This window comes from Peromyscus eremicus, chromosome 16_21, assembly GCF_949786415.1.
Source record: "Peromyscus eremicus chromosome 16_21, PerEre_H2_v1, whole genome shotgun sequence".
Lineage (NCBI taxonomy): Eukaryota > Metazoa > Chordata > Mammalia > Rodentia > Cricetidae > Peromyscus > Peromyscus eremicus.
The window spans coordinates 32,317,053-32,452,504 of NC_081432.1; the positions used below are offsets into that span (position 1 = coordinate 32,317,053).

Sequence of the window (135,452 nt, forward strand, 5' to 3'; positions counted from 1 at the left end):
CTATTCACTAAGACAGTGGCTAGTTATGGACACATCATTACTAATTGCTTCTTAGCTAACTGTGGTAATTTGTAGTATTGCTCTGAATATTCACTCCTTTCCCAGTGGGGAGATTGTATATCTTCTGTCTGTAACATCAAATTTAGCCATGTGATTTTGAACAGATACCAGTCTTGGCCATATGACTTCTCATGACCAAGTAACCACAAAGGCAGTGGTACATGGAACCAGTGGCAGGCACTGGGTTCAGTGGGCATCTCTGGAGGGGTTCTAGGTCCTTGTGTCCTGGAACAAATATCACACAGGAACATGTAGGTAGAAGCAGGTAGGGGAAGTTTATTAAAAAAAAAAAAAAGACACAGTTCCAAGGGAGGAAGCCACAAGAGCAGGGAGACAGTTGAGTAACTGAAATGTCCTACCGCACAAGGAGCTGGAATTTTTGTAGCACCTAGCCAGGGCTTTCTCATGCGTGCTCTGTCTGCTCCATATAGTTTCCCAAGTAACTCTGTACATCATCTCCTTCATTAACATCTCCAATCTTTACCCACATTTTAGTATCATAATGAGTCATAGGTCACTTTCAGACAGCTGAAGTGCCTCTGCCTGTGCCGTTGGCTGGGTTTAGTAGGCTTGGTTTGGGGGATTTCTAGCCTCCCACTCCAAGGGATATTTTCTTTCATCTACAAATGCAGTAGTTTTTCTGCAAAGCCTTCTGGTCTCACTCTTCACTTTATTCCCCTACCTCAACACCACTAAGCAAAAAGCTGTGAAAACTCATGTATGTTATAGCTCAATTCACTTGACACTATAATTTGAACCTTGTAGTGTCCCATACTGTGGCTCTGAGAAATGTGGCTGACTTGTAATGAACATGTAGAAGGACCTGAAAATTAATAATAATAATAATAATAATAATAATAATAATAATAATAACAACATGGGTTTTTATAAAACTCCAAGAATGGAAATGATTGCTCCTACCATGTAATTTAGACACTAAATTGTTTCATACCCTAGATCCCATGTGCTGACTCAGCTCTTAGTAGGTTGCTAGTATAACTCTTGGTATGTATATAAAGGTATAAAATTCTGGCCTGACCAAACTTTATGACATGACAGAGAAAAGGATTCCCCCCTCAGTGTGTGTATGTGTATGTGATGTGTGTGTTTGTGTGTGTGTGTACATGTGAAAAACTGTTCTCATTAGTTTGTACCAGCACTAGACCTCCTCTATGAGAATACAGAAGTTCTACATGCCATGTTAAGATGGGTCTTTCAGACACTCCCAAGTCATGATAGTTTCTCATGTTTATATTCAGTCAAAAATACCAAGTGCAGATAACATATCAGCCTTCTCAAAATCTTTAGTATTAAAACCAGGATCATTCTAAAATGGACTTAATTTTAAGAGGAACTACTTCCTGCTCCAAATAATCATGTAAGTTGTCAATATTGGTTTAAGGATTCTTTATTGCACTACTTTTTTATTATTACCAAAAGATAAAATATTGTGTTACTTGCTTTCAAATCCATCCCACCTCCTTCTTGAAAATACATTTGTACCCTTGTAAAGAATTATTTGTAAGGTAGTAACCTATTGTTCGCATGAGTACTATATTTTTAATATTATTTGAGTAAATCTCAAGGGTGCAGTTCAATAACAATGAGATTTTAAGACAGACAAAATACAAAACAAAAAATAGCTAAATACAGCTCTGAATATAACAATAATTTTAAAGGATTTCATTTACTAACTAACATATCTAGAACAAGGCTCCATAATAACATGGGTATGTAATTAATATTTTCAAATTTGTAAAATCGAAACACAATAACTTCTAGAATTATAATTTGGAGAATCACAGAGACTTGAAACATACATTTCTTTGTTTATTTTTTTGTTTTAGTACTAACAGCAGCTTATTACTCATTCTCTGGGCTGAGTCCAGAGAGTCTATAATGTGGAAGGAAGCACTGTTGTGTGTTCACCAAGAAAGGGAAACTCACTGAGTCTGAATGCAAGAGGTCAACAAAAAGCTTAATAGACTATCTTTTTGTCCAAGTTGACGATTTCCTTAAAAATTACCAGTCATGGGACCAGGGAGATTATTCATTGGCTTCACAAGTGTAAGGACTTGCATTCATATTGCAGAACTCCTGTAAAAGCCAGGCACTTGTAATCCCAGCCCTGGGGATGGAGACAGGAGGGTATCAGAGGCTTGTTGGGAAGTCAGTCTAGCCAAAATACTGAGCTTGAGGTTAAGGTTCAGGTTTTCAAATTGAGGTGGAGGAGAAACTAACAAATCTCAACCATTCTGATATAAGCCTCCAACTTCCACAAATGTCTTCACAGGTGAGCACCCCCACACAATAACACACACACACACACACACACACACACACACACACACACACACACATGGCCAGGGCTTACTGGAAATTCTTTTATTTGGTCAGCCCCATAATTTAGAAAGTTTGTCTTATTTCCTTTCAGTAATTTTTAAGATTGAATTGAGCATGGTTTATTCCATTTATGTATCCAAAGGGTTTTGTAAGCCTTGAGCTTAAACATCTTGTGAAATGCATTCTGACTGCCTCTTGTTGCACAAAGGTGTGAGCTCCATCCTGTGACTCAACTCACTGGAGTCTTTTCAGTCCAGTGCAGCTGATAGATGCTTCCCTGGGAAATGCTGGTGACTGTGAAAAAAAAAGAATCCCATGGAGAGCAGAGTGTGGTACCTTGAACATGTCACAGAGCGATTGACTTTTATACTTATTATTCCAGGTATTTGACTGTTAATATCACTTTTATTAGTATTTATTCCTAATATCCCCCCAAGGTGCTTGAAAAAAGGAATCAGAAAATAGAAGGTGTGGATTCATGGGGTAAACTCCTTCCTGCCTCAGAGTATCTCCCAGTTCTACTCTGTACTCTTCTTGTGCCTTCCCATGCACTTGTCTTTCACACTTTGCAGATTGCCGGGCGGTGGTGGCGCACGCCTTTAATCCCAGCACTCGGGAGGCAGAGCCAGGCGGATCTTTGTGAGTTCGAGGCCAGCCTGGACTACCAAGTGAGTTCCAGGAAAGGCACAAAGCTACACAGAGAAACCCTGTCTCGAAAAACAAAAACAAAACAAAACAACAAAGAAAAAAAAAACACACTTTGCAGGTAGCCATTGAGGAATCTTGTCCACATCAAAAAACATCTTAAATGGGTGCAAGAACTTGACTTCTTACATTAAATGTTTTACCCTACGTATTAGTCAAGGTTCTCCAGAGGAACAGAAACAACAAAATGGTGTGTGTGTGTGTGCATTTTTATTAATCAGTTTACACCAAGATAGCAGCAATATCTGATTCAAGTTGAGAGGCTGAGAATATGGTAGTTTCTTAGTCCACAAGGCTCGAGCCTCAGCAGTCCCAATCTGGCACAGAAAACCTGGAAGCTTTCTGGAGAGCTGATGATGCTTAATCCATAATGGAAGCCTGGAAGCATGGGCTCCAAAATCAGGAAAGGAAAGAGTAACAGGAACAGAGTGAATCAAAAGTCAGCAGCAAGAGGGGAGACAAATGAGCAAAAGGCAGATGCTCCTCCTTCTGCCATGCCCCACTTATCTGGAAAACTACCTAACGGTATCACTCACAGTCTGGGTGGGTATTCCTGCATCAATTAAAGCTGTTGGGAAAGCTCTTCATTTGAGGGACCCTACTCAGGTGATTCAAATTCATGGCAAGACACTAAAACCAGCCATAATGGCCTGGCTTTTGTTATAAACGAGTGGTGGTTTTTAAATGATTGGCCCCTAAAGGCTCATATATTGCATGTCCAGTCCTCATGCTGAGTCCCCATGATGTGCTGTTAGGGAAAGATTAGGAGGTGTGGCCTTGTTAGAGGAGGTGTGGCCTTGTTAGAGGAGGTGTGTCATTAGGGGTGGGCTTTGGGATTTCAAAAGCCCATGCCAAGCCCAGTGTTCTCCTTTTCTATGTCAGCTGCCTACAGGTCAGGATGTAGCTTTTAGCTACTTCTCCAACATCATGCCTGCCTGAGTGTCACCATGTCCCCCACCATGATGAATAATAGGTTTTCTGCCTCCCTTCCCCCAATAACAAGTTTCTCTACTGGTGCGGTAAGCCAGATGAAACCAAACTGAAAAGCATAACAACAGGTTTATTGAGAGCAACTCCCAGGAGGGTTCTCCAAACCCAGAGATTGAGGCCAGAGAAGTCATGCCCCCAAACTGAGACAGGGCGATTTTATAGGTTAATAGGCAAGGGGCGATGACCTGGCTGCTGCAAGCTGGGTTTGTGCCCAAGTATGGTCAAAAGCTGAACGCTTTAGGCAGAGACTTGGGCGGCTGGGAACTTCAGCAGAGGAAGCTGCAATAGCTGCCTTCTGAGAAGCCAAGAATGTGGAACTGGGCTCTTTGGTGTCTTTCTTTTCCTTGGTTCAGAGACTCTCTGAGTGGGTGGGGTTTGGAGAGAAAGTGGAGGGTAGGTAATGGGGCTTTCCAGACCATGTAGGGGTGATCCAGAGGCTCCAAGCAAACAATGATAATGAACTATCCCTCTGAAACTATAAGCAAGACTCCAATCAAATGTGGTTTGGGTTTTTTTTTACTTGTTTGTTTTTTGCTTTTGTTTTTATGAGTTGCATTGGTCATGGTATCTTTTCACAGCAATGGAACAGTGGCTGAGAGAAAACGTCTTCCAGTCAAACTCTTACTTAAATATTACTTATATCTCTTAAGCAGATACAAAAGTTTAAGAAAATATTGTTGGAAAAAATTTAGACTGATTTGGTGTATGCTCAGCAGCTTTATGCTTGTGGACTAGAAAGCGGGACAGAAGGGGGATTCTATGAGACAGAAAGTTTCTGTTGCATATATCTATGAAATGAAAGTATACAAGTGCAGAAAAATGCACCATTGCAATAAAGATAGCAACGTAGCCAACATTAACATTTATCACTGCAATAAAAGATCAAATTAAAGCATATGTCCTCATAATACTGAAACTACTTAAAATTCAAAAATCACCATTAGCTTTCAGCCTGTTTATCGATTTTTTTTTTTTTGTAAAAAGCAGAACTCAGGTCCCTTGAAGCCCTACTTAACACAGCCCATTGCACAAATGACTAATTTAGACTCATTATCCACTTCTAGCATTTTATGAGTGTACCATGTCCCAAATGGGGAAAAAAAAGTTGGAAAAATAAATGTGTATACAAAAGTAACAGCATAAAAAATAAAAAGTTTACTGTCAAAAAACAAGAATGAAAACAATTAATAAATGTCAAACTAGCAACCAATAAGATCAAATAAGAGTTCTCATGGGGATGTCATCAGCAACAGAAATATGCATTCCATCTACCCTTCTTCACTCTCACGGGGCATGCTTTGTCACAAATTTCCCAGAGCACCCATTATCTATTGCTCCGGGCTACTTCTTTCTTCTCCTCTGAGTTAAGGTCCTCCCAGTACCAGGAACATCTGTAAAAACCCCAGCATCAGCCAAATCCTCTGACTTTGTCCTGGTTACCAAAGTAGTGGTTGCTTTCAAGTACTCTTAAAAATGAGCCAGAGACAAAAAAAAAAATCTGGTTTTAGCTAGATTGGTGGTAAAGGAAGAAACAATCTTCAATGATTTAGCTATTTTATTGTGAGAATTGTCTAATAATAGACAGTGCTTTCTTGATAAAAAAAAACAGAGATATGGTAGTAATAGAAGGTTATGTTGCTGTTGTTGCTGTTGCTGCTGCTGCTGCTGCTGCTGCACTACTTCTGCTATTGAGCTATTAGTGATGGAGATGATGCTGATGCTGTCTCATACAGAATTTCAAGAGATTGTATTCCTCAAATTGAGGGAAAGGAGATTTCAACAGTGGTTCAGTTACTTAAGAAGATCAAAATTGTGGACATGAATTAAATGCTAAAGCCCCAAATCTCACAACTGCACAGCTGGTAACAGCTCTACTTCTGGTTTTGTCGAACACATCACCTGGCCACTCTCACTGCATCCCCTTGTAATAGACTATCTTGTGTATCTCCACAGTAATGTGGGAAAGGAAGAGCCAATGGTGGTACTTGGGGGTGGTGGTAGAGCCTATGGGGAGGTCTTCAGGTCAGTGGACACTTGTCCTTGAAGGGTGCTTTGGTCATGGTCTTTTCCTCTATATCTTTCACTTCCTGGACACTACTAAGAAGTTCTGCTCTACCACATGCCTCTACAATGACATACTGTATTTCTATAGGCCACAAAGCATAAAGGACAACTGATGAAGTTGTTCTCTCTAAAAAAGCTGGTTATCTCAGATACTAGCTAAGCCAAAGTTGACTAACACACTCTCCAAATATCCTAGCTTGAAGGACTAGCCCCTAGTAAACCAGAATATAACTGAATCTGAACATGAGAAAATCACAGAAGAAAATTAGGTTAAAAGAAGTACATAAGTGCAGCATGGCCAAGTCCTTACAAGAAGAGCAGGCAAGACACAGACACACACAGAAGGAGGACAATGGGAAGTCAAAGAGAAAGGCCTGGGGATATCAGCTCTGCTGATGCTGTGGTCTTAGACTTCTGGCCTTAAGAACAGTGAGACTGTGAAGCCCCGCTGCCTAAAACCGTCTGTGGGAAGTGACCACAGCAGCCCTAGACAGCATTTACCTTCTAATGAATTTTTTTAATTCTCAAAGAATATTTTCTTTTTTAATTATTTCTTTTGTTCTTGAGATTATATAATATAATACAATATAATATCATTTCCTGCTTCCCTTGCCTCCCTGAATATCCTGCGTATACCCCTTCATGCTCTTTTTCAAAATCATAGCCTCTATCTTCATAAATTGTTATTACATATACATATATATATATATATCTATATAGATATATCTATATAGATATATATCTATATAGATATATATATGTACTTGTGTGTAATTCAGGGATGACCTCTCTGTGTCGGATAAAAAATTGGTGTGCTCTTTCCTAGGGAATACTATTACACCTTTTCTCGGCATTCCTTAGTTGCCTATAGTTCTTCAAGCAGGGTTGATGCCTCTTGGGCTTTCCTGCTTCTTCTGATGTTACTAGGAAACCCAGTTTCACAGTGAACTCCCTGACTCTCTGGCTCTTGCGATCTATCCACCCCCTCTTCCTCAACGTTCCCTGAGCCTTAAGTGGAGATGTGTTTTGTAGGTGTATCCGTTGGGTCTATGCTTCACAACATTTTGAGTGGTTGTAGTTTTCTGTAATGATCTCTGTCTGTTGCAAAGAGAAATTTCCTTAATGGGGAATGAGGACTATACTTATCTATGAGTATAAGGACAAATATTTAAAATGTAGTAAGGGATTATGATGGTTTAGCATAGTGCTGGTTATGAGTTTTCCTCTAAGATCCATGACTTCACTAGTCCTAGATAATGGGCTAGGCTTCCGGAATCAGGCATAATTTTTCTCATGTTGGGTGGGCCTGAAGTCCAATTAAGAGCTGTTGATTACATACCACCACTGCACTCTCGGGGTTATGTCATGCTGGCCATTGTCATGGTTCATACAGGATACAAGTGATCTGACTGGGGGAATGGGGAAAAGGGAGGAAGCTCTAATTTGGGGGGAGGGTAAATACGTAGAAGGAGAATAAAGTAACAGTAAGGATGTCTGAAACAATCATGAGGAATCATACTATTAACCACCTACCAAAAGTTTTAAAAAACTGTTATATATGTAAATCTGTGTATGAATAAATATGTGCATATTGTTTAAATGAAGTTTTCTCATTTGAGCTGACAATGCTCTCGCCAAGAGTCAGCGACCATCTAATAAAATCCACAACACTGGGTGTAAGAAGCCCTCTTTGGAATTGTTGGTCAGGATTGTCCAAGAGTCTCCCAAAATATTACAGACTATTGCTAGTGTAGTGCCCTTGGTTGGCACTAGTGGTATAAGGTAAATCCCTGTTGCTGATGACACCATGAACTTCAGACACAAGGCAAAGGGGTCCCTGAGCTGGAACTAACCTGACTTCCTCCTCCATAAGGAGTAGCTTCCATGGTACCAGAAGACATCATGTAAGCTTCCAATGGAGGGAAGCAACCAACAATCCTACCTAGCTATGATGCCTCTAAAGAACATTTTCTTAATCAAAATCAAAAAAGATAGTGGTAAGTGCTGTGCTGGTTGGTTTCTGTCACTTCAATACAAACTGGAGTCACCTGGGAAGAGGGAACCTCAGCTAACAAACTGCCTCCATCAGGATAGCCTGTGAGCATATCTGCGGGACATAGTTTTCATTGCTAATTGATGTAAGAAGGCCCAGCCCACTGTGGGCGGTGCCATCCTCAGGCAGGTAGGTCTGGGCTACAGAAGAAAAGCAGATAAAACTTTTAGCTAAGGAGCTATGGGACTTACATAATAATTATCCAGAAATGGACAAAAGGGGATTTTAAGAGTTTTGAGGGGAAACGAAATGAAAATGACAATCCTTACCCTTAAGACAAATGCTAGAATTGGATTTGTGGTGATGTCACCACTGGTTTCCTGTAGTCTCAATAAATTTTACCTATGGACTTAGAATTGTTACAGATTTTTAAAGGTCTTTTTTTAAACCACAGTAAAATATTCATTTTTCCTCTTACACATTATTGTAGTCGGTTTGGTTAATGCAATGAGACTTCTGCTAAGGAGTAACATGGAATGCTGTGCTGTTAACCTCCAAATGCTCCACGAGACGCCATGCAGAGTTTCAGAAGCAAAGGGCACACTGAAAGGAAATCACCCTAAAGTGTTCTGTTTGTACCCTACAAAAGTAATCACCACGCTGGTGCAGGCGTTTCTTGGGAAGTACTCAGTAGCTGAGGTTAACTGCCCGGAGGCCAGTTGAAGGTCAACAGTGCCTTTCAGCTACTCATTAGTCCCCAGGAAATCTCCTGCTTTTTCTTGGTTATTGTTCAATCTTTAATAGACAATTTTGCAAGTACTCTGAGTACTTGCTCTCTCCTGGAACACCTGCAGCCAGCCAGATCCCGTTTGTATAGAGAAAGAACTTTTTTTCTTAAAAGGGGATTGAATTTCAGCTTTCCTATAAAGAACACTTACGGGCCAGTGGCTCAGAAAAAAAGCCACTATAATTGGGTTTTGGCTTTACTTTCTTTCTTAATGGGGAAAGGGGATGAAGTGAGGGGAAATGAAGGAATGGAAAAGAGGGAGGTAGGTGAGGCAGAAGGACCCAGCTCTCAGATTCTTGTGGGCTCCCAGCAATGTAAGGGCTCCCAGTAATGTAATGAATGTGGAAGGAACCAAAAACCCAGAGGCATACATGCTCTGGGTGGGAAGGTCAAGAAGGACACCTCAGACAGGAAACTCTGGGCAGGACCCTGACAGAATGAGCACAGAGTAGGACCCAGGAAAACTGGAGTCCAGACTCAACTCCAATCACCTGATTCAGAAAACTGAGCAATCTCTATCAGGATAAGCCACAAATGCCATTTTAATATTGTACTGGATAGCAAAGAGTCATTCATCAATAGAGGGTACTAAATCAGACCACAGTTTCACAATCTCATCCAGGTAAGATGTGATCTTTTACGTTGGCATTTCATGTCTTCTAAGTCAAGTTCCAAAAGTTAAACGCTGTGTGGGTAAGAGAAATTACTCCTTTACCCTAGACTAGCTATAGTGTGAACTGAACTCTCAACATGTTTTAATTACCGTGTCCACAAGAACGCAGAATCCACTGAAGTCAGAGTGACCGCTTCTGTTAATATACCTTACTTCAAAATGGCTTCCCTGATGCTTATATGCCCCATAAGAAAAAAAGACATTCTCCAATTAAATTACATAATTTCCTAAATATATACCAGGAAGAGTCACTGCATCTCTATTCTGACTTCAAAAACTTAGATCCTCTCACTAGTCACTTACAGCCTAAGACAAAATCTAGGTCCACAGAGGAAAAAATAAAACTCATTATTTTGTCTATAAATATAAATAAACCAAACTGTAAGTGTTCTATTTCAAAGTAGCATCAGTAAATTTTCTCAAGTGGTCATCATAGATGAATCTCCAAAGAGCCTTCTATGGAAATGAGAATGGCAGAGAAAATATTTACACATCAGATACAAGTTAGCCCAGATTGTCCCAAATCTATATAAAGATGATCCGTAGGGATCAGACTCTTGCCCAGCATTTCTTAACTGGACTTATAAACAGCACCTCAAGTTACTTCAAAGCAGTCTAAGCTAGTCTTGAGTAGTCTAAATTAGTCTAAAGCAGCAAAGGAACACCAATTGGAGGACCGCTTACCTCTTATACAGGAGGAATTTAAAGTGCACCTGAATTAGTAAAAGCAGAGGGAATTATGGGAGCTCCCTGCTTTAACACATTGGAGTCCAATGAATTTTTTTTTAGTATTTCCAAGCAAAATGGGACTCATTATTCCAACATTTTAAATGTTGACAGAAACACATAACAATTCAGCCTAACAACACAGCATTGAATCCAATCGTTGTCGGGTTGGTTCGGCATGCCTTTCATGTTAAAATGCCTTAGAGCTGCTGCCAAAGTCGTGGTCGAAGGAGACATTCCTGCACCATCAGGCTTTATGACTCCTGCCGTAGATAGAGGGAAGCGAGCAGTTCAGCTCAATTGCATTTCCTTTGCTCAGAAAACAACTGGAATCCTTGAGTTAGAAGGAGAAATACTGTCAGCAGCAGGCTTCAGTTTTACAGGAGGCCACAGTCTCCCTGGAGGCTACTGGGTGACTAGCTGAACGAGGAGATCCTGGTGAAGCTGGCACAATCCGTATAAAAACAGATGGACCAGGACTTCCGCAATTACTGTTTGGATGGGCAGGTATATAGTTAATTATTATGTTTTTCTTCACCCTTTCAGAATTCATAAACTGTTTCTCAAGGTCATGTCATGGTTGTTCTATACTTTTTAACAGGTCATTTATTCCTAAAATGTTTTTAGGCATTTTTTTTTTTTTTTAAAGAAAGCACAAGAGAAATAGCTTTATAGCTCTAAGGGAAACTTCAACAGCCCAGTTAGAAGAGACAACGAGGGACAAAAAAAAAAAAAAAAAAAAAAAAAAAAATGGAGAAAGCACTCTTTGCTTAAATATTTTATTGTTTTGTCCTTTTATAAGCTGTGCTTTTTGAAGTATTATTGTATGCCAATAACCCCACTAAGAACCCTACTTATAATCTTCATTTTCACTGAAGATTTACAAAGCATATATTTTATTATCATTCTTGTCTCTCATACAAGTCAGAAAATATCACAAACCTTTACTGAGGTCAAACACTGATTTTTTTTTATTTTAAGGTGAATAGGTTGATGTGATGGTATATATTTTAAACCTAACACCTGGGAGACTAAGGCAGGGGAATCAAAAGTTTGAAGGCAGTCTAAAATAAACAGCAAGATTCTGCCCTCCTTACCCCCAAAAAAGAAAGAAATCGCCAAAGCTGAGATTTGAACTCTGTATCTTAATTATTGCGGACTTTTACAACTGAATTATATTTTGTGGTGGATTGCCTCAGACAACAAGATCATATTTGTATCCCTCCCCCTAGGAGCATGCTCAAACAAAAGGTGAATTTGAAATGCTGAAGCAGATGTATATTAGCCTGTCTATTGTGGCCATTTGCACCTCAGTTCTGTTGGCCCTTAAAGGCATGTTTGTTTTTTGTTTTTTTAAGGAAGAGAGTGGTGATCCCCATTTCTGCCCCAGTAAAATTCTAAGAAAACCATCAGAACTTTACAGAAGCACACTAAAATTATCTGGACTTTCTACCCTTTTGGGGCTGGTGTAGTACATACAGATGAGAAATGCAAAGCATCAGTGCTGAAGTTGAAATGCATAGAATGACTAAATTAAATACCATGCTCCTTTTGAAAATACTGGACTGTGTGCATCTTTGTAAGTAAAGCTTTTTGTTTTTTTTCTCCAGGATTCCTTGAAATAATTATATTAATATCATCAAATCCCCACTCCCAACAGAAACACACACAACATACACACACACACACACACACACACACACACACACACACACACACACAGGAGAGAGAGAGAGAGAGAGAGAGAGAGAGAGAGAGAGAGAGAGAGAGAGAGAGAGCTCATTCATAAGAAGAGAAACTATAGTATTTGATTAAGCAGCAGCTAATTAAATGCACTTAGCCTACATTGATCTCAGTTCTCCATTCAGCTTAATGTATGTTATAATCAAGGACTGTACCTCGGGCTGTCAACACCTCAGCCCAAATAATCAAAGTGTTTCCCACCTAGTAAAGAAACAATATGCAAACAAACTATATCTTACAACCTCATGAATTTCTCTATGGCTAGAAGTTCTCCAATACCATTTTTATGAAGTTATGATGCTATTGTCATTGCCTTAAAAATACCTATATGATCTTGTATGCCAATTTTTAATACTATCCAAACATTTACTTGTAAGCCTTTTATGTGTTTTTAGAAACCTCATAATAAAATGTGACAAAGTAGCACATGCAGAAGAGTGAAAACACATTCCTTTCTTTTCTCAAAGGATGTCTTCAAAAGGTAATAACCATTAGAATCACTGCTTCAGTTATTTTAATGTTTTCACTGCAGAAATGATTTCCTATTTGTTCTATAAATATATTTTACACTGATTGGCAGATCTTTATCAGCCTAAAAGGCATTGTTTTACCAATAGGTAATAATTTTAAATTCAAAGTCATCCTTGAAAAATAAATGCATAATAAAAGGCATTTTGTGGATGCCTTGTGAGCCAAAAGCAAACTCCCTAACTAACATGTGACCTGTGTGCATCACAACAGTTCAAAGGCATGGGGAAGATTCAGTTGGTAGCAGATGGGAAGGAAATCTATAGGCTGATGAGACAAGATGTGGTATTTCTCCACTATGCCCCAAATATGAAAGTGCATAAGACAGTGTGAAGTGCTTTCTGATGAACCACTGACCAGCACTACTGAAAGAAACACACTAGTGTCAGTGATAGCCAGGGAAAACGGTCCTAGGGAAATTACTTTCTTAGATAAACAGCGCTGTGCAGGTTTATATTTATGTGTTTTACCGGTGTGGAGAACAGACTATGGTCTATGTACACTGCAAACATTCAGGGCACACAATCCTTTTAACAGGACATGCTCTGCCCCAGGGACTTAGGCAGTGACATGAAGGCAAAAAAAAAAAAAAAAAAACAGTGAAAGTCAATAATGCCTGAAGAAGTGTAAAACGAAATCCTAAGTTCTAGTGGGCCACCTGAAATGATCAGCGTTAGAGGCTATCCCAAAATCAACCTCGGAATTTCAGAGAAATTCGATATCTCTCTTAGTGACACAGCATTTAAAAATGCCAAAAAGATTGCTCTTTGAGACAAATATAATAGACTCTAACTCAAGCTACCAAAACTACCATTAGAAAGTTCTCTTGCGATTCTCTATCTTACATTCTCACTTGCCCAAGGACTATCTAGAAACCTTTCTGTTCAATCACCTGTATTTTGAAGCATTCATCATCTCTTGTCTTGGGGTAACCACTGCAGCATAGAGCCTGGGGACTTTGACTTGTGTTTAGAAGAACAAAGGAAACTTTGGTTCACTAGGCTTGGATGAAATGTATCCATATCATTGCAATATTAGAGCCTTTTAATTGTCTTTCCATAAGATAAGATTAAAATGCCTTAGTTACACAAGATTAAATGCTTACTCCATAATTGCAATGGACAGTATGCTTTCAAGGTGGGAGAATTAAATTAAAAGAAAGACAACTCTAGAAAATGTACTAGTGGTAGAATTAGAGACTGTTTCATCAGATCCTGATGTCTCTACAGTAATGAATCTGCCAAAAGATAATAATATTTTAGTGAAAGGTATGATTGGATAAGTCACATTATTTATTAACTGTTACCCTAAAATATCACTTTTGTCTTATTATTAAGAATGGTTAGAGGGCAGCAGGGATGCCTGACACAAGGAATTAAAAATGAATTGTGTCTATCAGAGATCCTAGAGTTGCAGAACTGTATACTGGGTGACAGACAGCTAGCACACTCGGAAGCCAACAACTAGAAATGTCTCAGCCAAGTTCTGGAATCATTCAGCAATCACCTGATCCTTTCCAGTCTACCAGACAAGACCTTTACATTTCTAATATTTTTTTAAGTATCAAATGAATAGAAGTGTCTGAGAAGACAGAGAACAGGAACATGAAGATTCTGATAATTGGTAGGAAAAAATCTCATCAAAGTTATTTCCTAAGGTTATTCACACTCCCCTTCATACAAACAGATCAACTTACTAATTAGATTTTTAAAGAGTGTGTATTATAAGGATTATCATGGCAGAACACAAACCCAGTCAAATAACAAAGATTATATACTAGTTTAAGGAAAGGGGGTCTGGAGGTTGAGGAAGCAACAGACAACCCACCATCCCTCAGGTTTCCAAGACCCCAAAACTAATGGGATACAGAGAGGTCACACACACACACACACACACACACACACACACACACACACACACACCCCACTCAGGACTCCCTTTTGTGAAATATTAGGTGTGTCTTAAATTCACAGAAGTCTTCCTCCAGTATGACATGCCTTTCTCTGAATTTTAGTGCAGGTCCAAATTCACACTACTTCCTTGCCTGTGCTCTCTGGGTGATAGAAATGTAACCAGTTCCCCAGTGTTCTCCAGGTAGTTAGAGGCGAAGCCAGGCTACACTGTGTCCACCCGTGTTCTCACACTACTGGTGTTGCCAAGACACTGCACAACTACAGACCACAAGTCTGTTTTAGTCTTCCTGAAGTACCTCACATCTCAGAGTTTTGTCACACCTTATCCACACTATGAAATGTGCCTCTCACTCTCTTGGATTATATTGTTAATATGTCTCTTATCTTCATGTCTTTCTTACTGATCACAACTTCAAATATTGGCTCATACTTCAGACCACTAGATTCTGGTATATATAAAATGCTAACTTTCATGGAACGGAACTCTTTAGTTAACCTGTGTTTATAAGTTGTCACATCAAGAGCCAAAATACTGAAAATACTAAATTAACTGGTCACTTCATGTAAAGCCAAACTAGACGAAGAAAAGCCTATTATTTCTTTTTCCTGAGCATCCACATTGTTGTGTGGCCTTTTGTTGACTTCCCCAATGTAGCCATTTTATATTTATTTTATTTTTTACATGTATGATGCCTAGATAGAGTGCACATCTATGCACGGTATGCATGTGTGGTGCCCACAGAGGCCAAAAAAATGGGCATTGGATCACATGGAACTGGAATTACAGACAGTTGTGAGCTGCCATGTCAGTACTGGGGACCTGACCCAGGAAAGGAAAAGTATCCAGTGCTCTTAACTGCTGAACCATCTTTCTAGCTCCCTGGTACAGTTGTTTTAGATCACATCAGTATCAATGGGTCTCAACATTTCTATATCAAAGTTTCAACGTACTGCATTATCTGTGGGACAAAAACGTATTTTTCTGACAAATCTGTCTCCTAAACTACTTTTATTTTAAAAAAATGAAGTTTTCTGCAATTATTTTCAAAGGAGCATCTGTTTTGATTGCAATGAAGCAGCCATGGCAATTACCATGAGAGAAGTTTCCACCAGGTCAACCATGTAATTGCTAGATTCTGGCACAGAAAAAAAAAAAAAAGAGTGAAACCTTGGTTCAAAACAGAAAACCAACTTCTTTTCTCCCACAGCCTTTCTCTTTAAATTTCACAGTATTTTAATGGGCACCATTATTTTATTATTGCTAATGTGGCAATAGTGATACTTGCCAGCTGAGTGTGAACAAGTCTGTAGTTCTCTGGGGAAAAACGAGAGGTTGACAGCTTGGAAGGCAAGATGGTGGAATGAGGCCAAAGATAATCTTTTCACAGTCACTAGCAGCGTACAATGAAGAAAGGACAGACAGACATACAGAAAAGTCAGGACTGGGTAGTCTGTGCTCACATCGACAGAGCAGCGCCAACTACTGCACAGCAACCCAGAACGTCAGCAGGTTGGCTCTATACAGCACCAGAAGGAGGGGTTGGCTAGTCTTGGTGAGAGGTTTCTAGAGGGAATCAGTCTCAGGCTCTAAACATCCGGGAGGAGGAAGCTGTAGTTGATGCTTTCTGTACACTCCGTCAACATTTGCACATGGACCAGAGGAAGGTTTTTCCAACTCCAGAGCATCTTTCTCTACATGATGGAAGAGGCCCTCCTCTCATTGGTAATATTAGATCAGGTTTTTACGCAAGAAATGTTGTGATATCTAAATCACTGAGATTGACTCCTAAAAAGTCACAAATAAGTATGTAAGCTCATATCAACCCCCTGAAGAGCTTTAGACCAGATAGGAAGACATAGGTCTCTATGATGGAGCACCATGGCACTAACACTGGGACAAGAACTCAAGCCTGTCAGGTGTCATATAGTCTCACATGCACCTCATGATGCCATGGATGGCACATCCCTATAGCACCTGAATGGTGGCCTCCTCAGAGAGGATTGAGCATTCCCAACAGCAAATGTCATGGGTCAAGACCATGGCACATCCTGCAAGATATCTCAAAGCCTTCTGCATCTTAGTTTAGAAAAGCACAGGAAAAAGGAAGGAGTACGTCCCTGGTTAAGGTAGAGAAAATTCTATCCAGCAATCAAAAGTGGTAGGTGAAAGTCACTTAGGTCCCAAATCTAAAGGAAGCACTAATAAAAGAATTATGAATACATTTAATCAGAGATGACAATAAAAAGATCTTGTCATATGTAACCACACAGCTGGATCTGGAGTCATTATACTAAGTACTGCAAAACTTTACAAGACCTACTTATTTAAGGATTCTAAAACAGGTAAAATTGTGAAAGAAGGAGGAGTCTTAGTCTTGGAGGAGACAAGAATGGGGAGGCCTTGGTTAAAGGATACCATGCCTCAGTTGCTCAGAGTGGCTAGGACCTACTGAGCCACATCACAGTTCAGTGCTGTTAGGTAATGATAATAGGTGATGGTGATAGGCTCATCAAGTGGATAAAAGGGAAGGACTTATGTTAAATGTTAGTAGCACCAAAAAGTAATAATACTAAACAAAGGAGGCAGAAATTTGGGAGAGAATATGTGTGTAGGGGATGATATTTGGGACATGATGGGCATGTAGGGGCATGTAGGGGCATGTAGGGGCTTATGGGTATATTTGCAGCATACAGGTGTAAACAAACTTATCTCAGACTTTCCAAATCATATGTATTAAATATGTACATATATAGATATGCCTATCACAATTTAACAGAAAAGACATTTTTGAGATCATTTGAAGTTTAGGGACAGACTTCATACTGTGCCAGTTTTGTTTTGTTTTTTTTTCAGAGATTTCCTCAGATGAGATCATGGTGTAGTGATTGTGTGAAGAAATCTTGGTATGCTGTGGTGCTTCACTACCGTATCAGTGATTTGATGAAAAACTAAAAGAGAGTGGGGGAGAAAGAGGAAGAGCGGCACATGGGAAAAGACGCTCCAGGTTTTTGAGTGTAGGAAATAACTGAGTTTCTTGTGTTATACTTTCAACATTCCTGTGTGCTTGAATATTTTCAAAAATGATAAATCAATAAATAACTAATTGAAGATTTAATAGCACTGAAAATTGTGTAGAATTGATGGTTTGTTTCTTTATGCAACATTTCATTTTGAAGTTGTGATCTTTTAAAATTAGGCTTTCTTTAATTACATAGTATTTGCTCTCTTTTCTGCTTAGGTCTGATGCCGTGTTCACCCATCAGCTCAGTGGTAAACTCATAAGAGATGGACTATGCACCATGAAAAAAAAAATTTTGTCTTCTTAAGACCATAGATATTTCTTAACCTTCCATTCATTTATTTTAAATTTTACTCATTTTTATTTATGTTTGTTTGTGTACCTGAGTGGGGTCTCTGTGTGCATCTCATGCATGCAGAGTCCATGGAGGACAGAAGAGAGCATCAGATTCCCCAGGATCTAGAGTTACAGATAGTTGTGAGCCTCCTGGTGTAGATACTGGGAACATAACCTGAGTTGTCTGGCGGAGCAGCAATCATTCTTAACTGCTGAGCCATCTCTTCAGCTCCAACCTTCCATTTATTTTAAATCATCTTGGGCATATTTGCTACTGTTTACCTAAAGAAACATGTCAAATATGCCTTTAGAGATGAATTCCCCCACAGGTAATTTTTTTCTTTCTTTATCAACAACCTTTTCTCATCTCCTTCCTTACATTTTTTAGAAAAGTCATCTTTCATAATGTTCAATTCACTATATTCACATTAATTCAACATACAATTATATTTACATATGCAATTATGTTTACGATTATACATATTATATACATTATACTCCATACAATTATAACTCTATCTTATTGCTTATTCACAGACAATGAAGGTAAATACATGAGCTTACTGTGCCGTGAACTTTGGGCTCCATTCAGATCATCTTACACACTGGAGACAAACATGCTAGGATGTTCATGGCATTCGTAGGATGGGACCAGGTGGTAATCTGGACCTACTTAGGAATTATAGATTGATAATCAGTATGTGCAAGATACAAGCACATGTTTTCTTGAATCCCTGCTCCTAGAACCAGTTTCTAATTTCTTCATTAGGCACCAGGCAATTTGACGAGCTGCAGATGACCTTCCTGGTGTCACGACCCCTTTCTTGCTTCATAGAAGACTTTCCACCAAGATCTGTACTCTGTACTTAGTGCTCACCACATCCCCTCCATCAGATCCTGGCCCCAAATACTCTCCCCCATTTCCTGTGAGATCCAGCACAAGGAATATGTTCTCCCTAAGTGGGTGTTTTTTAGGTTGGAAGCAGGCTGTGAGCTGTCTGCTGTTTTCTTCCATATCTAACATTGCGTTTTCTTTCTTACAACAGTCATTACATTTTGCTTTCTGATTGTGTTCTTGCAGACTTGGAGGCAGAGACCAAACATGTATTCATCTTTCTTAACTCCTCACAACACTTCATATGTAATGCTTCTGGAAGCGCCCAGTTAGCTATCAGATTCTCATAAGGCACCATGTGGCCAATCTCTGAGGTCTCTAGGTTGGGTAGGTAAGTTCTTCTACTTGGTGGATGTATTGAGACAAACCCCGCTGTAAGTCAGGGAGCATTTGGAGTTGCATTCAAATGTATAAAATTACTTATAATTGTATTAAATTTATTTTAAGCTTTTAAAAACATATCAAACAAAGCTTAAAGAGTGACGGTATCAAACTCAAAGCCACGTTGGGCGCCAGATGTAGCATGAATCTTAAAATGTTCTTATTAATAAGATCAGACCTGAGCCAGGTATTGGGGTGAATACTGAAAGATCAGAGAAGCAGAACAAGCCACAGCTTCCTCACCTAGCCAATTCCTCAGCTGATCCTGTTTCCTCAGACTGGAAGCCTCTGTGTCTTCATCCGAATGGGTCTCAGCTGAACTGCTTCTCAAAATCCTAAAAGCTTAACCTGCCTAGTTCCTGATTGTCATGCCTTATATACCTTTTTGCTTTCTGCCATCACTTCCTGGGATTAAAGGCTCACTTTCTGGGATTAAAGGTGTGAGTCACTATGCTTGGCTGTATCCTTGAACACACAGAGATCCAGGTAGATCTCTGTCTCTGGAATGCTAGGATTAAAGGCATGTGCTACCACTGCCTAATCTCTATGTTTAATATTGTGGCTGTTCTGTTCCCTGACCCCAGATAAGTTTATTAGGGTGCACAATATTTTGGGGAACACAATACCACTACACTATCTGAGTATCAGTGTGTCTGTTGAGAATCTTATCCTGAATTCCACATTGGTTGCAGACATCTAAGCTGGTTCTCATGAAGACTTAGGAACCAGATTATTCTGATCTATCATGGTCATGGCTCCTCCCTCTTAAGCTATAAAACACAAGCCTCCTGTCTTATGCATTGTCCAGACATGTGGTGTTATAGGAACAAAAGATTTCTTGAAGTAAAAAGCCCTGGAAGGAAAGAAAGAGGTTGGGAAAGGCCACAAGATGCAGTCCCAGAAGGTGAAAAACATCAGGAAGAAGGCTAGAGCAAAAGAGGAGAAGAAACTTAAAATACATGGCAATTGAGGTTTGGTGAAGCCAGTGAGCATCCTGGAGCCAAAGACTTCCATCGGCTGTGGCAGAAGTACTTTCACTTTGCCAGGTCCTTAACAAAGGAAGCCCATGAAAGCAGATCATGGCAGCTATGCAGTGAAAGACAGGACAGCAGCTGTTCCCGGAGCCCAGGTCAAGTGAGTTCCTTGTGATGGGTACATTATCACCACCCATGCCATCTGAGTGCCAGCTTCTTGCCCTTTTTCAGCATGAGCAGCCCTGCTGTGAGTTTCTCTTCTAAAAAGCTTGTGTTGCAAACATCACTCCTGTCCTTGGTATCTGGACATGCCAGTATCCACACTGAGCTCCCCTGCACCCAAGCGATGCCTCTCTCTCTCATTCATATGAAAAGCTGAAAACATCCTCTGGCCTTAGATGAGTGCTCCTACGTCCTAACATTGGCTTCCTGATTTTTTTAAGATAGGGTCTTACTACATTACCTTGGCTACCCTAGACTTCACTATGTAGATCACAGATCACAGAGATCCACCTGCCTTTGCCTCCCAATTGAGTGCTGGGGTAAAAGGCATGCACCACCATGCCTGGCTGTGACTTTTCAGTAAAAATCCTGTGTGTATTTGAAACGAAAGTTATCCTGTGAGAGAGTCTAAAATGTTCAAATCAGGCTAGCTTTTTTTTTTCCAAAATAGATGTGCTGCTGGTCCTTTGATATGTAGTTTATTTACTCCCAAATTACATAAGACATACTTCTCAACTAACCAATCCACAGTTCCAGGGGGCACCAAGGACTCAAAGCACACTTTCTACACAACGGAGACATTTTAAGGGTGTCTGCATCTCACCGAGCAATCACATCTCTTGCTTCTTTACAGTCAAGTTGTTTTGCCACCTTTATCCTAAAACTATAACCCATTTACACCGTCACCAATGTATCCAACCAGTTGTGAGCTGTTACTACAAAATGGATTGGTAGGAGACATTCTCTAGCTGGCAGAATAAAAGAAAAGAAAAAAAAAAAAAAACATTTAGAGAGCGTTTGCCAACCAACTTGCCACCTGATTCCAAACTCCAAAAGCCAGCTTCAAGCTAAAGATGATTTTTGTTCATTTGATGGGAGAGACTATGGAAACAAGTTCCCAACTCAACTCACAGCGAGGTGCAGCCAAATATATGCATTCATGAAGTTATTAAAGATGTGTTTATGTGGGACGATGATGTTTGCCATGAAAATTCCTACAATTAAAATTTGATTAAAAAATAGAAATATTTTCCCCTTTCAAAGTCAGTTTCAAGAAACCCTTGATAGGATCGGCTCATTAATTCCTGGCCCCTTTCACTAATACCTCCTCTGAAGTCATGTGTTATAAATCAGTTTCAGTTGAGATATTAAAATCAGATTATAAGAGAAAAGCCTTGTAAATATTTGCCTCCAAATGAGTTAGAGAATAAATATATATTCAGTAATCCGTCCATATTTAGCAGATATTAATAAGACAAAGCATAGCTTTACGTTCACTTATCATTTAATACAAAGAAGGAAATGGGAGACTGGGCCTGATTAGCTTGTTTGTTCTTGGGCTTGGTAATACCTAATTAAAATTTGAACTTCAAAATTGATATAATCAGTCAAATGTCAGCAGAAGTATTTATTCTGTAAATGAAGCTTTAGTTAATAGAACGTTAATGTGAAGTATTTTACATGCTCTTCCCTACAAGGAGAAGAATGGGTGTGGGATTCCTTGATAAGAATGGAAATTGGCTCCTGGGTTTTCAGGTGTGTGCTGATACTAGAGGTCAGCAATCTTCCAGTGATGACACAGGAGTCAGCCTTTAAGAGATTTTGGGTTAGAAAGCAGTTTTAATGCCCTAATTTTATGTCAGCTTAAAGCTAAAGAGATCTGCTGACGTCTCAGGGTGTGGCTATCCCACATTTATGGAGACATAGGACTAAACTCATAGCCTAGTGTTGATAATGTACAGGAGAGATGATGGTAGAGGTGCAGTTGGGCTCTTCTTGACCTCTTCTCCAGTGAGTTCCAGGCCTTAAACCTTGAATTCCCTTATTTCCAAGTCACAGAAAAAAACATTTCATGGAGACATTGCCTCTAATTCCTAACTAGCTTGGATCTCTATGAGGTTGGTGGCACTCAAAAGCATTCAGGAGCCACCCATGTGACCTTGAGGCAGGACTTGCCATCTTGATGCATAGGAAGGTGGCAGTTTTCTTGTAGATCAGCCAATCAACTGTGATACCAGGCTCTCCTTTTTCGTGTCACACATCATTAATTCTCTTCAGTGGAGGCATCTGTGGAGATGGAGAAATGACTGCACCGGGTTTCAGGCACCCAGAATCCACCTGAACACTGCCCTGGCTCTCGGTAGGCCATTTCACTCAAGTTACAGCCTTTCCTAATTCAATAGATACCCTACATACTCATAAAATAATGGTACTAATTGTATCACCTCAGATGGTTGTAGAATGCTCACTAACCAAAATGTTTGGAAACAGAAATACTTCTGATCTCATATTCTTTCATATTTGGGAACATTTTCATATGCAAAATGAGATATTTAGGGTAAGGAACTCAGTTCTAACCCTGAAATTCACTATGTTTCGTGTCTTTTCTTCCTAACCCGCAGATAATCTTATTTCCTGCTCTTGGTGCACAGGTATCTGCCTGCTGCCTGGCACATGAAACCTGGTGTGGCATGTTCTACTTCAGTGCCAGATCACCATGTTGACCAAGTTCGGGAATTTGGAGGATTTAAGTTCAGAATTCCATGGCTACTCACAGGGCTTCTCTGTAACTGAAAGAAAACTGATTCAAAGTTTCCTACTAAATACCTACTGATTTAGTACAGCGGGAGGAGTCTGGGCACACAGTGCTGAAGGAGGACAGTCCCTGAGCCTCTGCATAGCACTTAGCTCATTCACTGACAGTTCCTGCAATCTACCCTCGATAGACACCTGGATAAAGAAATGGAAATGTTGGGATAGGTTTATGAGTGACATACTGTGAGTCAGTAGATGACACTCATCTTTGCTGTTGCTGCCCTTACTCTGAGTCACATTTCCTGACATCTTGGTCATTTCAGCAAGCTACCTGACATTTTACTACAGAAAAGAAAACAGAGGTTCTTACAAGTCAAGAAGTCTGGGTCCACGAATGAGATAGTAGATTTGTCCTTGAATTCTCCCATCCATCCTGTTTAGCTTAACTGATGTTTTTGTTATTTCCTCATCCACCTGACACTTTCTTTTAGAATTACGGAAGACAGGTTTTATTTTAAGACTTCTGAAAACAAAAGTTGAACACTATAAACTCAGATATTTGATGATGATGATTCTCAAAAGAAAATTATCCATTATCATAAGGCAATAAAGTCAAGTGAGCCAATTCGAATAAAAGTTACTGTTTAATTACGGAAGTGGATAAACTACAAGAAAGGTCAGTCATTTGATAAGCAGTTTTCCAGAACAATCCATACCTTGTACTTCTTGCAACAAAACGTGAACACAGGGCTAGGAAGATGGTTCAGAAGATAAATGTGCTTACTGCCCAAGCTTGAAGACCTGGGTTCAAATCTCCAGAGCCCATGTAAATACCCATGAGCACATGGAGTGAGGGCTATGGTGGGCAGAAGGATCACTGTGGTTTGCTGGCCACTAGCCTAATTCCAGATTCAATGAGAGACCCTGTCTCAAGGGGATAAGGCAGGGAGTGACAGAACAAGACCCCAGTGTCTTCCTCTGGCTTCTGTACTTCTGTATGGATACACACACTTACACATATGTGCATGTGCACACACACACCCACACAGACATTATCATACACACGAAAGAAAGAAAGAAAGAAAGAAAGAAAGAAAGAAAGAAAGAAAGAAAGAAAGAAAGAAAGAAAGAAAGAAAGGAAGGAAGGAAGGAATAAAGGCCATCTCTCAGTTACCTTTCCATTCTCTTCTGAAATAGACAATAGATCACAAAAAGAGAAATACATTAGATTTGTATGGCTAGCCTCTCTACACAATCTTTTCTGGAATAAATGTACAAACTGACTTCAGTTTTACTGAATTTGCATAACTTTCTCAATGGGTATGTGCTTTTCTGAGATTTGGTTATCATGCATTTATTGACATATTTTTGATTTCATACTTCTGCCATCTTTCAATGATACTGTCAGTTCAGTTCTGCTTTCTTGATTGAAAAGAAAGAATTTGAATAGAAGCAAGTTATCACTTTTCTTTGTAATATCGTTAGTGGGAGGAGTAGAGATTGCCATGCAACAAATCCATGTCTTAATATAAACACCACTTTATAGAATTCTCATATCCTACTTTCTCCAGGCATTGTACCCCACTATGTCTAGGCATTATATCCTACCTTCTCTAGGCACTATACCCCACTATGTCTAGGCATTATATCCTACCTTCTCTAGGCACTATACTCTACTATCTCTAGGCATTATAGCCTACCTTTCTAGGCATTTTACCCTGTGACAAGACTTGCATTTGTTTTTTGTTTTAATGTCTATAATTCTTATCTGAAACTATGCATATGTGAATTGTAAGAAATTCATATTACACTAAAAGTAATGTATAAACCCATTGCATACTGCTATCCAGGACTACAGTGTGACCTGCTCGAGAGGGCACAGCCTTAACTTTGAATGTATTCATCTCTGATCTTCATAAAATGTACTCAATTAATAGATCACCCATGGTCAGAGTTGGTAAAGTGTGCTGAAGTGAAGCAAATGATATTGTTTCAGCAGAACAGTGCAAAGCTCATAAGATGGAACACACATAACTTGGTGACATGTTTGACTTAACATTTATATCACTAAAGATGACATGGTATGGAAAAGCTCACGTTTGATATTTCCTGTATCACTGCCTTCACTTTAAAAAAAAAAACCTAAAAATTCCAGTAATACTTCTTCCCTATATCAGTTGTCTTTGAGTGTGATGTTTCTGTGTGGATTTTTGCTGCTTTTTAATGGTTTCCCAATTACAACAGAAGACAAGGGTAGAAAAAATATTTATCAACATGTCGGCCAAATGAGGGCTGAGCCCCAGGACTAAGCAAATGCCTACTTGTTAATACTTAGTGATAATACTTGGCCTCTGCTGCTTGGTGCCTCTTCTCAGAAATGGAGACAGTAGAACTTACCTTATATACTTTGTGGGAAGGCTACCTTGTGTATATTTAATCTGTAGGGATTATAGTGGACTCCTATGCTGTCCGTAAAACAGCCATCATATTTTCCTCACAGGGCTCCTTAGAAAATGATGCCTCATTCATCCTATAGTCTCCAAACTGCTTCCCACAAAGGTCAGTTCCCAGCATCTATCTGCCACTGCTGTAGCCACAAAATCTAGTTCTGATGAATGGAGTGAATGAGGAAGTTTCTCGGTTTGGATTCTACAAAAGCCTTTGCAGCTGTCACATATCTTTGGCCAACCTTTTCCCTTCTTGGCCTGACAAACAAGCAAATGTGCTGGAGAGCATAAGCCAGTAACAGCCGTGGGGAAGAGAACTGTGAGATACAGACAATGGAGTAGGAAGCTCAGCATCACTTGTCTCCAATGGCTTTAAAAAGCCTCCATGCCATCCCCGCTCTGTCCATCCTCGGGCCTCCCAAGATTTTAGCAAAAGCAGAACTGTTTATTTAAGATATGAGAAGCTTTATTTCTCAAATGACACTATAATACAAAAAGTGATAAAAATGCTATTATTTGATCTTTATACATGATAAGTTTTTTTTCATGTATATGTGTGTACATTTATTTGTGTGCAGATGTCTTTGGAGGTTAAAAGAGGTAGTTATAGGTGTCGGTAAGCCACCTGATATGGGTACTGGGAACCAAACTCTGGTCTTCTGGAAGAGCAGCCAATGCTCTTACCCCTGAGCCAGCTCTCCAGCCCCAACTGTAAGTTTCTTGAGGGTAAAGGCCACTTGTCATTTCTGCAGCACTGCTAGAGTAACACAATAATTCTATAGCCATGCTATATTCCTTGAAACAATTAATAGCACAAAATGAAAACCACTAGCTGAGAAAAACAGGCCCATGTCATTTTTTTCTTGAGGATGAGGCTTGAGAGAGATGGGAATTTAACATGTCTTGTGCACATAAGGCAAACACTCTAGCACTGAGCTGTATTCCTCACCTCAAATCCATGTCCTCTTCGAATTGAAACAGCAGATTCGGCTAAATTCAGGTATACTGCAATAGATGATGTTTGCTATCTACTGCTGCATAACAAACTCTGCACACCCCAGTGGCTGGCAAGAATGCATATTTACTGTTGTTCACTTCTTGTACGCCGGAACTCAGGACTGTCTTCACTAGAGAGCTGGTAAAGCAGCAATGCACGTAGTTCCTGGACTGCAGACATCACCAGACGTCTAGAATCACCCGTTCTGCTCCGGAGATAACGCCCATTGAGTCTCATGAGTCTCGAACCAGGCTTTCCTGTAACAAGGGAGCTGGCTTCCCTACATCAAGTAATAGGGTTGAGGAATAAAGAAAGAGATGGTGGGGAGGCTGGGAAGGTGGCTCAGAGTTGCCAAAGTGCCTGCCATGCAGCCGTGAGGACTGAGTTCAGATCCCCAGTGCCCGAGCAGAGTTCTGGCCTGGTGACACTCATCTGGAAGCCCAGCACTGAGAGACAGAGACAGACAGACTCCTAGAGCTTATAGAGCAGCTAGCAGAGTTGATTTGAAAGACTGTGACTCTAAATAAATAAACATATAATAAACAAACAAATAAATAAATAAATAAATAAATAAATAAATAAATAAATAAATAAATAAAGATGGACAGCGATTGAGAAAGACATCTGACATAAAGTCTGCTTCAACATATATGTAAACATACCCACACACTCACATGTTAACACAAGCATACATGCACTATACGTACCCTAAAAAAAGAAAGGATATTGATCCAAGACAGAAGCCATTGTAGTTTGATGGTACAATCTCAGAAAGAGCCTCCCACCATGTCAATGTCCATCAGAAAAGAACCTGTAAGATCAGTAAGCACAATTAAACCCAGAGGACATATGAGGAGAAAGGAATGTAGAAAATCCCCGGACACTGGGATATAGAATCCACATATTTACCATCATAGTGTTACTCCAGGGAGTAGTAGTGTCATTCTTGGATAATTCCAAGGTATACTACCAAAGTCAAAGACTGAGAATTCTTCCTGGCTGTTTTAGCTCATACATGAAGTGTTTCCCTAAAAGTCTCATATGTGGTGAACTAACTTCCCAATGCAGCAATGTTCATAGGTGGGGCTTTGGGAAGGCATTGGACTGAGAGCTCTAACTTCATCAATGGATAAATGCATGGATATATTCACAATTGACACCATTGTTAGGAAATCACAACACATGGTGTGAAGCAGGAGATCAGTGGGGGCATCTACCACACACATTTGCCACAACCCACCCCCAACAAGGGCTACAGCGATGACTTAGCAGTTAATATGCTTAATGCTCTTGCAGAGGACTCTGGTTCAGTTCCCATCACTCACAGTTCATAACCAACTGTAACTCCAGTTCCAGGGGAACTGACACCCTCTTCTGGCCTCCTCAGTGGTCCGTATACATGTGGAAATAGACAAACTTATACAAGCACACAGATATACATGTAGATAAATAGTTTTATCATTTTTTAAGGCACGTAAGAAATCACTCTTGTAGTATATGACAATTCACAGATTTCTATCATCAAACATCAATCTGAATCAGTTCTCACAACTCCTAGGGGTTTTCTCTCAGTGACTACTACTGAAGAAAGAATGCAAGCTAGGGAACTAAAAGCCCCTGACGCTGGAATATGATTCCATGTATTTACCATCATGCTCTTATTCTAGGGAGTAGTAATGCCATTCTTGGATAATTCCAAGGTACACCATCAACAGCTAAGATGGAGAACGATTCCTGCCTGTGACAGCTCAGAAATGGAGCATCTCCTCCAAGGTTTCTATGTGGCAGGCTCACTTCCTAATTCACCAGGGTGCATAGGTAGGGCTTTGGAAGGGACAGGATTATGAGAACTCTAACTTCATCAATGCACCGATGCCTGGATAAACTCACAACTGACACCATTATTGGGAAGTTGTAGAAGCTTTAAGAAGTTCAGCTGGTTGCAGGAAATAGGTTACTTGGGGCAGGCCTTTGGGGACCATGTCTTACTCTGGCCCCTTCCTCTCCCTGTCTATCTTTCTGCTTCTTGTCTGCCTGCTATGAAGTGAGCAGCAGCTTCTTCACACACACTCCCACTGCCATGACATTTGGTAGAGTCCCAGAAAAAAAAAATGAAACAATGAAAAAGTACAAACTGTAGTATTTGTTACTGACACCCAGTTCAGACCTCTTTCTACTTTTCAGGCACAGTTCATCCCATTTGAAGTACCATGTAGAAGAAGCACCCTTGAGGAGAGAGAGCATTATGTCCACATTCTTGCAGCTTCCCCGTGGACCAGCCACTTCCTACACCAGGCACCTCACCCTACACTTGAACTGCGGGGTTGAGGGACCTAAAGGCACCTCCACACTAGACTTCCTAAGCCCCCCTTCTGGATGTGGTCCCCAGGAGAGACAGCATGTCTGCCTTTCGGCAGCTGCTATCAGCACTCATTTGCATCAGGCTGATGGAAGACCAGTGCACTGCATCCTCCACTCTCTGTCATCTCTTATCACATTAGTGCGATATCACATTAGTCTATTAGAGTGCCGTGACAAAAAGGTGTGAGAGCACGCAGCACCTGTCACAGTAGTGATTTGAAATACTGGGTTTAACCTGCTTCAGGTGGCATTAGTGCCAGGAACTCATCCGTGCAGACTAAGTTCATTTATTTGGACTATATAAATGAAGGTGTCACAGACAGGCTATCATTAAAGACAACTTTCTCCTAACAGAGCTGTTGGAGTCGGAAATTTCTCCTATTGGAGAACCTGCTGCAGTGTTCCTCTGCTAGGAAAGCTTACAGCTCCCTCCTTCCCTTCCCAGTGTTGAGCTCACCAGACACCTTCCCCATCATCACTTTCTGTACGTCTCTACCAACATAGGTGAAGATAGATACTGGCATTGCTTGCAAATAGAGACTTAAAGTTTTTCTTGTAATCTAGCTGCATCTGAACTTGGTTCCTGAACATGACTGGGGATACTTTGATGGAGTAGGAGGAATTGTTTTCTTCCTGTTCACCACAGCATCAGCCTCTGGATTTCCCGGGGCCAAGAGCATAGAGGGAACTGTGCTCTTGCCTAATGATTTAATAGTCTCTGCTCTAACAGATGAGGAGAACAGTCAGCATAAAAGGTATTGGCAGGTGAAGAGACTGGACAAGCCAATCATCCTAAAGTACACAGTTTCTTATTGCATTGAGTAATGGTCTCTCTCAGTCTTGGTGTGTGAGGATATGAAGAACGTAAATTAAGAACTAAGAGTAGGCCTTCAAATCTAAAAATATGAGAAATGATATGAAGTTACAAATCAGGATTTTGAACAGTTTGGTTTGTAATCAGTATTATTGCTAGATCTCTCAGCAATAAAGGTCTGTGTTTACTTCTACACTGCATGCTAAAATATGGTGAAATACTAAGAAGTACCAGGTCCTCGAAGCTCACAGGCTATTTAGCAAATAATGCCGTTGATAAAGATGGCTACCAAGCTGGGATGATGGTGGACAACTCAAGACAAAAGGGAGAAAAATCTAGGGCCACAAGATACAGTCACAGTTGAATATAACCGTAGGGAAAAAGTCAGCAGTCTCCCTACTCAGTTTTCATTTTCCCATTCTCTTAGATTGAAATATTTAGAAGGAATGAGAAGTTATTTCCCAGCTCAGAATTTCAGAAAACTAATATTCTAGGTCAGTTTGAAAAAAAATAGAGTCAGGCAGTGGTGGTGCACACCTTTAATCCAAACACTCTGTTTAATCCCAACACAGAGGCAGGCAGATCTCTGTGAGTTCAAGGCCAGCCTGCTCTACAGAGTGAGTTCCAGGACAGCCAGAGCTGTTACACAGAGAAACCTTGTCTCAAAGAACCAAAAAGGAAAAAGTAGATGTATCCTCCAAACCAAACTCCATATACCCCTCCATTCACTGTAATCTTCTTTAGATGTGTTACATATAATTTTATATTTAGAGGTTCGGGAAATTTCTTGTTTGATGAACTGTTATGTGTTATTGTCCTAAATAGTGCTAGTGCCATAAGTCTACATGTGATAAAATTCATTTTAATGTTCTAATGAAATGTTGTCGGTAAGATGTCATGTATTTATAAATGTAGTGTATATTGCAAGTACAGTTTTCATATTCATATGTTTATATGTTTTTAAGAATTGAATGACCCAATGATCCACATATGGAGCCCCAATAACCAATGTGAGTATTTGAGGCACAATCTTTGGAAATTAATGTCTTTTGACTTAGAGGAAGAAAGACACCCCCCCCACACACACAAAAAGAAATGTCAGGGTGCTAAATGAAATGACAGTTTTCAGGTCAGGAAGCTAAGTCAGCACTCCCCAAGAATCGGGTCTACCCATACTTCAATCTTGGACTCCCAGCCTCTGGAACTGGGTAAATAAATGATATTTCTCAAGCCACCAGTCTGTGGCGTCCTGTTGGAGCAGCCAAAACTGACTCAGGCATATGCTACCCAAGGCTGAGCTTGCTTACCAATCTCATAAATGTCTCCCCAGATTCTCCTAGTAGTCTTCATATATGATCCTTTGATTCTAGCTTTTTCTGTGTATACTTTTTATGTATCCTATAGCTCTTATTTACTGTCCATCCCCCCTCTACTATGCAATTACATCCAGCACAATACTGAATCATAACGGAATCAGTAAAACTCTTGTCATTTTCTGATCTCTGGGGAAAGCTTTTACACTTGACTCCTAAATATAGTGCGTGCCATAGGCTTTTTATAGATCTTCTTCAAGTTAAGGAAGCTTTTCTATTCCAAGTTTGTTGAGTTTTTCTAAAATTATAAATGCATATTGATTTCATTTTAAAATGCCTCCATCTACGCAGATGATCTTGTGATTTTTTTCTCCTTCTATTCTATTAATATAATGAATTACATTGCTTGATTTCTCCAATCTTAAGTCAATTTTACATTCCTGGAAAACACCCAACCTGCTGAACTGGATTCTCTCTTTTGTAATTTGCACGGTTGGATTGCACACTGAGTATTTCAGTTAGAAATGTCACTACTATAGCTACGACAGAAGAGTGACCTGTGCATCACCTTCCCAGTGGTGAGTTTATTGTGTTGTCGTAGGCTTCTGTGGGTAGTCCTGGGCTGTTTCTCTCATCCTCCCCTAGTATTTTGTTCTTGTTGTCTTTTGATCGAGGGAGGGTCTTTTGTAAGCTAGGCAAGTGTTCCACCATGAAGTATATATGCTAAACATGTACTCTTTCAGTGCCTGGACAGCCTACTGTCAGCCATCTGGATCTGAAGTTTTATTTGGAGGAGGTTTGGGATTACTCTTCAGCTTCTCTTTTTTTTTTTTTTTCTTTCTTTTGGTTTTTTTTTTTTTTTTGGTTTTTTTGTTGTTTTTTTTTTTTTAATTTTTATTTTGCAATACAATTCAGTTCTACATATCAGCCACAGATTCCCTTGTTGGGTTATTAAGGTTTTCTACATCTGCTTTAGTCAGTATGATCCCTTATATTTCCCCCATAATTCAACCATTTCCCAACGAAATTCAAATGAATTGAGGTAAACTTGTCTGTGAAATTGTTGTGGCAGCCTGATAGCACAGGCTAATACTGTGGACTCTTATTGTTCCTTGGTGTTTGCTACCTGCGCCCCACCCCCTTCTTCTCTAGTTCCATCCCAATCAGTGTTGGTGCCAATAAAGGCCCCTTTCCAAAGGAATAGTATCATGAGCTAAACTGTTTCAGTAAATTATTATCCTGTTTTAATTTCTTTCTTTACTGTGACAGAGTCCCATTCTGTAGCCTTGAGTAACCAGGCATTCACTATAAACTGGGCTAGCCTGGAACTTACCTCTGCTTCCCAAGTCCTGAGATTAAACTCATGCACTGCCACTCCTAGCCTATTTTTTAAATTTTTAAAATGTCTTCAGCTCTATGTTCTTTGCTTCTCCATCCAAAATTACTTGGGTGTAAACTGTTATCCAATTCTGAGTGTTCAGCTGAAATGTCTAGTTTGTAGTTTTTGGAAACCTGCTTCACAAGGGGCTTAATGCTATAAATTTCCAAGTGTGGCTTTAGTTACATCCCATATAGAAATGTACTTATTTATTTTCTAATTTTGGAAATCTTTTTCTCTGATATATGAGTTATCCATAACTACATTTTTTTCTAAACTTCCAGACATATGGGAACTTTGCATTATATTTTGGCATTGCTTTCTAGCTTAATTGTATCATAGTAAATATAATTTATATGTATAAACTATATATATAATTATATATATAAATTATATATATATATATATATGTACATGCATACACAGATATCAAGACATCTGTCTTAAATTCTCCAAGGCTTGCTGGGGAAGATTGAATTAATGTTCAAACACGCCCTACGCTTTTACTTACCTCTGTCTGCAGTAGAACTGAGTATAATTATCCTTCCTGCCCCAGTGATGTCATTTGGAAATCAGGTTGTCTGATTGATCCAATAAATGGCAAGTGGGGAGAGTTCAGAACGCTCACTGTCCACCCTTATCCCAGATAGAGAGGGCTCTGCCAGTCTAATTCATGCAGTGGTGAACACAGACAGAAGAGATCTCTGTGACCCCTGGGTTCTTGTCACTACAGCATAGTTCAGTGTGCCTGAGGTGGGTGATGGGCACGGAACTTAGGTCCTCTGAAAGAGCAGCAAGCCCTCTTAACCATTGATCCATCTCTCCAGCCCCTTGGATGGTTTTTTTAAATACATATCAATACATACAAAGAAGCCCAATTTATTTCTCTTTCATTTCCTCTTCCCTTTCTTGTCAAGTTCCAGTTCCAAATTCCAAACTTTGTGGTATAAATGGTACTTCATAATCTCCTCTATAATTTTCCTTATCTCTTATCTTTCCATGCTGTGGTCTGGAATTATTTTTATTGCGTGCTGGCTCCAGTTTGTTCTCAAAACCACCACCTAGTAAATCTAACATTTTATTTATTACAAGTTCCCTGTCATGACAAACCTAATACGTGGAACCCCTAAAGAGTCTCTTTTGTCTCTTTGGCTTTCATGCTCAGGTGACAGGATACACTGCAGGTCTCAACCAGATAGATTGATCCTGTTTGTATTGTTTTTACAAAATTGCATGGAGAGATAAATCCAGGTCCCCATGGATGCTTGCTGCTTGGCTTTCCGAGGGACCCAGAGACTCTAGGACCCTGAGATTTAATGTTATTCCAGCAATTGAAGTGTCGTTTTCACAGAGGATCTCTCTTCCAGCCCTAAAGGCTCTCTACTCAAACCTCAAGTTGCTCATAGCACACTCCTTCACTTCTCAGATCCTGGATGATAGTCTATCCTGCCCTAGTACCAAGTTTGTCAAGAGCAATACCAAGGGTCTTCCTGTTCCATTATCTTCTTTATGAGTTTTCATTTGTCCTGTGGGAGAAAAAAAAAAACTGAGCCAATGGGTTGATAAAAATGCCTGAGACAGTCAACTTAAAGGAAGCATTTATTTGCATCCTCATCTCAGAGGCTTTATCCCAGGTCACTTGGTCCTGTTTTAGGCCCAATGGTGAGGCAGAGCAGAATGGCTGAAAGAGTAGTGGACTGAAGCTTCTCACCTCAGGTGGCCAGAGCAGAGAGAAGGAGAGCGAATCCAATATGCACTTCAAAGCCAGCACCTCATGAAGCTGCCTTTCACTAAGCCCACTCTTGAAGTTTCCACTTCCTCCCCAAATACCATAGACTGGGAACCAAGGCTTTAGTCCAGCTGCCTTTGTGGGGAACAAGGTCCAAACTGTAGCTAAGGATGTCAACTTTTTAGGCTTCTTTCCTCCCTTCTCTCTTTCATCATCCCAAGTCAAGTCACAATGCAGATTCCTTCTCATTGTTATGACAAAATCCCCAGACAAAAGCAATCTAAGAGAGAGGGGGCTTATTTGGGCGCATAGTTCCAGAAGGAGCCAGTCTACCTTGGAGTGGAAAGACATGGTGGCAGGCAGAGAAGGCTTGGTGGAGAGAGAAGGAGGTCCCCTTATATCCAGAGTCAGAAAGCAAAGTGTAAATAGGATCTGGAACCCAACTCTGAAACCTCAAGTCCCTCCTACAGTGACTCATCACCCTCCTTCCCCAGGCAATGGTCCACCTTCCAAAGTTCCATAACTCCCCAAACAGCACCACTGGCTGAGACCAAGTGATCAAGCCAGTGAACCTACAGAGAACATTTCTCATTTAAACCACAGCACTATCTCATCACTGAGGTATTAATAATAGATGATACAGAAGGACAGAAACTACTTGTGAGCAACTAATAGATGGCTTATGTTTATTCTATGACATCCCCTATATTCATCCCTATTAAAGGTACTTTGAAAGCCAGTTCTTTTAACCTTGGTTTTAAACAAGAAAAGCCTGAGCTTCCCAGAGACTAAAATCATGTCTGCTATCACATAGCAGAAGCAGAATTTGTAGCACAAGTGTTTCTGACTGCAAAGATAGTTCTTCACTCTCTATGTTGACCTTTCATGGGCTTGCTTCAATTAACATTAAGAAAGAGAAATCTTGGAGCTTGTGATATGCAAATAAGAAAGTAACAACCCTGTTTGTTGGGACACTAAGATTCACTTGTCTTAGAGTTCCCATATTTGGAAACAATCACATAACTCTTTGTGATGAGTCCTTTTGAATTGCTCAGCCTTTAACAAACTGGTATTCCATTTTGTAGCATTATTTTGATATTTTTGTAATAAAGGAAAAGACAAAGTGACCAATGTAAAACATGGTCAAGCATAATCTATACTTATGCTACCCAATGAGTGGTCTGACAACAGTCTGATCACGTGATCCTCTGGTATTGAGGAGAGGACAGAGAGAGACTTGGCAAAATCTCCAGGGGCTTTTGTGGCACTTGGACATGCATGACATCCACATCTGTGGCTCTTGATCCTCCACTTCAGCAACAGTAGACTCATCCAGGTGTTTCTTTGAGCCACACACACAGGCCAGCCCGCTTGCCAGTCAAGCACAACAGGACAAGGAGGACAGGAATAGAGAAAACATAGAACATTTTAACACCTGCCATTCACAGCAAATAATTTGGGATGCAGTGATCACATAGAAAGTCAGGAGAGGAACTGCTCTGCTTTGGGCCTCCACTTTCCTCTCTCGCTAGACTCATCTGGGCAAAGGTGGGTTCTTTCCAGAATCCTGGACAGTCCCTCTGCCACCTAGCCTGTGTGTTGTGTCTACATTTGCCTGTGAACAGGATCACATTCATGGGAACTGACCCCTCCACTCGGAAAAGTACAGGTGACAAAGCCTGCTCTTGAACCAGGTGGGTGAGTTGGAGATGGTAAACTGGGGAGAGCTGGTAGACAAATTTTCTTTGCCTTTTTTTCCAGGAAACAGCTGAGTGTATACAGAGCAAGGATTACCTCCACAGCTCCATGACACTCCAATCTGGGTGCACTGGTGCCCTGCTCGAACTGCACTTCTTACACCGGCTTCCGTTTCACTGATTTTATACCTCAGTGAAGTCTTTAGGAGTGAGCTTCTCTTTGGGGCTCTGTTTTAGAAAACTAAGACAACATATGTACCCTGGAAAACAGATAAAAGACAGTTGATTCTCATACTTTAAACCAGTGCCCTGGCACCAGAGGTTTGGGCACTGTGAGAAATGGCAAATTGTGAGAAACACTTTCTTGTGTTGTGGAATAATCTTTTTGTACACTGTGAAGATGTGTCTTTGCCAAGGCACTTTCTGATTGGTTTAATAAAGAGCTGAATGGCCAATAGTTAGGCAGGAAGAGGTTAGGTAGGACTTCCAGGGGGCAGGGGGAAAACAGGAGATGGATCTAGGCAGGGGAGAGATGCCAGAGGAGACAGAAGAGGAAGCAGGACATGCAAGAGGAGAGGTAAAAGCTACAAGCCACAGGGCAGCATGTAGATTAATAGAGATGAGCTCATTTAAGTTATAAGAGCTAGTTAGAAACAAGCCTAAGCTCAGGCCAAGCTTTCATAATTAATAATAAGTCTCTGTGTCATGATTTGGGGACTGGTGATCCAAGAAAGCCTGCTACATTCCTGTAACCTGATCATAAACTCCAGGGATGGGACCCAACAATTTTGGTCTTGTCAAGTTCTGTAGCATGAATCTTAAGAGGTCTTATTAATAAAAACAAACCCGGAGCCAGATATTGTGGTGAACGCTGAATGATCAGAGAAACAGAACAAGCCACACCTACCTCACCTCGCCAGTTCCTGAGCTGATCCTGTTTCCTCAGACTGGAAGCTTCTGAGTCCTCATCCAAATGGATCTCAGCTGAACTGTTGCTCAAAAGCCTAAAAGCTTAACCAGGCTCTAGTTCCTGGTCCTCACACCTTATATACCTTTCTGCTTCCTGCCATCACTCCCTAGGATTAAAGGCTCACTTCCTGGGATTAGAGGTGTGTATCACCATGCCTGGCTGTTTCCAGTGTGGCTTTAAACTCACAGAGATCCGGATGAATCTCTGCCTCCGGAATGCTAGGATTAAAGGCGTGTGTGCGACCATTTTCTGGCCTCTATATCTAGTGGCTGTTCTGTTCTCTGACCCCAGATAAGTTTATTGGGGTGCACAATATATTGGGGAACACAATATCACCACAAAGTTCTAGGTGGTTTGTTGTTGTTGTTGTTGTTTTTCTGGTTTTGCAAGTTGGAGAGCCACTGCTTTACAAGCCTATGGAAACTGGTTAAAAAAAAAAATGTGTTCTGTTTTTTTTATTGGAGATTAAACCTCTGACCTTCGCAGGTGCTCCACAAAAGCCCTTCCACCGAGCCAGCCCCTTCCAGCCCTCCTTTTATGTTTTTACTTTGAGACAGGTACCCCTAAATTCCAAAGGCTGGCCCCGAGTTCACTCGCTAACCAGAAGAGAACCTTGAATTTGCCATCCTTCTGCCTGTACTTTGCAAGGACCTGGCATTGCAGACCTGTGCCGCCAGGCTCAGTGCAGACATTCTGTATTGATGATAAGGTGAACAATGGTCCAATTCCACAGCAATATTTACAGTGTTAACTGGACAGTATGACAAAGGCAAGTCTGGTAGCTAAAACTGAGCATTTTTTTCATAGTACCCGACTAACTGAAAAACAAAGACATGCATCACACTAGTCACGACTTCTGCTTTCTTTTCTTTCTTTTTCTATCTTTTAAAAGCCATTCTTTCATTCCCTTTTATTGAAAATAGATATTTTTCATGAAATATACTCTGATTATGGTTTTCTCTTCCCCTACTCCCGCCAGTTCCTCCCCCATCCCCTCCCCCCATCTAGACCCACACCCTTTTCATCTCTATTTTCTCAAGCCATCTCTTTTTTTTTTTTTTAATGTTATTTCTTCATAAAACCCACACAGGGGACACCCAAGCCTATAGAGCAAGGATCTTTCAGAATGGAGATGCTCTACTTTTGAACAGTCAAGGATTGTTGTAAGTCTCGTCCTGCCTGTTGGTTCTACACTTCCAGGTTTCTGTTTTAGGTGGAATTATTTTTGTTTTTAGTGAAGCATTCTAAAATTAATTTTAGACTTTGGCAACTCAGCTGGAGAGTGTAACTGTCACCTGGGCCTCTGAAACCATCAAGGTTCCATGAGCACGCTCATCTTCAGACCTGACTACAAGCTCAAATCACTAGGGGAACTTTAAGAACTCACCCATGCACTTAGCCCATCCTGAAGAAATTGATTTAGCCAGTGGGAAGAAGGTTTCCCAGTATTAGCTATGTCAGAATCCCTGAAGTGATATTCTAATGCGTGGCCAGGGACCACAAACACTTTGAGGACAACTCTAGCTCACTGTGTGTCTGAGTTTTGCTCCTTGACCTCATAAGCCCCAGAACAAGTAAGGGCTGCTTCAGAAGCCGTTGCCTTTCAAAGGCAATTTAAAAAGACAGCCATGGTGGTGCTCCCCACCTCACAACGAACAGAGAAAGAGAGAAAGTAAAATTACATTCTAGAAGCCATGTCAAAGGATGAATTCCAGGCTATTTAAAAGTACTCTCAAATGGCACCTGCAAACAGACACAGGACTTTGGGTTACAGAGAAATGGTTTGCAGTCTACCTGTAGAAATTGGATCGCTTCCTTCTTTCGTGTCCCCAGCTGTAGTCAGAGCAAACGCCTGTCTCTAATCATCAGAGCCCAAAGAGAGTTGTCTAGTGCTCTCTGAGGTACAAGAGAGCGGGGAGGATTCTGAGCGCATGCTCAGAACCCGAACTATCAGGCTGGATGCCTTCTCAGGGGACCTGAGCCAGCTCTGAGAAAGGCGCAAGGGAACGCGGGCTCCTGAGCCAGCACCCAAGGCTCGGCACCCCAGCCTCCAGCTTCCTCGTGCAGTTGGCGTGTGCTGGAATTTCTGGTGTTTGAGGCTCACCTTCTATTCCCTTAGCGAAAATCCCATTATCTCAAACAGCTGTGTGTCAAGGAAAGACATGAATTTTGTGCCACAACAAAAGGATCTGATGCGTGTTTCTCTAGGTAGCCTTAGGCAAAAATCATTTTATCTCACTTTCTTCATTTATAATACAAAGACTTAACTTCCTGCTGAAAGGGATGGATGTCTACTTCAGGGTGGGAAAAGTCTGAAGATGGAAGCAAATCTGTGCAGAACAGAGCGAAGAAATTCATAATTACATAGCATATACAGGTATTCAAGATAGAAAACGTAAGCAGCCAGACCCCCTAAAAAAGTTGTGCAAATGTGACATTAAAATATTAGTTGAAATTGACCATTTTAAGATAAACAGATAAAAGGAAAGGCAGAGAGGATGGTCACGAACCTACCGCATAAACCTTGAAATTGATTTCGGAAGCATCAGAGCTCGCTAGGAAAGAACTTCACTGTTTAATTAGGATGGCTTGGATCCAGAGTCTATATTTAGGATAAGCTGGAAATTACAGTGTAGGAACGAGAATCACCCAGCAAAAGTCTAAATTAAGGGAGAGGGGACCCAGTGGAAGAAACACCACAGATCTCCTTAGCAAACTAGAAAATGTCTGAACTTTCGTATTTCACCAAACACAAATTGAATAATTCCTAAAGTCTTTTTACCTCTTCCTCTGAGGAATGTATTTGGACTAAAATTCTCTAAATAGGAACTTTTCTATCTGCCCTCATCCGTGTTTCCCACGCTTCCCCTCTATACCTGAGATCTACTGGAGTCTAGATGGATCTGGCATCCGACCCATAACACATCAGAAGACTCTCATTAAGATTCCAAATGTATAGAAACATATTTTATACCATTAATATTTTGGCTTCTTTTTGTAAGTGGTTGGCAGAAGATCCATGGCACCATATCATTAATTTCTTAAATATTCTTGTTTTCTTCTCATCATTGATGTATCATCAAATAAATTAGTTCAGACCCAAAATGTGACACAGAGAAACATATGATTGATTTTTTTTTTAAGTTCAGGATGTGTTTTGAGTGATTTCATACAACTTACCCTGGCTTGCCACCCCATAATTTTATAGAGGAGCACATGGCTATCTATGCCCAGAACTGTGATTTTCAGATGTTGAGTAAGAATCTTGTCCTTTTTGCTTTTTTTTTTTTTTTTTTTCCGTCTTCCCAGTGACCTGGCTCTGAATTGAAATACACTTGTCAGTAAGTTCACTAAACACAGTTTAAACAATCTAAATAATATGCTCGGCACTGTCAAGAAAACGAGTCACCAGCAAATAGCCATTGTCAGGAACGATGCTGTAATGAACAGTGACCATATCGTCAGGAAGATTCTTAGAGGACTCAGAGCTTCGAGAGCAGAGTTTCAAATTCATTCAAATGACAGTTACTTCCCTGGGTTGAAGGTCTAATTTTCAATTACAAGGAAGAAGATAGACTAAGGCCAATAATTCTTAACCTAATTTTAACTAACATGAACTGAAGATACTGAGTTCGGAGCTTGTGTATTAATTCCTCAATTTTGCCATAATCCAAACACCTCGTCTGTACCCCATCGTTCTCATACCAGGCCTCTCATTCAGTTTGCAGTTCAGGCTTTTAAAAGCTTGGAAGCCACATGTTCATGGATGGGAAGACCCAGTTGACTTGACTGAGTTCCTTGCTGATGTATTCATTCCAGCCACCTAACAGCCGGACGACAGGGACCCTGAACAAGTCATTCAGTCTTCCGGGCACTGCCAGGTGCTTGTTGCTGTGTGCATTCTACAAAGAGATAAACTGAAGTATGATTTGGTGACTTGGTGCCAGAGAGCCCCCATGCAGACCCACACTTTGTGTGCAGTCAGGTCCCTGCACTGGATCTCCATCGAGACCATTTTGGAAAGGTGACGCCAACTGGTCCAGGCATTGTCTAATATTCACATGAAGAGAAGAGAGCACTTCTTAGTGCCTTGGAAGTATTTTAAAAGCCAAGCTCATAGCTCATGGTTCTGTTGTATGGAGATAGCAGGACAGTGATAACACTGTGTGTTGCTGTTATTGTGACTGTCTATCAAATTATCTGCTGTCTGAAGGCAAACGGTGCTTGTTTTAGTTTAAATTGAAAACCCCATCACACATACACACACACACACACACACACACACACACGTGTGTGTGTGTGTGTGTGCCCAGTAACAATAAAACCATCTCTCATATATTTTAGCTAATTAGTCAGAAAGCTGGGTAGTGAATTCCACAAAGGAATTGAACTAGGCTGTTGGGAGAACATCAGCCACTCATACACTACATACTGATCTCTATACCAAGTGAGTAGAGCAGAGCCCTGGAGAAGAACCCTGTACACCATGACCCACACAGGCTGGCTAGAAAGAAGCCTGTCCTTTTGCATGTCCGGTGGCCCTGTGTTTGACAAGAAAATGCTGAGAGCTCCAAGTAAAAGGAAGGCAAGGTCATTGCTAACACAGACTCCATAGGAGGAAATGTTGTGCCCAGTACTGCCCCCCAAGGTGGTCGTTCTTGGAAGAGATTTCCCAGTAGACAGCAGAAACCTCCAGGGAGGTTACTAATAATCGGAATGTAATCAACTCTCAGATCTAGTATTGGTTCACTGCTAAATGACATTGGAGAAGTCAATCAGCCAAGCCTAGAATTTGAAAATTTCCAGAAAAAAAAAGTATTCCATTGTCTTCAGCAGGTTAATGATAAGAAAGGGGGGGGGGGATAATGCATAGTGCTAGGAAGCCAGGAAAAGGGGAAAATACTTCCCTCAAAAAACACTTAAGTTGGACACCAGTAAAACACACCAATGTCGAGGTCTCATTGGTATCCTGATTCCAACAAACAAACTGTAAAAATAGGAGTTTTTGAGGGGTCTGGCGAAATGGCTCAGTCAGTAAAGTGTTTATTGAATAAATATAACCTGAATTCAGAACTGCAGAGCTCACATGAGAAAGCCCAGGTCTGCAATCCCAGTGCAGAGAAGGCAGAGACAGGTGGGTCCTGGAGGTCAATGGCAGGACAGCCTAGCCTAATTGATAAGCTCCAGGTTCCATGAAAGACCTTATCTTCAAAACTTAAATGATCAAGGAAAACATCTAACATTGACCTCTGGCATACACACATAAATGCATGTACAGGTGTACAAAGGAGAGTGTACCCACGTACACACGCCATATGAACCAAAAATTTGGGGCAACTAATTGGGTCTGGATAGATGATGATAATAGAAAAATGTTGATTTTGTTGATAATGGTGCTGGAGTTTACCTTTAAGGGACCACTTTGACTACTGGGGGGATGGTATCCACTGGTGGATGAGCAAATACCAAATGCTTTAAAGCATTCCAGCACAGAGTGGGTTTAAGAATAGATGAAAAGAGATTTGGAGACTCTCACTGTGAAAGCTGGAGGATGCAGACCAGTTATATTGTTCTTTAGACTTCTATGATTGAAAGTATCTCTAATATATATTATAATCTACAGGGGAAATTCCTGGTGATTCTAAACTTAATATTACAACATATTAGTATCTTTTCACCCAGCAGGTGGACATTTCCTGAGCTTCCCATATCACTTCACATGCAGACACACATACGCACCATATTGGCTACTGCTATCCATGTTGTAAGGTGGTATTCATCATTCATCAAATCTTACAAAAGAAAGGTGGCTTTTGGAAGATTGACAGTTTAGTCAACCAAGGCATCCACAACACCGTTTTAAAAGGCTAATAATATTAAAATTCCATTTTGTCTTCTTTGCTTAAGGGCTTTTCCTTGGCTAGTAAGAAAATCAGCATAAAGGCAGCATTGGTCTGTAGCAATCAGAATGAAGTTGGGAATGTGGTCTCAGACTCAAAGCAGCTAGACTTTAATGTTTTTATTTGGTAGGCATACAAACCAATGGGTTCCTTTATGGAATGTTCTTATGTCATTGTGCTTTGCTCATATATATCCCATCACCCCTACCTCCTCCCCCCTTCTGACAATAATCTATATCATTCCCCCAAATACACTCCTTCTCACTTCTAGTCATTTACATAGTTACAGATAGATACAAACATAGATGATACACAGATAGAGGTATTTGACTTTTCATGAATGAGAAAGAACAAGCAGTGTTTTTCTTACTCAAGAGAAACATCTGCAATATCAACTGAGCTGTACACATATCCTCCCTCCATGCATGCTGACCTTCCCACAGGGTCAAACCACAGATTCCTGAAGCAAGGCTGGCCTCTCCTCACCTCTGCCCAAGATGCCATTGGTATTTCTCCCAAACTACCCAGAGACTGAGATGGTACCCTATCCTTTTCTTACAAAGCACCCTACCCAACCTTTTATTTTCTTTCAGTATTTTAAAGTATGTATGTGAGTGTATGTCAATGTGGGGTTGTGTGCAGGTAAGTGCAGGTTCCCTGGGAGTCCAGAAGGGGCGTCAGACCCTTGCTGCTGGAGTTACAGGCAGTTGTGAGATGTCTGACATGCGACATGTGTAGTGGGAGGACTCTGCAAGGACAGCAAGCACTCTGATTGGCTGAGCCATCATCTAGCTAGCTCAGTACCTCACCTTGCACTAGCACCACCAGAGGCCCTGCCAAAAACATGGTGTACTTACGAGTCTCTTTGTTTTTGAGTTGTAAACACAGTTCCCACTTTGTAAAATCCTAAGGTAGATTTGCAAGATGTCGTGGACATTGACTTCACCCCCAAGGGTATTATTCTTTGTTCTGACTACACTGCATTGACTTAATTTTTGTTGACACTCTCTTTTAGAAAGGCAGGAAACAGGCATGTGAGTGAGACATCTATTTCTCATTTTAAAAAGTAATCACTCCCGAGGCTCATCTTAATATATTTTGCTAATCCTTGGGGAAACAAAACAAAACAAAAACTCTGAAAGTCAAATTGGCCTTTTATATTTAAACTTCAAGTACATTAATGCTCATGATCACTCCTTATTTATTGGTGCACCAGAAACCAAAGCAGAAGCCTTTTCATGAAATTGGGTGCCAGTCTCCTTTGATTTCCTGATTGTGTTTTGTGAGAATAGGACTCTAACTAGTGTGTATAATCATTAGTTAATAAAATGTTACAGATTGGAAGGCAGGAAAATGTCCAAACAGGAAAAATAATAAAGATTTTTAACAGGGTTTTTTTTAATTATTGTTTAACTAAAATAGCTTCATAATGATCTCTAAAAATATTTCTTAATTTTTTGTGTTCTGTTTCATATGGCTTAGTGGGGAGGGGTAATAAAAATACCAAATGCGGCAATGTCCCTCATAAACTGAACATTTTATGTTGCTGAGTCAAGACTACTTCATGGTGCTGTGCTGGAAGATTACTGGATATTTTTTGACAACTAACAATGGTCATTTCAGTCTACCAACGAGAGGGTAAGTGGTATATGACCTAAGAGGGAGACTGTCCTGACAGCTTCATTGACTTCTTGTTTTAATCACGTGCCTAATCCATTATCAGCTCAGGTGAGAGTCTCTACTCTACAGCCTGGGCATAGATCCAAACTCAGTCATTTCTAAGTTGGTGACCAGAAAAAATAATTCCATCTCTTAGTTCCTCATTTTAAAACTGCCATGCATCATACCAGCATGGATAAGATTCATGCAACTCTGTATCTTCAAAACAGAAATGGGGTAAGTGCATCAACTAAGGCACCCCTCCCTGTGCCACAGCATAGTCAGTCCATATCCACTCTCCAACACCCCTGCAGGTAGGACTCAACTCTACCTAAGAGTGAAAAATGCAGGCAGGATGCCTCTCTCTTACCTCATACCTGTGGGTGCCTTCCTATTTGAATCCTCTACACCTATTCCCTCTGCCAAGGAAACACCTTCCTGTAGGGTCACACTGCCAATACCATACATCTGTCATTCTTACCTCAGTTTTACTACCATTGGCCCAGGAAGGCTTTTGACCCTTAACTAATCCCACTCTGAGAATATCAGGTCTCTCTGAGGTCTCCTTTTAACTCCTGTGCCATTGATGATCCTTGGGGAATGACCAGCAGATATTGTACTCTATGCCCCCAGGTTCAAGAGGTCTGGGATGTCACTTCTCTGCCTAAGATCACAGAAGGGATGGGACTACCTGTCATCCACTGTAATGCATGAATCTGGAACATATTAAGTCCAGAATAAACATGCATAACAGCAATGTTCACCATGTAGAGAGCGGACGCATTTCAACAACACCCTACCAGAGCAACAAGGCAGAGGTTATGGCAGGGGCTATTGTTGGGGAGGTTTCCTGAAGGCACAAAGTACTTCTTCATGAGCTAAAGACAGCTGTAGAAGCCCAGAGGGATACAGAAAGATGAAGGAAGGCATCTGGGCATGGATGCTCAGTCTACGGACTCTATGGTGTGTCCACACTCCTCTCAACAGTCCTTACATGTTAAATTTGCACCCCTTACACAGGCAAATGACTTAGGGGTTACAGTTAGCACTCTCTGTATGTAAAATGATCAAGATTCAGAGAGCCGAAAGTCAAGGTGACATCGTTAGTGAGAAAGGGACAAACTTGACAAGTCAGGGAACTGTTCTACCCACCTGTACCTCCGCCCTGAAATGCCTCCACCCACATGCGTGCCTACAGTTCATACTGCACCCAGGAAAATGGATAAAAAGGAGGGCAAGGCCCTTCCCTAATATATAGTCTAAGCATTTACTATTTTCTGTTAGTTTTTTTCAGCCCATGTAACGGGGCTACCTGGTAATAAGTGCGCAGTCAATCATTGGGAATTGACCAAGTTAGGTCTACAACCTAATATAATGCTGAGCTGGATCCAAAACGTGAATGCATGGTTTGTGCCATTACTTCAGATGGCTGATTAGGGAGAGTGCTTACAGGATTCTTTCTACTAAGGGTGCTTGAAGGGATAAATGCTATGGGGATTTATATAAGTCATTTGTGTTTTCAGTGAGGGCTGTGAGAAAACCTGTTGATGTTACACCACTCTCATCCATGTGCACTACTATGCTGTATTGGCTCACCAGTATTAGAAAAACAGTTCTAGTACACCACCTCTGACTCCTAAGAACCAGGGACATTGTCTGGACATTGACAGTAGAAGGATAGCACAGATCAAAGTCACTTGTCCCCACATAGAAGCTTCCTCCCAACCCTTGGCTCCAGCCATTGTTATTTTCCAAGGGACCAGGGGAGAAATAAAGCAAAATAGCTTTGGGGTTTCGAGGGAGAAGAACATATACAAAGGAAGGCAGAACATATACAACAGAATCAACATGTACATATACAACATATACATATACAACACAGAGAATGTATGTGAAGGCAGAAATAATAGCCGTTGTGGGAAAAGGTAGGTCCTACTCTCCATTGCTGCCCCTGCTTGATCACCAAAGAGATTGTCAGCCTGAGATGTCAGGAGAGGTTACAGCAGGCCCGCACAGAAGGCAGACAGCCACAAGGAAGAGAACACATTTGGCTCAAAGCTCTGGCCTAGAGTGACCATCCCATCCCCAGCTATAAGGGATTGGCAGGCAAATTGGACTTCCCGCCTGGATGCAATTAGCCATCAGCAGCCTCCAGGACTCCATGTGCAAAGATGTCCATAATGCAACCTTAGTTCCTTTGCAAAGACATCTTTTTTTTTAAAAAAAATCTCATGTGGGAATAGAAATATCTGAGACAAGGTGGCCTCAGCTGACCAGTGGGTCACCATGGAGGCTCCTGGTCACAAACCACTATCCATTAATCACCCTGACAGGAGCAGTTACAAAGCATACATTGTACAAAGAGAACACTGCGTTCCCATGCTGTATGAGGACTGGTAAGAGGAAGGATAATTGAAAGCATTTTTGTGTGGGGGAGGGGAGGGGTGACTATACTCCACTTTCCAGCTCCCTTCCCCTAGAAATACAAATAAGTTGCATTTCCTACATTCACTTATAAGTATGTGTGAGACCTGGTGCAGGAGAGAGACTCTTAAACAATAAGCATTCGGGAGGAAATGGTGTACACAAACATTCAAGCATTGAGCAATTAAGAGGGGAAAAAAAAGCATTTGAAAACAAATGTAAACTTTAGCGTCTGCTCCTGTGAGGCTTGTAACCAGTTGGACAGATGCGTCGTATACAAGTGTGAGAATAAGCGAGGCTATCAGGCCGTATTTGGGAAATGCTGAGTGAATGGTTGGTCCTCAGCAATAGAATGAGAGTTTGGGAGAATGAGACTTCATTGAAGGATAAAGGAGAGGCTGGGATATGAAGCCTTTAAGGACCTTGAGTAACAAAGAAAGAATTCCATGCAGAAACGAGTGAATTCTTATTGCGAGTTGCTTGATTTTTAAGACAAGAAATTACTACAGAATTATGAAAGATACATGAATTTGGTAGACCAGAACCACACTGTGAGCGGACTAAATCCTCAGCTATGTGTCAGGTTCTGCTCTGTTATCTGCTCACAAGAGAGAATGACTCTTGGTTTCAAGGCCTAAAGGGTGACCAGGGACTATCTGCTGGTAGCCCCTTATGGAATACACATGCACACTGAGCTTGAGATGAGGGGCCCTGCGGGTGTGTCTGGGAGCCTCACCAAGGAGGACGCAGAAGCACATGGTCAGCACACTTATCGGAGTTGATGCTCCTAACTTCTGGTCCAAGCATCTCTACATCAGACTCTGCATTCTCTGCCCTGAACCCTGTATCAAGAGCTGTAGTTCCTGGGGCTGTGCCAGGGCCCATGCTTTGTCCAAGGAGGAAAGGAAAGTCCAAGGAGGAAGGAAATGGTTGTGCCAGGACAAGTATCAATAGGTAGCTATTGCACAGAGGTGCCTGCCATGGGACAGACACTTTTCCGTGTGATAGGTCAGATGCACGCTGTCATTGTCATCATTGAACCTAGAACTGAATGACTTTACCTAGCTGTGAAATGAAGTCCATTGTCCAGAAAGCAGGCAACATGGGATGCATAGTGGAGAGATCAAATGAGTGCTTTAAAGAGAGTTCTGTTGGTAAGGCTACTTCAAATTTGAAGGTAGATATGATTTGAAGTCAAAGATACAGGCAAACAGTGTTTCCTAACAGAGTCTAGAGTGTATGTTAAAGCTGCATTCTCATGGCTCCCATACACCTTTGAGGCTGTGGACCTGAGTGGAGCCCAGAATAGGAGGTTGGGACAAAACTTCTCAAGACACTCAGGGTATGTGAGGTAGGACATCTGACTATCAATCATGACAGAAAGGAACGCTGGGAACTGCATTATCAGTCAGGGTTCTGTTTGAATGTGAGGCATGGTGATTAAGGAGACGTTGAGGCAAGCCCAACCTAGGCTCAGAAAAGAGAGTCAGCACCACCAAAGGGAATGAAGTAAACAGAGGGGCCTGGAATACGATGGACAGGGCCTTTACCTGAGTCTCAGGGTCCAGGGCAGCAAAGAAGGCTGGCCCTGGGGGTTGGGGGGTGCAAACAGGAGCTCAAGGAGACATGCATGAGTCTGCAGCTGGTGCTATCTACCATATTGTACACATGATAATCCTGAATGAAACAGAAGTATTGAGATCCCAGTGACATGGAAACAAATTCATGGATGTGTCTAAGTTCAGAACTGCTAACTGCATGGCCTTCTCCCATGAACACCACTGCCTTGAACCTTCCCAATTATCCTGTCAGGGAACTCAGTCTCAAAGCTCAGAATTATGCAAATTCCCCCCAAACAACATACACAGAGGGAAGGCAAAGCCAGAATCTGAGTTTATACTTCTGGATTCCCCAGTCCTTACCACAACATCTCCAGACTTCCGTTACCTGAGAAGTAATCCAACAAAAATTCCTTTCCAAGGGGAAAAGAAAATCCCTTATATGGTCATTGCCACTTCGAGATATAGAGACCTATCTTTTTATTGCCTGAGAAGGGGCTACAGAGGATGTTGGGCTGACTGTGGTCAGAGTATATTGTATACTTGTGTCAAAGTGTCCTAAAATCATTACTTTGTATAACTGAGGAACATCAAAAAGAACTGTCTGATAGATAATTGTTTATCCAGCTCCTAGATACCTTTTTAGAACTGGAAAAATGAAAAGGCATGAAGAATTCAAATACAAGCCAGATGTAGTGTGCATACAGCACTGGGACCCTGGAAGGAAGCTTTTGCTCAGTTTACTCTGCTTTGCCATTTGGCTTTTGAGACAGGTTCTTGTTGCCTAGCTTTGGATAACCTGGTATTCACGATGTAGCCTAGACCGAGCTCAAACTCACAGTTGCTGGGATGCGAGGCTTCCGACATGACACCCAGCTGGGAGGCAGGTTTAAAATCTACATCTATTACTGCTCCATGACCCTTATGCAGTTTGGGTTCACACTCCTTTGTTTGGGGCCCAGCTCCCTAAAGCACCAGCCTTTCTTCCCCATTTTAAAAGTTCCACAGTGACACCTGCTGGCCAAAGGCGCAGCTCAGGTCCGGGTCCTCTGCAGGAGCGCTCCTGCCGCCGCTGCAGAGTGGGTAATATTCAAACTGTGCGGCTGTGGCCACTATGTTTACACACTGGGCAGGCGATGGATCACATTGAAAGCTGAGCTCTCACAGGATAAGCACCCAGACTCCGGGTCCTTAGGGTCCAGGCTGGAGGTCTACCCACATTTGTGACAGGAATTCCTCAAAGGAAGGGCATCATCAGACAGCCCAGGACTTTGCTCCAGCTCCGAGAGCCTTTTCTGCATGCTGCCTTTAACCTTCCCCTCAGCACACCCTTCCGGACACCTTGTTTGTTTCTCTGTGGATCTCTGGGGCTCTTGACGTAATAACAAAGTGAAACTGAGGAGTCCCCCAGCATGAGCGTTCAGAAGGCCACCACTTCTGCACAAAGTGCCGAAATGTTTTCGAAATAAAAGGCAGAAAACAGAAAGAGTCTTGCAGATTTCACGAGGCAGGATAGTAATTTGTGTGACATATTTTTAACTGTGAGGATTGTTGGGGAAATCACTTAAACATAACGTGAAGATTTGTCAGTTCTGCAGTTAGGTCGTCGGCAGATAGACTCTGTGTGTGTGTGTGTGTGTGTGTGTGTGTGTGTGTGTGTGCGTGTGTGTGTGTGTGTGTACGCCAAAATCAGCTCTTATTTGAGCCCTGACTCCCCGGTGTTGCTGGAAACTTTATGTTGTTTTGCACCATCTTGAGAAAGAATCAGAACTTTGAGCTGTCTATCAAGTGTTTCTTAAGCCCTCTTCCTCCATTTTTGTTTTCCCTTCTTGTTGTTGTTTTGTTTGTTTGTTTTCTTTGTTTTTGTTTTTGTTTTTGTTTTTATCATAGACTCTGATGTTGGGACAGCAACAGCCTGACACTCAGGGCCTCTCCAAAACCTCTGCACCTAAACGTCATTTACCAGACTCAGAAATCCCTTGCTAACCTGAGTTCCTGCCCCCACTTACCCAAAGGCGGCCTTTGGACAGCTAGGGAGACTTTCCCAAGCCTGGATCTCTCCACAGGAGACTCACATAGGAGCAACAAGGATGTGTCGTCAAAGCTGAGTTTTCATTACTGTTGGGAACACAGACTCTAAAAGCACTGTAAACACTGAGGCACACACTTTCCCCAAGCCTTCCAAGGATATAAGTCTCTATCCCCACATGTCCTTTTCCTGTTTGACCAGACCTCAATCATCCTTAGAAGTGGTCTCAAAAGTCTTTGGAAATTTTCCTAAGGGAAGATTTCCTCATAGGTGCATCGCGCCCTCTTGTGGCGACTTTAAAAGTTGCAACCTGCGTTTATGATTTTTTTTTTTGAAGTTGTAGGTCAGTTGTTTTTTTCTAATGACTCATCAATAGCTAGCTGTCACTATGAATTGATGCCAATCTCAGCCCTGTGACTGCTTTTCCTCCAAACAAATCTATGATGTCTTCCAGTTTTCAAGCTCCCTAAGGATCTGTCTTTTGCCTAGACACCCCTCTCTCCCTGCTTTGTTGCCAGAGAAAACCATTGCAGTTTCAATTCTGGCTTCAGAAGTTCCCTGCTGAAATGAGACTGCCCTGGGCAATCCAGGTGGGCTACACACATCTCTCTAAACAGGGATGTGACTCAGTGATGGCCTCTTCCTAGGACAGGGTCAGCTGGCTTAGGACTAGAGCTATTCTGTATGCCATTTGGCTTTCTGTGGTGCTTCCGTATTTACACCTGAGGTCCCGTCACCCCTCGTGTGGGTCGTGTTTGTCCCTGTGTTTTCAAGGCCCACCAAGCAAAGAAGCATTTTGAAGATTTATAGCAGGTTCTGAGGAACAGTAAAAATTCCATAGATTTTTAAAGTGGCTTGACTTAATTATTCCACAATCCACCTTGGGTCCCATAAATACGAGCAATCATTGCTTGTCAGTTAAAGTGGGAAAAGATAAAGCAATCGAGGCCTTCAGAATCCATAGCATATGAAGACAGTTCTGACCCAGACAGACTCGGCAGTGGTGGCGATTGCTATGGCTTCTCATCTTCCGTGCATGTAAGTCAATATCGGAAATCCAAGTCTCTGCTTAAGAAGCTCTTACTTCCTCCTCAGGATCCCAGGCAGTCGGGGAAGTAGCATGGTGCCTTGAGCGTCCACCGCTTATGCCGCGTGACACCAACAAAACTGCTATGGCCAAGAGAATCCTACTCACCCCAAACTTGTGGTCAGACACAAGAGAGAAAAATCAAATGGTTGAAAGGTGTTTGAGAATCCGTCACTTAAAAGCACCAGCAGGACTCTCCCAGTGACTCCATGCCCTATGGAGTGTCGCAATCAAAGGATACAGGATATCTATGTACACAAACATAGAACTTCCTTTAAACTTACCCGGAGAAGACAGTGAGTGGTTTCTTAACCAACCTCGACCGAGCTCTTTTCCTCTCATTCATGATATGTTCCAAATCCATTGCCCTCTGCTTTTCTTTTGCCAGTGGCTTGGTTTAGTCTCAAAGTGTCGGTGTCTGAACAGCTGTGACTCCCCTGTGCGTTCACGTTTTCTACACTTGCATCACCCGGGCCATCCTGTCAGCCTCCACGGAGTGTGAAAACTGTCTTTCTAAAGCACACCTCTGATTTGATCCCTGCCTCAGTGTCTGTCTGTTCTGCACTCAGAAAGGTTTAGTCAAATGAGCTACCCCTGCAAGGCCCACTAAAAACCACCAGTCCAGAACACAGACAGCACCAAATCCAGTGATGATGTGAAGCAAGGGGAGCTCTGATCTCATGCTGGTTGGAGTCCAAAGTGATACCGGCATTTTTCAAGACAATTGGAACGTTTGCTACAAAACTAAACCTAGTCTCAGGGTGTGAGCCCGTAATTGCTGCATTTTTATCTATCCACGGGAATTGGAAATGTATGTCTCCAAAACACCTGACCATGATGTTTGTTACAACTTGATCTGTGACTGCCAAACTTTACCAATGATCAAGATGTCTTTCAGTATAACGACGGATAGAAAGAACTTTGGATCATCCAGAAAATGGAATATTATTCATTGATAGTGAAAAAATAAGTTATCTTCAGACCATGAAAAGATTCAGAAAGGACTCTTGCCTAGCATATATGACCCCTTATTTTGATGCCTACCACCACAAAACAGAACGGAAAAGAATTAGGAAACCTCACAATTACACTAAGTAAAATAAGAATCTTAAAAGGACACACAGTAATAACATTCTGAAAAAAGAGATGGTGGTGGTGGTGGTGGTGGTGGTGGTGGTGGTGGTGGTGGTGGTAATGTTAATAATATAGAATACCCAATCAGTGATCCTCAGGCATTGGCAAGAGAGAGAATGGAAGAATAAATAGGCAGAATGGTTATTGGTTGTTTTGCTTTTTTGGGAGCCCACCTCCCAGCTCCCAAATAAATCACATAAAGGCTTATTGTTAATTATAAAAGTTTGGCTTGTTGCTAGTCAGCTGTTCTTAGCTTAAATTGTCCCATCTACCTTTTGCCTCTGGGCTTATTACCATTCTTACTTCTGTAAAATCTTGCTTTCACTCTTACTGTGGGGCTGGCCCCTAGCATCCTCCTCTCCTTTTTCTCTTGTTCCTTCTTTCTTTTCACTCCTCCTTCCTCCTTCTTCCAGATTTCTCCTCCTATTTATTCTCTCTGCCTACCAGCCCCACCTATCCTTTCTCCTGCCTCACTATTGGCCGTTCAGTTCTTTATTAGATCATCAGGTGTTTTAGACAGGCACAGTAACACAGCTTCACAGAGTCAAATGCAACATAAACAAAAGTAATACACCTTAAAATAATATTCTACAACACAGACTATAGGAGACTTCAGGGCAACAAGACTATGCTGCATGGTGTTACTATGTTGTTATCATGAACGTATCTAAAATAAAATATACAGCCCACCGTGAAGCCTGATGTAACTGTGGATTCAGATAGTGACACATTGATGATTGTTCCGAGTGCATGACTCTTGTGGGGGATATGGGTCATGAGGGAGGCTATGTGTCTGTGAGGACAAAAGGAACATGGACAATTTCTACATCTTCCACCTTCTTTCTGCTCCATATTACCGTGAACCTGCAACTGATGTAAAGATAAGTGTCTGTCCCAAACTCCAAACTATCTTACCATCTCAAACCCCCATCCAGCTACAGATTCTGATCATCAATGCCACCCATGTATTTGTTGAAATAAGTTAACATTTGCCAACTGCTTGTATTCTCCTGGCTTCTGGGGCTCAGTTTACAGAGACGTCATAATTCTTCCTAGTGTGTGAGGCATTTCCATAATGCTTTTTCTCTCTTTTTTTCCCCTGTAGCTTTTCTAGGAGTTGTTACAATTACTGAGCATTTCCCACGCCAACTTCCAACACTGCTTTGTGCCTTGCTGATTGCGCTCATTAACCTGTGTTTCCAAAGAAGGTGACAAGTAGAACGGTCCTCATCTAGGAAATGTTATTTGGGCATCAATAACACCTCGGGTGAAACAGGTGATGGGCAATTTTCACCTCTACATTAAATTAGAAGTAGACCCCAGGAACGTTTTATTACAGAGAAAACAACCACCAAGTGGAAGTTGGAGTGATTTAGTAAGGATCCTTAGCTTTTGTAACAACCTGGTAATAAATTCAGAGTTCAAGCCACCTGCTTGCATGTTGGACCATTTTCTTCCACAAGAGCCCTGGTTTCTCTTGCTGGCACGAATTGACGGACAAGCCAGTAACCTAAACCTCTGGGCTCCTGCATCCCGGTGGCTCTGCACTCTTTGCCATCTGACCTTGGCGAGTCTTTGAACCTTCCTAAGCAGTGGTTGCTTGTTTGGCTCTGTCTGTCTAGTCATTCTTTCTTTCTTCTTTAAAGATTTTTTTTTTTTTTTCTGTGTGAGAGTGGTTTTTTGCCTGCACATACGTTAAGTGTAACACCTGTGGGATGCCAGGAGAGGGCATAGCATCTGTGAGAACTGAAATTACAGCTGTGAGCTTCTGTCTGGATGATGGGGATCCAATCCAGGTCCCCCGGAGAAGCAGTATTTACCCTTAACTGTAGTACCATCTCTCCATCCACCCTAGTATTCGTTGTTTTAATTTTTCATCATTTGCTTGTTGAAATGGAGTCTTCCTCTGTGGTCCAGGCTGCTCTTCCTCTTCAGAGTTAAGTGACTTCTCTGTCTCATCCCTCAATCTCCCAAGTAGTTGGATCCAGCCTAGTTTTCTTTCTTTTCCTTTCTTTTTTCTTTTCTTCTTTCTGGTTTTTTCTTTTCCTTTCCTTTCTTCTCTCCTTCCTTCCTTCCCTCCCTCCCTCTCTCCCTCTCCCTTCCTTCCTTCCTTCCTTCCTTCCTTCCTTCCTTCCTTTCTTCCTTCCTTTCTTTCTTTCTCTCTCTTTCTTTCTTCTTTGTTTCCCCATTTGTAGAGATTATAGTGTACCTGACTCACCCACCTTCCAAGAACCATCTGTGCCCATTCAAATGAGAAAGTGTAATTGGGGTGGATGAGAGACTAGGAAGTGCTAGTTAGTCGGTATTGCTACATCCTGAGCTCCCACACTCTAGCTTCCTGTTGAAACTAAAGAGAAGCCAAACTCAGACGTGGCAACTTAACAGGTATTTCTTTCCTCCAGTGAACTATGAACACAAAGCTTATTGATGGGTAGGTTTCTCCCTTTACAGTTGGTATCAAGGTAAAATAGGCTTGGGAAATAATCTGTTGAGTCCTATTATACACGGACATGCATGTAGACCTATTTTTATGCCTTGATGGCCCCAAGTCATAAAGCACGGAAATAGAAAATGCAAGCCCAATTAATAAATCAAAGTACTGGGTTTTTGTTTGATGACCATGCCTGCTAATTACTTATATGCCCACTAACCTAATAGCAGGAGGTGCTTCTCTGAATCTGATCCATTCACATAAATGGGATAAGTTGTATGTCATTGACTTGGTACATTCCCCTGTCATCTGTAGAACAATGTCATCATGGTTGATAGATAATATATTTTCACTGGGAGCCCTCTGACATGATTCCCTGAGAAGTATATAATACCTCCACAGTAGTCCTTCCCTAAATCCATAGCTCCAACCTCCCAAACATCAGATCAAGCCAAAACAAGATACATTTAATAAGTCCTTGACTAGCATTCTCTAAAACTGTGAAGGTCACAAAAGACAAGGGAAAACAGACGGATTGTCACTGATTAGAAGAGACTAAGGGGACATTGCAGCTTTGCTCAATGCGGGATTCTGAATCTGATCTTGTACAGGATGTTGGAGACCAAACTGGGAAGATTCTGATGAAGGTGCAGTCATACAGTATTAAAGTTCATACTGTTCCAAGGAAATCTCTTACCTTGGAAAGAAACTTATACCCAGGTTTCACGAGCTGCCAACTCTGGGGAGAGCATGCAAAGTTGTATGGCCTATTGCCCCTCACCACGCCCCCCATCACACCCCACCACTACTCCAAAGGTAGAAACTTTGGAAACACAGAATGATCTGATTCTCTATTCTCACACACAGCTATCCCAGGGAGAAGGTGGAGCATGATTGGCTATGGTAGGCAGTGAAGAGCGCTAATGTAGCTGTCTCCATAATCTCGAGGTTCAAAAATAACACAGTTGTTCTTTCAACGAGAAGGATATCCGTGAATGATTTATATCCGACCGTGAAAGAATAATTGAGAATCTGACGAGGCCCCCGCTAGCAGCCCTCTTCTCCCCAGTCCACCTTCCACCTCCCTCAACCTTCCATGCGCCTAAAAGGGGGAGCGCCCCCTCGAAGTCCTCACATGCTCCACACTCTGTGTGAAAAACACTGCCACAGCACCCACTCTTTGCTTTTTACATTGTTCCCATGAAGTGCGCTGTTAGGAGCTCAGAATAATAAAGATTGCTGTCATAATTAAGCTCTGGGATGTATTTCAAAGACTCACAGACATTAGAGATGAGAAGCCCCAGCAGGTCATCCAAGCTTGTCTCTCTGCCAGCGCAGGAGGCTGTGTGCAATTTGTCGGATCTGTTATCAGTCTATAAAAAATTCTAAACTATTCAAAAAATTACCACATTGTATAAATTATAATAAAAAGTTTACCTTATTCCTGAGCCATCCTTGGGGGGTGGGGGGTGGGTCACTGAATGGCTTTCTCAAAACAATTACTGTCCTATTTAGAATAGATTTTCCAAGGTGAAAATGTGGCTATTTTCCTTTCAGTGTGACAGCCCGTGCTTATTGTTATGCAAGAGCTGCCTTCTCTGCATCTGATGGTTTAAAGTTTAACACTGACCCCAGCTGTCCCTCAAATGATATCATAAACACGGCTTGCAACACTTCCAGCTTCTTCTGGCTTTTCATAAAAGGGCTGAACTTGAATGTAGCTGATATGGTACTGCCTGTGGGATGGGCATCCTAGATGCAAAACCACCACTTCCTCCTCCTCCTCCTCTTCCTCTTCCTCCTCCTCCTCTTCCTCTTCCTCCTCCTCCTCTTCCTCCTCCTCCTCTTCCTCCTCCTCCTCTTCCTCCTCCTCCTCCTCTTCCTCCTCCTCTTCCTCCTCCTCTTCCTTCTACTCCTACTTTTTCTTCTCCTCCAACATCCCTACCTCCTTCTCCTCCTCCTTCTCCAGAACCACCCCCTCCCTCCTCTTTCCCATTTTTTTTTTTTTTTAATGAAGTGACGTCTTCCATGGGCCTCCTTACAATGACACAAGACTTCTGTCATCTCACCTTGTTCCTCAAGTAGAATTGTCAAATCATGGACTGTCATGTCCATACAGATGTGTGATTTCAACAGAATAGGCCAAAGAGACCAAAGTCGAGAGTCTTTTGAGGGTACAGACCTCGGGAGAACACAGAGCGAATCTTTGAGATGGAGAGTTCATGCTGACCTAGCCCAACATTTCTGGCCTAAGTTTGCTTTGTGGGCAAAGTGGAAGCAGAGCTGAGGGCACAGGCAAAAATTCACTGAAATGTGTGACCACTTCCTCCACCCAGGTGTTCCTCTGTCACCATCATTCTGGGTGTGGACGGACCAGACCATGGTGACAGGAAATATACCAAACCATCCCAGTCGTTTTCACTCATTGTGGCTTATGTTTGCTTGTTTAGGGTGATGAGCACCGAATCCAAGACTGTGTACTCTACCCATTCTCTTCACCTTACCCCTAGTACTTCTCAGCTTTGTCTGGAGTAGTCTCTATTTGGCATACACAATTAACCTTTATAGAATACTTCGGAAAATGTAGGTCCTGCCCTATGGGAAAGCAGCATCGTGGCAAGAGCTCCCCCCAGCTCTTCTTGGCTGAACACATCATGTTTAAAGTAGGTCATGTTGGAAACCTCCATAGTGCAGCAGATCCCAAGACGTACTGGTTCTTCACTGGGCAGCCTTCACTGTTCTTTGTACAGCCACAAGAAAAATGTGCATGGGCTGAACGAGCCCTGTCTCTAAATGGAAAATTTCATTTGTCAGCTGGATGAAGCCCAGCACGTGCTTTCCCAAAGCCCCTGTGTTGTTAGCAAGGCTTATGTCCTAAGTTAGCTCACAAATCCAGCATTGGCGCTGGAGCCGTGGCCTTGACCACGGCCATATATGAATGCTTAATACCCATATACAGGAAAAAAAAATACCCCTGTGATTTCGCACACTTCTGAATACTGAGGTGCGACTCCATTGAGTAAAAATAGCCCATCGAATGAAATGTTCGTCCAAAATTGATTGGTCATTAAGTCTGAGGATTATGGTATTGAGAGTAATAGGTAAAGGTTTAGGTGAAACCAGCGACATGGATAAGGCATCTCCAGGGCCATGACGAAGAATGAGAGAATGATTAGAAGGCAAATCTGCCTCAAGACACATAAGCCTTTAGACAGAACAGAGCGAATCCCGAGTCTCTGGCTTACCTCAGTGGCATTCGGCAGGCACCGCGAGCATCCATGCTCGCCTTCCGAATCTCTCCTCCTTGCAGCCTGTACTCAGCCTCCTGAAGCTCACTGCCTCTGAGCTTCATCCCCCTCTCTGCTCTGGTCTGACTCTGGGACTTGCCAATTAGGGAGGGCACCCTCCGTGCGGTTGGATGGAAACCGGGAATTGATGAGACAAAATTCACAAGTTAAAACTGGAGTGCCCCCCACCCACCCCTCAAAAAAAAGACAGAGAAGAAGGTGACCATGCTGCCTAGAACCGGGGGGGGCTGGGACCCGCGGGCCTCACAGAGAAAGACCGCCCCCTAGTGTTCACAGGCCTCCTCTGCGCTCTTGGTGGGTGGGTTGCTGACCCCTGGCAAGGCTTCTGGTCTTTTCAAAGTTCTGCCTGCCCAAGCATGCCCTGCATCGTTTTCTGCTTCTCCCGTGGCTGCTGTGGGTACATCTTTCAGGATGCTGTCATTATTTCTAACACCTTTGGCTATGTCTCCAGTTCATACCGGTGCCAGGGAAGGAGATGGAGAGGGATGCTGCCGAGAGAGTGAAAAGAACTTCCTGTGCAGCTCATCTTTAGTCTCATTGTCCTTGGATCCGGGACCCTGGTGCAATCAGTGCATTGGCTACGCAGCTTCCGAGTGGGAAGTTGGAGGGCAAGGAGGGGTGTCTGTTCCCTGGAAAATGTATCTGACCAGCTCCGTGACGTTATCAGTACATTTCCCTTAGAAGTACATTTCAACGAAGTGCTGTGAGTAAGTAAGAATGACTTGACCCTACAGAGTGAGCACTGAGTACCAACTGGTCAGTGCTCCAGCTACTCCTCACCTCAGCTTTCTCCCCGAGGTTCCTTGTGCTGGGGAGGAGGGTCTGGGGGTGATTTGCTTACCAGGGTCCTTTAAAAGGGCAGGACAGCCGAAAGCAATGGCAATGGCCTGTGTTGTGTGGGTGCCTCTGGGCCCCCTCTGAGGTACTTCATGCCTGGGATTTTCATTTCCTAACCCATGGCTTCTGGGAGCCAAATTGTTCACTAGTGTGAGGGACTTCAGTGCAAGCTCCTTCTAAAAAGAGTATAAATTAAATTAGTTTACAAATCAGTGAGGTTTCATAAGGCTTCTTTATGTGTTCTCAGTTTCAGTGAACCCACACTTTACCTCTCTCTCTTTCCTATTCTAGCTAAGACCATTAGCCCTCCCTGTTCCAAATATATCACAAGTGTTCTGTCCCCTCTCATTATAGTTTTTGCTTGGAATACAAGATCATAGGTTCCCAAGTCTTTTCTTGACCCAAGACCAAGCCAGTTAATAATACCAGTATGGGGGGGGAGGGCTTCCAAGGTCCTACTCCTAACCAAGGAGCCGCTGGTAGTGAATGGCTGCTGAAGGAGCAAGAGTCACTTTTCTTTAGCAATGTGGCCTATGGGAGGTTGTCCATGTCCCAGTGGATGACTCCTGTGCCCATGTGCATACAGACAACACTAACTGAGAGAGTTAAGTAAATACATAATAAATGACATGAAGTTGAGAAGGAAATGTCATATGGGAATAAGAGAGGGGTGTGTCTTAGGGTTTCTACTGCTGTGAAGAGACACCATGACCATGGCAACGCTTATAAAGGAAAGCATTTAATTGGGGTTGGCTTACAGGTTCAGAGGTTTAGTCCATTATCATCATGGCAAGAAGTATATTGAGACACAGACAGACGGTACTAGAGAGGCAGCTGAGAGTTCTACATGCAGACCAGCAGACAGCAGGAAGAGAGTGCCACACTGGGCCTGGCTTGAGACCTCAAAGCCCACCCCCGGTGACACACTTGTTATATGTAATATTGCTATGTTAAAGTTAAAACCTTCCTTTTTGAAAAAGAAAAAAAGGGGGAAGTGCTGTGGATATCGCTCTATATAAATAAAGCACTGATTGGCCAGTGACCAGGCAGGAAGTATAGGTGGGACAAGGAGAGAGGAGAATTGAGACCGGCTGGAGCCACTGCCAAGACAAGGAAGATGTAAAGTACCGGTAAGCCACGAGCCATGTGGCAAAGTAAAGATTAATAGAAATGGGATGAATATAAGAGTGAGAGCTAGACAATGATAGGCCTGAGCTAATGGCCAAGCAGTTTAAATAATGTAAGAGTCTGTGTGTTTATTTTATAAGTAGGCTTCGGGACTGGCGGGACTTGGTGGTGGGAGCTGGAGAAAAATTCTCCACCTACAGGCAAGTCCATTCCTTCACTGGCATTAGAGCCTACCTCTTCTGGATTCCTGTGATGCTGAAGACCAGCTAAGACAGCCAGCCTCATTGACTGAACAATTACTGGATTCTTGAACTTTCCATTCACAGGAAGCCACTGTTGGGCCAGCTGCACTATGGTCTGATTGACTACTCTAATAACCCCACCACCACATATATGTGTGTGTGTGTGTGTGTGTGTGTGTGTGTGTGTGTGTGTGTGAATATTTATGTACATATGAATACATGTGAATTTTTAATAGAATGAATATATATTCATTCATTCAATCAGTTCTGTTCCTCTAGAGAATCCTGACTAGTACAGTCCGAAACAAAGCCCTGAGAGCACAAATCGGGGGTGACTATAAAAGACCATACCCCACACAGCCTGATGCCTTTGGGCTCTTTGCTCTGCTCGCCAGTCCATTTCCATTCTTGGAATCACATTTCCCTTTCTCAGAAAGCTTCCTACTTCTGGTCCAAGCCTAACTTTAAAACTTGGACATTTTTATCCTCCTGTCTGCAGTCGGGATTTTCACTTACCCAGAACTGTTTTTCTCTTAAATTCTAATAAATTGTCATTGAGATTCCTTTTGAGTCCATCCCTAAATTCTTCTATTCATGGGGTTCCCAAAGGGAACCGCAGTGATGCTGGCAGCATGGGCATAATTGTCAGATGCCTTTAATCTCAGCACTCAGGAGGCTGCAGGTTAGAGTTTAAGGACAGCCTGAGCTACCTAGGGAGACCCTGTCTCCTGGAGGGAGGGAAATTCACATTTACTAACTTCTGATCTGTTCTAAACTTTTCAAAGAACAATCTGTGTTTTCCTAAAGAGCCATACTTTCTGCACAGAAGTATTTGTATACCTCTTGTCAGAGCTCCTACACCCTAGAAATCCATGCCTCGCCAGTTCCGGGTACAACAGTCAGCATTAGAATCCTACCTTAGGTTTTCCACTCTGTCCTAAGCCGTGGGTGGAGGGCTCTGCCCTATGCTAGAACGTCACAGCAGCATGGTCTATTGATCTCATACTGACATTCATTCCATCAGCATTTATTGAGCACCCTTGTGACCCAGCCAGAGGAGGTTTAGATGGAAGCCGGGGGAAGACTGGGGCTCCAGAATGCCATCGCATTTGCATGCCCTTGATGATCGCCAGAAAGGGTGAACTGTCACATTGTGACTGTTGCCTGAATACCGCAACCTGACCATGACTATTCACAAGTAAGACTGGCAGGTCATATAGGACCAGAAACAGAAGATGGCAAAATGATCACACACTGTTTTCCTGATGGCTCTTTTGTAAACACAACACACAACATGAGCAGCTTGCCGCCTTGTATTTCCAGCTCTGCATACCTTTTCAATCTCACACAGAAAAGAATCAGACTATCTTCTCAGAGGCCACTACCTACATTAGCCTTGAGTGAAAGCAGGGGCCCCATGCCCACATTTTTTCAAGTTCTGGCAGTTCTTTCCATTTTTTTTCCAACAGGGGGCTCTCTGTTGCGTGTGCCCAAGGGGCATTTAATACCTATACTCCAGGGTTAGAGGTTTGATTTATTTTCCCTAGTTAACAATCAAGCCACATGCTAAGCTAAAATTATATGTGTGTATGTGTGTATAATATTGTAATATATATAGTTGTGTGTGTGTGTGTGTGTGTGTGTGTGTGTGTGTGTGTGTTGTCTGTGTGGCTATGTGTGGCTATGTGCATGTAAACGTAGTACTCGTGGAGGCCAGAAGAGGGAATCAGACACTCCAGTGCTGCACAACATTGGTGCTGTGAACAAAACTTGGATCCTCTGGGAAAGCTGTACTCACTCTTAACTGGTGAGCCTTCATTCTGCCATGCTTATGTATCTTTGTCTTTAACCTCCAAATCACTGTAATTTAGCGCAGGAATTGTTCAAATTTTGTGGAAGACCACTTTTTTTCTTTTAGTTATTACTGTTTTGTTTGGTTGGTTGGTTGGTTTGGTTGTTACCTCCCTCCTTTGATTATTTTTGAAACAAAGACTTTTGTAGCCCAGGCTGGCCTGGAAATCGCTGTGTGGCTAAAGACGACCTTGATCTTCTGAACCACTTGAGTGCTGGGCTTACAGACGTGTGCCATCCTGTCCTTCTTAGGCGTTCTCTGGAATTCCACCGTAATGTGCGATGATGAAGGGGAGGTTCAAATCCATTCTTTCTTTGCTCAACACACTCGCTCCGACTTTCAAATCTCTCATCTGCTTCTTAAGCAGGGGCGACTGTGGTTTCTTTTCAAGAAATAATCTTCCCACATCAATGACATCCAACGGCCTTTGGGAAGAAAGGGGGGACAGGGAGGAATGCAGAGCTCAGCTTTGAGGACGCACAGAAACTCAGCCTACAGGGCTGTGAAGCTGCGGACACTTTTGAAGTCATTTGAGAATGCCCTGTCTCCCCTTGGCAGGTCATTTCATTCTATTTAGCGCTTCTTGTTCACCGCAATTTTTAAGTTCTTAAGCAAATGCAGAGGGAGGAAAAGCTAATGTTCCTGATAATACAGTCCATCAGAGTGACAGCCTAGCCGGACTTCCCCTGCGGTGTGAACAAGAGGCTCTTCCCAAAAGAAGTTCTGCATAAAGAAAGAAGGGGATCACAGAGACGGTGCCTTTAATTTCAGAGACCAGGACCCAGGGCGATGCTGTCTGTTGAGATCAGCCGTGTTCCAGTTCGCAACATGGGTACTTGGCACAGCCAGAGTAACATGAGCTGGGTTTTAAATAGCTACCAACTGGCCCATGTCAGGTCTGGTGACCTGCTATGAGTGGCAAACAGAGGACCAGCTTCAAAGCGAAGCCACACAACGGAGGAGCAAGGACCACTGATGGATAGCAGGGCGAGTTTTCATCATCTCCCTTGCTTCCCCTTTGTATCTATTCAGATGGACCCCCCCATTTTTAATAGCTGTAATACCATTTGGAATTATGTCTCGCAAGCCCTTCCAAACCGTATCATGGCTGATTGCTCTTCTTTGGTGGCCTGTTTCTGCAGGGCAGGTATCCCATGATTGTAGTCACCCAGTCTTGATGTGTGGTAGGTTCTGGCCTATAATTATATAGTCTTGATGTATGGTAGGTTCTCCTCTATTTCCCAGGCAATCTGAGTCAGCCGAGGCCATGTCATATATACAGATGTTCCCATAATGATGGTGGGAATGAGGGACAGGGGACGGTCTGGGGTAAAGATATGGCTAGGAAGGGTAAGAACCAGATCTGCAATTCCAGAAATGGGGTCATTTAAAGTGACAACAAGAACTGATACCCTTCCTGAAACAGTTACTTGGTGGCAGGCACTGTTCCAGGTACCTGGAGAGAATCATTCACTGTCCAGTTCCATGCATGAATAGACTGGACCACAGAGATGCTAATCGCCCATTCAGTACCACACTGCTAAGCATGGAATTACGATTCCCTTGTGGGACCTTTTTCAGAGATTTCCTGACTCTAGTGCCCACGCTGTCGTAATCATCAGCAAGTAGATCTTTGTTCTACTGGGGACACCTCACTAGGAGGCTTTGACAGAAGCACTGCTCAGACGGCGGAGTGGCTCAGTGCCTTGCTTGAGCATGGGCTGTCCATGGACTGTCCCAGTTGAAAAGCTTATTCCTCTAGATGCCAGTGCTTCCAGCTGACATTTGCTACAGGCAAGGCATGCTTTCTAAGTAGTTTGTCCTCAGAGTGGAAGATGTTGTCCAAGTGACTTTAGACTTCCTTCTGCCTCTCCTTAATGACTCACTTGGTCACTGGGCATGCCACACAGATGGACTGAGATGTTTCACTACCCTGTAGCAGCCAGTGTTTCACACCCCAATGCTGAATCACCATGAGTCAAGGATTTAAAAGGGACTTACTTCGTGTAACTTTGCTTTTCGTTCACGCAACTAATCTAATGTGACACCAAGAAGCCTTCATCTTACTCAAAAAGGTCCGATGCAGTCTCTTCCCAGAGAACACATAGAAAAAGCATGGACCCTCAAACACCTCAAAACCTACTTCCTATCCTTCCTTGCTGTGTGGCTTAGAGCAAGTTACACACCTCTGTTTCTGTTTCCTCTCTCCAAGAAAAGTGACAATTTCAGACAAAGGAATCAATGTCACGGTCACAAAGACGCTGCTCAAAACCTGATTAACCATTGGTTTCAATAGTGTTTTAGCTTTTGTTCTGTGGACATTTACAAAGCTCCTTCTATGTTTCCTGTGGGATTTCACTAGTCCATACCTAGCTGACTCACAGTCTCTTTGGGCACGGCCCCTTGTTTTCTTTATAGTGCACAGAGACAGCAGCAACATAACTAAAAACATGAGCTCCCTAAGGACAAGGCTAAACTCAGGGCAGCCAGCACCCATTCAGGAGTACAGCTTGGCTGTAGTTGGAAAGCGTATGCAATATTTGAAATGTATTGAATGACACAAAAGTGTTAAAGTTGTAGTATCAAGTTAAAGATGAAACTAGAACTGGAGAGCTGGCTCAGCAGGTAAGAGCACTGGCTGCTCTTCCAGAAGACCCAGGTTCAATTCCCAGCACCCACGAGATGACTCACAACCAACTATAACTCCAGTCCCAGGGTATATGATGCCTTCTTTTGGCCTCCCTAGGTACCAGGCACACAGACAGACATGCAATCAAGACACCTATACACAAAATAAATAAATAAATAAATAAATAAATAAATAAATAAATAAATAAATAGCACATAACACATGCATGTAAAACACACATAAACACACACAAACATGATACACAGAATGAACACATACAATACACACATAACATATAAGCACACGCAAAACACTTAACACACATAAAGCATACACACATACACACACACATACATACACACATACACACACACACACACACACACACACACACACACACACACACACATATACACACATACACACTAAGTCTACAAAACTTTTCTCTGCAAAACTTCCTGGTTGCCTATTAGAACTGCTCCTGGCTCCTAGTGGCAGAGGACAGTGTCATTAGTCACCGCCCTGGTGTTCCTTTCCACTAAATATCTATGAATATGTATTACTTTTGTAAAGCAAAACAGCTTGGAGAATTAAAAGATTTGATTAACATTTTTTTTCCTATGTCCTATTGTGTGGATTAGGCAGTCACCTTGGAAACTGTATTTCAGAGAGCTTGGTAGATACTGAAATCTGGGCATTAAAGTTCAATATTTCACGTTGAAAACAACACTGTAATAAAGCAATTGAGTAAAACATTCACTCAGAATATCTAGCTACCGGTGGACTGGAGAGTGTTAGGGAACCGTAACTGATGGAGATGAGTCAAAAGTTGTAACATGGCAGAGTACAGCCCTCCAGTGGCCATATAGACAGTCACACAGAAGTAGAAAAACAGCTCTTCCTCTGCATTGCCTCCTAAGTATAGATGTGGTCAAGGCTAGACTTGGAGGTATGCCCTGCATGTGTGAGGCCCTGGTTCACCCCAGCCCTGTTCAAAAAGAGTAAGATAAGGACTAAGATATATCAGAAGTACTGTGAATCCAACTTAAGCCCATATTTAAAATCCTCCTTCATATTCTTTCACCTTATCACCCCTTTTTAATAAGCTATATTTTTCCTTACATCTCAAGTATTTTCTTAGGTCACAAATGGGCAACTTACATATTACAGAATTCTAGGCACAGGGCCTATTATAGTACTAGAGCAAGTCTTCCAATTGTTCTCTTGATTTTTCTTTCATTTTTCCTTTTCATTTTGAGACAGAATCCCTCTAGGTGACCCAGGCTGACCTCCACCTCCTACCGAAGCCCCGTGAGACTCACAGATGTGCCTTCAGAGTGTCCTCCATAGTAAGTTGAGACCTCTCATAACACCAGTGGGGGCCACTGTGATTTGTCTAGACAGGAATGAAACGCCAAACTTCAGAAGTAAACCCACAAATTTCTTCTTAAACACTTCTGGAGGAAAGAGAGTCAGGGAGCATTTAACTTCCTAAGGAAGATGGAATGTTCTGGCTCAGCAAGTGTCTCATACTGAGTCTTCTGTCAATTTCCGGTACTCCTCAAAACTTGAACAGATTTATCATTCAATTGTGTTGACTCTGGGACCGTATTGAAGTGCTTTGCCAATGAGCAATGGAGACTGGGATACTTTCTACTTCTTTTTCTTCATGTGTTGTCTATAGCCCTTGTATGAGCCCTACACAGAAGAATGAAGATACCCTACGTCGGCTTTATCTAGTATTATATACGCAGTACCTAGCACCATTTGTGAAACAGTGCATGCTCGCAGTTCATGCTGTTGAATGAACTAGATAAAGAAACTGACCCAAAGTAGGGTGCAAAAACTTGTGGGTATAGATTTAAAACCCAAGATGGGGAAGCAGGTCTTCAGACCAAGGTTTACTATCTTCCCGCATCCACCACGCCAGCCTCTTTATAGGCACCCAAATAAGCAGTTCACTGAGAACCCAGCTGGCCTGATCTTCTGCAGAGGGACTGAAAAAATAAATGAACCAGATATGCTGCTCGGGAAGGAATTTTGTGCCCAAAGAGTTATAAGTATTAAGTCAATATTTATCAGCCATCAATTGCTAGATGGCACCCAGATGTTTTTAAAAACATAGTCATTTGCACTGGAAAATTATAGGGAAACATTACGTGCCAATTGCCTACACAACATCACATTTGTCTGGACCAAGGAGCAGAGAAATGCTAGGATTAACGGACACTGCCTCACTTCTCGCTCACCACCAGGACAGGCACATAGGAACACAAGATGCTCTCCACTTTAGTGAAACTCAAGAGCTCCATAAGGCCTGAGAGATATTTGGGTACATATACATATATGTGCACATATATATAAAACACATAAGTATTTCTTACATATAAACTCATATATATGTTGGTATGCAGGCATATGTATATATATATACGTACATATGTATATATGTACCCCATGTAAGCATTTGTTATATGCAAATACATTTCAGTACTGTAAGATAGTTATATAAATACATATGTAACAAATATTTGTTTTAATTATATACATCTATATGTACATAATGTACATATATCTAAGTAAACATCTCTTATATGTAAATATATTCTAGTAATTAAAATATTTATATAAATACACATATAACATATAGACCTTGGTATTCATTGATATACATAGGTATGCATATTGTGCTAGCCAGTTTTGCATCAACTAGACAGAAGCTACAGTCATCTGAGAGGAGCGAACACCTGAGAAAACGCCTCCATAAGACTGAGCTATAGGTAGGTTTGCAGAACATTTTCTTTTTTTTTTTTTTTTTTTTTTTTTTTTTTGGTTTTTTGAGACAGGGTTTCTCTGTGTAGCTTTGCGCCTTTCCTGGGACTCACTTGGTAGCCCAGGCTGGCCTCGAACTCACAGAGATCCGCCTGGCTCTGCCTCCCAAGTGCTGGGATTAAAGGCGTGCGCCACCACCGCCCGGCTGAAGAACATTTTCTTAATTAATGATTGATGGGAGAGAGCCCAGCCCATTGTGAGTAGAGCCATCCCTGGGCTGGTGGTCCTGGGTTCTCTAAGAAAGCAGGCTGAGCAAGCCATGGGGAGCAAGTCAGTAAGCAGCACTGGTCCATGGTCTTTACATCAGCTCCTGTCTCCAGGTTCCTGCCCTGTTTGACTTCCTGCCCTGACTTGCGTCAGTGATGGACTACAGTGTGGAAATGTAAAGCAAATAATCAAATAAACCCTTTCCTCCTTGCCTATAGTCATGGTGTTTCGTTGTAACAATAGTAACTCTTCCTAAAACACACACACACATAAATATGCCATATATGTATATGTACATATGTATATACACTAGCCAGTACAATATGCATACTCACATACATAGCTGAATACCAAGCTCTGTATGTTATATGTGTGTTTATCCAAATCCATACATATTTATGCATATACATTAAATCCATCTATGTATATACATAGATGTATACATCTACATACACACCTAAATATGGATAGATTGCAGGGTATACACACACACACACACACACACACACACACACATACACATATGCATAAACACAAATTAACCCACCTTCATACCTAACCCTTTTTAAGGTTTTTAAATATTTTTCCTTAAGATAAATTTCCCTTGTCTTTTTGGAAAGTGAGACACTGTATCAATATTTCTTTTATTGTCCCTCTATAGAGCACACTAACATATAAGGCTGTGAATGTGATTCTTTGTATGTAATTCTTTTTAAGATGCCCACTTTAAACACCTAGATGCTTAGGAAGTTTTAATGCCAAGACAACCTGAGGCATTGACAGAGTGTTTCAACATTTGCAGCCTCAGTTTGGAATTAATGAAAAAAGAAATTCAAAGAGAGGGAGAAAGAAAGAGAAGAGAGAAAGAAAGAAGGGAGGGAGGATCTGTCAGGTAAAGGGAGACTGTCATGTGCTCACTGATTTAAGTCACAATAACTCCTGGATGCACGGATGCAGAAGAGTATTAAGATCTTTGCTGTGTTTGCTCTTTTCTTATCCCAGTGAATCACCCAAACTAATGCTTGGATCAATGCAGGCTGATGTACTCCCACCTGCCTGCTCTCTAGAGCCAATTTGGACTCTTTGTCACATGTATGAAGCAGGAGACCAGTCCTATTCCCACTTAACCAGGAAGATGCAGTCATCCTAACCAGCGACTTATGAAGATGCCTCATAAACATCATATAACTATAGCTAAATTGTACATAACTCAATTTTTCTGTATGCAGACCAAATTATATATAATTTACATAAGTAGCTGGAAGTAGAAGACCTATTAGATTTACCATATGCTTCTATGCACAGGTGTGACATTTGTGAAAGCTCAGTCCCCCAAAGCCTTCTGAAAAGTATAAGATTAGAACTAGGGTCCCAGACACAGTTTTCTTACCTTCAGCCATGCCATCCAAAATGCAAGTGACCAAAGAATGAGCTCACAGAGCCCAGCTGGCTTCATACTGCCACAGGAGAGAGAAAGTGGAAGCTTAAAAGCTAGTTGGTTGGCCAGAGTGTTCTGCTGTGATTTCAGCCTTTTCTGAAAGTGACATGCCCCACAGTGACCTTAATGCTGAAGATGGAACCACAGCCCTGGCTTTTGTCAACCAGTTCAGAAACTGTGAACCCTTCTCCAGCATTGAACAGGACTTAGAACAAACTATGCAAGACCTCTACCACTAAGATATATCCCCAAGCCCTCCTTTCCTTTTTATTTAAAGCAGGATATTGCTATGGTACCCAGGCTGGATTTGAATGACCTGTGTGGTGTAAGCAGGCCTCGAACACGGAGATCCTCCAGCTTCTGCTCTGAGAAGTTGGGATGGCAGCGGGTAACACTGCTCTCGTCTATAACTACCCTTGAGTAGAAGTTTTCCTCTCTATCCTCTTTTTCCTGCCAACTAGTTTAAAGGATCCATTGCTTATTTTGTGTGTGCATTATAATATGAAAGAAACTATCTCTTGCTCTCCCTGAGTTTGAACATGTAAGACTATACTGTCTTCCCAAGTTCTTTCAGGAATTTCCCCCCTACAGTTGACCGTCACTGAAAAGTCTTCACATATTTAATTCCTCCTAACCATCAATGAGAATTCAGTTTTCTGCTGGGCGGTGGTGGCACAAGCCTTTAATCCCAGCACTCGGGAGACAGAGCCAGGCGGATCTCTGTGAGTTCGAGGCAAGCCTGGGATACCAAGTGAGTTCCAGGAAAGGCGCAAAGCTACACAGAAAAACCCTGTCTTGAAAAACCAAAAAAAAAAAAAAAAAAAAAAAGAGAGAGAGAGAGACAGAATTCAGTTTTCTATTCATCTCTGTTTATGAACCTCCCATTCCCACTGAAGGCCCACCAAAAGCAAATTCGGGGTTGATTTTGCTCATTTATTTGTTTCCCAATACTACTGGTATTTTCCCACCATTCTCCCCACCTGCAGACTCAGGCTCAACTATCAATCAGTCATTTGTGTTTGCCTCTGGCATTCTAAGTTCTTTTATAAAAGTAGGGCTGTAATGAATAAATCATCATCACTTGAGTGATACTGTTAAGGTGACATACAGAGATGACGGCATCACTATAACCTGTAAAGCTAGCCCAGCTCACAGACGTTGATGACACTTATCAGGTCGCCTTTCCACCCAGGCCGTATCATCACAATACTCTGTCTGTGTCTCTCTGTCTCTGTCTATCTCTCTGTCTCTGTCTATCTCTGTGTCTCTGTCTCTTTGTCTCTCTCTGCCCACTCCCTCCGCACCCCCCCACACAATACACACCTGTACATTTTAATGGTAATTGCCAAATGATGCTATTTTCTCTACTGTATACCTTCACAAGTGAATTTAACCTTCAAGTTCAACACAGTAGTTCACAGATTCATGGTAAAAATGACCACAGAGAGCACGCCAGATAGTCCATTATTTTAGACACCCTTACCATCCAAGCCTAAGCTGAACACCATCATTAAGTTGCCCCATGTAGTTTCTCCAGCAGGCTTTAATTCATGTGTTATCTGCCACTGATTGACCCAAGCCCACTGAGAAGGTCCAATACACAGAGCTATTCCAGCTGCTGGAAACTGCAAGTCGTTCCTCATAGCCTTCCTTACTCCCTCTTCTCACTTGAGTCACTGAAGAAGCATCTTATTTGTTAAATGGAAAAGTCATGGTACAAAATCAACACTCTTAAGCAATTTTAACCTTTCCCTTGACTGTTTCCAAAATGAGCTAGTGTACTCCAAACAGAAATAGACATAGCGTGGACAATCTGAATACAGTGCCCCTCAGACATGAAGCTGTTACACTCACTTTCAAGCAATAGTTTATATATCAAATCAGCAAACACGACTCACCCGCATCCCGTCCACTTCTTAAGCAGTCGAAAATGGTACTTAGCATCAGTGTGAGTGTCACATTACAACTCAGAAAGACTTCTGCCGGGTGGATCTGTATGAATTGTCATTCCCCTCAGCTATTTGGCCAATTGCCTTATGATAAACACACAGTAGCCACATAAGTGAAATAGAAAATAAGGGCAACCATCTGAAGTTTATAAATATTCAAACTTTTACTAGAAACAGCTTGCATGTGAAATTTAAATGGCATACAGTCCGGAAAAAAAGGTTCCATTCCAAAGTTCTACAAAAAAGAATTGTATGTTCAGATGACACAAACTAACCAGATACATCTAAGCATCGTCTGGAAAACTTCATCGCATGCCATAGCTTAATATCATGGGCAATATGCACAACAGAACCCAGAATTATTTTTCCGATAACCAAGCCAAAGAAAGCCAAGGAGTAAATGAAGCAATATCAAAAGGAAGCAGAAGACGACAAAGGGGGAGTAACACACACACACACACACACACACACACACACACACACACACACACGCGCGCGCGCGCGCGCGCGCGCAAATGCATCCATATGGTTTGAGAGACAAGCTGAACACCCTTGGAGCTTTACAAACAGCTGTTTCTATTTCAGGCAAGTGCGGTCACTAAAATGCCTCCTGGGTGAGTAGATAGCCCAGGCTCCCCCATTCTTCCAGTTCTCCCCCTGTGTATAAAGCAGGCTGTGGAGAAGGCTGAGGCAGCATCACCACTGTGCCTTCAACAGGCCAGCAGAGCTAACACCTCCTTCCCAGAGCACCTTGCACGTGGTCATCCCCCTGCCTCAGTGCTGTCTTTCCTTCTTGCTACAACTGCAGAAGGCATCGCTGGGTCCCCAACAAAGCTCAAGTGCTCTGTATTTCTCTGCTCATCACAAACACCAAACTCCTCCTTCATGGAAACTTCCAGAATGCAAGTACCAGTGGAGGGAAGTCTCTCAGAAGGGCTTGATTTCAATCAACAATCCCGGCAAATGAACCTCTTTGATATGCAAAATGTCTGTGCTAGCGAATAATAAAGAATTATATTTCCCCACAAAACCTTTCTCTTGCAGGAGGTCAGAGGAAATTGTGGGTCTGAGAGTGTTAATGCATCTACTGCAAAGGAAAAAAATTGAGGGACAATATGGGAATCAAATGATCAGAAGAACTGGATCCTGTAAAATGTCGGAACAAGTTAATATGCCATGGTCTTCATAAAGCAAGACTATTATAATCCTACATGGAAGTATCTGGGATCTTTATAGCCAGGGAATATTAAAAGTACGCTCTCTCAATAAATTTAAATGTGCTGAACATCTTAGCCATTTAAGTTTTAAATGGGAATTTTAAAATATCAAATAGAATTATGTGCTTAGATGAGGCACTTGGTTTTTACATATTTTAAACCATATTACAATCCAGGGTTAGCCCCCTGTAACTTTCTGCGGTTCTAATCTGCATTACTGCTTTCCAACAGTGTGAGGTTTCCGTAAGCATGCATAATTAAGAAAGAAAACTCAGATGATGCCGCTGGTAATAAACTAGAATAAGTACATTTGGTACTATTGCTGTGTCCCACTTGAACTCTGGTTCTGATAGCAGGAACAACAGTTATCTATTTTTAAATAATGAATCATTTGCTCACAGAAGTCAGTGGATGAGTATGTGTCTGTGTATGGGCATGTAGGTGGAGAAGAAACAAAATCAGTCATCTGACATTTGTTTTCCATTCTCAATTATTCTCCTTATTAAAAAATAAAATAGCAGAAGTGAATGTCAAGGAGACATTCAGCCTAAACTTGGTTTGCTGTGGATGATCACATTTGTACCCAAACTCTATGATGGGCCCACTACCTGCTTCTTAGAGAATTAATTCCTCACCAGCACAGACAGCTTTAGGTTCTGGAGAAGTCAAAGGACTTCCTTATGAGCGGAAATCACAAGTAAAATGATTCATTAAGAAATAACAACTCTTGATGTACATCAACGGATTTTATGCTGATATCATCATCAACAGAAAATAGAAACTGGAAGCACGGTGCTTTGAACACTGGAGGGGCAAAACTTAGTGATGTAGCTGAATATGCCGCCCGACAACTAGAAAGAGTAACCCGGCCAGCAGAGAAAAGAAGATGCCAGCCGGGGCCAGAAAGAAGGACCAGCCGTACAGAACAGAAGGGGTGAACTCCCAACAGTCTTTCATTCTCATGGCTCTGTAGCTCTCCATGTCAGCCACCGCCTGGACCCAGATGACGTACAGCATCACCACCAGGGAAAACAGGACACCTGAGGAAGAGAGAAGACCATTAACCTTTCTGGAGGTACCATCCCCCTGAACTGCCCTAAAGCATTCATGTGTTTAAGGGTGAATGCCTCAACTCTGAGCTGAATCAGACACTGTCTGTGCTACTCTTTAGGAGCTAAAACAGCAGTTCTCAACATGTGGGTCCCGACCCCTTTAAGGGGTTGAACAACCCCTTGACAGGAGTTGCCTAAGACCATTGGGAAACACAGGTATTTACAATGTGATTCATAACAGTAGCAAAATTACAGTTAGGAAGTAGCAATGAAAATAATGTGATGGTTGGGGCTCACCACAGCATGAGGAACTGTATAAAAGAGTCACAGCATTAGGAAGGTTGAGAACTACGGAGCTGAACAGACATGCTGTTGTCCCTCATATTTTAAAGCATTCTGTGGAGAACTTTGCATGAGAGACAGCAACCACAGCTGATAGGCATTTATTAAGTGCTTACTGTTTGTCAGGGACTGTGCTGAGTCTGTGGACATTTGCATTTGACATCTATACACTTTATAAAGTATATAAGTTTTGAAGCAAGCATTGTAACCCATTATTACTTCTTCCGATACATGCCACGGGTCAGTGGAAACAGTACCGTCATCCCCAGGGCAGTAAGTGTGTATGGGCACAGCTAGTGGTTTTCAGCCCAGGTTCTTCAAACTCTTGCTACACCATGGAAACTCAGCTAACTGTATAGAGCCGTAACCAAGCATGACCACTAAAACAAAAGCTAAGTGAGCACCACACAAGGACAGATATGACCACCTGAATGTGGAAAACGTGCAATGACAAACGTATGTGAAAATTTTTAGCCTTTGTTTTTATTTTATGTATATGGGTGTTCTGCCTACATGTATGCCTGTGAACCTTGTGCCTACAGCCAGTGCTTGAGGAGGACAAAAGAGGGTGTTTAATCCCCTAGGACTGGAGTTACAGGTAAGTCTGAGCCGCCATGTGGGTTCTGGAAATTAGAAGAGTAACTAGTGCTCTTAACCAGTGAGACATCTCTTCAGCATCCCCCCTCTGGTCCGTCCAATATATATATATATATGGATATATTATATATCTATTCAAGACATACATACATACACACACATATAATGGAACCATTGTCTTGAAAGAACATTGATAACAAAATAGTCTGAGAAATATAAAACCATAGATTTGAGATCACAGGTTTTATTAAATGAAAGTAATGTAGGGAGGTAAAAAGGAGGAGGGAGGAAAGGGAAAGGAAGAAAGGATGAAAAGAGGGAGAGAGGGAGGAAAAAGGAGGAGGAAGAAGGAAGAAAATATGAAGGAGAAGGGAAGAAGGGAGGAAAAAAGAAAGCCAGAGAAGAGGAAAGGAAGAAAAGAAGAAAGGAGAAAGCGTGGGAGAGAGAAAGGGGAGGGGAATGGAGAGAAAGGCAGAAGAGAAGAGAAGAAACAAGCAGGAAAGGAGGAAGTGACAAGGGAGGGAAGAAAAAAGGGAAGGAGGTGAAGAACACAAAAAGTGGACAGAGGGGAAGAAGAGAGGGAGGGGGGAGGAAGAAGAGGAAGGGGATGGGTGTGAGAGGAAGGAGGGAGGGAGACAAAAAGGAAGAGGCAGCATCACACAGTTTATGAGCGGTTCCACATGATCGATCAGTTCAAAACACTGTGGAATTCTGAGAGTGGAGAATGTGTCACCCCAATGAGCCCTTGACCTTAACGACTGAGAAGATGGAAGCTAATGAAGAGTGGCATTTGAGAGCAGCTGTGGGCACATACTCTTAAGATTTAGCTGCTCCTGTAACTATCAGGCAAAAGCACATGAACAGCTTCTGATGACATCACTAGTTTCTGATGACATCATCAACAGCTTCTGATTACATCACCAGTTTCTGATGCCCTAGGGAGTAATTTTCTCCACACAAACTGCATAGCCTGAAGTATTTGGACTAGTCCTAGAACTTGGGGGCATTTGCTGTTGGCCAAAGGTCAAATCAAGCATGACAGTTACAGTTTTGCTCATTTTGACTTAGTGGATGGAATAAATAATTGGCATTGTCTCAAGTCCACTGATGTGTCAATAAACCTGAGATAATCAATTTCTAAGCGCTTATTTTGGCTCACAATTTCAGAGGCTTGTCCCTGTGGTATCTTGACTCTGGCTTTGGGACCTTTCACAAGGTAAAGCATCATAGTGGAAGCTCTTGGCTGAGGATACTGTTTATTTAAGAAGAATGATGAGCTGGGCGGTGGTGGCACACTCCTTTAATCCCAGCACTCGGGAGGCAGAGCCAGGCGGATCTCTGTGAGTTCGAGGCCAGCCTGGTCTACCAAGTGAGTTCCAGGAAAGGCACAAAGCTACACAGAGAAACCCTGTCTTGAAAAACAAAAACAAAAACAAAAAAAAAAAAAAGAAGAATGATGAAGCACCAAGAGAGAGGAAGGTGCCAGAGTCCCAACATCCCCTCAAAGGCATGTCCCTAGTGACCTAGCTTTCTTCCCTTAGACCCTGTCTCCAAAAGCTTCTACCACTGACAGTAGAGCAATAGGCTGGTGTCTAAGACTTTAACACACATCATTTGGAGAAGACTTCAGATCCAAATGATAACAAGTGTATAATGTTCATATTTTGACTACTACATTTCTGAAAGCTAACTGCATTTCTATTGCAAAGGGCAGAAATGGCAGCATATTGACAGAAGAGAGCAGATTTTAAGAGCCCAGCCATTCAAGTTACTCAGCACATTTCAGTGTTGGCTTACTGCACAGAGGGTGATACCCCACCACCAGGCCATCAAGTTCAGAAAGAATCTTGAGGATTAGACACAAAAGAAAGGTTTGTAACCATGTCAAGATGCACTGGTATCTGAGTTTAAACCTACTCATAATGACCATTCCAGCTATGGATAAAAGAATGTTTCCCTAATACATGAAATCAAGCAGTTTGTTTCCCTAGTAAGAGAGAATCTTCACTCTATGATCTGTATTGTATGTGCATATGCTGGCCCACAGGTCAGAGCAACTATCAATGAGTAACGGCTATATCAGAGAAACTGCAGAGACGTAGCTGAAGAGCAAACTTTTGACAAAGCTTTACTTGAGGTTTTCTGACAACGATATGGCTGTAGCATGTGTTATGCAGTGACTCTGTGCCTTCAAACACATTTTTACAGCAACTGCATACACAGTATTCCCTTAGTGTAAAGGCTTGGGCACTTACATAATGTCCTTTGTCTCCTGAAAACATAGTACAAATCTCCATGTTGTTTGTTGATATGGTTTTGATCTTCCCTCCATCATGTTTTCAGATATTCTTATTTAAAAAAATGAAATTGCCTTTATGAAAAACCAGTCACCCTGTATGTATCTTTTTAAAAGTCATTATTAGATTGAGAATGTTAAAAAGTACATTGTGGGCAGTAATATACATGATTATTAATGAAAAATAACTTATACTTAAACAATGCTGTTATTTCAAGAGAAATTGCATCATGAAAGCATTAAAAATATTCATTTCTGCCGGGCGGTGGTGGCACACGCCTTTAATCCCAGCACTCAGGAGGCAGAGGCAGGTGGATCTTTGTGAGTTCGAGGCCAGCCTGGTCTACAAAGCAAGATCCAGGAAAAGGCACAAAGCTACACAGAAAAACCCTGTCTCAAAAAACCAAAAAAAAAAAAAAATCATTTCTTTAGTTCCTTAATCCGTTCATTAATTGATGACACAGACCATTTAATGTATATGAAATCAGTTTAGGTTTCTATCTTACCCATGGGGCTAAACACTCAGTACCTCCCTACCCATTAAATTACAAATAATAAGTAGCGATGAGAGGTAGGTGTGAACTATGGGGAAGGTATTCACACCATACCACAATGCTTTAACTGCTAATGCAGTAAGAGTTAGCCACAAGAACCTGTACAAGGTCTGTGGGCAAAAGGGGAGTCAAGTAGCTGCTATATAAAACTAGACTAACTAATCAAACCAACAAATCATCAATTCTAATTAGAGCCATATGAAAAGAATAGACATCAAGGATGATCTCTATCATGTCAAACTGAATCCACAGTAGTCAACAGGTGAATATAAGAAATGCAGATGAAACAGTGAATACTCCACAGACTCAGACCTTCCACAAAATGCTAACTATAAAGAAGTAAAGGGTAACTTTTTGCTAAAGATACCTGCCTAATGCCCTGCTGTTCAAAATGATCAAAGTTAACATCACCAAGGCTATCTATGTCAAGGTGATGTGTGTGTGTGGGGGGGGGGTGTCACTGAATGGATCTGGTGCTGCACCAAAATGCAGAGCCTAATCCAGTCATGAAAAGGCATCAAATCCAAATCCAACACCACTCCAAAAACTCAGAGGCCTATGTTCTGGAAAAATTCCAAGGTCTGGAAAGTCGAAGAGCTAATTCTGGCTTGATGGAGACTCAAGTAAAATACAACTAAATACAATTCATGGTCCAGGTTCAGATCCTTTGTGATTAAAAAAATTAATGGGAGCCAGGCGGTGGTGGCGCACACCTTTAATCCCAGCACTCGGGAGGCAGAGGCAGGTGGATCTCTGTGAGTTGGAGGCCAGCCTGGGCTACAGAGTGAGTTCCAGGAAAAGCTCCAAAGCTACACAGAGAAACCCTGTCTTGAAAAACCAAAAAAGAAAGAAAGAAAGAAAGAAAGAAAGAAAGAAAGAAAGAAAGAAAGAAAGAAAGAAAGAAAGAAATGGGATAGTTGCAAAAATGATAATGGCAGGCAGGAGCTGGGTGAAAGCACTAACAACTTCTGTGTAACAATGAAGGCAGTCCCCAAACTAAAGAAAAAGGAAACGCCTTAAAGGGAAAAATATGGCAAACCCGTGGCCATGTGTGCTGGGAGGAATATGGGTGGAGAGGGAGGAAGGTAACATGTGGATCCATCAGAAAAGACGTCCATCCCTCTGGCAGGGCACTGTGACTCTTCATAAGCAGTCACTCAGTGACTTGGTAGATGCTGAGCAGAGTGTCCCCAGGGGACAACACTACTTACACGAACCCTCTATTATCTGTTTACAGTTGAGAATTTATTTATAGAACATGAACACCAACAAGCTTGAGTAACAAAGGTGCCACGTTTCTAGCCCACCTGCCACCCTGGCTTCAGCGGAATAGAAACCAATGCTGAGCTCTAGGCAGCCATTTGTTTTCAAATAAAATGATTATTAAATGTGATCATCTATTTCAAAAGCCCAAATTTATTTACAAATTTTATGATACCTGTTTTCTGGAGTCCAACTTTCAAAATCAAGAAATGGTCACCGAAGGAAAAATCCGAGAATGGTCTGAATTAGGATTTATGGTGATGCTGAACAATGGCTAAGGAACTGAGTGACCTGAAGGGTACACTGAATCCCTCATAGATAACGTGTACAAGTGTCATTTAAATCTATACATTTTACATGGATCGTCTCACAAAGTTATTTTCTTTTATATGCATAAATTCAATTTGAAAACCTATGCCCTATGTCCCAGAAAAAAAGGGGCATAACATTCCATTACAAATGGACATTGAGCATAGTCATCTATGATAGAAGCAAATCATGTGGACTCCCTCAAGGCCAAGGCAGTCTCCTCCACATAAAAAGAAAGCTGGTCCTCTCTCTCTCTCTCTCTCTCTCTCTCTCTCTCTTTCTCTCTCTCTCTCTCTCTCTCTCTCTCTCTCTCACACACACACACACACACACACACACACACACACACACAAAGAACAGAAAAAGATTCACACTAGAAAACCCTTTTCACTATGCTATTAAAAACAGATTCAAAAGCATGTTTGGATGAGAAAGTTGAGGCAAAGAAATGAAGTTTCTTTTTGTGTTCTTTTGTGTGTGTGTTTTCTTTTAAGAAGCAAAGTAAATTGTAGAAGTTCTATGTTCTTTTCTAGCAGTATGTGTGTGTGGTAGATTGAAAGAGAACGTCCCTCATAGGCTCAGGCATTTGAATACTTGGTCCCCGGTGGGTGACATTTTCCGGGGGAGGTTTAGGGAGTTTGATCTTGCTGGAGGAAGTGTGTCACTGGGGGTGGGCTTTGAGAGTAAACCATCTCATCTACTCTCACCCACCCTCTCTCCTTCACTTGCATCTGGAGACGTGATCTCTCAGCTTCTTGCTCCTGCCACCACACCTGCCACCTGCTGCTGTGCCACCCTGGCATGGCAGACTCCTATCCCTCTGGACACGTCAGGCAAAATAAACTTTTCCTTTGGTAAGTCGTCGAATTTGGCCATGGCATTGATCACAGCAGCAGAAAGGTAACTGATACGGTGTGCATGACGTTTTTAACACTGTTTGGGAGTGACTTGACATGATAAGCTTGATCTTCAACCGTTCACGTAAAACTACATTCCCTGTGTTTTCATTTAAATCATAAGTGGTGGCGGGCTACTTTGGGACGAATTATGAATGCAAGGTCATTCTTTGGTTTCTTTTTATTCTCCTGATAGGCAAGTTCACTGACAAATCATTTCAACTTTTAACGGACATAGGAAAGACCACACAATGCCTTAATTTTAAAAAGTGTCAATCCAAGGAAGTCAAGGTAAAAAGAAAATTAGAATCAGAATTAGGACAAATGTTTTTGGTTTTTTTTTTTTTTTCTGTACTTGGAGATGCACATACTCTAGAGATGGGGCAAGATTGAGCAGAGACCTCTACAGAGAACGAGGAGGTAAGCATAGCAAAGTCTGGGCATGGCAGACTCCGGTTACCTTGGGCCTCCTTTTGAGGATGGAAATGATATCTGTAAGCATGCAGCGTGGCCCATGCCTATAACTAGTACTCAGGAAGTTGAAGCAGAAGGTTTGCTGCCAATTCAAGTTTGGTTATGTAGTGAGTACCAGACCAATGAGAGATAAACAGCAGTACTTCACCCCACCTCCCAAAGAAGGAGGAAGGAGAGGAGGGAAGGGGGGAGTGAGAGAGGAAAGGAGGAGGAAGAGAGGGAAGAAGACAGGGAGGGAGGGAGGGGAAAAGGAGGTCTATATAGCTAAATCTACAGTAGCTTGGACAGATCAAACACTATCCAAGTGGATAGCTCAGACTGAAGCCCAGTGGTACATGGGCCCCATTAGTCTGGAAATCTCCTCAAAGTCCCAAGAACAAGGAAAACATTCCCAGAAGCTCCAGAGAGACACGGTGACCCTGAAAGTTGAGCTGTCCGGAAGGTGACAGAGACTTCCACTAAGAACAGGAGCAAAGAAAAATCTGGACTCGTGGGCCTGTTAGGCCGAACGGCAACAGAGAACTTTCTTTAGCCAGTGTGCCCCCAAGGAAGACCAAAAGGGAGTCATCCACTGTCAGTTCATAGTGGAGACACTGATTCACCATAGGATGAAGTCACATGAGAGCTGTCACAAATGCCTCCCTTAGGTATGTACAGGGGCATTAAATGCCTTTGGGGAGGAGGGTGGCAACAAGAAATGTTTGCAGAAAATATACAGACAATCTTCATGTAAACATGTATTAACTCAGCTCCTACCTCATATTAAACTCTGGGACTTTGAAACTCTTTCTAGCGAATAAATCCCTTCCCAGTTTGGTGTTTCTTTTCCCCATCCCTTTCATCAATGCACACTTTACATTTTGCAAAACGTACAGGTTTAAAATGTATGATGTGATGAGTTTGGGAGAAAAAAAAACAAACACCAGGGAACTACAACATATTTCTCCGTTGAAGAAATCCTTTATGCCCTGTCTGTCCATAGCCCATCCCTAATCTACCAAATGGTGTGTCTCACTGTGGCTTCATATAAACTTTAAAAGATCTTGCCAGTGAAGGCCCTGCAGCATGTGGGTTTTCCTGGCATACTTCACTAAGCATCTCTCAGTTCAACCCTTGCCCCCCGTGGTGCATGTTAGCAGTGAAGCCCAGCTTGTTTATCCATTCATCCACTGGCAAGCACTCATTGAGGGATTCTAGGTGTGGACTGTTATGTGTGGAAAGAAGCTACAATCAATGAATTGTTTTGTGGTACTTTGACATATTCATGAAGCTTTGAAATGATGGATAGCATTTGCTTAGGCCAAATAGTTTTCAGGGGGAAATGGCAATATTTTATGGAGCATCATGGCATATTGAACTGACATAATGACCCTGGGTTGTGTTGATGCTTGGCACAAGCTGAATGCACCTTCTCTCAGACCCCAACACCCCAGCTGCCCTGCTCAGTCCAACTGAAAACACAGCTCTTGGGGGAAAAAAAACCAGCAGAGTACAACCTTAATTATCTACACTAACTCTGATTTCTAAGCAGAGCTCTCAATGGTCACTCAGTGGTGCTACTGAACAATTACATTGTCGAAAGCCTGTAGCATAGGGGTCCTTTTGTGATCAGTTGGTTTTGGTTCCTTTATTAAAAAAAAAAAAAACTTTCAACATTTCAGACTTAGGAAACAAAAAGTAACATACAAAGCAGTATGAAATATGATGAAGTTTAATTGTAAAACACCTGTGAGCTAGTCTCCAACGTAGTAATCAGGAGACGACTCATGCCTGTGCCCATTTGTCTGGGACTCCTTTGGAAGGAGACACAAGTCTTCGACAGTTAAGGACCATTCTAGCCCTATGTTTAAAAAATTGATATTTATAACTATGAAAAAGAACTAGATGGCATGAGGCTGGGTGCCTGAGAACAGGCAACCAGTGGATCCCATCTGGATGGAATCTCAGAGTCCCTTCATATCAGCATATTACATTCAACATTAGCATACTGCATATTATCATCTGAAGAGGAACACAATATTTACTAGCCTGTTGTCATGTGATTTAATGTGTGATAGCCTGGGTACCTGGTAAATGTCAGTGTTTGAGGCTTCTATGAATTTCCACAAAAGGGACTCATACAAGCTGATCCACCTCACTGCTAGTTCTACTGCCAAGTCCAACATATCTCTTTTATATCTCTATGTTATGAAAAAGGGAAAGGGGAAATCTGCCAATTATGCATTTGCTAATAGTAATACTTCTCATTATATTCTAATGCATTTTCAAAGTAATTTCATGAATATTGCATTCATTAAAACTAAGACTGTTTTTCTGGGCAAACCAGCTAAATGTCCCTTAAAATATGTTAGATTGTGCTTTGTAATGATTTGTTGTTTCTTCTTTAGACTAATGGGTGATTGTTTTCTCTTAGCATCAAATGATGCTTTTTTAATGTATCCTATTTCAGAAGCTTAAAACAGCTAATGCATTGTACCCAGTTTCCTCCACTCATTTTCTTAGATTTCCCCATTGTTGTCTCTGTAGTCTTGTGATTCAGTCCTAATTGCTCTGGCAATACAGTCAATATACCAGCCTATCTATCTGGCATTCACCACTACACACACCACCCTACCACTTTCCAAATACATTTACTGCCTCTTCCTTTCCTTCTCTGGAGTCATGATTTTATCTGGTTAGCTGACCCTACATGTTACATACAGGAGTATGTATCCCAAACACTCAACGATAATTTTCAGCATTAAACATCCATGTGGTCAATACAATGAACACCATTGAGAATGCAGGAATTAACAGAGAATGATCTACAGGCAACTAGGATTTCACCTGAGAAGCTGAGTTTCATTCAACCCTAAGGGGGGGGGGTTATTCACAATCCCTGAGTTTCAGGGTATGTTTGAAAGGCACAAGTCTGGATTCTGACCACCCTGGCTTTCATCACACGTCACTGGCTGGAAAGCTTTCCACCGCTGAGCAGCCCTGAGCATGCGTCTTGGTTCTCCATCTGTTACTTCATTGGTAAAGTGGTGATCGTATGTGATCCCAAATAAGAAAGAGGTCATGGGGAATGAGATGAGACACAGCACCCAGCACTGTGCTGGGAACATGTTATTCTTAAGAAGCATGAGCTATCATCGTCTTTGTCCTCCTCCTCTTCCTCCTCCTCATCAAGGTTTGGCATGCGTTTCTGCGAATGGCTGGAGAATGTTATCTCCAGTGTTCTACAGCATCGGAGAGTCTCATGTGACCCTGCTGTTTCAGAACTGGTCTGGACGCCAAAGAGTCAACTCCTCCTGATTCCTTCCAGCTCTGAGACCTAGATGGAACGTTTACCTCTCAGGTCTTTTCAGAATTGACCAGCAGATGGCACCAGTCTCCCCCATAGTCTCACCCAATATGTCAAAAAGCACAAACCAATCCAGACTGGGACTCACCCATCTGAAGGGTGTTTTCTGCTTTACATTACCGGTTTATCAAATCTTCTGGCCCTCCCCACCAGCCCTGTCATTATAGGAAGTGAAAATTCTTTACACCGCGGCGTTCTAGCATAGGTCAGTATGGTCGTCGCACTGGGTCTCGACTAAAATGTGCTTCTCCCCACCGTCACTCCCAACTCCCAGGAGAACGGAATAGGAGGAAAAAGTGTCAGAAGTTATAAAAGTTAGCGAAGAAACAAACACAATATTCCTCAATAATTTACTGCTTGATTCTCAGCAAAGCGACTGTTCAAAGGGAAATTTGGAATGATACAAGGTATCTGCAGAGCAATGAGATCCCTTACTGTCCAGAGTAAGTCGATGCAAGGGATACTCACTCTCTGGAAAGCAGAATAAGGCATATGGGAACAAGCCTAATTCCAGACAAGACACACTACTTAAAGACCAGAAAAGGCCTTTCTGTTTCACACATCTGACGGCCCCTGAAATAAATGATTGATTATATAACAGAATAGCACGTGAGCTGAAATAAACGGAGAAGCCTTAGCTGTAGTTCTCAGAACAGTGCCACTTTTCAGGGGCATGCTGACGTGATGGGAAGCATGATTCCAACTTGAAGTTCAAGGTTTTCCATAAATGATCCTCCCAAATTAATATTGTGCTGGCCTCTTGAGTGCTAGATATGCTGAGTCAGAAACTAAGCCGTGACTCAGATTGTCCCCAACATATGCAGGCGGAAGTGTGACAGCTCTCTGGAACACCATCCTGTGGCTCATCTCCTCTCACGGAAGCATCTGGGGGATGGTGGTAACATTTTAGAATATTTTTGAAATAAAAATCTTTGCAGATCGTTCCCAGATAGGATTGGATGAATCTTGCTTACTCTAGCTAGCACATGGCATTTGTGCAAAATGTCAGACCCAGGATAGCAGACAGTGTAATTTGAAAGAAAGCTTCCCCACATGACAATAGTATCACACTCAGGAAGCACATGTAGGCACGGTCCCCCATAATGCAACCGAAGGCACCATGAAGATTTCTCTCCATGGAGCGTGAAGGTGGCAAGGTCTTTATGGTCTCCCAAGAGTACTGTTCTAGGAACATCCAAACTACTGCTCTGCAGATGACCAACTGGAGGGCTGTTTCTACTCCAAGGCCGTGTGGCAGGTACATGTCAGTACACACAGCTTCTCCCAAGCACTCTTTCCACACCCACCTCCAGCACAGCAGCACTCGGAGTGAAAATGGAGCCCTGGGCTTTAGAAAATACTCCGCTCCCTGATGGAAGTTTGGCTTCTAGCTTCTTCTGGAAGCCTGTCCACTTCTTGCACAGTAGGGAAGACAAGTCTGAAAGTGACTTTAGCAAAGTCCCCATAGCCACATATTTGTTCCCAACTCTTCTCACCACACAGAGCCCCCCTGTGCTCCTCAGGCATAGTCACTGTTTATAGCCTGGAACTTTCAGAATACAGGCACTTGGGCAGCAGGTGCAGCTTGCTGGCAAGCAGTTCCTTCCTGATCCCTTCCTGCTCTGGGTCTCCTGTCGCCTCCTGCTCTTATCAAGGCCTCTCCACACACTTCTCTCCTGTTCTTTATATGGAAGAATATGGCTGGAACAAGGTGTGCATAGCATACCCCTGTGTGAACCTTAGGTTCCGTCTCAGCCAGAGAGAAAGGAGCCTCTGAGCTAAATCCATGGCTCCTAATGGCTATTTCTCCTCACACATAGGAGAACATCTCCAGGATGAGGTTGTTATGAGCGTTCCTATCACGTGCAGAAATACATGTGATTTCTTAGGAAGCTTTTGCAATATCCTTGATTTTTCTGGAGGAAAGAAGCCACAAACCCTACTGTCTTCCAAGCCAGCCTTTGCTGACACCGCATTCCTAAGATGGCTCACATCCAAACTCTTTTCCATGGCAATTCTTCCAGAGCAGGAGGGGCCCTGGCAAGCCGTTGAAGGCTGGGATGCAGGCTGTTTGTCCTGCATGATGGAAGGCTTATATAATTCATGTCAGCTCACTCTGCATATGTCCCTGGTGAGCAATGCTAGCCTGGGAAATAGCTGTCCTGAAGGAGGAGGAGGAGGAGGAGGAGGAGGAGGAGGAGGAGGAAGAGGAGTGCACTATGAAGTCAGAATGAGGCAGAGCACATGGGTAGGACTCAAAGTGAGCTCTGCCTCCATCTGTACGCAGAAGCTAGATTCTCGTAGCAGGGCTATCCCTTGCTTCTGTTCAAATCGCCCAGGCTGTCACCCTCTGATTGGCAGGATGATGATGACCCAAGAGACCAGCAGGAGTTTCACCAAAACTTAGCTTCTTGCTACTCCACCAAGCAGGTGTGAAGCTTTGTTTGCTTCTAACCATCAACACAAAAGCTCAGTAGTCAGCCAGGGTACCGCTCTGGACAAGGCAGGTTACTGTATAATGGAAAGAGAGTCCGCTTATTCTGACTAGCTGGTGAAACAGCTTCTTGTTACAATTTAAAATGTATTTGTTTTTATTTTCAATGTATGGTATTTTGCCTGCATGCACGTCTGTGTTACAGATGATTAGGACCAGCCATATGGGGGCTGGGAATCCAACCCAAGTTGTCAGGAGGAGCAGCCAGTACTCTTAACCAGCTGAGCCATATCTTCAGTTCCCTCCTTCCAGTTATGGTGGCTTTCCCCTCCAGCCATTGCTGTGGGTTGTCCAGATGATGTCATTGTACTTTCTCCCACACCTCAGTGTCTTGCTCATTCATTGCAATAACTACTCTGGTTATTTTATGCTAATGCTGGGATTACGGGCACTCATCTCTGTAATGTTCTCCATATAATCTGAACATTTAGATTTCCATGCCCGCTCATTTTAGTGCCTCCTCTGTCTTCCTTCCACGTTAACATCCAGAGAGAGGTAGATACTCGCCTTCTCTTTATCAGAGCCCTCCAGCAGTTTTGCTAAGGCTTTCTCGGGTATGTGCATCACTGAGGCATAGACTTGCAGTTACTACAGAATTTGTTCTGAGCTGCACCTTCTCAGGAAACATATGGCCTGGCCTGCCCAAGGGAGGATCTGCCCAAGTACAGGGTGAGGCTACACCTGCTCTCCAAGCCCTGCCCTGAGTTGGCACAGCATAGAGATATCATGGACCAACCCTTTGCTCTCACCGACAGCTGCAACTTCAGTGTCCCTCTGCCAAGCACAGAATGCCCCACACAGGCTTCTGCTAATGACAAAGAGCTTTTGTATGTGCATACACCCCAGAAAGGCCATTTGGAATTCCGTTGTGCCCTTCCCTAAGATTCATCTGCCCAAATAAATAAAGTGCTCAGTCCTGTTTGTGTCATCGGTAAATTGGCTACAGTGCCCTAGGACCAAGCTGCACCTGTTCCTGAGTGCCTGGCAGAGCACAGCAGTAGAGCAGGCAACCAGGAGAGTCTCGCTCACAGAAGTGATGGTCAGACAAGCCCCAGAAAGAATGGGAATTTGGAAGTCTCAGCCCATAGACTGAAAGTTCTTCATTATTGAAATTTATGAAATCTAAACAAATAAAGCATTAGAAGCTCAATTCAGTGCCATTCTGGAAATGACAACTTGTGGCACTCTGCACTCAGCATGATGCAAAGAAATCCTTCCTAGCTAATGAATCTGAGGCAAGAAAAGCAGCCCATGGCTGGAGAGATGGCTCAGAGGTTAAGAGCACTAGCTGCTTTTCCAGAGGTCCTGAGTTCAATTCCCTGCAATCACAGGGTGGCTCACAACCAACTATAATGAGATCTGGTGCCCTCTTCTGGTGTGCAGGCATGCTTCCAGATAGAACACTATACATAATAAATAAAGGAAAGCAGCCCATGTTTCCTACGGTTCCCCAGAAAATGGCATGTAACTTTGAAAAGATAAAATTGTAAGATTATTAATAATAGACAGATGTCAGACTCAAAAGTTCTTCAGTCAAGAGTGTTCAAGGCTAACATTGATATCAGGATTGTTTAAAGACTGTGTTTGGTGATAAAAACTTCCAGTGGATAGTTAACTTTAGTTGTCTCTGAACATGTGGCTTTTCCTACCCCAAATGATACCATGAACTATGATGTTCTGTTTTATTCAATGTTAATTTTGTTACTGTCCTTGCAAAATCATGCACACTGGGTTTATGATTGTGCCATCAAGGAAATTAAAAGTCCACAGATCTATTGTCATAATCAACTACTTTAGTAGGTTCCAGGATAGGCACTGTACAAGCTTGGAATAGTATTTCTTTTTTGAATCTCTTCTGAAAAGTATGTGCTATCCTTTACATAAAATACTCCAAATAGATATAAACACATAGAAACAGGAAGGAGATTAATAGTTTCTGGTAGAGAGGAGAAAGAGGGAAGATAGGGTTCCTTTACAATATGATTAAAATATTCTGAAAGCACATGGTGGTGATGTTTGTACAAGCCCACAAATGTACTAAAAATTCCACTGAATTACACAATTAAAAAATGTAGAATGAACGGTATGTGGGTTATACATTAGTAAAGATGGGAAAAGATGAAATAGCCATGAGCTCTAGCAGGTGCATCCAACTAAAGAGAGGCATCAGAACAGAACGTAAAAGAAGGACAGAACCAGTTAAACCGGCTGCTCCTCAGAATGATGCTGCGTTAGGAGAGGAACGGTATGTGATCATTATCTTTATTATGAAGAGCTACGCACTGTGTTATGTAAAAGGGGTATTGCTAACTGATCACTGAAATTTGAAGAACATTATGCTGTGCTGTCATGCAGTGATTCTAAAGACATCAAAGCATCATCAGAGTTTTTCCTATAACTTCCACTATGGTCTCACATAGAAACACTCCCCCATTCTCATGATGCCACAGTGAGTTTGGTAAGTCATGCTCAAATCCACCTGTCCTATTGGGTTTTGTGATTTTTTTTTAAATTTTTTATTTTGGTTTTGGTTTTTTGTCAGCTTGACACAAGCTAGCTACCTGAGAAAAGGAAATCAGAATTGAGAAAATGCCTCCATAAGATTGGCCTATAGGCAAGTCTTCAGGGCATTTTCTTAATTAGTGTTTGACAGGGGAGGCCCCAGCCCAGTATGGATCGTGATAACTCTGGACTGGTGGTCCTGGATTCTACAAGCAAACAGGCTGAGCAAAGAGGAGCAAGCCAGTAAGCAGTACTCCTTGGTGGACCCTACTTCAATCCCTACCTTGAGTTCCTGCCCTGACTTCCTTCAGTGATGGACTTTGATATGAAAATGTAAGCGAAATAATTTTCTTTCCTTCCCAAGTTGGATTTGGTCATGGCGTTTCATCACAGCAATGAGAATCATAACTAAGATACCACCTACCTTCTAGAAATTTTGTCATTGTCAATACCAGCCTTCCATTTATATATTATGGTATGAGTATAGAAGACATGTTACAGATGAAAAATTATAGACTATATCCCTTACATCAGGGTGAATCATTAGCCTTGGTGTTTACATCTGTCTATAGGGGTTCAATCGGCTAAGGCTACCAGCTCATGGAAAATGGGAAGTCTATAGAAAGTGACAGGCACAAAGTGAAGATTTACGGTATCTGAGCATCACTGTATTACCATTAATCAAAGTCTGAACTTGAGACCTGTGTCTAAAACCAAAGGCAAAATTACAGGGGAGGTGGCTAGAGATCATGCCTTGGGTGCTGTACCTACCTGCGGCGATGTAAGAGCCTCCTCCAGCTTTATAAAGGAAGTGACTGGCAAAGGGGGCTGCGCAGATGATGAGGAAGCTAGCTGTCAAGGCGGCCACGACCCCCAGAAGCAGCAGGACTGCCCAGAAGCCACGGTAAACTGGAAGCCAAGAACAAAGGAAGAGAAAAAAAAAAAGTCAGCCCTGGTTGTAGCAGGCTGTCCCATGGGGAGTTCTTTCCTCACTATTCTAACTTCGTTCAGGGACTGCTGGGTAGAAACTCACACAGGGGACCAGGAATGATCTTCAATAGAAATCCTTAGCCGGAAACCAGGCTCAACCCATCCTGACACACTTCAGTAATGCTTCTTGCTCAGCATTTGTACCACGCAAATTCTAAATGTGCCCCAGGAGCTCATTTCTCTGGCCACGGTTTTCCATTTTGGAAGTGGGAACACTTAAGGATCTGCCTGGTGTGATCACAGATTGGTGATTCACACTAGCTATCCAAAAGCCACACAAAAGGTTACCCCGTGACACATAAAACACTGCCTCACCCCACTTTTGATAATTGTACAATGGTGAGCCTCTGAAAGCCTTAACCAAAAAAAGCTGGCTTCTGTTTAGACTGTGGCTCTCATGGGAACTATTCTTAAGACAATAAAAGTTACATCATTAAGAAAAGTTTGTATCAGAAGAAACTTTGTATCAGATATGTATGGAATATGGCTTTTATTAAATATTTGTATTAAAGGAAGGAAGTGTCAACATGAAGTTGTGTGGGAGTCGTTTACTCAAGGACAGACAGGGCTGAGGTACTGCATGTAGCTAGTGATTAATGAACTGTGGGGCTAGTGATTTACAGTAATCAAATGAAAAGGCGTCCTAATGATCATTTTTGAGCTGGATAATTACCAATCTATTAAACAAATCCATCATTTCCCTAAGGCAAAAAAAAAAACCACCAAAATGAGTTTTCTTTTGTATAAATGGGGGTGATCTCAGGGAGACATATTAGTCAAATTACCATTTTCTTAAGGAAAATATAGAATTTTTATTGGGAAATAAAATGTATGTGTCTCAATCCTGCCTGCAAGGAATGAACATGTCAATCAACTGCCATCCCAAGAAACAAAGGACAGGATTATAGAAAGCTGAGAAGAGGGGCCATCACAGTTTGGGGGGAAGAAAGGCTGTTATTGGTTGGGGGTGACTGAGCCCTGATTGCAGGGGCGGAAACGTTCGCTTCTATCTTACTTTTCAATGCTGACCACTTGGCCATAGCTCCCAGACCTGCTATGATATGTATCTTGTAACTGTGGTCAGGCTGGCAAAATATTCAGTAGTCAGGAAACACAGTTCTCCCCAGAGTGCATCTGGGAACTTCTACCCCAGTGAGGCATATAGCACCCAAAATCCAGGAGATGATCCATGCTTCGCACGGAGGAACCTGGAAAGGGGATCTTTGTTTTCCCAGCAGTGGGGAAATCTTCATTAAATATTTCCTTTTGGTTCCTGCTGTTTTGCTGTATGGCAGAATTACAGAAATCTATACCATAATCCTGGAGGCTTAAGCTGGACTAGAACTCGGTCTAGAAGTGAGAGGGGATAGAGGAACTTCATAGGGGAGAGAGCTGGAAGACTGCAGTTCTTTGTTCCGACCCACACTAACATCAAGCTCACTCCCGGGTTCCTCAGGCCCAGAGGCCCAAGGGAGTATGACAAAGTCTCTGAGAAACAGATGACACTGTGATGAAGTCTCCTGAGCCCCAGAGCCAGCCCCTAGGTAGGACACACCAAGAGCAGGACCCCAGGGCTTCTGAAAGCTCCGTTGATGTCAAACCTGCCACCACAAACATAAGGGACAGAATGAAAAGAATGATTTAGTGTTGAAATAATAGGTTAATATTTTCTGGATTTTTAAAAAACATATGAAGTTTGAAAATTCAATATTCAAACGTGTCTAGGTTACAAGCTAAAGTTATTTGATATACCAGGACCATGAAACTCTGACCAATGCTTTAGAGAACAGACCATGAGTCCACAAATAGAAAGCCACTGAGTCATGTCTAAGTCCTTAGATTTCAAACTGGTATTAGAAGCACTGTGAACTGCAGTGAACGCTCTGGAAAATGTTGAGGAGGAAAGGAAGAGTCTATAACAAATTAACTAAGCTGAATTTCTGGATTTGCAGTAATAATTTTTGAAAATGTAAAATCCTGAGATGTGCTTGAGGGGAGACTAGGAAAGGGAGAGTGGATGGGTTGTGTGGTAGAAAAAATGGAATTTTCTAATATGAATGAGAAAGGGGAACACACACTGAGAAAAATGAATTGAGTTCCAGACACTGTGTGATGGAATCAAAAGCTCTCATATATGTATCTGTAGAAATCCCTAAAGCAGAGGCAAGAGATTTGGGTATAGAAACGAAGTCGTTCATAAAGCAAAGCCGATCAACTCGACAAGTGTTGACGAATTTATAGACACAAGAAACTCCCAAGTTTATAAGGTCAAAGAAATTCTCTCAGACAGCTGAAAGTAAAGTGGCTACAAACTCTAGATGTCTTCAACATATTCAGAGAGAGAAAAACGTGTGCATGTCATATACAGGGAGCAGTGACCACAAATTCCTTATCAGGAAGAACAGAGAATAAAAAAATCATAATCTCAAAAAATAGAAATAATTAGAAAAACACAGTAGAACACCTCAAATGCCAGAAGGAAAGACCCCCTAGCCTGAGATTCCGCATCTAGTGACAATGTCTCAGAGAAACAGACGAGAAATAAGGCCATTTGTGACCCAGGAATGAAGCATTTGCCTCAGCAGACCCATCCCACAGGAACTTCTGAAGGGGAATCTTGAGGTCAAGATGATTCAAAACAAGACCATGCACAAAAAGTCGAAAGTAAGAAAGGAAAATGTGAATAGAGTAAACTATAATTTTCTCCTCTAAATTCCTTAGGATGAATTTAAATATTAAAGTTTAAAATTATTGTCAGCAGGTGCTAAAGAGATGACCCAGCAGTGAGGGTCACCAGCTGCTCTTTCCGAGGACCTGAGTTCCGTTCCTAAGACCCATATCAAGTGGCTCACAACTGTCCATAGATTACAGCTTCTGCAGATCTGAAACGCTCTTCTAACCTCCTTAGGTACCTGCTGCACACTTGAGGCATACACACAGAGAGAGAAAGACAGACAGCACACACACACACACACACACACACACACACACACACACACACATTTTAAACTGTTGTCAAAACAATGTGGTAGAAAATTGTAGGTATTAGAATTGGTGTCCTGTGTGTCTGTCACTACCTCAATGAATAATAATAACCTTGAATCGATAGCTGGAGGTTCCTGAGCCACTGTCTCTTCTGTGAAACAAAGATGTATGTATCCACCAATGAGAGCTTCTAGAAGGTCACACTACAGAGTTTGTGGTATATAAGATTATAAATGATGGTAGGGCTTCTTAAAGGTTCCCAAAAAACTTTTATGCAACCTTACTATATAGGTATATAAAATAAGTATACAAACTAGACATTTACTGATAATAAATTACTAGAAAGTTTATTATTTTTCTTTTTTAATAATTTTTTTTTATTTTACTTCCCAAGCACAGTTTCATCTCCCTCCTCTATTCCCATTCCCTCCCCTCACCTCCCATCTATCCCCCACCATCCACTCCTCCTCTGTTCAGAAAGGGGCAGGCCTCCCATGGGAGTCAACAAAGCTCCTCCCCCTGCATCAAGACCAAGCTCCTCCCCCTGCATCAAGGCTGAGTGAGGCATCCCTGCATGGGGAATAGGTCCCAAAAAGCCAGCTCATGTGCCAGGGACAGGTCCTGATCCCACTGCTAGGGGCCCCACAAACAGACCAAGCTACACAACTGCCATCTACATGCAGAGAGACTAAGTCAGTCCCATGAAGGCTCCCTAGCTGTCAATCCAGAGTAGGACATTTATTTTTAAAAAATTCTTCAGGGGCTGGTGATAAAGCTTAGTTGGTAGAGTGATTGCCTAGCATGCACAAAGCACTGGTTTTGATTCCCAGTGTAGCATAAACTGGGTGTGGTGGCATCTTCTTCTAATCCTAACACTGGGGAGATAGAAGCAGGAGAATCAGAAGTTCAAGATCAAACATGGCTACATAGCAAGTTGAAGTACATAGTGATTTCATTCTAGAAGATTTGGACTAAAAACCATCAGCCCTGGTTGAACCGAACCATACGCTCTGTAATGTTTCACGTTCATATCTATATATCCCCCTTTGTGTGGCATCTTTAGCTTTCATTTGGACAGCACTCTGCTACTACTCATAGAGACAAGGAGTCACCACTTCATTAGAGACTGTCTAGCTCCTTGACAAGGGTGTAGGTAAAATGTAAGGTGGCTCATAATGTCTCCCTGCTGTTCATAACCCATACCACAAAGAACACTGGCCACTGCACCCTCACATCTCAACAAACACCAAGGTACCCATGCCTTGAGCAGACCTAAAGAGACACATTCCAAACTAGCATAAGTAGGAAGCATAAGGAAACATTTATTAAGAACTTCTTAGGAAGGAACCATAAAAATTACCCCAAAGAACGAGACAGTGAAGATCTGTAAACATCATGGACAATTAATTCTGCACAATAGTATGTGTTCAGGTGGGGAGTATGTACTTGTGTGCCTGTGTGTGTCTATGCATGTGCGTCTGGGTGTGTGGGCTTGCATGTGTGCATGTACTTATGGGTATATCTGTGCACATATGTAAGTTACCACAGACAGGAATTTAATACCACAATTAGCATAAATCCTGAATTCCTATGTAAAGAAAAAAAAACCAACAAAATTCCAGGTACTTATTTTCCACTATGAATACAATAAAAAGGCACTAAAACCTCATTAATGTGAATGATGGTTGGCAAAATCAGCCCCAAGCTTTAATTGTGAGTTGCTTTAGAGTAAATTCCATGCCTAGCATTCACACCTACCATGAACCCCCAAGAATACTCCTGAGGTTGCTGATAACCAGAAACCACCTGATTTCGCAAATGCATGCTGAATGCTGCTTACATACAAAGTGCCCCAAATTGATAAGGCCAGACACAATCTTTTCATTCACAAGTTCATTACAGCTGAGAAAAGCATACTCATTGAACACTGTGATAAGTGCTCCAGTGGAAGCAGGCTTTAATATATACCAAGCAGAGCAACAGCAACAACAACAACAAAAAAAAAATACATTGTGCTTGGCCTTAATGTCTTACTGTTTCAGGCAACAACAGACGGGGTCAGGGTCATCCTAACTGGAAGAGGGGAGAATTCTGTGGGAGAAGTAAGAGAAAGCATCTCCCACAGATGCCATTCTGGTAGAATGAGAAAATGAGGGACCAGGAAGGGCAGTGAAGCCTATATGACATTCCAAAGAGTTGGGCCTGTGTCTTCCCAGTGCTAGAGAGCCCCTGAAGGTCATTAATCAATCATCAATGAAATGGGAACCAAAATGCATGCACCTTTAAACTGATAGAAAAAAAAGGACAAACAAGTTATTGTAGCATTACAAGTGTGGTTCATGAGGGGCTGCCCTACAGCTGAACCATTGGAGTAGGAATGAAATAAACAGGGATAGCACTGTTGTACAGGTAATGAGAAACCAGCAAGAAAAATGAATGTCCTCCCTGTCTTTTACCCATATACCCACACAGTTCATTCTGTCAAGTTACAACTACCTTCTCAACATTTTATAACATTCTCATTTAGATAATAGGACTTCTTTTGTCCAAAGTACAGAGGGAGAAGTCAATCCAAATGACCACAATCTCAAATCTGTGGTGTTTTGTTATTCAGTTACACACACATATCCAATTATGAATATTTTACCTGTAACTCAAAGATACCTGGTGTGCACGCTTCAAACCTTGCTCTGTGGCCTCAGATGGACACAGGGCGAGTCCAGTGAAACCTGTTCAGCACAAGTCCCGGAGCTTCAAATGCTGCCAGTGAAGCCAATGCAAATCCCACAGCCCCACCTCCCTCCAGCACAAACAAGGACTCAAGGATATGTTGCTGCAGCCTGAGGCAAGATGCTTGTCATGTAGTAATCCTGTCCTTCATCTCCTTGAACAGCTTGTCTTGGCAGTAACAAACAGGACTAAAAATACAGGAACATCTGCCCCAAGGCAGGAAGACAGTCTGTACGGTGTGTCCATATCTGTGGACTGATCTAGCTTAAGCAGCCACTCGTCACTATCAATGGATTTGCTCAGGACTAAAGGTGCAGTGGGAGACCTGGTGAGCTTATTAATCTCCCTGGGGTAAAACTAGCCAAAGTGCCAAGGAATGAGCATGCTGGGCAGGGGGAGCAGTGTTCCCCCTCCATTTTGGCTTGGGGAAGATTGTGTTTCTTCCAGAAGGGTAGAGAGTATTCAGGTATGAATGCATTCACAGCTATTAACCCACTAATGCCTTCTAAGGAGACAGAAGGTGAAAATGGAGCCTTCTCTGATGCTTGGACAGAGGACTTTGCAGAGTTATTGATGGTAATAGCAGTAGCTACAGTCATAGGATGGTCCCCAACTTACAATGGTTTCACTTGAAATTTTCCCAATTTAACCAGGTGCTAAATGGTCTTCAGTCAGTAGACACTGTAATCTGAACCAATCTTTCCCTAGGCTAGAGCCATGGATCATCTCTATTGATTGATTGCAGCATGAGCCAGCTGCAGTTTTCAATCAGATCTATTGTCACAGAGAGAAATCAACCAGTACCTACAGCTGGCCACATTTCTGAACTAGGATGGTAAGCACACAGTTTCAACATAGGATGGCTTCATTAGGACACACCTCCTTGTAAGTAAAGGAGTGTCTGTGATAGTAAAGTACAGCTTGGTAGCAGCAGCATCCAGAATGCTGTCATCTAGGGCAGTGAAGATTAAGACAGTGTGTACAAACTCCTGTGTTGTTCAATCCAGGAGACCACATGAGTGTCCTGGGCTTACCCTTCAGCTCAAAGGAGGGCTGGTGTTATCATCAGGCTTCAAGGACCTTGCAAAGCACTTTATAGTCACAGCGTTCCTCCTTGTGAGGAACTGCATGTCTGTGTCTTTCCTGCCCCATACCCATGTGCTGAAGGTTTAACCCCAGACCCAATGAGAGATCATTGGAAGGTAGGGCCCTTTGGAAAGGAAATGGGTTTGGCTGGGGTCATAAGGTTGCAGTCCTCTAATGGAATTAGTGACTTCATAAAGTGAAGAAAACCTATCTGGTTCCTCTCTGCCAAGTGAGGAGAGTATAAGAAGACAACCAACCAAGAGAGGTCCTCTCTGGAACCCAGGCACACCTCACCCTGACTTCCTCCCTCCACAACAGCAGCAACAAACAAACCCCTGCTTCTTCAGCCACCAGTGTGTGGTTGATATATTGTGTACCCTAATAAACGTATCTGGGGATCAGAGAACAGAACAGCCACTAGATAAGACATAGAGGCCAGACAGTGGTAGTACACATGCCTTTAATCCTATCACTAGGGAGGCATAAAACCCATCTGGATCTCTGTGAGTTCAAGGCCACACTGGGAACAGAGCCAGGCACAGTGGCAAACACCTTTAATCCCAGAACTTGAGATCTCATGTCTTCGCTTGGGAGGATCCACGCCTTTAATCCCAAGAAGTGGTGGCAGGAAGCAGAAAGGTATATAAGGCATGAGGACCAAGAACTAGAGGCTTTTAAACTTTTAGGCTTTTAGCAGCAGTTCAGCTGAGATCCATTCGGATGAGGACTCAGAGGCATTCAGTCTGAAGAAACAGGATCAGCTGAGGAATTGGCAAGCTGAGGTTGGCTGTGGCTTATTCTACTTCTCTGATCTTTCAGCATTCACCCTAATATCTGGCTCCAGATTTTTCTATTAATAAGACCTTTTAAGATTCATGTTTCTCGCCGGGCGGTGGTGGTGCACGCCTTTAATCCCAGCACTTGGGAGGCAGAGCCAGGCGGATCTCTGTGAGTTCGAGGCCAGCCTGGACTACCAAGTGAGTTCCAGGAAAGGCACAAAGCTACACAGAGAAACCCTGTCTCGAAAAACCAAAAAAAAAAAAAAAAAAAAGATTCATGTTTCTCCAGTGCGGTAGTATTTGTTACCGCAGCCTGACCAAAGACACGACTTGCCCTCTAGAACCTGATCACCACCCTTCTCTCTTTGCAGGGACATAGCAAGTTACGTCATTGCCTGCACATAAAGCCAATGAGTTGGTCAAGAAGGAAAGGGGACAGATTCAAGAGATGGAATGCCCATCCTTAGTCATGTGACTTTGAGCCAATTTCCCAGCCTCTCCAGGAGTGGTTCCTTCCTTAATATGTGACAATAGTGTTCCCTGTTTTCTGGTGCTGTAAGCTTGAAGCAGAACACCTGACCCAAGGACTCATTTATGTTCTTGATACATGCCAGTCTCTAGAATGAATACTCTGCACTCCAGTCTCTCTGTGTGTACACTCGCCCTCCCGGTGGGCCATGAACTCCCTCTAGGGCAGAGACTGGGACTCCCTCATCTTTCTAACTCAAGTGGAAACTTTGGCTTGACATGAAATAGATGCTCAATAAAATATGAATGAGTAAATGATCATTAACTCTTCAGCTAATCTTCATTAGAGTCTCAAGATTAATGGGATATGCAGTGCTTGCGGAACACAGTAGAGCTAATTAGTTCAAAAGGAAATAAATCTACTGTCTAGATCTCTTTGTCACAGTGGCTGAATTTGCACTGGGAAGAAAGACCCTCATGTAAAGGAATGGCTGAGGAATCAAGCGAACAGATGCTAACACCTGGGGCCTTAGAGCTATGGCTTCTGTCTCCATGTTTCCTTGTTCCCATACACAGCAGTGCATACCTATGAATCCAGAACAGGGAGGTTTGTAGGACCTCCTGTCTTGATTCCTACCCCACTCTGAATGCCTAAGGCAGACCATATTTTCTACCCACTGATCTCCTTTACATTAAACATAAAATTTCTGATGGATCTCTAAAAAAAGACCTGGTGGCCTTCACAGCAAGCCATGAAGGGAATGTTTATAAAACTACTTTATTACACATTTTTAAACACAAAATTGTAATATCCTTGCCTCAAACTGTTGAGTACATCCTAGGAGATCACCAGCAGAGGCTCACTAATGAGGATTCCTTTCTAAGCATCCTGGGATCTTGGCATCAGATGACTTGATTCTGCAAATCTCTAATATCCTGAAAATCACATCTTTTCAGGGAACTTTGAGGCCCTCCATTAAGGAATGCTATTATAAATACAGAGTCGTCTTCTTGGGATGTGACTCAAAGGTGTTTCTACCATCTGACCAAAGAGAACTTTTTTGTTTTTGTTTTTGTTTTTCGAGACAGGGTTTCTCTGTGTAGCTTTGCGCCTTTCCTGGAACTCACTCTGTAGCCCAAGCTGGCCTCGAACTCACAGACATCAGTCTGCCTCTGCCTCCCGAGTGCTGGGATTAAAGGCATGCATCCCAGCCAAAGAGAACATTTTTAAAGAACTACACAGTGTTAAAATGCTTTGCTGTTTTCCTCTGTGTGTCGTAAGATCCACAACAAAAGAAGTGATCAACAACTAAACGGAATCCCATTTTTGCAGTCACCAAATGGAAATTCTATCTAATGTCAGCGGTGGCAGGTAATCAATTACTGGTATTGCATTATATCCTTGAAAAATGCCTAAAATGTAGAGAAATCGTCGATGGGATGGCCGTCGGTGATCAGCCATGCCAAAGGTAGGTGTGACAGGCGGATGGGACATTACATAGACTGTAGGAAGGGTGCCAGGCCCCATCTTAGCACATTGCTTAAGGCTTCCTGGGGAAAGTGACTCTGAGAAGAGGGGAGAGCAGGAACGGCTGGGAAGAAAGGCAGTCCCGAGCCGGCACAAGCAAGGGAGATGGAAACGGAAGACAGAAATACAGCAGGACCTGCCAGTGGCTTGGCATAGAGGTGCAGGACAACGGCAAGCCTCATGCTAGAGAAGGGATCCAGCGCGATCTAGTATCATTAAGAGATACGCAATGATGCTCCTGGTAGAGTGCAGTAATTTTTCTAAGTAACAGGTCTGCCTCAAGTTTTATGCCTTTCCCCCAGAAATGTTTTTTTAAAAAAAATCACGAATTAACTCTTTAAAACTTGGCTACAGAGCCCCTCTATGTATTGTTGTCAAAACCATCAAGGAAACAGTTTGGTTTTGCATGAGAAAAAAATACATGAGGAAAAGGCAAGAGTCTCACACCCCTTTGCCTTTTAGAGAACTTTATATTCCCTTGGAGGTTAAGTATTTTGAGATAAAACACCAAAAACCTGAAATACTTCATGGAAATGAAAGTGTCTTATGGAGGAAGTGAAATGAGCTGGAAGCCATTCCCAAGGAACTGAAGCTAAGGACAAAGGACCATAGAGTTTCAGGAAGAAAGAAAAGACAAGCAGAAAAGCCCTTGGCTGTTGAGGTGGCATTTTGACAGCCCCTATGGCATGAGTCCACCAGCTGATGTCCCCTGAAAGAGGCTGGCCAGTGCAGAAACAGGAGTGGGGTGGATTTGGATGTGGGCTGCATGTGCAAGGAATGTAAGCCTTAGAGAAAGTAATGGAAGACAAGTGACTCCTACAACAAACAAGACAGCTGGGACATCTTGGACACACAGTTAACGAGCTTGCCATCCTAATATGAAGTGCTCGGGTAAGTTGATCATTTTTAAGTTAAAGGGACTCAGAGAGCAGCACATGGCACCGCAGGGGACCCCTGTCATAACTCCCTGCCTGGTAAATGTGTGGAGCCACCAAGGAACAAAACAATTTCTTCTAGTTCCTTCCCAGAATTTTCACTTCTCTAAGCTCTTACAACAAGAAGAAATCACAGTTTTGCCAGAGCACTTGGATAGGGTTTCTTCACACACAATAGCCCTGTATTTAGGTACCATTCAACATCCTGAAGACAATCATTTGTAGTCCGGTGTCTATTATGCAGGCTCCACCAACTTTTGTTCCCAGCTATGGGGTGTTTCTGCAAAGCCACTGAATTTGTCTAAAAACCATTTACTTCTCCTCCCCTGGAATTCACCTCAACCCCTCATTCTCCTCATCCTTTGCAGAAAAAGCACACAGAATTTCTAAATCATGCTGGGCTGCTGGGGAATTGCACATTTCCCTCGCTCCTTTTCGTTCATGAGCTCAATATGTCCATCTTTTCTTCCACTTAATCTTCTGTCAATTCACATCAGCAAATATTCAAGGGGCTAAGGAAAGCCTTTCCCATGATCCCCACAGTGAACTCAGAGTCACACTTTCCCCACTAAGCAAGAAGCATGCTCCCAGACCTTCAAAGTCAGCATTTACTAACTACAATCAGAAGGACCTGCCAGGGATCTGCCCTTTTTCAGGGGTGGACCCTAAGAGATGCAATGGAAATAGTCAGTGGCAGCCTTGGCTCACTCTCCTCTTCCTGACACTACTTGTCATGCGCTCTTCAGAAGCCAGCCTCCCTGGCTTTCTATTTCTTCTCATGAAGAGGCTGAAGCAGCGGTCTCAGAGGTCACCTCCAGCTCTTCTCTATAGAGTCCCAGCAAGCACACTTCCAATACACCCCTTTGTAAAGACCTGTGTACACTGAACATCCAACTCGTGGCTGGGAAGAAGCAGCTGTCTCAAACTGCTCATTTGGAGAGTGGAGAAACTCATGTCTCAGTGGAGAAAACCATTGCAAAGATCCAGTCCAGGATTCCCACAGCTTCTCCCTGCACATTTGCAGAGCTTGCTTTCCACACGTATCTGCTGTGAAAGGACACATTTTTGGAAGACTTCCTTCCCTAGCTGCTGGACACCACGAGCTGTTAGAGCAAACACCCTCTGATTGTGGAACAACTGCTGTTGCTCTGGAAACAAATTAGCAAGTTGACTTTCACAAATATCCCACAAGACATCAACAGCACTAAAGCGAAAAGACTGTGGATGCAAACATAGCCTTGACCATGGACTGATAACACCACACGTGGCGCTCGCCTTTAATCCCAGCACTCAGAAGGCAGAGCCAGGCGGATCTCTGTGAGTTCCGGGCCAGCCTGGTCTACAGAGGCAGGTCTACAAGATCCAGGATAGGCACCAAAAAAACTATACAGAGAAACCCTGTCTCAAAAAACAAACAAAAAAGAGGCAATGACTTAAAAAATACTAGTAAACCCACTTTAGATAAGGCAAGCCCATTTTTAAATACTTGTATTTACATCTCAGCTTCCTTTTATCTCAGTGCCCCAAACTAATTTGTGAAGAGTAGAAATATAGCAAAAGACAGAGCAACATTGACCCACTATACCAAAACTAAGAAGTAAAAATTGAGAACTTACTGAATCGTCTAAATTAATCAGCATGTTTTGTATGAAAGTCATTATCATTATGAGGAACATACAAATGGTTTTCCTTACAGCGTTATAGAGAACTGAAGTTTCCTGGTTTTAAGCCACACCCATACTGACGACTCCAGAGATATCTCAGACTGTGGAGAGTTAGAATATTGCAGATGAGTAGCCAGATCTTTCCTGAGTTATCTATAGTAGCCATATATTGTCTGCTTCTGTATCTAATCTAACGCTCTCTCTACTATTATATAAAAGCTATTTTTAATATATTCATTTAGCAGATCATCAGCTTCCCCCAATCCAAAAGCTAAGAATGTCACTATTATTACCGGAAACCTGTATTCTGCTGTAACCTTATTACATGAAGTCCCGCCAATCTATTTGGTAAGTGCCTCGATTTATTACTTTCTTTTGTTCTATGACTATAAATATGCATGTAATTCCCATCTAGGGGAGAACATGGTGTCCAGAACCAGCTGAATCCATGTTCTTGGGCCACTTTTATTCATTCTTGGAGCAGAGTTAACTATCATTTATTCTTTCAGGAAGGAGAGCTCATTCATGTTGATGTTAATTATGAAGGAAGTAACAGGCATGAAAGAGGCTGATAATTCAGTAGCATCATTGGATGGAAAAACCGAAATCTTATTTCTTTGGCTGCCAACTGGCTGCTTCAAGTGCTCTCTTGAGGCAATCAAGATTGTTATATAAAACACAAAGGTACAGCAGATGGGCCAGCATGAGCACTGCATATCATGTTAGCTTAATGCATGTTTTTGTTGCTCTATAAACTGTAATGAGAAAGGAAATAGATGCCTTTAATCCCAGCACTCAGGAGGCAGAGGCAGACAGATCTCTGTGAGTTTGAGGCCAGCCTAGTTTACAGACCACGTTTCAGCACAGCCAAGAAACCCTATCTCAAAAAACCAAAGGAAAAAAAAAAAGCAAAAAAGTTTTATAAATAAAAACTAAAAACCTGCTGTGTTTTTTTAATACACTACCAGTGTTAATAGACTTCTACAAGCAGATAAAACTAACGTAAGTAACTAACTACTAAGAAAGTAAGACGGTGACACTTTGGCATTTTTTGCTTTGGGTATTTTTTGCATTTTCCAATTATTGCTAGTTTCTCGAGGTCAGAGGCCCTGTAATTCCAACAGTACTCATGTTTTTTATATTTTATGAAACTACAATAAGGACTAGAGGCTTAGAGGCTGCTCTTCATAAAAAGCACTAACTCCTCACTAGAGCCTGACGACCCATGATGGGCAGCCATATGCATTTCTGCCTTCATTTTGAATCTGTCTCCTCTGCCCCCTTAGACTCTGAGTCAGATTCCTACTCACCTAGAAATTTAGGCATGCCAGTCACCTCAGGAAGTATGCACTAAAGATGATAATCCTCTACCTTCAAGGCTGAAGATGTCAAGACAAGAAGAAGTTATTTCCAAGATGTGAGGGGTCATTATAATCAACAGAGTTTCAAATGCCAGCTTTATGATATTCTGTTCCAGATCCTGGGCCACATGAAGAAGCCTCCAGTGATTGTCCTAAGCTGGAAGGCCAGCCATCTCCATTCTGCCTTTCTGGCTGCTTCTTTTCTCTGAGTCATTCTGTCCTGCGGTCCCTTGAATGGATGGATAAATGTCCTGTGACAAATCAAAGTTCCTCACCAGGTAGCAGCAGCTGTCTTACTGAAGACAAGCCACTCTCTGACCCACCCTGGCACCACAATCAGGCAGACTGTCACCTGACCAAGATGACCAGCTCTGCAAGCCCCTGACCCTCACAACATCGCCCTAGAACTTGGCTAGTCTTTCTAAGAGATGGACTTCCAGTCATGACTCTGCTGCTTTTCTCCTATGCTGAGAAGAAATGACTTTTCTGTCTTTATCACCTTCTCCTCAGTTGGCTTTTGGGGACTAGTTAGCTGTTGCTGACTCATTAGAACCCCCAGAATTGGGCCTCTGGGCTGAGTGCAGTTAGATAGTGGGCCTGACTCAAAGAAATACAAGGTAAGCCATTTCATTAAACAGTCTTTGCTTTTGTCCTAAACAAGATGCTAAGCTCCAAGGTTCACTGTCAGTTCCCTGGGCTGGCCCCTGCTCCTCTCTCTGATTTCATCAATGGAACATCTTAGGGCTGTCCCTGCACTGACCTGTCGTCCCTCTGTCCTCATTCTGCAAAGAGCTTCCTCTTGTTTTGAAGCTTTAAAGCTACCTCCATACAATGATTGGTAAATATGCATTTCCTACCTTTAACCCCAGACTCCCATCCCAAAACTGACATAACACTCACTTAGCATGCTCAAATGCTTGCAAAGCTTGCCCAGCCTTCCTCATCCCTAGCACTTATATCTCCATCTTTCCGGTTGCTAAGGACAAAAAAGAGTTATCACTCAGTGTCCTTTCTGTTACATCCCACATCTAATCCATCAGTAAACTTTGCCAGTTGTCCCTGCATGATATTCTGTTCCAGATCACAGGCCACATGCAGACGCCTCCAGTGATTGTCCTAAACCTGAAGGCCAGCCATCTCCATTCTGCCTTTCTGGCTGCTTCTTTTCTCTGAGTCATTCTGTCCTGCAGACACTTGAATAGATGGATAAATGTCCTGTGACAAATCAAAATTCCTCACCAGATAGCAGCAGCCTTCTGCTTCCAGGAAGATGAGGTAAACACACTTGTTTCTATTCTTCCTGTCAGGCACAACTAAACACCCTGGAAATCACATGTAAAATGAGCGGTAAAAAGATCCATAGAGGTGGACAGCAGAAGGAAGGCAAGCTAGGGACACTGGAACTCAAGGAACAGCACAGGGATGAGTTGCCAGGGCTTTCTCATTTTCCTGTGTGTCCCAAAGTTGGAGTCAAGAAGGTACACAGATAGAGTAAAAAGAAACAAACATGCCCTACTCAAAAGACTAGACAAGCAGTTGTGCAGCGCATTCAAACAAGCCTTCTACTTGGCCAAATGCTAGAGGAAAAGCAGAGAAGCTCAAGAGTCCCTTCCACCAAACACCATGGCAGAGATCTCAGCTCTTCCACTCTGCATCCAAGAAGCCCAGACATTTATTTATCCCCTCCAAGCGGCAGTGAGACCACCCTCCACGATAACCATGGAGAACATGTGGGGTATCAGGACTTCTAATCATCAGAGATGAAGCATAACTTTTCCTACCAGATGGAGTTATGGGAGGCCCACCAGAGAGGCAGAGCATTCACCATCTTGCTGCCCACTTCTCCCAAGCCCTACCCTTGTGAGTGAAGGCTGTGGGTGGCATTGTAATGGGGCCTCACCCAGCCAGGACAGAGTCAAAGGAAGTAAACGTGAGACCAGACCCTCACTGTCTGTCAGCAGAACAAGGCACATACACATACAGGTGTCACAGGCTAGGGACGGAGAAGCTTAGAGACCACCTCTAATGGGTGCAAATGAAGCCATGCTTTCCCTCTCCAGAGCAACATCAAGACAATCTGACTTAAATAACAATTTTAAACAAGGTCCATGATCACGTAATAGTCTATTTACTGATTCAATTCCTATTTAAGCATCTTCAGTAATGCGAAAGATCAGGGAAATTGCGACATTAACGAAAAGCAAAGTCCTTAAACACCAAGGCCATGGTGCAGAGGCTTCTTATCTGATGAGGGCTTTGAGGCCGTTGCCATGGAAACGCTTCGGGAACAAATTTGAAAATCCCTGAACCAAATAAAAAACGGGATGGTACAATAAGCATTTTAAAATGAAAACTGAGTCACCTGAAATAACTAAAACAAGAACAATTGGCAAATACATTAAACGGCAGGATGAAGAGAGGGAAGGAAACAGTCGACAGGCTTTGAATGCAGTAACAGAAATCCCCTCATCTGCACAAGACTGGAGACTGACTTACAAAGACAATCGGAGACTAAAAGAGCTGTGGAGCCGTGACAAAATATGAAGGATGTATGTCTTCTGTGTCTCGAAGGTTAAATGAAATAGGACCAGGCTGAAAAAAGCCATTCAAAGAAATGATTGCTGAAAGTTTTCCAAGTCACCAGAAGATGTAAATGTACAGATTAAAGTAGCCAAGCACAGCTCAAGCAGCATGAAACAAACAAACAAAAAAAAAATCAGAGCAAAACTATAACAACAGCAGCAAATGCATCAAACTTCTGGCACTTGCCAGGAGGCAATGAGAGGCATCACTGAGACAGTGATAGAGGAGATAACTCCTTATGTAGACAGAAAAAAAAAATGATAACAGTGAGTATCTGTCACAAGCGAGAGGGTCGGGAGCACTGGGCATATGTTCTTCAAACCCTGAACGGTTAAAAACTCTGAACTTCAGACTTAACACCTAGAATGAGGACAGCGTTGCACAATGAAAGAGACACCACCACACTATCAGATACCTGAAAATAGTGGAATCTGTCGTCACCAGAATTGTTCAAAACCACGGAGGGAATCTTCTGCATAAAAACAAAACAGCAGTGCTCTATCCAAAATAATAATAATAATAATAATAATAATAATAATACTGATCATAAAAATATGAGTGAGTACAATACCTATTCTTTCTCCTCTTGAATTTTCTTAGTCATGTTTGATGACAAAAGTTTTTGTAAAGTAACTTACTGCATGTGACTCTCAGGATATGTGAAACTTGAGAGACAATTGTCCTTGCCATAAGGTAAAGGATTATAAAGAAAATAAAGTTTTCTGCTGCCAGTTTCACACTTGGCTATGACAACACATTTCAGGTGGATAATGAGTAATGACCATAGAGGTATACAAACATGTCAGCTGAAAACCACTAGAGGCTGAAGACATAGCTCAGTGGTTAAGAGTACTTGCTGCTCCTCCTCCAGAAAATCCAAGTTTAGTTCCCAGCCCCTTTGTTGAGTAGGTCACAACCACCCGTAAATTCAGCTCCACAGGATCCTACTTCATTTGCTTGCCTCTGCAAGGGTGCAAACACATGTATATGTGGCATATATTTGCACATGCATACACGTAATTAAAATTTAATGCTACTATAAATAAGCCTACAGTAAATGTATTTATTGGGGTTCTGGGAGATGAGACTTAGTACACAGAGCACAAGGAGTTTACAGGACAGTAAAACAACTCTAAATCACATAGTAATGATGGTGTGGGTCATAATACGTTTGCCCAACCTCATAGAATACATAAACATAAAAAATAAATCTTAATTAAAATGATAGGTTTTAATTACGAATGATGTATATATTGCAACAAACGTGTTTTATACGGAATGGAGTAGAAGGAGATATTGTATAGATAAAAATGAGAAAATCAGTACTTTCCACTCATTTTTTTCTGAAAATATGACACTACTCTACAAATACTCTATTAAATAGCTATATACTAGCAATGAACATATGAAACTGAAATGTATAGCATTCTCAGCACCCTGGTAATACAGGCAGAAGGATCACAAGTTTGAGGCCTCACTGGGCTACATAGAAAGCCCCAGGCCAGTTTGGACTACAGAGTGAATACAAGGCTATCCTGCACTGAACAGTGAGATTGTGTTTCAAAAATCCAAAGGCTGAGGATGGAGTTCAATGGTGGGATGCTTGTAACATGCATAAGGCTCTGATGTGGTATTGGCAGAGAAATGTGTACACGGATGAATGAACCAGAATCCATGATGCAGAAGACCCAATCAAGAACATTCAACAAAATATTTACACCAATGCAAAGACTAGATGGAGGAAGGACAGCATTTCTAACAAGGAGAACTGAAACAATTGTTCATCCACTGTCAAATAATCAGCCCCAGACAGCAGCTCAAAATGTATCACGACTTCATTGTAAATTTGAAAATGTTCAGCTAGTAAAAGAAAACATGAAGTTCCCCAAGATTTAAAGACTAGGGAACAGTCCTTACACATGACACTAGAATCACGGTCTTTAAAATTAAATCATTAAGTTTAGCTTCATCAAAATCTATCACCTTCATCTTATAGAAGTTCCTATATATCCCATTAAAATAAATAATTTATACAACGGGAAATATTTAGAAAGGTCTAACCAATAAATAACTCATATTTTAAATAATAAAATAGTTCCACCATCCAATGGCAAAAGGCATATAACCCAGCTGGAGATAGGGGAAAACAAAGAGACAGCTTGTGGGTGGAGACATGTGGGTAGTGCATCCCAGCACATGGAACACTGAGGACATGGCAGTTAGGGACAGACAGGATTCTGTCACTATTAGAATGTTCAAAGTCAAAACCCGTGGCAAAGTGTTGATGAGGATACAGAGACCCTGTTCCTCATCACACTGCTTCTGAGCTTGTGAAATGGCACAGCTATATGGGCAAAGAGTTTGGTAGCTTCTGAGAAACTTGAACACTCATCAGCTATGGTGTGCACACCTGAGGTCATGGCACTTGAGAAGCTGAGACAAAAGAATATTAAGTTTGAAGCCAGCCTGGACAGCATTCTAAAGCCCTATAGCCAAAAAAAAAAAAAAAAAAAAAAAAAAAAAAAAAAAAAAAAAAAAGCTTTCACTTACTGTATGGTCATTGTACTACTGGGCTAAAAGTGGTTAGCCATGCAAAATAATACACATTCTTTTTAATCACCCCAAATTCAAAATATCCAAATGCCTTGAAGTTGGATATTGTTTAAACAAAGTACTTAGCAAGAAGAAGGAGTGAACTATGATATGCCTGAAATAATTGGATGAATATCAAGGGCACAAGCATTAAATAAATGAAGAAAGTGTTAGGTTACATACTGTATCAATTTCTTTAATAACATTGAAATGAAAAAAACATAGTGATATATAGCATACTAGCATTAGCGAATGCTAAGGGGCTGGGATGATTAGAGATAAAAAGATTGAAGGAGTAACAGGGTGAAGAACCTCATAGAGACTGAGTGTTCCTGGATGGTGATTGTGGGTGGTGATCACACATGCAGATCTATCTACTTGTGTGATAAATAATGATATGAACACACCAAGTCTATCTATCTATGTCCATTTCCTGGACCTGGATTTGCACTATTCCAATGGAAGATGCTAATAAGGAAGGAAGTCAAGTTGGAGGAAAGAGGCAGCCTCTGTGTTAGGCTTGTGATCACCTGTGGTAGTATAGAATCTGTCAAAGATGTATACTGATGTGTTTATCATAGAAAATACATAATGTTTGGAATTTGTTGAAAATAGTACTGTGGTGGTTTGAATAAGAATGGCCTTCACAGGCTCATGTTTGAATACTTGGTCCCCCGTTGGTAAACTGTTTGGGAAGGATTACGAGGTGTGGCCTTTGGGAAGAGGTATGCTACTGGGGGTGGTCATTTTGAGTTAACTCTCTCTGCCTCTGACGTGCATATCAAGACATTAATTAGCTTTCAGTTGTTCCTGCTGCCATACCTTTGCTCTGTCATCATGGACTCCAACTCTCTGAAACCATAAGCCCCAAATTAAACACTGTCTTTGTAAGTTGCCTTGCTCATGGTATTTTTATCACAGCAATAGAAAGTAACTAGAACAAGTACACTGGATTATTTCTAGAGAGGGGACAAATACAATAATTACCAAAGCAGGGCAATGGCAACCTATCTATGGTCATTGTACTAGTTCTTTGTAAATGTCTGAAAAGCTTCAATAAATAAAACAGTGGCATACGCCTGTAATCCCAGCACTCCAGAGATGGAGGCAGGAAGATCAGGAGTTTAAGGTCATTCTCGAATTCATAGGAAGTTTGAGGACAGCTTGAGATCCATGAAACTCTAAAAACAAATTAAAATAATGAAATTCTGAAGTGTAACCAAAATCCACCATCACAGACTGATATTTTAAGTTACACAGCTTTTCCAGACACACAAAGGTTTTGTTGTTGATGATGATATTTTTTTGATTTCCTTTTCTTTTTATGAGATGTTCATTTAAAAGATGCAGTTAGTGTCTGTTAAATGGTCAGCATAGGGCTATGCAAGAATTAGACATGTGTTCACATCTTAGAATTCTGCTCCTAATGCTCTAAAATATAGAAACCTTCCTAACTGGGGCACTGAGCTCAGTTATATCTTCCAACTGTTTGTAGAACTTGGAAAGTCTTTAACCTTGTAAGTCTATAGATATATGTCTTCACTCCTTCTTCTGAAGCAAGCATCCTCTCCCTGCCCACTCTCTCACCCCATGCAGCACTGGTCTTCCCATGATGCTCTCACTCACTCTCATCCAACTGGCTCTCTCTTGTTCTATGTACTTCAGGTATACTCTGGCCTTGGTCCTGTTTCTTCTTTCTGAAAGGCATTTCTCTGGGGACAGGTCACTCACAGGCTTTCTTTTTTTATTTTTTTTAATTTATTTTACATACCAACCACAATTTCCCCTCCTTCCTCTCCTCTTGTTCCCTCCTCCATCTTTTCTTTACTCCCTCCCCGCTCCACTCCTCAGAAAGAGTAAGGTCTTGGGAGTCAACAAAGCATGGCCTATCAAATTGAGGCAGGACCAGGCTCTTCCCCACTGCATGAAGGCTGAGCAAGGCATCCCACCATAGGGAAAAGGTTCCAAAAAGCCAGCTTATGCACCAGGAACAGGTCCTGTTCCTACTGCTAGGGGTCTCACAATCAGTCCAAGCTACACAACTGCCACCTACATGCAGAGGGCCTAGGTCAGTCCCATATAGGCTCCCTAGCTGTTAGTCTAGAGTCAGACCCTCAACATCTTCTTTCCCATCTCCACTCAGAGATTACTGTCTTAGAGGCTTTCTCCCAACTACATGAGAGTTATTAACCATCTCTTCAGGTCTGTTCATCTCTAACTCCTCCACATTTTTGGCTTCTCCATAGGACCTGTCATTATGAGATAGATTGACATATAATGACCTTCTCATGTACTGGCCCACCTCCCTTCACTAGAATGATAAAGATTTCTTTTGTTTTTGTTGCTTTGTTCCTAAAACCACCAGAACCTACACAAAATTATGTGTCTGACACATAATAACATGTATTCAACAAACATTTGCTGAATGAATTTCAACCAATATTACCAGATAAGGAGTGCCAAATTTTAGCCAGGACACATGGCATACTATTACATGATGTTGCTACTAGCAGAATGGTGATTGAGCTAGCAACAATAAAAATTTACTCTATCTGAAAACTAGACTAAATGTCCATGTGGACACACACATGTGAGACAGCAGGACAGAAAATATTCCACTAGGGAGAAGCTATGATGTGTGCTTATGGCCTAATGGAGTTCTGAACAGGGAGATCATCGTAGGAATAGCTGACATTTATTGAATAATGATCTGACAACTGTTTTTTGCTAAGTACTTACGCTATTATCTCTATTCATTTTACTCACAACTATATGAAGTGGCTTCTATTTTTATGGCCATTTTTTCAAACCAGTGTGTAAAAGAAGCTGCTGTGTGTACTCTTAGCTCAAGCATGGTGCCAGAGACTAGGCACTGGCTAGAAGCTGGGCTTGTGGCCACATGCCAGTCCCTATGTGACACCCACTCTGTGCAGCCTGTATCTAGTCCCCAAAGGAGGCACTTAGGGCCATGGAGACATTTCAGCTGCCCAGGAGAACCCATTCCAGCTGAGCCCTCCTTTTCCCATTGCTTAGAACTTATTTATATTGCCCAACCACCTGTACAACCTTTTATATCCATCTGAGTTCTGCTCTGAAAAATTCTGTTTCTCACCCTAATTGTCGTGCTAGAAACCTCAGCCAACTACTGAGGGATCTGGATGCAGAGATCCATGACTAGGCCCCGGGTGGATCTCTGGGAGTCCAATTAGCGAGAATGAGGAGGGTTTATATGAGAGAGAATTGTTGAGACCAAGGTTGGATAAAGCACAGAGACAAATAGCCAAACGAACGGAAACACATGAAATATGAACCAATGGCTGAGGGGTCACCAACTGGATCAGGCCCTCTGAGTGGGTGAGACAGTTGATTGGCCTGATCTGTTTGGGAGGCATCCAGGCAGTGGCACCGGGTCCTGTGCTCACTGCATGAGTCGGCTGTTTGAAACCTGGGGCCTATTCAGGGTCCCTTGGCTCGGCCTGGGAGGAGGGGACTGGACCTACCTGGACTGAGTCCACCAGGTTGATCTCAGTCTGTGGGGAAGGCTTTGCCCTGGAGGAGATTGGAATGGGGGGAAGGTGAGGGGGGGCGGGAGGGGGGAGAACAAGGGAATCTGTGGCTGATATGTAGAACTGAATTGTATTGCAAAATAAAAATTTAAAAAAAAATCTGTTTCTGTGTTTAGTTTTTCATTTAGTGTTGCCTTATGTATACATCTATGAGGGATGGATTCTGATCCCACTGCCTGGGGGCTCCTTAAACAGAGACAATTTTTAAGGTTACAAGTGAGAGGTCCCTACTGAAGTCTAGTGCATAGAAGCCAGGCTTCTTATAAACCATCTAGCGATGCACCAGATGATCTCCACAGCAAAGAATCAGCCAGCCCTGAATACAAAGACGCCAGGATTGAAAAACCTGGCTGTGCGGCTCATCTTGAGAAGGGGATTCCACTTGTGAGCACAGCAGACATTTTTTTTTTTCAGATACACATAGAGCCTAGAGCCTGTTCTCCCAAAAGAAAGTCAGGCTATACTGCTGTCTGAGTCTTATTTTTCAGAAAGCAATCACTTCCCAATCTGAGGAACTTGTGAATAAATCACAGGTAATGCAAAATAGCTTCCTCTCAAAGAGTAATTTTTAACTACAGCTTTGATGCTGGGTCCTGGATATGCATAGCTGATTCAAGGGCGACTGTGTGGATTGTGCACAGTGCAGGGTTATGGGAGTATTACTCCCACCAAATCCACTGAGAGCCTGTGTTTGGATGGGGGTTGGGGGATCACATGAAAGATCAGCTGTTAACCAGGTACTGCAGAATCCCTTACAATATATGACAAATCTGTGATCATGGCTGTGTGGGGCCAGATGTTTGAATAAATAGCAGAAATTCAAGTTGATGTTAACATACTTCCAAATTCTAAGTACTTCGCATTATAGGAGAGAGATACACTTTCTATTCAATTTTGCAGTGTGTATTTTTTTCTACTTAGGTAAATTAGACGTGTTTAAAAATACTTGTTAGATTTAGAGTCATATCCAAAATTGACATCTATGAATGTGCAGAAAATTAATAAATAAACCAGAGACATATCCGAAAGCTGATCTACAAGTGGAGGATGGGAGAGAGATCCTGATGAGATAATTGGATGCCAAGGATTTGCCACTGCATCTCCTAAATACTTGAAGCATTTACCTTAACTCCATTCAAATTGAATTCATTCCTGTGCTAGACCAAAAAGTCACATGCCAGGACATGTATCTCTAAATGCTGCTTTGCTTCATGCTGCACAGTAAAATGAGTTTGTATGTGTGGTTGTTTTGGTCAAGCCTCTCCGTCATTCTCTTCTTTTGGTGGCTATTCTAAGCCCCGGTGTCGGCTAACTGCATGGCTCTCGACTTTCTTGCTGCACATACCATACATAGCAATCCTTGGCAGGTTCTGCATTCCCAGCACTCTGAGCCCCACCCCTTTATGAGGGACAAGGCTTCCTAAGCTGTCCCTTGGGAGAAGGAAAAGGAAGGGCCAGCCTAGAGTGGGACTTGGCTCTCGGGTGGATTAGGAGGTGATAAAATGTTCAGGAACTGGAAATGAGTTCCCCAGGGCCGGTGAGAAGGGCATTACCAAAAAAAGAGCCCCAGGTTCAGTCTCAGAATGGGCAATGAGTCAGAATGCACTGTAATGCAGAGGTCTGGATATCTAGGGTGGAACTAGCAGGGCAGGCAGGTTGAGGAGAAGAAGGCCTCAGAAATAGCAATCTTGATGGGCATCTACAGCATCCCTTAGTGGAGAGGGGATGTTCCAGTCACTTGAGTAGCTGCATCATTAGCTCCTGATCCAGTTCCTTCCTGTGCCTCTTGATCCCCTTTTGTCCTGCTCGCTTCATTAGAGACCACACCTCCCTTTTCTCCCCTCTTGCTGGCTCCTTGGACAGGGTGCTATATTCATCATGAATGTGTCTGCAATTTTGCTGGCCCCTGCTTCTTGCCCTATGTACAGCTTACACATACTGCCTGTGATTATTTTCTGAAAGATTGCTCATGATATCAAGACTCTCTCCTGGCCTTTCTCACCACTAACTGCTGTGCTAATGGAAGCCTTTGTGCTTCCAGCTACTTACTTCCAAAATGGATCTACCATCAGCTCAAACATAACACATCTAACTCTCCTCCAAAATGCCTCCTCTTCTACTTCTAAACATGCCCCCTTCTCTCTATCCTCATATTCTCTCCCTATCATGTTTTCTTAATTGAAAGTTAAGTGGTGTTCAGTACTAGTGGGCAGGCACCTGGTCACACAACCTCACAGCAAAAACAAAGGAAATCTCTTTCTATATTTTGATCCACTATTCACAGGCCTGGAACTATAACCTGAAGAATTAATGAAATGACAATAAACTTTACATACATATAATTATTTTTCATCTACAGGCAGCGGCAAATGCTTAAATTTTTGGGAAATCTTTAGGTAAAAATACAGAAAAATGTGAGCTAGCATGAAACCGGGAGTGAATATTTACCTTAGTATTTACAATGCATAAAATCATGTAGCATACAAGCATGTAAAAAGGTCTAGAAAGAAAAAACAATGTCAAAGGGCACATTGGCAGGAGGCAAACACCATATTGCCTTCTGTGTACATTGTTTAGACTGTGTCACACCTTTTCCTCTTGTCATCCTAGAGTCCCCCAGCTTTCTTTTGTTTAGTGACCAACATCCACAACTTAATCATGTTGGTTATTCCTTTGCAGAGTTCTCCTACATGCTTATTCTACCCTGGTGATTTTTCAGCAGGATGCCATCCCCACGGGGTGAATTCTTTCAGCTGGCTCACACAAACCCTCACCTCCTGCCTTTCTTTCTTATCCTCCTCTGCTACAGTGGCTGGAAAAGCCCAAAGCTCTATGTCCCCACCTTGGGAACATGCAACAGTTTGATGAATAAGGATTGACCAGGAACCCACAAGCAGATGGCTGTGGCACAGTTGGCTGATATGAGTAAAACATGAAGTGACAGATGAATGTCTGCTTGCAAAGGAAAGGGGAAGCCTGGTTCCCACACAGCATCATCACAGCAGCAATCTTGACCTTCTTGTTGCATGGGGACATTTAAAGCACAGCTTTAGAATGGATCTCTTCTGTCTTTCTACTGCTAGTTTCCCAGCATCCACTTCAGTTTATATTTTACATGACAACAGAAGAGGAAAGACTAGAATAGATTATTCATTCAATACATAAACACCAACAATGAGGCAAAGGACAGCTGACGGTTGAAAACTATGCTGGAGACTGAGAAGTACAAAGAAGAGAAAAAGCAATATAAGGGGCATCTGGGTCTATTTAGTAAAGAGGCAAAGCAATATGCATCCACAGATGCTTAGACATCAGCATCCATATACAGGAAGGTATAATGATGCAGTGGATACTCTACAGTCCTGAGCTAAACAGACGAGACTCCCATTCTGTGGAGCTTAGGACAGAGCTGCAATGAAATACGTTCAAGAAATGAGTACACAGGTAAACACGAAAAGTGTGTGTTTTCAATGAAACAGTTCAAGAATGTTGTTAAATGGGGGGAAACTGGCCTAGTCCATGTGCACATAGATCTGTCAAGGAAAGTCTTCCTTGAAATTCTTTGATCCTGCCTCTGTGTTAGAGAATGGGTGGTGGGGGGTGGGAAGTAAAAATCAGTAGTGCACAGGGCAGAGAGAAGCACAGATTCCCCAGAATTCAAAGGTCCAGTAACTAGTATATGCATATGCATATTCTCTTGAACTCACCAAGAAAAGCTGAAATTGTGTTCAATACATGATGCTTAATTAGAAAACAGGAGGTGGGTGTGGTAGATATATCTGTAATTCTAGCACTTGGAAGAATGAAACGGGAGGATCACCAATTCCAGGTCAGCATAGGCTGCATAAGAAAATGATGTAACACACACACACACACACACACACACACACACACACACACACACACACAGAGAGAGAGAGAGAGAGAGAGAGAGAGAGAGAGAGAGAGAGAGAGAGAACCAAAAGAAGACAGAGGAGAAGGAAGGGAGGGAGGGACGGAGGGACGGAGGGAGGGAGGGAGATAGGGAGAAAGAGGAAGAAAAAAGAAGGAAGGAATGGACAAAGGAAGGGAGGGGGAAAGAGAGGGAGGGAGGAAGAGAGCCAGTGTGTAACCCTGTGATAGTTAGTGTGTGAGATTAGAATATATAAGACCATGAGTTCTAGCCCTGCAACATCAAAAAGAAGAAAGCCATTCAGTTTTTTTCACCTAAAAATAACTAAAGTGGTTTATTACTGAAAGTATTTGATTGATTCACTGATGATTGTACATGCTACGAAAATGCTCTACCACCAAGCTATGTCTCTTCAGCTTCTAAATGTGAGTTTATATAAAGTTATTCTCCACAAAATTATAAGCATTTCCCAGTTACAAAGCACTACACTGATTTCTAGAGACATCAATATGAATAAAAATGAAAATAAAAAATAAAAGTAGACTGGTCTGTTCTGTGCTACTGTGGATCTGGAAGAAGCTGAGGGAAGTGATTACCCTAAGCATAATAACAGCACCCAGCAGTGGGTAGAAGTTCTGGAGACTATGGGGATCCCAATGAAGGGAAATATTAATACAATCAGAACTGAATCATCTTGAAAATTAGTGTATGTCCAGTCTGTCATCACCAGATGATACAAACAAGTGAACCATGATGACTGTAAGCTGAAACAGCCAGCAAGTCTAACCCCTGGCAGATCTCCAATGGTGTTATTTAATGGACTTTGAAATTCACCAGCCTGTTTCAAAAACTGAGAATAAAATCCCTCACTCACTGGGCTCAGGCAATCATTCTGTTATCTAAATTTGAGAAAGAATGAATCTCAGACTATGTCTTTGAGAGTTAAAAAGTATTCAAAGGCAACACTGAATTAGAACCAAATGTACACACAGGTTAGATTCAGATGAAAAAGCTGAAAACATACCTTCTTAGTGCCGCTTATTTGATTTTCTATTTGTTTCTCTGAGATGGGGACTGGCTGGGTAGTTCAGATTAGTCTTGAATTCTCCATCTGCCTCCTGAATACAGAGGCATGCCACCAAGCGCAGTCTTGTGGCTCTTCACACTAAGCAACCGTGCCCAGCCTTTCCTTTCACTGTAGTTTTGTCAACTTACAATCAAACAGAAGCCAGAGCCTTAAGATCTTTGTGTTAGTTCTGCCAATGACCACCTGTGCGAGCATGCGCGGCTCCATTTTCACACGCAAGTCAACACCGACCAACAGTCATTCTAAAAACTCAGGTGAGTGGAAACTCATATTAACAATTTTCCAGGCCGTGATATTTCAAATTTTATAAACAATACCTCCAATTTACTGAAAATGGCTGTAATACCTGGTAATTACGAAGCTACATAGAGCTGCCTACAAAAGAGCTTTGGGGTCTGGGGAAGACGAGTGGAGTCTCATCAACTAGGAAACACAAACACAAAAGTCAGAGCATATCTTTGTGCAACCTTGCCATTTTTACTCAGTGTTCAATAAAATTGCTTAAAGTGGATGTGGAGTTACATATGGATGCCAAACAAGAGTTTGGTAATTTTTTTAAAAGTTGGATGCAATTTTGTCACTGGATCCAAATTACTGGCACAATAATTACACGCAATGCTACATAATAATTCTAAGCATAATTGCAGTGGGATTTCCATGACATGCATTTACTCCATCTCCAGCATAATTATTATGCACAGATGATACTTCATCTTCCTATTCTCCAGTATCTCCTTAAGGTGCATAGGTTTTTGAATATATGGTGTCTGTAATACCTCATTCACTGACAGATCTCAACATGTAAATGATAACAACTATACTAATATTAATGTAATGACCCTAAGTTCTGGAAATCTAACCCCATATAACCTCTTAGTTCATTTTATAAGACTAAGAATGGGGATGAAAGGACAGCTTTGTGACTTTCCTGTAACCAGAATAAGTCTCTGTGCTGTTGCACCCATCTCTTCTGATGTCAGTGAGAGAGTCTACCTCCTGCAGGACACAGGAGCCTTGTGCAGGTATGGAGGAGATGCCTTCCCAGCTTTTCAATGGGAAGGAGTGCACATCATGTCCATTGCTCAAGGCCACAGTCTTTTGAACTGTGTGGACAAGCATAGCCACAGGTAACCTCATCTTCCTTCCTATCCAGACTGGACATTAGTTCCATAAATTGTCATGGGACTGCCACAAAGGTGAATGATACTGCCTTTCATAAACACAAAATCATACCGTATGCATTTCTGACAGAAAGAAGAGAAATAGATGAGCCAGGAGTCATGTGAAGGTCTCTAAAGTTTTGGGATAGTGGATGCTGTGTGTCAGACTATGGTGTCTGGGCCAAAGAAGAGGTTAGCTATCCTGTAAAGGATCCCTTTTCAGATTTGATTAACACCTGTGATCAACTGGCTCTGGTTTGAGTAGAGCAGATCACTCTCCATAAATGGGTGGCCCTCATTCAATAATGTGAAGGCAGTAAGAGCAAAGATGGGGTTCACGAGAAAGAAAAACTTTCGTTACACAATATATAAGCTTGATGGGAGTGTCCATCCTGCCAGCTTCCTCAACAGACTTCAAACTTCTCAGGCCCACAATTACCTGAGATAAATCCTTAAAATCAATAGACAGACATACAGGCAGACAGAAAAATGACAGTCATAGAAAGTGGATAGATAATAGATAATATATATACACACATATATATATACACACACACACACATATATATATGTATATATATATATATACTTTTTCAGCCCCAGCTTCCACATTTATGGTTTCATCAACTGTGAGCTACAATTACTCAGGAAAGCCTCTACCAACCATGCTCACACTTCTCATTCTTCTTGTCAGTCCATAAATGATACAGCGTAGCAATTATTTAAATAGTATTTGCATATTTATTAGGTATTATAAGAACACTAGACATGAACTAAAGTATAAAGTTGATGTGAGCAGATTGTATGCAAATGCTATACCACTCTATATAAGAGACTTCAGTATCTGAGGATTTGGGTATCTATGGGAGTTTCTGGAACCAATCTGGCAAGCATACAGGAAAAGATAGACATTCAATTGGTTCTGCTCTATAGAACTCTGGCTAATATTATTTTATTCAAAACATTACACAAATTATGATTCCTTTTCAGAACAACACATTTGACTCTTTGTAAGGTATTGATAGTTTGTACCAATTCTTCATTTAATTATCAAAAACAATGTTTTTAATATGATTTCCAGTTAATTCTATTGATGGTCAATCATGCTCAACAGAGTAAAGACACTTTTTAGGAAAAAGGTATTATAATCACATTTCATATGTAACAATTATGGAAGAAATTTAAGTAGGATGTATACTATAATACTTGAACTAGCTATACTCGGGAAGCACCCCTTCTTGATAAACATCACTGTCTTCCAATTCAAAACTACATTTTAAATTATTTGCCTAAACCTCGAGTAAACCACAATAGCTCCAATTTAGATCAAAGCTGTATTCTAATTAAACGTATAAATGGTGTGTTAAAATATTAATGTTTTACATTTAGCAAATTAACATCAGATGAAGCATTGTAATTATAGATGTCAAACTATTTTTAATTGTTTGTAAAACTTTTGCAGCCAGGCCAGTCTTGGGAGACACCTGGAGGTCAGGGATACTTACTAACTGCAGAGTCATAGGAAGTAGAGTTGTGTTCACCCCTCATGAAGGGGTATGGAGACAGGTAAGCATGTGTGCAGTTCTTGGACGGTGGCTGATTGGCTAGGGAGAAAGGCAAAGGAATGGTGTCCATTACTGAAGATTCAGACATGACTCACGCCTAATGAAACAGGAACCCGAGAACCAGGGACACACAAGCAAAACAAGACTGCTGGCCTACCAACAAGCCCAGAGACCTGCCAGGAGAAGAAAACTCTGCTGAAAAACACAGGGAACTTGGAATGAGAGTTTTCTAAAGCAGCTAGAATTCAATGGGAGAAACACAAATTTCCAGAGGGACCAAAAGCACAGGCAAAACGCTGTACCTGTTTTCAGATATTCTTTCTACCAATAGGATGCCTGGCACACAGGAGATATTAAAAATGGTTGTTTTTGAAATGTAGTAAAGTTAGGTTTGACCTTGACTAGTTCAGATGAACAGAAAGTTCTCTCTACACTCCTTCTGATGTTAGGGAAAAGATACAAGTGATGGAACATTAAAATTAAGAATTCAAACAAAACTCCAGCATTTGGGGAAACCAAAAGAATAATTTTTATGCCCTATGAAAACTTAAAATTTGTTCCATGTGCATTTAGATTTCGAAATCTAAGTCTGTACTCTAACAGTGGTCAATGATGACAGAATATCTCAGAAGGACGTGAAGTCACCGGAGACTTAAGCAATCTGGTGACAAGTGGCAGGACATACAAGGAGCAAGGGGGTGACAGAATTTGAAAATAAGACTATAATCTCAACCCTCCCTAAGCTTTGGGCTAATAACTAGTTCTTTTATTGTTGAAGATAATAAAGTGACTGCTAGCTATTTTCAATGAATTGTTTCTCTAAGATAAGTACAGCAGAAGAAACACAGTTCAAGGAATGCATCACAGTCTTCAAGTTCCTGGACTTCAAAAGGGAACTTTAAATTTCCCTATAAGAACACAAACATAAAAGGGAGGCATTTCTCCATAGTGCCTACAAACTTGGGTGAAGCCCAACGAAGGCGGCTTTCATCTGCTACCCACTGGTAATTAAGTTTCATTACAAAAAAAATAGATTAAAAAACTTTTGAGCTATGAATATAAAATAATACCTCTATTTCTGGGCTTTTGTATTTGAAATTTCAGTTTATAGCCAAATGAATTGCCAAAACACTTATTCGAAACATACCAATAATAGACACTTGAAAAGAAACTACCATAGACAAAAATCTGCTTTTCTCTTTTTAATTAGAGGCAGTATATTTTAAATATGGGCAGAGAAACAGCAGGTACTCCAGTTTTATTGTAAATATTCAGACTCTTACTTTTATGAGAGAAGAGAAATGATCGCTAGAGACATTTCTCCTGTAAAGGATTCTGTTCGTGACCCTTTTGATGGCATTGTGCTGAGACTGCACTATTAGGAACCCAGACCACTTGAACGTGACGGGTACTAGATAAGAAGCGGTTTGCTTCTGTCTCAGACAAAGGGGGCTGAACAAGGCCAGCTGCACTTACTGTACCAGAACTTCCAGATGTTGGAGTTGTTCTCTTCCACAATGCCACTGAACCAGCACCTCCAGAAAAATCCTTCGTGGTGAAAAGTGATGTTCTCTATCTGCACAGAAGACAAATGACTTGCTGTCAACCCCAAGAGTATAACCATGTCTCCTATGTCTTAATGCCTGTGATCCCCAATAATGATAACCACTAGCTCCCTACAGAACTCTCCAATGAAGAAATAGACACCCCACAGATATTCTTCATACGGTGCCTAAGGCTGCCCTCTTGGCTACTAAGTACAGCAATATTTTGAAGAAGAAACGCACATTCTGTTCACCTGAACACCTGCCCACTTCAGTCGCAAGAAGCCAATAATCCGATCCAAAAGCCACCAAAAACAACAAAACCCCCAAAGCTCCGAAGAGAGCCCCAAAGAAAATGGCAACATTCAGTCTCATTTTCCAATTGACTGGTTTCCTTTCAAATAAAAGAACAAATTGTAAACAGTCAACTTCTCAATAACAACAGCAGAGAAAGAATGTCACTCCTGAGTCGGCAAGGTCTCCGGAGCAGGTCCTCGCTTGAGCCGTGGCGGCTTCTCATTTCCACACTGTTGTCCCTTTGCTCTCCCTGGAGGGGCTCCAACCCAGCAGCTGAGAATGGCTGGCTATTTTAGGATACTGATTGAGGAGCTTTCTTCTCCCATGGGGATCAAAAAATAGCTGACCTTCCCCTGACTATAAAGAGACGAACCAGGCAGGAGCAGGCTGGGATTATCATCCCGCTGTTGGGTAATCCGTCCAAGTGGAGAGGACAGGGAACCAGGAGGAAGCCATTGGGTTCTAGCCTCCTCTGCTTGAGAGTCTGAACAGGCGGCTCTTAGGCTAAAACGGGCATGACAACCTGGAGAAACTTGAGAGGCTCTTGGAAACGTAAATGGCCACTACTGGAGCCACAAAGAGCTCTCAAAAACAATAGAATTTGTAATCAAAGTCTTGATTACTTGTGGACGTTCGGGGGAAGAGGAAACCTAGGTTTGGTGCAGGTTCATAACTCATCCATTCAAATGGCATCTAAAAGATCATTTATACATGGCAGTAGAATTCCGGAAGGAACAAAAATTAATGTTATTCAGCATCCTGGAGGGACATAAAAGCCTGTTCTTCGGTGACTCAAGCCAATTTGTTCTAAATAAGTAGCCCGAAGCTGAACTGAAGTCTTAGAAATATATTGTTTTCTGGATTTCTTTCTTTCTTCTTCATCTTTAATATCTGATTTTTTTAAATGTAAAACATGCCTGCTATCCATACTGACCACGCAACAGAAATAACTGTGTTTCTTTTGGTCCCCGTCGTCTCTTTGAAATTCATTTGCTTTGTTTTCATATCTAAATATGCCAGTGTGTCTTTAAAACGGATCTGTGTGCCCTTTATGATTCAGAAGGTCTGTTTGCCTGTTGTCTGATTGTTTCTCGAGAACAACATGGTCCCTTCAATCATCTAAGGAGCTATTTATGGACACAGTTTCCTTCACCCCTTCGGATGATAGCCCCTGATGAAATTTGTGAGTGTAAAAAAAAATCCTGAGAAAGGATGAAAAGTCCTGATTCGCTCTTCCTGTGTGGAACCAGAGGTATCCAAGGCCATGAGAAGTAAGTAGGCTCAGCCCAGAATCACTAACCGGAAGGGTCAAACTGAACTGAAAGCTTACCTGAGCTGACCCTTGCCTAATGCTCAAATTGTTTTTTGTTAAGACTCCAGCACCATTTGGCTGTGGCCTAACTTGCCTGTGCAACATCTAGGAGTATTGATAATGGCTGCACAGCTAGCTCTGCTGTATATTTTGATATAGATATAGATATAGGTATAGGTATAGATATAGATATAGATATAGATATAGATATAGATATAGATATAGATATAGATATAGATATAGATATAGATATAGATTAGATAGATATAGATATTGCCCCAAAGCTGTGTCTTGGTGTTTGCCGATACCAGTCCCGGTCTGCTCTCTGAGATCATCACACAGTGCAAGTTTAAAACCCTCTGTTATGGGACAGAACTCCTGGATACTTTGCAATTATGCCTTTCCTCCTTAAACCACAGTCTCCACATCAATCCCAAATTCAGTCTTTTTTTTTTTTTCCTAAGCCAGTTAATTGTTCCCTTAAGTATCCTTAGACCACCACTGCTTCAAATATCTGCTTTGGTTCTTCTCTACACTTTCCAAGCACCCAGTTGAAATAAGGTGTGACAAAGTAAACCTAACTACGGACACTGGGGTTGTTGCCTGATCTGTCAACATGCTCCATTAGCCAGGTGGCTCCATCTGATCACAGGGATGCTCACATGAACAGGAGGGAAACTCTCCTGGCCTGAGCTTGCTGGAGGATTATTCATGCTCTCAGAACAGCTGCTGAGAGTTCATCTGTACAGCTGCCCCTGGTTTGTCCAGAAAACATTGTCTCCTTGCGGTCACCTACCACTTCTGGCTCCTACAGTCTTTCACTGGTTTCATCCTCAGTGATTCCTGAGCTTTGGGAGGAGGGTTTTGTGATGTAGCTATTCCATTCAGGACTGAGCACTCTGCTGTCACTTACTCTAGGCACTTTAACTGGTCGTGGGGCTCTGCGTTAACCACCATGTACTGCAAAAAGAAGTTTCCCTGATGAGGTCTGAGAGCTATGCTTATCTTTTAGTATAGAGATAGGAGTTGAGAGGGTGGGTTCATGCATTTGGTAACAGTAGTATGTTCACTCTAGGGCCCGTGAGCTCCCTAGCCATGGGTTCTTGGCCAGATTTATAACTCTGGCATGGTTCCCTTGTGTGGAGCTGGCCCATGAATCAAGCAGGAAGCAGTTGTTGTTACCCCTTACCCAGCCGCTAACCCTGCAAACTATGTGATAATAATAACTGGTATGGCAAGATATGCCCATGGGTAGAGTAGTGACACAGTCAGGAGTTCTCATGCAACACCCTTCTCTCCATTGTGGTCGGAGAATAGACACTGGAGTCTGATAAGCAAGATTACCATTCAGTGGAAATCAGTTTGCAGAGGAAGACAGTTTGTCCCCTGGGCGTCATTTAAAGAAAAGAGTGTGCATGAGAAAAGTCATCAAAATACCAATGGAAGAGGGAGGCACTATGTAAAAGTCCGGTTAAGAATGTATGTCCCGTGGTCCAGTGCTTGTCTGCACTCTTTCCTCAGTTCACTAACCCATTCCCATTCTGTGCTTTTCGATTTTTAATCAACTGTCTCTTTTTCTAACCATGTGTCCACAGTGCAGTCCTTCACCTGGAATCAGGTGTCCTCTGAACTCGTGATGAGCATATTTTTCCTTTTCCTTTCTTAAGCTGTTTCTTGAAGACCAACCTAAAGCTTCAGACTGCTTTGGGCTTTCTCACAGTTTCTCCATGCCTATCTTAAATGGGTTTTTCTCTACCTACCCCTACCCTACTTCCCAGGAGCTGCTGAAAACTTCAGCTTGCTTGTTTTACTGCTTTCCTCTGAAATTTTAATAAAAATTATCCTTGAGCTTCTGTCTGAGTCAATTTTAAAATTCTTTTATTAATGGGACTAAGTACTTAATAAAATTAATAAAGTTCTTTTATTAATGGGATTAAGAAGACCTTGGTTTCCCCGGTACTACCATGACCACATCATACGCATTTTGAAGTACTCTTCACTGATTGTTATACATGACAAAACAATAACAAATAAACTCTACACGGGCAACCCCTGGCTCTGCTGCATCTCTAACACCAGGCATGAAACCATAAGCAACTGCTCAGCAAATCCTTACTGTAGATCTGACCGTATTGACTAGAAGTGATTTGAGCACTGCCATCTGCTGGTCATAGGCAAATACTGCATTCTATTGCTTGCTAGGATCAGTGAAGATTGTATTTGAACACAACTCTAGCAAGGGTTCTAGATGCCTTCATTTCAGTAAGTCATGCTAGTCTCCATTGAATTAAGAGTCATTCCAATAGCTCACCCAAAAGGAGTTACATTACAGAAATACGTTTCACTTTTTAAAAACAGTTGGCTGCCTAGAGAGTACTAGAATGGTTAGGATCAGGGTTTGGGCCCCGGTAGCACTAACAAGCTAGGCCTTGCCACCCATCCTCGATAGGTCTATTAGAGAAGTAACAGAAGCAGAAAGAGGAGGTTTGTTCAATGTAGCCGTATTGGGAAGAGGAACAAATACACTCCCAAGGCCACCATTCCAGCCGTGATGGGAGGTTTAAGCTTAAATAGAAGACAACAAGCATTCAGAGTTAAGTTCTCCCGGTCTTAGATCCAGTCTCGCCTGCAACGTGTCTGGTAACGTGTCTGAACAGTGTGAAATCCCTTTCTGGGAGACAAGATCTTTTCTGACTGGCACCAGTCTGCCACCATTTCCTCCTCTAAAGATGAGATTCCACAGGAAAATCCAATTTATTATTTTTTCTCTTCATTAGTTCTTTGAGAATTTTGTAAAATGTAAGACTGTCATGGCGCTGAAAGGTAGTAGCAAAGCTGTTGTAGGAGAAAAGTAATCACCAATCTTAACCAGACGTGAACCCTACAAGCTACAACAATGACTGGCCTGACAAGACATGCCTGCAGACAGACTTTTTCATCCCGCTAAACAGCTCCCAAATCACAACATGGAGACTTATTATTAATTATAAAAACTTGGCTGGAGCTTAGGCTTGTTTCTAACTAGCTATTATAACTTAAATTAACCTATATTTTTATTAGACTATATTCTACCGCATGGCTTTTACTTCTCTCCCGTTTTCTGTGTCTGCCTCGTTCCGCATCTGGCTGGCTTCTTTGTCCTTCTTCTTCTTCCCAGCATCCTCTGTGCCTGGAAACCCTGCCTAGCTATTGGCCATTCAGCTTTTTATTGAACCAATCACAGTGACATATCTTCACACAGTGTAAAGGAATATACATAATATATTATACCGTACACAACATATACCAACTGGTGCAGTAGCTGCACAAATGTTATGGGGGTAATCCACTAGTTTCTAACCAATCCATGGTCCACTTCATGAAATGGAATCCTTTCCTGGCACAGAGCCAAGAACCTATGGATAAACAGGTAATGGGCTCTAGGGGAGAACCTAATCCTACTATTCTGCTAAATGATGAAGTATTAACATAACTACTCCTGACTTTTGCTATACCTATAGAACAGAAACTCTCAACTCTTATTAGAAAAACTTTTCCATGAAGTAGATGGTAATTAGCATAAACAAGTAAACACACAGAGGCTTATATTACTTACAAACTGTATGGCCTAATGGCTCAGGCTTCTCATTAGCTAGCACCTATAACTTAACCCATTTCTATTAATCTATAAGTTGCCATGTGGCCATGGCTTACTGGTACTTTTACATCTTGCCACTCCTGGTGGTGGCTGGCCTCCTCTCTGCCTGTGCCCCTCCTTTTCCTGTCTCTGTCTTAGATTTCCTGCCTGCCTATAAGCTGCCTTAACATAGGCCAAAGCAGTCCCTTTATTAACCAATGGGAACAACACATATTTGCAGCATACAGAAAGATATCCCCCAGCACCTCCCCACTGAGCCATCCTTTTCTATAAAATCCTCTTTGTTTTCTAGTTTGGGAATTCTCTATTTACTTTTCTGTAAGTCCTAAGCTTCTTTCAGTGGTGGAATCAGACTTATGAGTGAGTCCCTCAAAGGCAATGCCAACACTATTGTTGACTCTCTTCTGTTTTAATGCTCCCAGTGAGTTTCCAGGTAATTACATCAGCTCACTGATGCTCACATATTATCCACTCTTTCTTTAGACTATCAATATACTAAGCATAGCTATTTCATGTTACCTGTCAATTCAATGACTTATCGTTTCTGAATCGGGCTTTAATGCTTGATGTTTCTCTTCTGTGGTTTCTCTTATCTTTCAACATTATGATTTCTGTTGAGGACTAGATGAAGTGGGCAACAGAACCTCATGTGATTGAGTTTGCACTGCAAGGTTTCATATTGATCTGGGTAAGAGCTAGGCTATAGATAATATTTTTATTGGAGATGTGGGAGACTTCGGTTTCTTCTTGTTCCCTTCATCTCCTTTCTCTCCACTGTAGTCTTACATTCCCCAGGAAATCCCTTCATAAGGAGAGTATTTGCTTTATGCCTTTCTCACTTATTCACTCTTAATACACTAGAGTCCTGTTGATATTTTCAGGAGATATTCAGGAAGGAAAATACTCTGTAATATCATGATTACATTTCAGGGGATTAAAGTCCCTGGGTTGTGCCCTTAGAAACTCTGTGTGTGTGTGTGTGTGTGTGTGTGTGTGTGTGTGTGTGTGTGTGTGTGCCACAGAGGGACCATTCCTTGGGTCTTGTCTACCTTAACGTTTCTATTAACCCAGAATTACGGGCTAGGTTGGGTGGGCTGGCCAGCTGACCCCAGGGATCTTCCCGTCTTTTGCCTACGGTACTGTAATTGCAAGTGTTCACCACCAAGCTCAGGTCCTCAGTCCTGCTCAGCAAGCTCCTTACCAGCTGAGCTCTCGCCCTGGTCCCACCTTAGAATTTTTTTCTTAGCATATTTTCTTCCTCTGGTGTGAAACAGAAAGGTTAGAGGAAGCTCACGCTGTGGGATTTCCTCTTCACTGGCTCTCTCAGGGAAGGGAACCTTCGCTATGAAAGTATTCCAGATGTATTTCAAATGGTTCATTTACTACCGGGTGTGTTTTTATAATTTTTATTTTCCTCTGTGTGTGTGTGTGTGTGTGTGTGTGTGTGTGTGTGTGTGTGTGTGTGTGTTCTGTCTGTCTGTAGGATGTGTGTATAGGTGCCTTCAGAGGACAGAAAAGGATGTGGGATCCCTTGGAGCTGGAGTTAAAAATGGCGGTGAGAAGCCTGGTACGGATGCTCAGAAGCAAACCTGGCCCTCTGCAAGAGTCCCGAGTGCTCGTAACAATCTCTCCAGACCCTGGACTTGTTTGAAACAATCATTTTGCTCCTCATTCTGCAGGAAACAAGAGATTTCTCAGCTCTTCACCATGAGGACCTTGTGGAGCTTAGTAGTCAAACCCATGAAAAGTACAAGGCTACCTACGCTAGAGCCCTCAGGGAGAATTTTCTCTTTTTTTTCCATTTTTTTATTTTTTCTTTCTTTCTATTTTTCCTTCCTTCCTTTATTCTCTTTATTTTTTTAACTATTACACCATTTCTCTCCACTCCTTTTCTTTCCTCCAATGCATTCCATGTTTCCCTGTCACAACCCCTCTCAAATTCCTGACTGCCACTTCTTTAAGATATATACTACTGCGTCTACTCAGTGTTGCTTGCATGTACATGTGCATGATTTCAGTGATGACCACTTCATATTAGATAACCTATTATGAGGTTCCCATCTTGGGGAAGACCATTTCTCCTGCTCTCAGCACCCCTTAGTTCCCTGTAGTTCTTTGTCCAGGACTGAGCTCTCCCCATTCCATTTTATTATATCTCTTATCGTGGTCCGTGTTTGGAGCTTGTTTAGGCAGCCATATTTTTGAAGTATCACGAGGTATCATGAAGCTTTCTTGTCAGTTCTGGGATACATAGTCTCATAGCAGATTTCATGGTCCTATGGCTCTTGAAATCTTTCCTCCACCACCACCACCTCCACCACCACCACCCTCTTCTTTAATGAGCCCCCAGCAGGAGTTGCACTGTAGATGATGTACTGTTGGTTCTGGGCAGCTCATGGTCAGTTGTTTTCTGTATTTTAATCAGCTGTGGCTTTCTTTTATGGCCTTTATTGCAAAGATTGGTGAAGGTAGGGGGCTACCCTTATCTGTGAGTAGAAGGATAAGTATTTAGAATGCATGTAGGAATGACACTGGTCTAGTAAAGTGGTAGCGGTAGGTCCTCAAGATCCAGAACCTCACTAGCCCTGGCTAGTTCACGGGGTTAATGCTCCTGTGGGTTCCCATTCAGCCACCAGTCCTTCAGCACATTATCATTGAAGTATTCGTGCTCCTTAGCCATTGCAGCAGCATCTTTCCCCACAAAGCTTGGCTGCAAACCCTCTCAGGCTTTCTCAAGATTTTCAGGTGGTGGACTGCCCTGTGACACACTTCTCTGATAAAACTATGAGAAGCTGCCTGGCTTCATTGTGTCTATTTCCTCCTTTTGTTGCAGGGATGAAAATGGAACTTCCAAGCTCTTAATGTGTTGGAGCAGAATCCAGAAGTCCTCTGGTTTTTTGTTTTGTTTGTTTTGTTGTTGTTGTTGTTGTTGGATGGAAGCATAGAATGTGTATTCTTTTTTATCTGGCTTCTTTACTCAGTATAACTATGCTGACACATCCCTGCTTTTGTAGGAATTCAGAGTTAATGATTTTCGTTGTTAACAACACTCAGCTTTACAGGTCTACCACCTTTGTTCATCCATTCATTTGTGGATGGGTATTTGGGTGGCTTCCAGCATAGGCCTACTACAGATTAAGCTTGTATGGACAGCTGTGGATTTAAAACCTTGTGTGTGAACTCTTGTGTCTTTGAAGTAAACACATCAAGGTATAATCAAAGGCAGGTGTAGGGAACCTTGAAGTTGGCTCAAGATACCCCAAGACCATGTTCTCAGCACAAAGAAGATTCATTGTCACAGAGGGACAAAAGGCAGGCATAAGGGAGAAAGACAGGAGACAGAGGAAGAGGGAGAAGAGGAAGAGAACAAGCAAGGAGGGAGAAAAGAACAAGGGAGAGGGATAAGGGGTATTTGTCCCAGGGTAGGGGGACTGGACAAAGGTCTGTCTCTGGACAGAGAGGAGACAGACCAGACATGGCCCATAGGAAAATGGCAGTTTGTAAAGGTAAAAGAGGAAACTTCATGTTAGGATGAGGTATTTAATTTTAATTGAGTATGTTAATTAGGTGCTTCAAAGGGGGACTTCATGTTTGATAGCTGCAACTTGGTAGTCAGGGATTAGCCAAATAAGGGAATAGCCTTTGGTAGCTAGCTTTAGGAATGTAATCTAATGGTTTTTAGCAAGGCAGAGGAAATGGAGAGAAGGGCAAGGCCTGCCAGAGCTATCTGCTGGAGTAGGCTAGTGTCCCTTCAGTAGGTGTGTTTCTAGCTTTAACTTCCTAAAAGATTTCAAACTTCTTTTCCAAGCTGGTTTTCCCACTCTGCAACCCAAGCAGCAGAGTGGCAGATCCTCCCAAATCTAGATAAAATCTTTTAAACTTTCATTAAAAATGCTCTAATATATAATGGTGTATATACATATATGTATACATCTACACACACACACACACACACATATATATATATATATATATATATATATATATATATATATATATATTGCTCTAAATAATAATGGTTACTGTAGGTATTGCAGGGATTGCTCAGTCATTAAGAGCTTAAATTGGTTTTGAAGAGGACCCAAATTTGTTTTCCAGTTCCCATGCCAGGAGGTTCTCATCTGTCTGGAACTCCAGTTCCAGGGGATCTGACACCCTGCTTTTGATATCCACAGGCACTTATACTTATGTGCACAAACACACACAAATAATTAAAAATAAGACTAAATTTTTAAAACTGAAAAATGGTTATAATATTCAATTGTCTGTTAATATAATTCTACATATGCTTATTTATTCTGATCTTTTAAATTATTTCTTTCCAATATTTTGCAGAGTTCAGTGTAGAGATGCCTGTTGTATCTCTTTAAATTATCATATAATAACTGAAATCTCAGTTAGAAATCCTGGTCTGGTAGTGCCTGCCTTCCCAACACCTGAGAAGTATAGACAGGAAAATGATGAATTTATGGCCAGCCTGGGCTATAGGAGATCCTGCCTCAAAAATATAAAACAAAATCAATTAAAACTAGACTATTATAATTTCATAGATACTGGCAGAAAACATGAAACCGCAGGGTCAGAAACAAAAGCCAGTTCTTCCCAGCACAGCCAGCAGCAGGAACACTCTATTTGCATTGCATCCCTTCACAGTGCTTCTGCCTAATGAAGCAGACTCAGATGAATACTAAGCATGCCATGGATTGCTCACAATTCAGCAGCTGACAGCATAGGGGTCCAGAATCCTTTGATAATCAGGAAGTCAACTTGCTTCCTGACAGGTCAAGAGACATTACCTCATCTTCCACAGCTATAAGGTGTATAATTGTCTTAGTTAGGGTTTCTATTGCTGCGACGAGACAACACCATGACCAAAAAGCAAGTTGGGGAGGAAAGGGTTTACTTGGCTTACACTTCAGCATTGCTGTTCATCACTCAAGGATGTCAAGGACAGGAACTCAAACAGGCAGGATCCTGGAGGCAGGAGCTGATGCAGAGGCCATGGATGGGAGCTGCTTACTGCTTTCTTATAGAACCCAGGACCAGCAGCCCAGGGACAGCACCACCCCCCATGAGTTGCCCCTCCCTCATTGATCAGTAAACGAGAAAATGCCTCATTGATCAGTAAACAAGGAGGCTGTCTTTGATGTACTCCCATGAAGTGTAGGCTTCTCTAAAGCCAAGGATGGTTGCTTGTCTGCATGTTTTTGTCACTTTAATCCTCACTCAATTTTCAGTGTGATTTTTGTCTTTGAGCTCCACTTTCTAACTGCACACATGACTAAAGAAAGCTGCATCATAGTCACTCTGCAACATCACCTCATTTACTTTAGTTCTAGTGCAATGTTTTTGTAGATTTCCTTGAACTTGCTACATAGATGACTATATTTTATTTCTATTTCTTCTTTTTGAACTTAAACATTATTTGTTATTCATCCATTCCTTCATTCATTGTCTTTCTTTTGCTTATTTCATTCAGCTGGAGCAGTGACAAAACTTCCTGGGAAGCCACCAGCTGGGATGCCTGAGGAAATAGCTTGGAACCACTTGCTGGGCATTTGGAGGACGGAAGCTGCCTGGGAGAATAGCGGGCATGTCAGTAGAATGTGTTGCCCGCATGGTGCTCCTGAAAGCCACTGGAGATGAAGGATCACCATAGGCCCTGCTCTGTCCTGGCAGCCACACTCAGGTGAAGCAAGAGAGATGCACACTCTGGCTCAGGCAGTCGCCCACAGCACCACCTGTTGGCCAAGCTTAACACCACACCCTTCCATAAAGGTGAAAGGGATGGGTACAAGGGGCAGTGCCACAGCAGGGCAAGGAGGCATCTCACTGGAGCTGAGGACAACAATTGATCACTGCCCATCTTTTGTCTACAGAGCCGCCAAATGCATTCTCTAGTTCACTCTTTTCTCTTCTTGTTTTGCTTTCTTAATGCAGGGTCTCATGTAGCCTAGGCTGCCCTCATACTATGTAACTGAGGATAAACTTAAATTCTTTTTAAGGATATTTTTTAGCATTTGCTAATAATACATAATAGTTGATTTCAATCTAGTATTTTCTTATATGTGTATGTGTAGTTTGGTCATATTCGCTCCATGTTACTGTCTCTTCCCCCCCCCCCCCACAACTCCTATTGATCCTGTTCATCATTCCAACTACTCCCCGCTCCTTCCATGCCTTTTATAATCTGAACTCTTGATCCTCTTGGCTCTGCATTCCAAATACAAAGATTATAGGTGTGCACTGACACACCTGTGTTCACCTCTTAGTTCTATACAACAATTCTGAGTTTGCATTAACGAAGAAGGTCAGTCTCAGTGCTTGTTAGTGTCTATGTTAATTGGTCCTCAGATATACTCGGTCTGAACTATCTGCCACCTCATCACCAAAGTCAAACACCAAATACTTGTGTATAAAATTACATTTTGAAGAAGACAGGGGAAGGCCATTATTATCTGTAAATAAGTATGTGTGTATAATAAACAAAACAGAAATATTAACACTTATCACTTCTGTAACTAAACATAAGGGCATAGTCACTATCTATAGCTCCTTTTCATGGTTTGTACTTCACTTGACCTCAGTCGAAGTACCATATGGCTGGCATGATTCAGTTCATTGAGTGATACAGGCCTTTGTTCATGGAAGGCATGATTCCTAACTACTTGTATGACTTTCATTAGGTTTGCATGTTTGTGTGCATGTTCATGGATGTATGTGTCACACATGTGCACATATACATGTGAAGACCAGACGATAACCTAGGATGCTACTCCTCAGTGGCCATCCTTTTCTGTGACACAGATTCTCACTGGCTTGGAACTCACTAAGGAGGGTAGGCTGGCTGGTCAAGGAGTCCCAGGGAACCCCAGGGAGCCATCTGTCTCTCTGTCTCTGTTTCACCAACACTGGGTTGACAAACTCAACAAGCCATGTGTGTGTGTGTGTGTGTGTGTGTGTGTGTGTGTGTGCATGCGCACACGTGCGTGTGTTTGTTCGTTTGTGGGAATTCACTGAATTCCTTGTGTTTTCAAGGCAAATGCTTTCCCTTTCCAGCCCTGCCCCCACCCCCACCCCCAGGCCCATTTTCCATATGTCATCCTTTTCTCCAGTTGTACAATGTGAATTCAATTTTTTTGTGATTATTATCTATTACTCCAGCTAATAGAGTAATCTTATCCACATGTCCAGATTGTGGTCTTATCCTCTAATTCAATACAACCTTTGCTCTGACAGCCTGGGATCTAAGATCCAAACCAGCAGCACTCACTGTTGTTAGGTTGACTCATCTGTCAATGAATTGCTAGCTATAAAGCTGGAAAGAGTCACTGCTTTTCACCCTTTCCTGTTCAAACTCATGGATTGTGGCTATGAAGTAGAACAGACCATAAACGAGCTCTCACCTAAAGTGCATTCTATGTGCCCCAGACATAAGATACACTCCACTCTTTTTAGAAGATTTCCTCCCTCTGCCATTATAACAGAGATATTCATAAACAATTCCTATACACAGAAAGGACAATCTCTTCTGGGTGACAGTGAGGGAACCAAAAGCAACTTGAGGAGGAAAGCGTTTATTTCATCTTACACTTTCAGGTCACAACCTATCATTTAAGGAGGTCAAGGTAAGAACTTGACGTAGAAACCTAGAGGCAGGAACCATACGGGAATGCTGTTTGCTGGCTTGCTTCCTGCCTTGCTTTTTTATATGGTCCAGGACCAGATAACCTACCCAGGGATGGCACCATCCATAGTTGATGATGATGTTGTTGTTGACTCCTTTTGGGGAGGGCCACCACCCAGCTCCCAAATAAATCAGACATGGAGGCTTATTCTTAATTATGAATGCCCAGCCTTAGCTTGGCTTAGTTTCTAGCCAGGTTTTCTTATCTTAGATTATTCCTTCTGTCTTTTCCCTCTGGGCTTTTCCTGTTCTCTTACTTCCATAAATCTTACTCTTACTCCGGGACTTGCTGTGTAGCTGGGTGGCTAGGCCCTGAAGCCCTCCTCCTTCTCTGGCTCCTTCTCCCTCTATTTATCCTCTCTGCCTGCCAGCCCTGCCTATTTCTCTTTCCTGCTTCGCTATTGGCTGTTCAGTGCTTTATTAGACCATAAGGTGTTTTAGACAAGCACAGTAACACAGCTTCACAGAGTCAAACAAATGCAACATAAACAAAAGTAACACAGCTTCAAATAATATTCTACCACATATAGTGAAATGGGTGATCTAGTATCAATAAAGAATCAAGACCATCCCCCATAGATTGCCAATCTGATCTGGGCAATCCTCTAATTGAGACTCCCTCAAATGACTCTGGGCTGTGTTAAGTTGACAGCTGTCCTTAACTAGGACAAGGCATTAACCTGGATCATCCAGTGTGCCCTAAATGTAATCAAATGTAACCTTAAAAGATGGGGAAAGTGGAAGACAGGACACACACACACACGAAAGATTAGACAATGAAAGTACAGGGCACTGTAGATGTAATTCTGAACGGTTTTCTTAAATAAGAAACACAGAGCCAAATTCAGAGTTAAAAGCCCCAGAGGTCAGAGAGCAGTAGCTAAGAGCTGAGACCAAGACCGCCTTCTTACCCCTCGCTGCTGCTGCCGTCCTTCCCCTGAGAAAGAGACCTACTTCCTGTGTGTCTGTCTTTTTATTGACTTTCTGTTCTGCCTTCTCATTGGTTATAAACCCAACCACATGACCTCCTTCTCATCACTGCCTGTCTATACAGACCTCCAGGTCTCTATGGTTGGTATTGAGATTAAAAGCGTGTGTCTCCATGCTGGTGGTGTCCTTGAACACACAGAGATCTGCCTGTCATGTGATCAGAATAAGGGCTTGTACTACCACTGCCAGACTTCTGCTAAATGGCTTGCTATTAGCTCTGACTCCCAGGCAACTTTATTTATTAACGTACAAATAAAATCACATTTCAGCACAAATAAAATATCACCATAGGGCACTTCATGCAGCTTTTGCAACCACTAAGTCTGTGGCAGTTTATTATAGCATCTAGGAGAAACAAGTACAGAGACACAGAAAACACGCAATTCATGAAGAGGACATCTCACTGTTGATTGTATACTTGTCACTAAGCAAT

The 135,452-nt window shown here is 42.0% G+C and overlaps 1 protein-coding gene across 2 annotated transcripts; it reads right to left on the bottom strand.

Annotated features, from left to right (window-relative positions):
* Positions 1–73,189: 73,189 nt before the first annotated feature.
* Positions 73,190–121,609, bottom strand: Tmem182 (transmembrane protein 182). 2 transcript variants are annotated; one of them, XM_059282002.1, is made up of 5 exons: positions 121,340–121,609; positions 121,029–121,128; positions 119,493–119,591; positions 89,353–89,490; positions 73,190–73,496 (listed from the first exon to the last, which is right to left on the bottom strand). In XM_059282002.1, the coding sequence occupies exons 1-5, from the start codon at positions 121,469–121,471 to the stop codon at positions 73,276–73,278; spliced, it is 690 nt and encodes a 229-aa protein (XP_059137985.1). In that variant the 5' UTR covers positions 121,472–121,609; the 3' UTR covers positions 73,190–73,275. The 2 variants fall into 2 exon arrangements, 1 of the variants encoding a protein (XP_059137985.1); XR_009383502.1 differs by lacking the exons at positions 73,190–73,496; positions 119,493–119,591; positions 121,029–121,128; positions 121,340–121,609 and adding an exon at positions 95,204–95,436 and having other exon boundaries at positions 89,379–89,490.
* Positions 121,610–135,452: the final 13,843 nt, after the last annotated feature.

Excerpts from the sequence above, each read along its gene's own strand:
- Tmem182 (XM_059282002.1), bottom strand. The coding sequence starts at position 121,471 with ATGAGACTGAATGTTGCCATTTTCTTTGGGGCTCTCTTCGGAGCTTTG. Across the intron at positions 89,491-119,492 it reads TTCCTATGACTCTGCAGTTA|TTTACCGTGGCTTCTGGGCA; the intron begins GTAAGTATCCCT and ends CTTGGCTTCCAG. Across the intron at positions 73,497-89,352 it reads AGGCTCTTACATCGCCGCAG|GTGTCCTGTTTTCCCTGGTG; the intron begins GTAGGTACAGCA and ends TCTCTTCCTCAG.